Raw genomic sequence first — 144179 nt, forward strand, 5'->3', positions numbered from 1 at the left:
CATGCGCATGGGTCTGTGCAAGATAGGTCTTATTCTTGAGTAACACTGAAGAGGAACAAAAGGCCATTTTCCTCACAGCTTGTTCTGTCCTCAGAGGAGCACAAGAGAACACCCGTGAACACCGGGCCATCCCGTGTCATCTTTGCAACTGAAACCCTGGTGGAAAGCACACATAGCAGCAAATGCAACCAAAGATTTAGAGCAAATTTGATTGCCAACCTGGCAAAAGTTGAGAATTCCATAGCCAGCCATTTTGTCATCCAGTGCTACCCATGTGAACCCAGAAAACTCGTCTGTCTTCTGCTAAATATTTGCATGGCACGTGACCTAGGTTGTTTGAATGACTAAATTGATGGCAACAGTATTGACAATCTTTAAAAAAATGTTTCAGGGAAAGAAAGGGGATGAATGAGTCTTCGTTTTGAATTCCCTTAAAGTTTGATTTCATCTAGAAGTACAGTTGTTCCGGAATAGTTATTTGCACCCTGTTTTAATTCAGCCGAGATGAAGTAAAGACAGAAGGCATGGGTGATATAATTGTCTCTTTGTACATTGGGCATTCACTTTTTAGCTAGTGTTTGGTCTCTTATTATCTTGGTTTGGTCTCTTATTATCTAAAATTGACTTTTTTCATAGCATTGTACTAAGGAAAGCTCACGGTAGGATTATGATGTTGAAGATGATATTATGCTGATAGCTTTAGAAGTTAAGGATCTCATAATTTCAGCATCTTATGGTATAAATGTTCTGGCATGCATGACTTCTCAGTGAAAAGTTTATTCATATTAAAGAGGATGTGAAAGGGATGGTAGCAATTTCTAAGTATCTTTTTGTATGAAAATTCTTGCTGCAGAGAAAATTACAGTTGTTCCTGAAAAAAAGTGTTCACATATGAGGTTATTTAAGAATAGGCCATTGCTGTGTAAATCCATGTGAAGGCTTGCTGTTTAGTCAATACCTGAACCATTGTTGCACACATCAAACCTATGCCAGTTGCTGCATTACCAGCATCGTAAGCAATTAGGTAATCACTTTTCACTGCTTGAGTTTAAAAAACTCTCCATAAAGACGATTATCATTATGTTGTAGATAAACAATGTTTTAATCCCTATTTATAAAAATGAAAACTACATAAGTATAAAATTGCACTGGAACAAATGCACGTTATTCCAGCACAGTGTATCTCTTTTGCTTGGGTTGCACCGATATAATAAAATCAACAGAATTAAATCAATTCATGGGAATTTGTCTGGTGAGTTTTTTAACATGCTTGGTATAATGAGGCCTGAATCTTGTCTGGGCTTCCATTTGCAACTGCACTGCAATTAAGAAAAAAATAAATTCAGAGCTTTCGAAAAGTGCAAGATATTTGCAGACCCTATAAATAAAGACAGGGAGACTGGTGACAGCAAGATCTGCCCCTCCAGCGTGTGTTTGCTCAGCCTCGGGGTCAGCCCAAGCTATAAAAAATGCCAGTGGCTCCTGGCAGTCCACACTTCTCTTACCAGTGTGTGGAGGCAGGAGAGTGAAATTCTGCTTTAGAAAGGGACCACATCTAGAGTACGTCGTAACATCAGAGAGCCTAAAACATGTTTTAAAAGAGTTTGCACTTACTTGTGCATACAAGCCTGACCTAAACACATTGTACAATTTTTAGGAAACTACCGCATTCATGAGACTTGGTTCGCCACCATACCCTTCACGTTTCACGCAGTTAGAATGGCCCTGACTTCAGCAGGGATGTGCTGTTGTGAACTTGGAGTAACATGGTGGTGAATAAGTCCAGGAGTCTTTCTAGGGCCATATTTCGACTATATTTTTGCGCAAATTTGGGTACAAACACATAGGACAGAGGATTGTACACAGAACACTCGGAGGTTATAGCATGGTGGCAGTAGTTGTTTGTGTAGGATCAAAAAAAATTTCACCACAGTGGTCACTTTTTATATTTGTCCTCTGTAGACTGGAATGAAATTATCAAACCACTTAATTTCAGATGCTTGGTAATTATCAAATAATTATTTCAGTTACTGCCTACTTCTCATTCACTCTTCTGATTTGGGCCCAGCCTTTATCCTTGCAGATTCTGTAGGGGATTTAAAAGATGACAAATGTTCAGCTCTATAGTCTCTGTAAGTCCTCTACTTTCACAGAAAACTCTTGAAGCAGAAGTTTCCCTACTTTTTCCATTGGCTCTCTCAGAGGTAATCCGAGGTGTGAAAGATGGCTGCTAGGAATAAAAGAACATTCTCAAAGCTCATCAAATATTTCTGGTCCTTTTGCTGAGAGTCCCAGGCATGGTGGCACACATGACAGTCTTTTAGACTGAAGACTATAATTTATTTCAGATAGGTCACTAAAGATTGTTAATAAATAATACTGAGACTTAATTCTTCTATCATACCTCCCCCAGGAGAGGTGTGCTAAGAACTGCCTGTGAATGCTAGACTGAAGCAGGTGATGGCTTCAGACACCAGAAAGTTGTTCACACACCCTATGTCTGGACTTGAGGAGCCAGTAGAAGTGTCTGTCCTAACAAATGGTGAAAGATTGGCTTCTCCAGGGCAAATGGTTCAAAGTGGTAAAGCTGGGGTCTTGCTTTGAACCATCTATAAAGGGAGCAGAGGGAGACGGGGCTCACTAGCCTCTGTGAATTTGGATCGCTGGGGTAAAGGAACTGGAGTGAAGCTGCTATTATCAACTGTTTAAATTGGGGGCTAAATCCTTCCCTGGCTGCTCCCATCAGGGTGAATGGAGATAATGTCCAGCACATCTTCTGGCAAGGGGGATTCATTCAGGCAGAGCCAGAGCCTCTGAGAGAAGGAATGGGTATGCATTGCAGAGGCTCCTTTAAACAGAAACAATGTCTGTCTTCAGCTGCCAGTTCTTGCTGACATCAGCATGAGATCTAGCTGGTTACAGGGGTGAACACATGCATACCTTGATTAGCAAGCCAAGCTCCCTTGGGGCTATCGGAGAGAAAAAAAAAAACCGCCCACTCTCAATGCTATCTGTTCAGGTCTGCTCCTTGATTTGATCATTTGCCTTTATCCTTCCTACTTTGCTACCTCTTTCCCTCTCCACTATTTGTGATCTTCCTTGTTGTTTTTTTTTTTTTTTCTCTTTCCTACTCCTCTTTATGTGTTTCTTCATCCTGCTTCCTGTTTTCCTCCCTCTGTTTGCATCCGAGATGTATATTTCTAGCTGGTTTTCTGTATTGCTCATTCTGCCTGCTTCATCCTCCAAGTTCCCTCTCTGTCACATCTCACTCTTCTCTTGCTTGCTTTTCACCTTCACTATGCTCTCTCTTTTAGGAGTTGTTTTAAAGCGTTAAAATCTGGCCAGAGGTTGAATTTCCTATTTTTGTGTCATGCAGGTGGCAGGCTTCCAGTGGAAATAGTGCCAAGGGAAGAACAGCAGCCCAAAGGAGATTTCACACCGTACAGCAATATTTAAAGCATTCTGAATCTGATTAGGGGATATGGCTGAAAGTCACATAGCTTCCTAGTCCTACATGACATTTTTTAAAAGCTGTCAGAGCAAAAAATGAAATACTGGAACTAAAGCCCCTAAGCAAGTTCCAGCTTCAGTTCAGTACTCCGACGTCGTGTCAGTCAGCACGCAAACACCTACTGCAACGGCTGGATTCACAAGTGCCATAAGCCACCTTTGGATCAAAAGTGCCATTCAATTTTTCTCACTGTAAATCTTTTATAAATTCCTCCAGATTTGCTTTGAGATCAGAATTTGACTTATAGGCATTGTCTCTGACAAACGAAGGGGAAAGGGTGAATGTGTAGCACTGTGGCATCAGGAGGAAAAAAGGATGTTGCAGATGTACTGCTTTTTTCAGATGTAATAGAAGTAGTAAATGAACAAACCAACCTTCTGCCAGAAAAAAAAAAACAAACAAAACATACAAATATGATGAGTACTTAAGAAGAATGCCCTCTCTGTGTATAATAAGAAGCATATTTCACTGCTCATAGCTACATATCCGCACATGCACACAGAGAGAGATGGGTACATAAATATTTTGAACAGTTGCAAATTTTTCTTAAAAGGTATTCCATATCAGCTCACTACATTTTCATTATTAAGTACTCTGAGGTAAGAGATCTCCAAGAGAAACCTCTTGAGTCCCAGTTTCCCAATTTCCACATTATTCTAGGTAAGGAAGCGAATGATGGATTTAATAAAGGTGCAGCAAGCAGAAGTGCTCGTAAGAGATCTCACTTTCCTTTTTTGGCTTGGAATCACTGGCTTGCTTTCAGTTTGGCACAAGATTATATCCTTCACTACATAATCCATGTCAGTATCCTCTGCCTCCAGCTCCAATGTTACACTTTCCTTTTTTCCTTTTTTTTTTTATTCCTTTTAATTAAATGAATATAAAATGTAGCATTTAAACAACAAAAAGGAACAAAAAAAGCACACAGATCAGATTCAGCTAATAGAACAAATTGTCACGTGGGTTCAGAATCAAGGCCAGGCGAGAAAGCCTCTCCCCTGAGGAGAAGACAATTTTTTGCCACTGTGCTAAGGTTATTGCAATGCCAGCATCCCTCTATAACCATGCACTGCGTCTTACCACCCCTGCGTCTCTCTCCTCATCCTTTTGGTTGGACTTGTATTGCTGCCAAGTGCAGGGCTGGACTGTGTAGAGACTCAGTCTTTGGTAGAGGCGCTTTACAGAGCTTCTTTTTCAAAATAAATAAATATATAAATGAGAGAGAGAAACGGTAATGAAGTCCTTTAATTAACGTGGAGTGTACCCTCAGGCTTTGCCTGTAGGTTCAGAGCACTGTCTGTAGCAAGCCCATTGCACTGACAGGTGGTCTGGCGCTGGGAGAAGTGGAAATCTCCCAGAGGAACCTGTCAGTCAACATGGACTGGTGTTGATTCCTCCTGTTGGGTAATTGCTCAAGTAGAATATTCTCCAAATTATTCAGGATTCAAGAACTGTACAAATAGAAGACTACTTAATCTTGCAGCACTGCTATTTTTAAGATTATTTAAACCTTAAAAAGCAGTGCCCTGGAAAAAAAAAAATATTGCAATTATCAAGATGATCGTCGCAGATTACCATCACTGGAAGTTGGGCATTGAGGTCAGATGACTTCTTTACGAAGCAGCTGCACTGCATGGTCCCACTGGTGTCTAACCTGCAAATGACCGGGGAGGCTGTAGGGCCAACACTGCAAAGGCACACCACTGATGCAAAAGCCCTGCTCTCCAGCTAAACTGCTGCTCTCTGGCTGCTAAAAGGGAAAAGGAAACATAGTTACACAAAAGGGAGTTTGAAAAATGACAGATTTTGCTACTTAATTCTGCATTGGAGTTACCATCATCTGTAGCCATTACTTACATTAGACTAACCCTCGGAATGCTCTCGTACAGCCTTACAAAGAAATCTTCAAAGAAACCCTGGGATCAAGGCAGTGTAAGCACAAGCTTTAAGTCAGCCGTGTGTGACAGCTTCTGATCTATGCTTTCAAATGGACCCACAGATCTCTGCCTCAGTTTGTTAGTTATCACTTGCAAAATACATAAGGCATGCAGTGCCTTAATATATCTCTTTCAGAAGAATAAAGTTCGTATACATACTCTATTAAATTAGATGGTTTGGAGGAGAATTACATTTTCCTGAAGACTGGATTTATGAAAAGATTATCTAGAAGATTCTGGTTTTAATTAATTGCAAATTCTGTAGCATTCCTGACAACCTTAATGTCCAAATTTGTCCTAAGTCTATTTAACTACTACTGTTTTCATATAAACATTGATAAATATTGCTAAGAATGAAGTGTTGAATGTCTTTTTTATGATACCAGTAGAACATACAGTAAAGGCTTTAACATTTCCTTTATCCTTGGGGAAGTACTTAAGTAGATAAAGTAATTAATAATGCGAGTTCCTAACTTAGATAGTAACAACAGAATATTTGTTAGCTGCATACGTAAGAATATTTCAAATAAATTCAGTAGTTCTATCTGTAGCTCAATTCTTTGAAAGAAAAAAAAATCCTGTAATTGGATTTATTTGTTGAAAAAAAGCTATTTCACAGTTAAGAAGGGAGACAACTAGCAGAAACTCTTTAGCCATGTCTTTCATTAATGTGTAGCAAAATGAACTAGATACTCTGCTTGGGTTAACCATCATACCTTTATGCAAGCTGTTTGACCTGTACACTTAACTCCAGATAAGGATCTGTCCCTGTGTAACTAGAAGATAACAAACTGTATAGTAGACACAGGGAAAAAAGCACCTCAACAAGACAGTGGCAGGAAATGATTGATTGACTTTTGTTCATTTGGTTACCTCAGGAGGTCAAACACAAGAGAGGTCGTGGAGCTTTGAAGTCTGAAAAGTGCACATATTTCTAAGAGCTGGGTTCTGTCTTAGGGGTTTGCCTGGGACGCTAGCCAGAATAGCACTGCAATAGCACCTGACAGATAAATTAAGCATGAATCATAATCTCTCTGGTCTGCCAAAATGAGGTTTATTCAAGTTGTAGCTTGTAAGATAGATTACAGTTTATAATTTGACGGCATGTCTGAAACCTAACTATCCCTTATTTTCAAGCAATTTTGTGGGAAGGTCATGTATTTGTGCTGGGGTACAAACGTGGGTTTGTGTGACCAGAATTGAGTGAAGGGAGTTCAAAATCATAATGGTTTCCATTGTTTAAATTTAAATGAAGTACCAGCTGGACATTTGCCAGGATAAGATATCATTCTGACAGAGCAGAACACTCAAGTATATCGAGCGAGCTCTTGGATTAGTCTAAAAGAATAAAGGGCATCGTAACACTCTTACAAGGCAGGGAAAATGCGGAATGCTTGAAAACAAGCATTCAAAATAGCATTGCTAGTAAATGATTTAAATGGAATTTGGAATACGGAATTCTTGATGTTTGAAAACTTTTTCTTAGATATGAGGAAGAAGGCAGGCAGACTAGGCCTGGAGGAAGCCTATTACAGGGTAGAAGGGTATTATTTTCATTAATGCTAGCATTATTGATAGGCTAATCTTCCAAAAACAAATCTACTTAATCTATAATCTTTGAAGCTATAGAATTGGTTGGGTACCACAGTTAAGTATCGTCCTTCCAATTTTCATTTTAGACGCTGTAGCAATCAAAGGACAATATGCTTCAGAGAGCAATATGACATAGTTCGAGGTGCAATTTTTCATGCTGGTAAAGGATGAACCACTGGGATTTTGTAGTTGCTTGACTGGGACAAGGGATGGACAAGGGAAGTCTTCAGTCATCAGATTACCTTGATATGCATGACTAATTGATAAGTCTGAATATAGGATTCGGTAAACTCAGCACTTTGTAATCGACAGCAAACTGCCTGCTTTATCAACGCCAGTAAAAAATATGAAAGCATCTAAGAGTTTTTCTCTCTGTGCCTGGATACATAGTAGATTTGTGTCTCTTAACAAGTGTTGTAATCCATAGATCAAATGATAAAATAGTATAGAAATAAAACGACTATTCAGTTTATAATTCAAAGCATTCTTACATTTGAGATATCATCTTGCAAAAGTAGTACAGCTAGCAGACGTCTGTGCAAGAATGTATATTACTTTTAGTCTCTTTGGTAGTGTCCACTCAGGACCTGATGTTCAGTTCATCAGTTGCACATATGACCCAATCTGTGAAAAAGGGATCTGGATTTGATGTGAGTAGCCATCAGTAGATGCAGTTCATGTCTTTTCTGGGATACTTTTAGTTAAATTAGTGATACACATTCTCAGTATCGACTTCAATTTAACATTGATCTTTGGCTGAGAATTTCCTTAAAAGGTTTTTACATACAAACATTTAACAAGAAAACCCAGGAAGAAAGGCAATAAGAAGACATAAGGACGGTAGCATAATATCTGCCATAAACTGAAGACGAGATATGAAGAATCCTTGCTCAGCTGAAAACGTCTGAACTTTTGAGAGAGGATTCATCCATAGGCACTAGTTGCTTTGTCCCTGGCTACACGGCAATGCAAAGCAAACAAAAATATAATGATAAGCTGGGCCAGGTCTACAGCTGCTTTGTGTTACTGGGGGAACTAAACACCAGTCAAAGAGACCTTATAAGCCAGATCATTAATTGACTAGCAGTCAGGCACAGAGATCCTTTAGAAGAGTGACATTGTGGACTGGGTGGTAATTGTGGCGTGCTGTCAGGGAAAGATATTAAGAGATGAGACCGGTGTCCCCTACTGATTTTGCCCAATTAAACTGAATCATGCAAATCAGTGAGTGAGGAAGGATGACGCTTGGCTTTGTTATCTCCAGTGTTATATGTCGAGATATAGATCTGCATCTGCTTATCACCTACAGCAGCTTCTATACGAGTTGTTAAGAACGTACTGTCAATGTATGTCCTCCAGCTGAAGCCTACATGTGAGATTTCAGGAGCTTTAACTCTACAGGAAGTTTGAATACTCCTATGTTTTTGCGTTACTGCACAGATGTGGGATAAAAAACTGGCAAATGGCAAATTTCTAAAGTGACTGGGTTTTTTTGTTTGTTTATTTTAATTTTTAAGATAAAAATGAATTGAAACATTTTATCTATAAATTGTCACAAAAGTGCTGTACCCAAAGCATGGGTGACGCATCCTATGAAATCCATATCCTAGATGACACCTCCTACGATCCATTTGAAAGGATTTTGAACCTTTGATGTGTACAAAGCAAGCAAGTTTTGAGTATTGAACCGTTCACCTCAAATGTCTATAAGAAAACACATATCACAAACATGCCAGTACTCTGCGTTCCTTACAGTATATTCAAGGTCTGGAAATGTGACCAAAAAAAAATATCACCTATGGTGATGATATTACAGATTATATAGCTTTCTCTGATGTTCAGAGGGTGTAGAAAGGCTGGCATAGTAGGCATAGTCAGGATGATCTCTCACAGCATGCTGCCTCTTCAGTTTGAAGTCCTCAGTAAAGAGCTTGGGAACGTTATTTCTGGCCAGTCCAATCATAGCCTCTTAGATGTGCTGATGAATGGTGTTGCTATACAAAACCTTGAAGTTCAGAAGCAACCTTGAAATGTCTGTGTCCAGCGCTATCAAAGATAGGAAGTATTGTAAAGCTAATGTTACCCATGTAAAGACGAACAGTAGGAACGTCAGCCATAATATGAGTGTGCTGCAGCTGTACCTGAACAGTGGGAAAGGCAGGGAGTTACAAAGAAAAAGACAGTCAGTTCCAGAAGATGGTCAGGTGAAATTTTTCTTTTATTGTCTGCTGGTTTATTTCATTTTTAATTGGTGAGGAAGAGGGGTCATATTCTGATACCAGGAGCCTTCTAAAAGTCAAGAAATGTCATATACAAAGTAAGTCAGCATAGTTTTTTTTTTTATTTTCTTGGAAAACTATCAACTACTAAGTTGCTTTATTAGATATTTATTTAAGAAGCAACTGAACATACAGTGAGTAACAAACTACGTAATAGCTGGGTTGTTTTTTTTTTTTTTTCTCTTGCACGTGAGATATTTTGCACAGGCAGATGTGACTGCACAGTCACTTTCTTTGTCTTTGAAATCAAATAGAGATGGGAAGAGTCAGAGCATCTGTAAAAACTAGTGATACACCATGTTTTTCAGCTGCATTAGGACAACTGCATTGCTGTATTGGGGAAAAAAAAATTCTTCAGCTGGAAGCCCAAATACATTACTCTAGAACATCAGTAACCTCTGCAAATGTTTGCATTGAGGTCTCCATAGAAAGATTAAATTATGTTTTAAAAAAAAGTTATTGCTCCTAGTTTTTATGTGTCCAGTGAGTTGCAGTTTTTGTAGCCTCTTGATGTTTTCAGAAATGAGCTGCTAGATAAGTTCTTAGAGCTTTTTTTTTTTTTTTTTTTTTTTTGAGGCTGCCCTCACAACACCTAAAATCATGGCAATATTCTCCTTTATTCTAGCCTGGCTTCCCACTCGATTAGCTGCTGAGCACTAGAGCTTAGTATTCAATACTACTCCAGTGTCCCAGCTGAGGAACATTTTCTTGGTAGTTAACAGGGTCAAATTTACTGCCTGAATTGATTCACAGACTTTATTTCAAGATAGCATTATGTATTTGCACTGAAATAAACAGTAGGCACAAGTTCTTTCTTGTTTAAACCTGATTCCAGTTTGTTTACATGTGTTCCTAACTCAGCCTTGGACTAAGATTTTGAGTTCTTGTCTGTCTGTCAGTATAAATCTTCAGTGACTCTGATAAATCCAAGCATTCACTCTCGACTTTGAAGACGTTTAAATGGATGCAGAATCTTCAGTTATATCTTGCTTGGGTTTTTTCCCTTTCTTTTCCACCTGGGAAATAAAATAAGCAGATGGAATCTCAAGTCTTTCGAGAACAACCGCAGGGAGGAAGTTTTCCGTGGGTGTGCAAAAACAAGCTAGAGGACAATTTGTAATTTATTGCTGCACTGCTGAGTCTGAAGTAATTGTGCCGCTTCTGAGCAGTCTGAGGAGGCTGGGTGAAACCACAGATTAACATGGGAATGTTACTAAAAAAAAGCACATTGTCAAACGGGCTCCTTCCCACAAAAAATTGCTGATGCGGAAATAACAGAAAAATTGTTATTTTTCTGGATGATGTTAAACTATGTATGGATTAAGTTGTATCAAAAATAAATAAATTTACAGCTTTTCTGGTTAGAAACCTGTGTTAATGGATATGAATACAGCATTAAGAATGATTTGTTCATTGCCAGCCAAGTATTCTGACATAATTATAGCACTCCATGGTCTTTCTTAATGGATAGTGTTAATTTTGGAGCCTATCTGGGTTTGCAGAAATTACTCACTGTATTAATAGGTGCCAGCTGTGAGATAAGCCACTGACAGCTTCTTAAAAATATTGTTGTTCTTTCACACTGACTTCATGTAAATCTAATCATTGCACAGCTTTGCATTTGTTGCCAAAAGCTAAAAAGAAAATCATCACTTCGCTTTACTATTGTAAATATTTAACTGATAAAAGTATAAAATATTCTCCAGCTTGTTCTTGTCCTATGGCAGAAGAAATAATAATTTTTAAATAATCATTCCTTTCTGCTACATTTATTTGAGATTAAAAAAAAAAAATACGGTAAAATGTCTTTTACTAATTCTGCAACCTCACAGGGAATTTCTCCCTGGAACTTCCAGTGTAAAATCACCTGAAGAAAAATTTTAATGCAAGTGCTTCTGAAGAGCAGAAGGTGACTGATCTTGCAGTTTCAGGCTCACTTACACAAGCTAATTGTAGGCTGCAACTGCCGGGAGGGCTCCCCTTCTCTGCCCAGGGTCCATCCCTGCCTGCCCCCTGCCTTGGCTGCCGTACGGACAGAGCAGGGCACGGTGAGCTGGATCTGCTTGCCAGGCTGACTGTGACCGCTCTGCTGGATTTTCCGCAGAGTTCATTTTCTCTGCTTCGATCCGTGAGCTAGTCTGGCTCAACCTACAGCTCTTTGACTGGAAGCAGTGGGAGCTTGTAAGCGGAGGCGAGGAGGAGAGAGCTGGGCCATTCTTCCCAGGCTGTGGCGAGTCGGGCTTCGTCGCACACATCACAAGTCAGCCATATGGAAACAGGTAACCTGAGCGATGAGGTTGCACTGAAAATCACTCAGAAAATAAATTGTCCTAACATCAGAAAGGATGTGAATCTGACCTATGATCAAAAGACGGAAAAGCCTCCAAACAGGGAACTTACTGGGAAGCTAAAAGCTCTTTGTAGGTTATCACTTATTTAACAGCAGACATGTAAGTTGTGCTTCACAGAGGTAGGACTTGATTCCTGGCACCCACAGTCTAAACATACGTTGTAAGACGGAGGCACAGAGACCTGCCTACATCATGGAGCTGCAGCCCTAAAGGATCCGGCCCTATATTAAATAATTAAACATGACAGCAGGAGAACTGACCCAGACAGTGACTAGACACATTTACATTAACTTACAAGAATAAAGCTGTACTATCTCACAGCTTGCTGATGTGAGAAGCTAAGGCCCTGCTTTCCCAGGGTTAATCCTGGCCATGTGGCCCCACTTTTTCCCATTTTCTTGCCTCTGGCACTGTCTGACCCACGGGTGAGCCAGGTCAGCTCACTAAACTAGCTTTCTGCTGGCTCAGCCAGCAGATCCAACAAATGGTGGGGCCATGGGAGCAGTAGCGAGAAAGCAGAAAGATTGGCAGAGAGGAAATCATCCTTCTGGGGACAGCCAGGCATCCCAGTGCCTCAGCTGTAACGGGAACCCTCCCAACAGTGCCCCAAAGTGCTAATTGTTTGCGTTCGGTTTATAGCACTAGTGACACCAAACCCCTAGCTGGTTATTTTTCATTTTAAAAAATCATAAGATCACAGGATAATTCAGGTCAGAAGGGATCTCAGGAGGACTCTAGTCCAATCTTCAGCTCAAAGCAGGGTCAGCTTTCAAGTCAGGCTGGGTTGCTCAGGGCTTTAGCCTTGCCTTGAAAAATCATTCTCTTGTTTCAGAAGTTGCACAGTTTATAGAAAGCCTGTGGCATTTTCCAGGGAAATTGCCTCTGCTCTGTCACAAAACTTCCATGTAGCTGTAGTAGAAAACAAAACTACAAAAAATTATCATTGTCCTTCTCCTGTTGGGCTGCTCAGGTACAGGCAGAAGTCCACTCTGCAAATGCCTCTGTCCAAACAGCGCACTGGCACACTCATAGCCTTCTCTGTCAGGAAGCACCATTTCTTAGTTACCGTTTTTTAGGGTGATAGAATCATAGAATGGCTTGGGTTGGAAGGGACCTTAAAGATCATCTAGTTCCAACACCCCTGCCACGGACAGGGACACCTTCAACTAGATCAGGTTGCTCAAAGCCTCATCCAACCTGGCCTTGAACACTTCCAGGGATGGGGCATTCACAGCTTCTCTGGGCAACCTGTTCCAGTGCCTCACCATCTTCGATGTAAAAAATGTCTTCCTTATATCTAATCGATATTTACCGTCTTTCAGTTTAAAGTCATTGCCCCTTGTCCTATCACTACACGCCCTTGTAAAAAGCTGCCCTCCAGCTTTCCTGTAGGCCCCCTTAAGGTACTGGAAGGCTGCTAGAAGGTCTCCCCGGAGCCTTCTCTTCTCCAGGCTGAACAGCCCCAACTCTCTCAGCCTGTCTTCATAGGAGCAGTGCTCCAGCTCTCAGATCATCTTTGTGGCTCTCCTCTGGACTCACTCCAGCAGATTCATGTCCTTCTTCTGTTGGGGACTCCAGAGCTGAACGCAGTATTCCAGGTGGGGTCTCATGAGAGCAGAGCAGAGGGGCAGAATCACCTCCCTTGACCTGCTGGCCATGCTTCTTTGGATGCAGCCCAGGATATGGTTGGCTTTCTGGGCTGCAAGCACACATTGCTGGCTCATGTTGAGCTTCTCATCAACCAGCACTCCCAAGTCCTTTTCCTCAGGGCTGCTCTCCATCCATTGTCCGCCCAGCCTGTATTTATGCTTGGGATTGCCCCGACCCATATGCAGGACCTTGCACTTGGCCTTGTTGAACTTTGTGACGTTCACATGGGTCCACAGGTCCACTGAGAGAGTTATGAACTCCCACCTGGACTCGTGACTTTCCCCTAACCATTTCCACCTGAATGAGGCAGATTCTGCCTCCTGCTCACCATGTTTATCCTGGAGTGATTTTAGTCCAGCCTCAGAGGTGGACAGCAGGCTCATCCAGCTGGTACCAGGGCACAGGAGTTTTTCTCAGGGAAGGGGTAGGTCACTGTGAACCTGCAGGGGACATGACTCCTCACCCCAGCACAGCTGGATCTGGAAAAAGGCATCTGTCCGTAGCCTGGGACACACATGACACGGTTGTGTTTTCTTCTTTAAAATAAACTTAAGATTTTTTGTAAGAAAGAAGCAAGGAAGCTACTTAAGGAGAACGTTCTGTGGGTAGCAAAGTCAGCTACCCAAAAGTTAGAAGACGCCAGCTGACTATGTGACCTTCACTTGGTCCCCTGCGCAAAGTGCATTATGCAGTATCAGCACGTATTGCTCCTCCTTGGGATCTCTGTCTGGTTCAGTGCAGAATACAAATGAAAAAGGAGTAATAAAGGGATCTTAAATTTGCCACTTTCTAATGTTCAAAAGCTTCACCTTGGACCTTATATCCTAATTAATATTCCTGTAATGTAGGGGGTTACATGTAGTATGCATGATGTGTGTAGTCACACCTGTGTCATGGTTTAACCTCAGCCAGCAACTAAGCACCATGCAGCTGCTCACTCATCCACCCTGTCCCCGAGCTGTGACTGCCACCACTGGCCAACTCCCCCTAACTTATATACTGAGCATCATGTCTTATGGTATGGAATATCCCTTTGATCAGTTTGGGTCAGCTGTCCTGGCTGTGTTCCCTCCCAGCTTCTTGCAGAGAAGAAGCTGGGAGGGCAGGGGCAGTGTTAGAAGCTGAAAAAGTCCTTGGTTTAATGTGAGCATTGCTTGGCAACAACTAAAACGTGTGTTATCGACATTATTCTCACTCTAAATCCAAAATGCAGCACTATACCAGCTACTAGGAAGAAAACTCTATCCCAGCCAAAACCAGGACACCTGTACATACTTTGGACCAGGTTCTCACCTGAAAGAAAAGTAAAAATGCCTTTAGAAAACCTGAAAGAAAAAATTATTAATGATGAGATTTGATTGTATCTCCTTTTAAAATTCATGTTAACTTTGGAATTACAAGGTCGTGTTAAACAATTTATACAGGAAATAGTAAATTGGGTTATCATGGCAAATGTAAAACAAGTATGACCGAGTTTGGATGTGACCGTGTGAACAGACACTTGGGGAAAAAATCCAGGCAGCTGCCTCCAAATCACCGTCAATCCTTCAAAAGGCAAACAGACAAGATAATGGCCTAAGGCCTCTGAGAGCCAGACACCCTGCATTTCGGGAGAAGCAACACTGAGGAAGCTGGGATGAGGCAGAAAGCTGAGAGGAAAGCTCAGGTACAGCGGTAATGTTTGGTACTAATGCCACCTTTTTTCTAACTCTCCTAATTCCTTCAGCTTTTTTTTTCAAATTTTCTTTATTTTCCTTCCAGAGTCTGAAGTAAATTCCAGAAGATAATACGTGTGTAACATCAGCCACATTTAAAATTTTAGATGTTTAAGAACCAGAGCTATTTTCAGGTGAAATTTCTTATCCTCCTGTGATTCTTGTGAAGAACCAAGACATCTGTAGAACGGACTTAAAGGTGGCAAATCTGTGCCATTTACCGAGTTCAGCAACCCTGAACCCTGTTGTCTAGCCCTGTCTCTTTACTGCTTTGTGTTGCCTTTGTAGATGAGATGCAGGGACCTGATATATTGGCTTGTATTTGTTCCCCTAATTCCTATTAAGAAAATGAGAGAATTGCAACATGTAGCAACACACATTGGATGAAAAGTACAGTGGGAAGGTGAGCAGGAGGTTTCCTATTGGCTTGGTGTGATCAAGATTTACACTACTATTTTTTAAAAATACATCCATTTCTAAATGTCCATACAATAAAAGGTCCGAAAGGTGCTTGTATTTAATCAGAAAAACACGCACATACAAAAATATTGTAAAATATGAAAACCCTTCTGACATAAAGAAGATGTCTTTAAAGATGCTATTTTAATTCAGACCAAGTGTTTGTCAATTAAGAGCATTAACTGGGGACACAGTCATCCTAACTGGCATATGCATTCATCCATGGTCGTAGCCTGGAGGGGTGGTGATCAATTATTCAGCAAGGCATTTTATGCTGCCTCCACCTTTCATAGCACATCATCTGCTAGATTGTGATCAGCAGCAAATATCTGAACAGCAGCAAATTAGAAAACAATATTTCTTGGTTGAAGCTAAGTGAGATTTTAATTTCCTCAGTAAAAACTCTCCTCAGTTACTAGGTTATAGAAGATGCATGAGTCCGGCTCCTTCTGTCCTCCAACAAGAGCTGAGATGGTGATTTCCCATTCTCCAAATATCCCATATGCTTTAGTGTTCAAATCCCTCAGAATTCTGTCTCTTTCATCACATTTATTGTCACCTCCTCCTCCTCTGGATCTTTGCTGTTGGTCCAGCAACATATTGATAGAGAACAGCTCTGCCTGTGTGCTTTTCCAGTTTTGAAGCTGCCTGAGACTGCAGTTGGAAATGTTGCTCTGGCTAAAGCAGATGGAGGTAAAGAGGTCACTGTTCCACATACCCATCAGTTTCTTCCCCGTCCTCCCCATCTACCTCCACCTCCGTTCTCTTGGGTGAGCCCAAAGCAAACTATTTCACCCAAAACCTGTTCATTTTCTGTTGGATCAGAGGAGCTGATTCACCCTGAAGTTGCATAATCCCTCGATGTGATGCAAGGAAGTGAGCAGGGACACACGTGGGAGTGGGGACATGAAGACAGGAAGATTGCCATCTTTGATGGCAGCCCGCAGTTGTACCAGATTAAGTGCAGCGTGAACCACTCTGGGAGAAGAACATGTTGACCACAACCTCTCTACTGGGGAAAATATAATATTATAAGGTAATAAGCTACTTCCCACTTCTTTCAGCTTTTTTAGTTTGGCTTTCAGTGGCTTGCCCCTCTCCAGAGCTGGAGTCACAGTTTATGCACTTTAGAAATGAGATACATGTAAAAATTCCTTCAAATTATGTTTTTTATTATTTAAGTATCACTAACACATGCCTGGATGAATCCACGCAGGACTCCTTCCATACTCATTCTCTCACTTTCTCAGTTATTTATACTTCACACCCTTGCCTTTTAGCATGAGGTAGGCTCTACATATTTTTTTGTGTGTAGCAAATAGCTTTTTTTCCTCATAACAGGAAAAACATACCAGAGGCCATTATAAAACAATCAAGATCGTTAATCCTATTCTTTTCCTGTGGGAGCTGCTTTGTGTTTCTGTTGCTCCAGGGCATCTCTCTTAGAAGTGCATATTCAGCATTTTCCCTCTTGTATTTTTTGTTGTCATGGGTAATATCAGGTATGGAGTAGGATAGGAGGGTGAAATTGCAGTATCTCTTCATCTCTCTTGCTCTCTCCTAGGAGATTATGGATAAGAGCGACATGACTCGGGAGGCAGCATTTCAGTTGATCTTCCTGTAGGCAATTATTGTATCTGCATTGTCCAGGTGCATTTGCTCAGCATCTTGAAAAGGCCTGGTTGATTCTAAACTGAGGTCAGTATTTGGAAAAGAAAATGTTTTCTACTAAGAAATTAAAAGGAACTGGTAAGTCTGTAAGGAGCTCGGTAGCTCTATAAGAAGTAAACCATGCAGTTCTTATTTTTGAGTTAATAATCAGACGTAAACCTAAACCTAAATAATCAAGCCTATTAGGTAACTAAACTATGTTCTAGGTGGAATTAAACACATAACTAAAAGAAGCCATTCACAGGAAAACATCTTGGTCACAAAGGTGACCTCAATGTGCCTAGTTTTCACCAAAAACCAGTCACCTAATTTCCAATATCAAGTCAAATATATGTGATCATTGAAAACTGGTAAAGGATGGACAGCTGGGCTGGTTCTATGTCCATCCATTGCCAAAACACGTTCTGATCGTAATAAACAGCTTTGGGTTTGTGCGAAATGTGTGAATGTGTCTGCCATCATTTCAAAAATTGTGTCCATGCCTGTTCAGTGGGAAAGGTTTCAGGAGAAGAAGCAAGCAAAAATTAAATGCTTAGAAGTCCCAGCCACTGAGGGGTGATGTGACACAGTCTTGATCAAAGCTTCTGAGGTGGAATGGCCCAGAGAAGGGAGTATTTCTGCTGTGGAAAGGTCAGAGTGTGGGATAACTGGGAAGACTGGACAGCCCTGCTGGAAAACCCTGCTGCTTGGCAGCATGCCCAGAAATAAGACTTGCCATGAAAGGAAGCAAAGCACCTGCAAAGGGGGTTGTCCCTCATTTTGTTCCCCTGGGACCTTTTCAAGGGTACCTGGGAACTGAGGAAGTCTTGGTTACCTACTGTCCCCCTGCTTGATGCTCTCACAATACTCTGATCAATGTAGGTGGATGCCATCTTCAGAGCCGAAGTGGCTCCTACAGAGTGAGGCTCGGGGCTGTACCACCCAACCCCTGCTGTACTTGGGAACTGCATCCGCGCTCCCACATCAACTGCAGCCAAGTTCATTCTGCTATGAACAAGACATCCCCTGGCACTGGACCATGTATTAGTATTCTTAGACTTTTTATAGGTCCTATTCAAAGCCTTTATTAGATGCTCCACTACTCCAAGTCCTTTTGATGCCTTTTCTTAAGCACACACAAGGCACTGCACTGCATTCCTTACCGCTGGCCATTTTGCCAATAAGGGACTGCTGCCCAGCAGCTCCTCTCCAGAGCCTCAGCAGCTCTCTTCCCGGATCCACTTTGGATCACAGATGATTACATTGAAAATAAATGACATTTCTGTGGCATTTGAGAGGCTCTACATGGGTGACAGTGCCACTGCTGGCTACTATGGCAATGGAGACCTGTGATGTAAGGCAAGGTCCAAGGTAAAGGCTGTAGAGATCCAGCTGCAGTACCTGCAGGAAAAGGATGGGCAGGGCTGAGAATGGGTGCTTTGAGGAATCACCTTTGCTCTTGGGCAAAACAGTCATAAGCGGGCAAAGAACTGATCAAGAAAAGACTTGAGGATAGATATGGGAGGTCCAGTAAAAGCCTGGTGAGAAAAGAAAATATGTGATCTGTCACCAGACCCACCAGCAAACACTAAACCCCTTTCGGGAACACTTCACCTTTCGGAGTGACTTTATACCTGATCAGTATTTTGTTTTGCGTAGCCGCAATATTTTGATGGGGTGCAAGGTGTTCAAAAGCCAGGCTGAGTGCTTCGGCCCACAGCGCTACCACATCTGCTAGTACACAGCAGGACCCAGGGACGGTGGACGGACCCACCGCTCTATCTCGCCGCTCCGTAAACCGCTGTTCCATTTTCTTTCCTGTATCTGCTACAATAAGCTGTAAAGCGCCGTTGAAGGGGGTTATTAAATAAATAAAAGCTTGCGATGAACAGCCTCCTCTTAAGCAGGAAACTGTGTGTCATCGAGCTTCTCGCTTATGTCAGGGAAGAGAGGAGTGAAGGAGAGGTGATAATGACAGGGGCTGCCTCCAGGGAGGGAGGTGGAGACAGCATTGGAGGGGGTGGAAAGCTCAGATTGTGGCGAAGGGAGAAAAGGAATATAGAACAGTCAGATGAATACGGTGGCGATAGATAAAGGTCAAGCAAAAGAAGAATTTATTAGAAACGAAACAAAGCAGAATCACCAAAACCTTCCGAGCTATAAAAATGAGGAAAGGAGAAAAAGTATGAAAACATTCTCATCAAAATTCCTGAAATAGGCCCGTGTTAGCACACTCAGAGAGGGGAAAAAAAAAACAGGGAGGCTTCGATCTTGTCTGTCTCCTTCTCTAATCTAGCCAGCAGTGCGTCCACGTTCCCATGCAACGTGACTATAATTATAAGCTGTGACCTGTCAAAGCAGGACCTGGAAATTTTCGTCTTATTGCCCTGCAAACATACAGGGAAGGCTGCAAAACTGTTAAAACGTTGACTCTCCTCATCTAACCACATTGTTATTTAGCACCATGATTCTATACATAATGATAGTGGCTGGGTTTCCAGTGAGTAGGGCTTGATAGCATCACACAATTAGATAAGAAATGTAATGAACATTGCCAACGCCTCACCCAGATTCACCGTCTCTTGGTGCCTAATGGAAATTGCTTGCAATTGCCTCCTCTTTAAACGATGATCCCACGCAAGGCGCTCTTTCCAATTACTAAAAAGTCTGGAAGTGTAAGAACACATTTAAAGAGCCTTTTTTTTTCCAGTTTTGTCACTTGTTTGTGCTCAAGAGTCTGTTTCTTATTCTTTCCCCTACATGCTGATAAACGCCATGCTAACAGACTGAAGCGGTTGAACTCAAACAAGCCCTGAAAATTTGTATTTCAGCTTTGGCATTTACTACATTGGCAACGGATGTCTCCCCCTACCACTTCACCAGAGCATCAGCCTCCTGCTGTAAAGGAGTACAAACCCAGGCAAAGATAGGATTGCCCTCAACCTAAGAACACTGAAGTATTTATAAATGTGGTATTTGACCTTGTTAGGGATGGGAGGTTATTGATACTTAGAGGAGCATCACAGCTAGAGGCATAATGGAGCTTGTTGGGGGCTGTGGGAAATACAGTCTATGGCCCCAGGCTTCAACATAGCCTTGAAAGACAGAGGACAGTTGTTAGCTTTGAAGATCTTACAACTCGCCTCCAAGGAAAAGAGAGTCTTGTTTTTCTAGACAGAGACTTTGAAGATAAAAATAAAACAAACTCCAAACAAAATGCAAACACCAAAACAAACAGCCCCCCTCCTCAATACAAAAAAAACCCCACCCCATCCAGCTTTAAAGGATCTTTTCCTGAAATATTAAAGTGCCTGTGAACCAAACGTTACCAGACCTACCATTCTCTGAGAAAGAGAAACAAAATCTACTGAAAATTTAGATTGGTCAGGAAAAAATGGTCAGGTATGTGAAACCAGATTTAGAGGTTTCAGTCCCATTTTTATCCGGAAAGTTTTTATTAAAATATTCTGCCTTGGAGATGTGCTTAGTAACTGATCATCTTGTTGTTGTCCCCGTAGGACAAAGACACATAATCCTTGAGCACAGGTCAGTTCAGCTGGTGTAATTGCAGTGATGGGTAGAAGCCTGTGCCAGCGTGGAAGAACCATGGGGAGAAGCAAGGGCTGAGCAGAAGGTACTTGCAGAGGTCATCAGAGGTAACCGATGAGCTCAGGAGCAGCCAGGAAAGGAAGAGCTATTCTTACGCCCATTCAGTATTCAGCAGTATCAGATGAAAAGCTAAGACAGCTGGTGTCCTACGTGATGCTCGTTATTCACCAGTTTTACAAGCATATTTTCCATTCCACCATCCAAGGTTTTAAAGAGAGTATTGAACAGTATCACATTCGTGACAGATCTCTGCAGAACTCCACTCAGTACGTCTCATCATCTCATCTCTCTTACTGAGAGCAGTGTTCCACAAAAATGTTCACTCAGGTTACAGTAGTAGCATTTAGAACACGTTGTTACTATGTTACAATATCACAAATCTTAATGAAGTCAAGATAAACGATATCTACCACCTCTCTTTTACATGTAAAATCTATACTCTTGTACAGAAAGACATCAGACTAATTACAGTCCATATTGATTTTTACTTCTCACCCCTTTGCTCAATAATTTTGTTCTAGGATTTTTTTTAACCATGGGTCTAAAATTCCCCAGCTTCCATTTTTTAAAACCAGAATCTGAGTGTATACTGGTAAATGCAAATTCTCAAAGATAACTCCTAAGACTGCCTAGGGTCTCTAGGTACTCAGAGGCTCAGCCAGTTTAACAACATCTAACTAATCTAAGCATTCCCTACCCCTTTCTTTTCCAGTTGCAGCCTGCACTCTGATAGATGGTTGCTAGCATCATGGTTGACTCTATTAGTGAGGACAGATTGCACCAGGGCTGAAACACCTCTGCCTTTTCAGCTGCTGCCCTGAGGACTCCTCCCTGTTGGAAGGGTGGATCAACTCGATCCCTGGTTTTACCCTTCCGATGAACACATTCCTCTCTTCTTGTTATTCGTTTGACATTCATTACTGTTTCTCGTCTGATTGGCTGATCTTTTGATTTTGCCTCTGCATCCTTGAGCTAATTGCATTTCGCAAACTGATCTAGGTCGCCCTGTTTCTTTTTCTGTTTTAACACGGAGATTTCATGGTTTAGTTAAGTTGGGCTCTTATCTCATCTTATTTTATTCTGCTGCGGGGTAGTTTGCAATAATGCCTTTATCACAGCTTCTTTAAGGAATTGCCTTTTTTGCTTTTGACTGCTTCCCATGAGCTCTGAGTTCTCATCTCTTACAGCTTCAGTTCTGTTGTGACACTATTGGAAAATTAATGGGATCAATAGTACTTTTACTAAGTGAAACTTGAGCCACTGTCTCTGGGTGACAAAAATAGGCTGGCAAACCAGTCAGAGTGAACAATCAGTCATGTGGGATTTCTCCTCAGCAAGGTGGCTTCTTTACTTCATATGACTTTCCTGTTTCTTAACAAACTATTCGTGCCATGTAAATGATAGCAGCCTACTAAGGCTCCCCCCAGTCTCTCAGTTCTCTCCTGTGATTGAAATTTGAGTTGAAATGCAGTTTGCCTAAACCAATATTCAGCTGTAGTGGTACTAGTGAGAAATACAAGTATTTGGGAACAGCCTGAGTTTAGATCTATAGAGATAAGAATCAGATATGGAATAACCCTCTGCTGGTTGGCTTATTCTTATTAAAAGGGATAATCAGCTAATTTTTGTTTCTAAGTGAATTAAAGTATAACAAATGAACTGAAAAAGCTTACGACAGTATCTTTGGAATCATATAAATATTACAGAGATTCCTCACTACACTGTTTTAGAAATAAATACATGATTCTAAAGTGAGTATTTCCTGCCAAACATCTGCAGATTTCCATAGTGAACTCTTAAACCATTGAAAAGGAGAGGGAAAAGAAGAAAGAAAAAAAAAAAAACAGAACAGCTAATAAACCTTTTAAGTGAGTATCAGCAAAAAATACTGCTTACCATAATACTGTGGCACAAAATACATCTTCTAAAACCAGTTATCAATGAATAATGCACTTATCACTCAGACTGGAGGCGTATATGAAACTCATACTTGTGTATTCTCCAAAGGAATATGTCTAGACATTTGAAATATAGTTTGTTGGCCTCTCTCATCATCTGAAGCCTAAGTATGATACATCTGTCATCAAACATGGCAGCGAACATTAGCCTGTGTGATTCATTGCTGGTTTTGCTATAATTCACTTAGTGATGACCATATATATTTTAATCATCTCAGTGAATTCAATTTAACTCATTCATATTATGTCAAGGAACTGTAACAACTATATTGCAAGAAGAGAGAGAAAGAGAGATGGCAGAGGAAAGTTTCCAGGCAGCAAATTTTGGAATTAATTTCTTGTTCCTTATTCATTATTAATACAAGTAATTTTAGAACAAAACATAAGATGAACTTTTATTATTAGTTGCTCATTTCAGCTTGCTAGAGTTGTGTCCATTTTTAAACATTTTATATTTTTCTGGTTGATTAAAAATTAAAAAATAGATGGGCTAAATGTAACTGAAGATAACGGAACCCCTCACATTATTAGCAGTTTACTGGAGGAAAAAGAACCTGAATGAGCAAAGCCTCCTCCAGTTGTAAACCTAAGCCTTTATTTAGATATTAATTTTAGTCAATGATAATAAAAATGGAAAATCAATTGGACAGAATAACTAAATGAATGGCATAGCTGGAAAGCAATGTTTCTTTAACAAAAAAAAAAAAAAAGCATCTTGCAGGTAAAACATAGTTACAATGAGACACCCTGAAGCTGGTCTGCAGGCTGGATATCAACATACAGAAAACTACAAAACAGAGATCTCTCTGAGAAAGTGAGAAATCTAGGGAGAAAACCTTCATTATAGGCAGAAGAACAAACAGCAAGTTATGAATGAGGAAAAAACCCTCAGCATAAATCATATCAACGGTGAAGTGAATAGAGACAGGAGGACTTTGTCATCCAGACAGTTGGAAAAACTGGAGAAAGCTCTGAACAATAACAGTCCCATGGGGGAAGGAAGGACAGAAGAGCAAGGAAGTGAGTTTGAGACATTGATATTCAGAAGCATCATTAAGTCTTAGAAGTTGTTTACTGGCTAAAGAGCTCTTGAACAATAACCGGTGACATAAAGGAGGGACTGGGAAGTCATTCGTGGCTTTATTTTTCAAAAAAAGCAGAGCCACGTCCATCTTTGCCATATTGCTGTGAAGTTTAGCACCTGAGAAAATCAGATAACCGAGTTCAGAGTTGAATGTGAAAGACAAACCTTCACTGCAATATGCAAAATCACTCATTTCCTATAAAAGCCTTCTTTAAATAGAGGAGAATTAATGTTACAGACAATTGTGTATGTTGGGATTTAGTTGACCTTTTTTGCTTCCTTTTGCCCCTTATTCTGATGCTGGTCTCTGCTCTCCCAATAGTCTCAGTCTCACCTGCCATTTTATTTTTTTTTTTCACTTCTGAAGCTCTCCCTCTTCTCCTCCCAAGCATAATACACGCTCTCAATTTCCACAAAGCCACTGTGCTGCCTGCATTCAAGTCTCTCATGTCAGAATCTATTTAAATATAACACCTATGTAAAAAATAGTTTGCAATAAATAGTTCCACTAACATACAGGTGTCATTGTTCTCCAGGAGAAGCCAGTTAAAGCATGAACATAACTTAACCTGAAGATGTAGCAAGTCCCGTTTGCACTAACATAATCCATGCAGTGCTTTTGTTATACTCATGAAACAGTTCCATGAGTGAAATAAAATCTTTTAAGTTACAATGTAGACATATGTACTTCAGACTTCCATTAAAATTTAATCTTCATAAATTCTGACCTAAAGTACTGCTAAGAGTCGAATCTGTAGAAAGAAACCTGACAATATGTAGCATAATTGAGACACACTAATTCTGGATGGACATTTGGACTACCCGTTTCTCAGCCCCGCCTGCCTCCTTTCCTCCTCCTCTGGCTCCCAACCTCTAGGAGCAGTGAAGTTGCATCCAGAGAATGCTGTTATAATAATTACTGATGGCCCCGTCCTCAAAGGAGCAGAGCACCCTGTGCGCAGTGCTCCTACCACATTCAGACGAAGGGAGCTCAGTGCCTTCCCATCAACCAGTTTGCCATTTCCAAGATTTAAGTAATGATTGCACTCGTCTGAAATCCTAAGGAAGAACACCACATCAAATTTGCAGTAAGTTGGCAGGAGTAATAACAACATGCTGTAGTTTGTACTCTTTTAATATTTAGCGGACATGCAACATGTATGTGATACAGTACAAAATCCACCATTCTAGCACAAATCACAGAAGAGTGAAAAAAATGTACAAGTTTTGCAAGGGCTACTTTGTCCTGAACTCAAGCACTCCATCGTAGGCTTGACCTAAATTGTGCAGCGAACAGAGAGGATTCTGGACATTCTCCAGCAGCTTCAGCTAAATTAAATATGAACATGAATAATGCCCTGGGGCCCTGCATTCTCTGGGATGCCACAGGCATGGGACTTGCAGAGAATCCACCCTTGCTGCAGAACTGTGTTCCAGATTTTAATTAACTGAGTTTCCTCTGTTAAGGTTTTCCTGTGAAAGCCTCCCACAGTAAAAACACTTCTTAAAAACGTTATGCTGCAGCAGATGAAAATAAATCTAGCTGTTGAATTCTCAAAAACTTTCTTAGAAAGAACATAATTTCAAGGACTACGATCACTCATTTCAGATACATGGTTCATGAACCCAAAACCATCACGTCCAAGTACTGCATGTTCTCATCTTTCCTAACTGCCATATGCTACTAAGTCATTTCATTTTATATGCACTCTCATGGCTCCAGGCTTCATGGGCAGATGGCTCTTTGCCACCTAATCAAATTCGCACATCAAGGGCATCCTAAGTGAGGTGCTTTGTAGAACTGCATCCTTCTTTAGTTCCTCTCCCTTCCTTGAACATTTGCACATCAGTACAAATTTGTACTACCAAAGGGTTCACAATTTTCAGACATAAGACACTCATTCTTCAATTAAGCACAACATAGTACAAGCAGTTCTCTCTCATTCACTCTAAAAATACAATTCAGTGCCTTGGAACTTCACAGCATACCCACACAGTCCTTAATATCTCTTTTGGTTCTATTTTGGGTCTCTCCTTCTTCCATAGCCACATCTGTTCATTGGGCAGAACGTGTCTGCACCCTCTGCCACCACACAGACAATTATAATAACGCATCTTTACTCCTGCAACCAAGTGACAGTTTTTGCTGTACTGCACCAAGCTTGATGCAGTATCTAAATTTGGATGCCTTCTAATTTTCTTTAACTGCACGTTGATAAAACTGAATTTTCATGGATCAATTAATCTTAACGCAGGCTTGTGGCTGTTGCCTTTGATGGACTCATAATCGCAGAGTTGCATTTGATTCTCTGGAGCATCCTATTAATCAGACAGGAAAGTTCTTGTATTAGCAACCGTGGTATTTCTTCAAGCCACTGTGACCTACATTGCCTCACTGGGTTGGTTAGATTTTTCACACACGCTTTTATCACATTTTACTGCCACAATATCTATAACTCTTTACTTGCTGCATTACTTACGCATCCATTAAATACTTGTCTCAGCACACATCTCGTCTGCCTGAATGTGCAGCAAGGTCAGGGTCAGCCTAGGACTGACAGAACGTTATTTCACAAACCTGTACAATTCTTCAACTTAAAAAATACTGCTTTCTTTTACATACAGAATCTCCTCAGCTTATCCCTGCTAGGACATGTTTTACAGACACCAGGATAGATACAAGAAACAAGGTCATCTTCATTAAGCGTGACTAAATCCTCCACTTTACACCTTTTTCTCTAAAGAAGGAACAGCGTAGTAATTTTTAATATTGCCGTCAACAGCTACAGAAAAAACTCACCCTGTTAAGATCTGTAAGATAAACAAAGCTGTTTAGTATGAACATTTTAAGGACACCTAAAACTGGTTTTGCAATCTATACTAAAAAGAAACAATCAGCTATCCAATACCAGTTATTCTAAGATAACACATCTGTAAAAGTGTTATTTTAAATACTTTTATAGAAGAGCGATGGTAGAATTACGATGGTACAGAATTCTATATATATGATGGAATTATATTATCATATTGACACTGCAGATGTCAAATAGCATAGAAAGTGGAAACAAAGAGGTCTCTATACTAGTTACTTCTAAACATTCATAGTAGCACTTAATAAATCCCATTTTTAAATATCACATTTTACATCTAGCCTTTCTAAGCAATTTAATATTTTGTGCCTCAAAAGACGACAGCCAAACAGCATGCACAGCTCACCTTCCCATGCTACAGTAAGTCATCTCTGCAGATTAAAAAAGGGCTATCCCAGAGAACACAGTGACCCAGAAGCCAAAGATAAAGTGTTTACAATTTGTTCCAGACATCACCTATTTAGCTACACATAGTTCTTTATGTTTACAGCCCCTTCTATTGCTCTGCTGAGAGTAGTAACCTGAATATGCCAAGAACATAGTGGCAGTCTGCTAAACGTGGACTAAAATTACTTCACTGCCTCATAGCTGCAATGGTTTAACAAGTGCAGCACAGGCATAGTATGAGTAATACCATTTATAATCAGTTAAGCTAATCATCCTTGTCTGCCTTCCATAGACCCTTCTTCCCCAAGGACAGGCAGAAGTCATCTTCCAGTGGCTTTTGAGACACTACTCGGTTAGCCATTTCAATAGACAAGAGGTCCCATGACCCAGAAAGAACTATTTTGACAGTTTTCAAGCAGTTTTGAAAATACCAAAGACAAGATCTAATAAGTGGATGTTCGCAGAAAGATCCAAGTTTTTGACATTATTTAAAAAAAAAATAAAAAACTCTCTGACAGTGTCATTTTCTCTATAATCAGAGCCACATTACATATACTGTAAAACCAGCATTCAGCTTGCTAGCCTAAGCTAGCTCAGAGCATTAAATAAAAATACCCCAAACCAACACAAAAAACCCCACCTACAAACCCCTGTGTTTTTTCTGACAATAACAGGAAGATGTTCTACAAAGCAGCTTTTATTCTTCTTGCTTTTGATAACATGGCTACATAGGCTCGTCTGTCTGGCCCAGAGCCATGTAGCCACCAAAGCTGTTTTCTGCTTCCTAAGCTGGTGCTTTAAGATACCAAACTCTGACAAAAGCCCCACTCTGTCTCATGTTTTGAAAACTAATTGCACCCTATTGGCCTGATCTAAATTAGGAGCTCAGTTAATATTCCACCTAACTTCTCAACACTGATCAGACTCGGAAGCCTGAAGCCACGCTGCTTAGAGTAGGTGAGGTTGGGCATGAACAGGAGCAAATCCCTTGGCGTTCAAAGATCAAAAAGGGACTTAGCTGACAAGTTTTGGCCTTTTTCCAGAATTAAACAGCTGCATCAGGGGTTGCTGCAGACAACAATTTTGGACTTAAGCAAGCAGAACAGGTACTTAGCTATCTAACTTGATGGTTACCTAATGCTAGTGTTCTGAATTTCTCACTTAGAGATGCTTCATTATCTTGCCAACAAAGAGTAGAATCTTAAAATTATTCAGGAGACTAAAGTGCAAAGATCCTACTCCTCTAAAGTCCCTCTAGGTCCCGTTTTAGGCACTAAGAGCTTTCTTCTTTACCCTGACTCTATGCCAAAAACTATAAGCACTGCTAATCAATAGAAGTTCAAACAGAGTTAAGAAAACAGCTAAAGGAAGATGATTTACAGGGAGGAATTCTACACGGCAATTCTCCGCAGGCCCAGGCTCATTTTTATCTGTTTCTTTTCCAATGTCATCTGCCTCAAATGACTTTATGCTTGGAACAAAAGAGCATGGAGGAACACCACCGGGTCAGTTGTAATAGTCTGGATTGAGCTACTGCTTCATGCTGACAAAAGCGAATCCTACAGGGAAAGCACTGAGGCAGAAGCAGCAGAGTAGAAAGATATATCAACATGCTTCAGCTACTGGAACTCTTGAAAAAGTACTGTATTAGGTCAGAACAAAGGTCAGTTTTGTTTTTATTCTTTCTGACAAGACATCAGTAGCAAAACTGAAACAGTAAAGCGTATTAAAAATAAAACATTCCTAGACTGTTAATATCTCTGTATATTTTGCATCTAAAGGGAGTCAGTAATTTAGGCTATTTCTGAGTGAAGACTGTATTTAAGCTAACGTTTTTTATATATAACATAACTATCACATTCCACATATAAGTCTAATACTTTTGACCCTATGACCCTAAAAAAAGTCTTATAGCACCGAGTTCCACTACTAGATTACACAGTATAATGAAATAAAAGTTTGAAACTCACTACCTGATTACTTAATTGAAATTTTAATTCTTACAACCTATCAAACACTCCCAAACCAAAGTTATGGTCAGGGCCAAACTGGTCCTCTGTTGCATTTTAGTTTTCTATCTTTTTTTAAAAAACGGTATTGGACATGGTATTGGAGAAGATGACAAACACTGATTTTAAGTAGTGGCATCATATTTTTTTTTTGTTCATTCACTATTTCTTGTTTGTTTGTTTGTTTTACTGCCATTGAGCCTTACCTAGCATTTGCAGAGAAACATGGTGGCAGCAAGATTTTCTTCCTTAGAAGAGTTCAGAACTCCTCAGTCTTCATTACTACATACATGATATACAATGATTTGCATTTATTAACACTAAGTTACACCTGGCACTTCAGTACTTGGCTATTCAGTAAAGGAAGCTTCAGATTTAACCGGCCTGAACATACAGTGCTTTCAGCAGAAAGTCACAAAGTAAGTCTAAAAAACATTCTTCGGATTACTGAATCCAAGACCTTCCTATGTATAAAGCCCAATATTTCTTCCTAGTCTGCGTTTTAAATAGTTTGTACAGGAAAATTTTTCACGTTATTACCTTATTCTTGTTTCTGAATTATTGTGAAAGCAGCAACACAAAACCTCAGAATGACCTTCTGAATGTGACTGCTTTATACTAGCTCAGAGAGATAGTGTGTTGTCCTTGCACCCAGTTATATATTTGACTGTAAATTGGTATTAATTAAGAATATGCATATATATGCAGTATATTTGGATTTACATTTTCTATATTTAGAAGAAAACCAAGTTCTGATGAGCAACAGGAAGAACTGAAAATAGAAACAGGGGCCAGCTGATCTCCTCTTCCAAGTGTGAATGTATTTTATATTGCGTCTCCTAAAAATGAAAAGTTTGACTACACAAAGTGGTCTATATAAAAGGGTTACCACTATCACCATATGTCTGTGGTTTTGGGAGTAATCACTGCTGCAGGGCTCTGTACTGTTCTCCTAGTGTGTCTATAAGGCTTTTAAGGAGAACATGACTAGAACCCTACAGAGATTTAAGGATGAAGACTCTATTTAAAAGATCTGAACAGCTTTAGGTGCAAAATATGTGCCAACACACTTTGCTTAGAGACCATGACCGTTCCAAGTATACAGAAAAGCTGATTTTCAAGCACATAGGAAAGAAACTCTGTGTCCTCTGGATTTTGCCAGCTGGTTCAGATGTCTGAGAAGATAGGACTGTGATCCATACTAGACACAAGTATATTTAAAAAATCTGTTCATCACCATAATTACCATGTTAGGCACTCAAACTGCAGTTAGGAGAAACAGCGCAGTACATGCCCCTATCACAGCGAGAGACTTTCAATATCAGATTAGAGCATATTAAAACATATGCACATTCCCATTTTTAAAACATATGGCCGTTCTCAATTTTAATGCAAGGGCAACAGAATTATCACTCTTTAAAAAAACAAAAAAAGTATGAATATTCCAAGACTGAAGTAATCACCACATAACTTTTAACTTGCAACTCCTCGGAAGCCTATATTGTATATAGGCTATATAATGCTATAAAACGTACAGCAAGTTACTAAAACTGCATAAGACAGAAGACATGTATCTCAATATACTTTTGGAAAACAGACCAATGTATTGTTTCATCTAAAATGATTTCACAGACCAAGTTTATGTGACTTACAAATTTATTATATTACTGCACAAAGAGTTAAAAGACTAGTACAACGCTTAAGGCTGAAATTCAACCCCCTGCAGAGGAACTAGTGCAAGATTCATATGTTACCAAAGTACTGTTAAAGCACTGCTTTCAAACAGCAAATAAACAGACCAATACAGAAAGTGTCATTGGTGCTAACAGTGATCTTAAGAGGAACTCCTCTTAGGAAAAAAATCTTGGGAAATTCTCTTATGAAAGATTTCACTCCCAGGGTTTAGGCCCAGACACTAACTGCAAGCAGCATTCTGCCAGATGTTTTTCTGGATTTAAGTGTAGAAACACACGGTTTTCTTAAGGAGCTGCCTTGAAGGGTGAAGTTTTGAGCAAGAGATATCAAAAGATAGGAGGTTCGACGGGCAGGGTAGAACTACAACATAATTTTCAGTAAGTGTCTTCAACACCAAGATAAACCTGTATTACAGACAACTTTGTAGCACTTTACAAAATGTACACTATATATACGATATATGCATATAAAACAGTTTTATTTCAGTCGCTAAGTTCTTCCTCATCACTGAAATAAGCACTTTTCTTAATCCGTGGACGTTTTGAATCATCTGAAATTGAAGATTCCCCTGCAGTCTGCGTCCATCTTTGTTGTTCTTCCTCAATTTTGGCTTGCTACAATGAAAGAAGAAAAAGTATCAGCTAGGATTAAGAAATATTACGATGCATTACAAATAATAATGCTAATTACTAATACACATTGAATTATTTAATACTTCAAAGAATTCAAAGGGTTTATCTCCATTTCCAGACAAACTGTGCGATGAATGCACTAGAAAACATTTCTGAAAGCAGTTCTCACATGCAAACAGTGAGTCTTCCCGCACCAATGCGGACTGCGTGGCGTGGTCCTCTATTTTCAAAGAGAGGAACTTTGCACACGGCAAACTTATAGAATGAGAAAGCATCTGAGATCTGAAGTAAAGAATGCATCATGTTTTAAATTGACATTATTGAATCAGCTTTGCTCCACTAACAAATCCTCTATCTGTTGTCTTCTGCAGTAATTCATTCAGAGAAGGAATGTCTCCAGGGATGTAAGGGTTATTCAACTAAAGGTTTAAATAGATGCTTCCCATTTTTACTGGGAAATATGCTATCCCAGTTGAAATTTTTGGATGGTGAAAGAAATGTGAATGTTTCCTGGCTTGTATACGTTTATAGGTTTTGCTTCCAATCGTCGAGTTTTCTGGGGCTGGGGATAATTGTGCATATTTGCATCATTTTTTTTCGACTATATCATGTAAAAGTTTTGCACTCATTACAGTCATATTCCAGACACAATTATCTTAAAAACTCTTGAGTCTTTTTTTGAGGGGGATGGGGGCACACAAAGGATAGCTGAGGATTAGAGAGTCAAGTGAAGTGTAGTGAAGCACAAACATTAAAGATGATAGGTAGCCTGACAGCTGTATTACTATCTACATAAAAATAAATGCATTGAACATGTTTTGAGAGAACAGGTCTATTAGAGACCATGATGGACTGTATTAGGCAAAGGAAGTGCTCCAGAAATAGATGATGTTCAAGGATATTCTAGTGAGTGAGGGCAGAGGATGTACCTGGTCCTTTATACATGACTTTTTCTGGCTGCTCAGTTAATAGAGAAAAGAGGGATTTATGGACCAGAAACCTAACAGAGCATCACAGCAGAGATGACAGGAAACTAAGCAGCAAAGGAGTTTGAAGGAAATAAAAAATTGCAATACACAAACATAGCAACAGTGACATGATTTAATAAAAAAAAAAAAAAGACAGATGACTGAACATGCCTGCAATATGAAGAAACCAACTACAGTCAGCAACTACCGTCAGGCAAGAGTGCCCCGAGTGCTACAGAGCGGACAGACTTACAGATGTATCTCAGAGCTTTTGAGAAGGAGCTAAAAAAAGGAAGTAGAGTTGCATTTAAATAATTAAAAAATAATAAATACACAATGCTTCAATTTTGTACCTGAAAAGCTATGGCTTGGCTGAGGCTATCTAGAGCAGGGTCTTCTCCTTCCTCTTCGCTTTCTTCTTCCTCCTCACTTCATTGTGCAGAGAGAGAAAAATACATAGATCTTTATTTTAAGCATTCAGTAGAAAAAAGCTGCCTAAAAGATTAACATGTGAATAATATACATACATTTCTTCTGGCTCAACTATTTTCTTTCTCTTCTTCTTTTCTTTTTTTTTGGGTGGCTCCCGCTCTCCTAGCATATTTTTAGGACAAGCATAACTTAAATGTCCTGCTTCCTTGGAGAAAAAGAAATATTGCTTAACAGAAACCATTACAAACAACTATATGTTGAAACATATCATGAGGAAAGTTAATGTAAGACAGTTCACAGGGGAAAAAATGGAAGCAATTAGTACGATAAATGGAATGCTGAATTAGCTCACAGAAGACAAACTCTTCTCTATAAGCTTGCCATGGAAACGAAGAGCTTGGTGGTGATATGTATGTTTAACTGTAAATTGAGAACAAGCTATGAGCAAAGCAGATTTTCTTTGGCTGTTGCAATCGCTGAGTACACTACAGCACAGTTTATGTTCAAGACAAGACATAAACCTCAGTATTAACAGTTTAATAAATAGGAGTGAGTCAACATTTGTTCTCTCAAGTGTGTTTTGAATATAAATCAGGTTTGTATTTGATGTTAAATACTACTTGAATCTCAATCTCCTATGTTATTACATTAAGGAAAAGTGAAGAATTGCCTAAAATTTAAAACACACTTATTCTGTGTAAAACCAGTTGTTTCCAATATTTATTTTGCCACCAACTATATCATGAACTTCCAAACATACAGCAAAAGCAGGTATTTTGAAGCAAAGATTTGGAGTTTTTCCTTCGCATACAGCTTTATACTGATACTCATCTCTGCTCATCAGCATGTTAAGCAGCTATTATAAGCGCATGTTTTCCCCCACTCCCAAAATCCCAAATAAAAGACAAAAGAGCTATTATAATTCTTGAAAATGGTACAACTGCTGTGCAAGTTGATAGCATCAACAGAACAAATTATTTTAACACCATGGGCAGCATTAGCAATGGCCAAACTGGAGAAAAAAGCTGGAATATAGTAGTTCGTTTTTTGTTTTACTCACCCCACATTCGTAACACTTAGACTTATCAAAGTAGTTACGCCTGCGAATAAATTCTGCTGCTCTTCCATTATCAATGGCAATACTTGCTTTTATTACTCTTCCAAACAACTACGGTAAATCAGAAAAAAAGGTAAGTATTTTGGCGCTGTAAACCCAACCTTCCTACTATAACAACTTTCCACAATTTACCTGCTTGTTATTAAGGGCCCGAGAACAGTTTTGTGCCGATTCTTTATCCAAAAACAAAATGAAGGCAACGCCTTTGCTCTTCCTGGTGTCTTTGTCTTTCATAATAGTAACTCTGAAAACATATAACCACATTATTGATATACTAAAATAATTTCAGAGAGATTTTTTCCTTAAAGATCTCAATGGGATCTTAGCTTTGTTATACAGCAAAAAGGAAATAAAATATGTTTAACAATAGAAAAGCTCACTAAACAGAAATTCAAAGGAACAGCTAACCAGGCCACATGCTTACAGGTAAAGTAGAGATGATTTTAGGAAGTATGGGAGGTCTTTCTGGGTCTGGTATCTTTAATCCCTTGGATGACTTGAAGAACAGAGAACATACTCTCTAGATTCGCAGAAAACCTAACTGGAGGGACCAATACATATTGGAGATGAAATTAAAATTCTGGAGTAATCTTGACCATTGCTACCATTGCTGAAAACACAGTGTACTGAAATGCATTCGAACTGAGAATTCTATGTTTCGGTAGGCCTAACCAGCTAAACAGGTTCATGATAGGAAATGATAAGTATAAGCAGTACTGTTCAACAAATATCTCCAACTGGAATCCAAGCAGGTCACGTATGCGTGTGTTATTTTACATGACATACAAATTAAATCTTCAGTCTAACGTTGGAATCAACAGCTCCAGTAGCACATTGAGAAATTCAAGACAGATTTAGACCTAGTAAACACAACAGACAAAGAAAAAGAACGACAAGAGGTGAAGAGGAGGGAGGGATGACACCCACACGCAACCTCAATTCTGTCAATCTTAACATCAATTGTATTTAGCCCTAAAAAAAACCCACAAAATCAAACGGTAGGAAATAGGATGCCAGTCTGCTTGCACATAAAAATAAAAGTACATGTTAAAAAGTAGAGAACAAACTCCTCCCTGTGTCCACCACGGACAGAACAAGGTTCAGCCATAAGGCAAGCCAAAATTGTAAGTAATAGGACCTTTTTCAAAAAAAACCCTAAACCCAAACAAACCCTGCTTCAATGCAGAGGACCTACCAGAGAACCTGTATGAGTAACAGATGACCTACAGACTAAAAAGTGTATAAAACAAAAGTCCAGTAAAGAAAGCTCAATTTTTTCCCCAAATACATGCCTAGAAAGATAGAGCTTAGAACAGTTTTTCTACTGAAGCCTCTTGGATAAGCATGTTTCCAATGAAATGCATTGAGTTGAAGTGTCAATTCAACTGGCTTTAGAACAATTTAATGAATTCTTTTGCCAAGCTACTCTTGGAAGAGTTCTGACAGAACCCTAATACGACTGTCAGGCTTCCAATTGGGATACCGAATACATCAGTTAATAACAGAAGCATAGAAAGAAACAAGTGTGACAAATCCTCAAAAAGTCAGCAACTTCTCAAAGCCCTAAAAAGTCTGATTTCTTCCAGAACAAACTGAGCTGAAATCATAACAGTCAAGATATATTGGGGTGAGAAATGCAGTATGGAAGAAAAGCAAGCATGACTTTGCTGAGTCAGGACACATTTCAAAAAAAAGGTCTATTAAAGCTTATTTAGTTAACTTAAAGCTGACCTAGACGACACTGCAAAACTTTCTGCAAAATGTTTTCAAGTCCCCAAACAAAGACTCTACAGAAACTAAACTAATATGTAAAAATATTTTTATTTGGAACTAATAACTAGTTACAAAAAAGAAAACTGGTCCTTGTTAGCCTCAGTTTCACAGCGAAATGGGAATACCAGTAGAATCCCACAGTATCTGCACTGTTTATAGTCAGGTCAGCTTGCAAAGGGGTGAACAAGAAACAAATTTTGCTAGATACAAAGAGTTACAGAATGCTATGAGTAAAATACTACCATGATTTTTGTTTTGCATTTGGTTTAACTTCTGGCAGTGACTAGACAAAATGTTAGGAAAAATTAGGTATCAGTAAGTGAATTTTTTGCAAAACAATATAAGAGTGGGGGAAAACAGTAACTGTGAAGATAAAACTGCAAGTTCTGAATTAGCTGCTTTCACACAGGATGCAGCACAGGTTTTCTTTTGCATAGGCAGCTGAAAACACTATTTCTGTTGTCTATGACGGCCAAAAAACCAAGCAAATAAAATGGTAGGAACTATTAATAGAGGAAAAAAAAAGAGAGAGAATGTTGCTATGTTCCTTTAAAATAAGCAATGCATCATTCACCCAATACTTCATACTATTCTCATCCTCCTACTGAATAAGTTCAAAAGACAAGACGGTATGAGACCTGTAGCCCCAAACACACAGAGTATAGGTACATTACCAACTGATAGCAGGGAGGTCAGAAGTGTCAAATCTATGGAGAACAGGCCTCTCAATGGATATTAAACACCAGTGTTATCACAACCTTTGCTCAGGATTTTTCTAAATTGATAGTTTTGCAATCAACTAAACCAGGTCATACACCTCATCCTGGAAACAATAAAGACTATAGCTGCCTAGTTGTATTGGTCACTGTATGTCTGCCAGAGCCCTACATAACAGTTTTCCTCTCAGTCAATTTAAAAACCATGTTTTTCTAAAGTTGTAGTTTGGCTTTTTTTGCTATTTGTCACCTGAAAAACACTCCTGAGATTTCAAAAACTTTGAATTTAGCTCTGTATCTCACAGATTATTACAGCAGGTACTAGAAGTTAGTTATATTTACTGATGTAGGGTTAAAAACTGAAGTCTTGAATCTCGTTATTCTGATCAGTTGAAAAATAAAGAAACAAAACAAGCCAGCAAATTCCTTACTGTGGCCTTTATTTCTATCTTTTGAACACAGAGGCAGGTACTCACAAGTACAGTTCGTGAATACCCCAAATACTAAAAGCCATTACTATGCAGTCTTACATCTAATCTTAAATGTAATACCAAGCAGTCAAAATAACAAGGCCCTCTAGAACCACAAATACAGGAACTGTACATTGCAGTTGTCAGAACTGTTTGTGGGAAGTGTGACATCTAGTTCACTTAAGTAGAAGTTCCCACTTTTACACTTACCCACTTGTGTCCCAGATGGGGTACACAGTGTGTTCAGGGAATAACACTTACTAGAAGGATATTGTTTCAACTGTTTCAGAGGAAAGATCATTGGTATATAACGACATTCTACTCACTCTTAAAAAGCGGTTAGCAAAACCCATCTCCAACACAAATATTCTTACATTATGCTTGCAACTGCAAGAACTTCCAGATGTTAATTAAATTCATATTTTATTAACAATGAACAGGATTTCAATACAGTGCCACATTCATACTTCAATTATAAAAAGCACAAGACTTTCAAGTGAAGCAAAGACATTAAATATTTAAAGTGAAAGCTACAAAAATAACAGGCCATATCAGGTCACTTACTTGACAACTTTCCCATACTTTGAAAATATCTGAAACATGAAACAAAATAAAAAGGTTTAACAATAGACAATTGCATCTTGTTAGCAAAAAAATTTATCAAGTTTTTCTAAATAAGAGACATATACATATCAGTATTGTATTTACACTCAAAATCATTGTCAATGAGTTTAATCTGCATGATGCAGCTCTTAAAAACCTACCCTGTATAGATCGTTGTTTGTCAAAGCAAAGGGTAAATTGGACACATACACAGTGCTTTTGCTTGGTGCCAACCCACCACTCATTTTCCTGCTGAAAGGAGAGAGAGAGGGAGAGAGAGAGAGAGAGGAGTTAAATTGTATTCAACAGAGCAAGCAATTATAAAACAGCTGCAAGACTTTTTAAAAGTTGTTCTTCAAGCCTAGCCTGGACGGTCATGATAAAGCTGCAGGAAAGCACAGCTTTCATTTCCCTTCATCACTTTACATTAAATTAGTGTACGCCTTCACGTGCTACAGAAGACACATTCCTTCCCCTCCTCTGGATCTAAAGCACGTTTTCGCTGCATGCGAGTCAGTTTGTAATGTTATGAAAAACCTGCTGATTCGTGCAGTAAAGGAAGGTTCAGGTCCAGAAAGAAGAGAGGTCCATTTATTAAACATCCTGGCCAATGCATGAAATTAGTGACCTTTGCTTAAGTAGCTGCATGTTCTGATTCTTTATACAAGTTTCAGTTCAGCTCCATTCAACACAGAATAAACCACTTTCTGTTGGGAGCAAGAGAAAAGCTTCCCTAAAGCAGAGTCCTAATTATTGGGGGAAGGGGGTGGGTGGGTGTGGAAGGTACATTTTAAAGCCAATGCAGTGCTCAGCTGCTAAAGCAGCAAGTATTTTCTCTTTGATCTATTGCTTAGGTTTCTACACTGCTCTGGAACTGCAAGTGTCCAGAGCTGACCATAGACAGCATCTCCCCGAGAGGCACACTCCCTCCTCCTCCTCCTGATTAAGCACCTCTGTACTGGCAGGAACCAGGGAAACCTCAAAGCCATTTTCATTTCCAACCTCTTTTAAGGTCATTGCCTAGAAACAATGAACCAATGCAAAAACCTTGTTACAACTGCATACATATCATCTAATACTAGGTGAAGAGTAACTAAAATAACTTGAGAAAGAGCAGCCTATGGTTTCCCTCATGTTTGGATGTTTCCCAAAATTTTAAGCAGTGCTAAAGTCTGCACAAAACACTTCTTCCCTCTGATCCATTCTTTAGCCATTGTTTGGTCCAAGAGCTCAGAGAGTAAGATTTAAGACGAGACAAAAGTACAACCCTTACGAGAGGGCACAACAAATGTACACCAAAAACATTTCCTACACAGTTCAATCGCTACCTACTTATCCAGTTTCCTGCAGCCTTATTCGTTCCTCCTTCTTGGCACCTCTAGTTGATTCCTAACTGAGGATCAAGCCATTTCTTCAGCAAGACCAACTGACTAAAAAAACGCAGACAAAAGCTGATGAAGGAATAAAAGAGACTGAAGTATTAAAAATCATGGTCCGTCCTAGTACACAGTTTCTTAGGGGACTTGTCAAGTAGTGAGTCTGAGCAGACTGCCTGGCCAAGTACCAACAAAGAAACTAATATCACACTCTAATCTGGCTGTGGTCATTTTCTGGCATTTCATGATTCAGTCATCTGAAGACCTGATACTCCCAGTAGACACTGATTATCCAAGTGTTTTGCTTCTCTCTCCTGACATGCTTTCTGTATCACAATTCATTTGAGTGGCAGTTTCCAAACGATTGAATTTTGAGTTTTTCCATGTTCCGAGGCTGGTTTTTGGCATAAGTAGAAATGACAACATAAAGGTTAAGCAAATGAAAACAGAATAAATTTGCAATAAAGGCCACACATTGCATCTGGTGTTATGCAGAATGGATTCATTATCCCAAATTCCTTGCTGCTTGGCATCAATATCCTTGACAAGCCTAACCAGACTGACTTGGCAACACGCCACGTGAATAGATGGCCTGAAGTGCAGTTCTCCAGATGTACAGCGGATACAAAGGATCTGGTAAGAGCTACCTTAGTGCTGCATTGTGGTATGTTGCCAATGCTAATATATTGCAACAGTGGAGGAGAAAACAGCAGAGGTGAACCTCACGTGGCTGTAGATAGCAAATTAACTCTGCTAAAAGACAAGAGAAGCTAAAGCACCCTGTAACAGGAGACTGAGCGCGTCCCATATTAACGAACTACCGCCAGTGAGAATGGCATGACTGGAGAGCAGTCGGCTCGCGTATTCCTCAACACTGCAGTGCAAATCTCCAAAGAGAAGGTGATTCTCCCCCTCTACTCTGCCCTCGTGAGACCTCACTTGGAGTATTGCGTCCAGTTCTGGAGTCCCCAACATAAGAAGGACATGGACCAGTTGGAGAGGGTCCAGAGGAGGGCCACGAAGATGATAAGAGGGCTGGAGCACCTTTCCTATGAGGACAGGCTGAAAGAGTTGGGGCTCTTCAGCCTGGAGAAGAGGAGGCTCCGGGGTGACCTTATAGCGGTCTTCCAGTACCTCAAGGGGGCCTACAAGAAAGATGGGGAGAGGCTGTTCAGGAGGGCCAGTTGTGATAGGACAAGGGGTAATGGTTTTAAAATAGAGGGAGGTAGATTCAGGTTGGATATTAGGAAAAAATTTTTTACCATGAGAGTTGTAGAACACTGGAACAGGTTGCCCAGAGAGGTGGTGGATGCTCCATCCCTGGAGACGTTCAAGGCCCGGTTGGATGAGGCCCTGAGCAACCTGATCTAGTTGGAGATATCCCTGTTCCTTGCAGGGGGGCTGGACTAGATGACCTTTGAAGGTCCCTTCCAGCCCTAACGATTCTATGATTCTATGATTCTATGATATGTCATGTGAAGATTACTACAGGCCTAATAGCTTGGTTGATAGGAAATTATTAATGACTGCAAGCTATAGAACTGCCATTTTCAGCTGCACACTACTTTTTCCAGAAGCAAGCTGAAAGAGCTGCATGCTGGAGCGCTGGCTGCCAGACAGCTGAGGTTGAGCTTTGTTTCTAGTCCCCTGCATAAATTCAAGTGAAACAGTCTTGCTGCTCCAACTGCCCAAATATTCTTAGCAACTTGTATTGTTTAGGACTATCATGCCAGGATTTCCTGCTTGTAATGTTTCACCCACCAGACAGGCACAATTTTAATAAAGAGGAAGTACAGTAACTGTAAGGCTGTCGCTATGCTCACGTTCAAGATGGCAAAGGTTCAAATCTACCACTCCAGGAAAGAATATTTACCCAGACCTGCAGGAGGACTTCCTCTTGTAAATACTAAGGGATTATTGGGATGGTTTATAAATACCTTATTTAAGCCAGCGGTGCACTGACAGGTTTGCACAATGGCAACATGTGGGCCATTCATTTATCTACTTAAAAGCCTGGTCATCCTTACTAAGTCTTCTGCAAAACATTCAAAAATAATATTCTACCAAAAGCAACCTCTCAAAAAGCTTGAGCATGTTAAACCGCAGATTTCTGGTTATCTGTTGTGAATACAGTAGTATAAATGCCGTTATAGATCCAACTACCGGCACAATTCTTCCCGCTCCCTTAAACCTTAACACCACATCACATGTGTCAGCTTCAGCTCTGCTATAATCAGTATGTCAGTCCTTGCCACACTAGCTTCACATTTATTGGCCTGACTTTTCCAGCTGGGAGGTGAGGGTAAAAAAAGGCAATGCCAGCTTTAAGCTAACTCTCTAGATAAGACACATCTCATCTGGATGCTCATCATTACAAGGCTCAGAGTCCTTTTACTTCAGGAACTTTCTAACATCATAGAATTATCCAAGAGAAGTTTAATATTTTCATCACATTATTTCTCCTTATCACCAGTCTCCCTGCTCTATAGGTTTTCATTTCACAAGCTGACAAAAAAATGCCCAAATACCCCCTTCCCCCAAAAAAAACAACATCTGAGCTTTCTACTTGCTGCAGGGGACTCACCTAAGAGTCAGGTACAACCTGGCTTCTATATCCTGCTGGATCTTCCCAACAAATCAAAACATTTCTGGTTTATGCTGAATGCTTTTATGAGGCTTCCCTGATCTTCAAGGTGTTACGTGGTTACTTAACTTCAAAGCATCAGCTGGAAGCCCGTGCATTATCTCTGTGGGGTTGAGCACAAGTCCTATTAATGTAATAGCCTCTCTGTAATATTAGTGCTTTCTTCATTTATCATTTTCATATATTAACTTTCAGGATGGGGTTGTTTCTCACTACTATGACTTCTTGAATTCAATCTTTTTTGTTTTTTCCAAGAACTCAAACTAAAAGAAGCCATTCTTCAACAAGAGCCATCTGTTGGTAATGAGTAAATCTCCTGCAAAATATACTGGGTAGATGAGTATGTTTTGCTTGAATTCAATATAGAACCACAGAATGGTTTGGGTTGAAAGGGACCTTAAAGATCGTCTAGTTCCAACCCCGCTGCGCTGAGCAGGGACACCTGCCACTAGATCAGGTTGCTCAAAGCCTCATCCAGCCTGGCCTTGAACACTTCCAGGGATGGGGCATCCACAACTTCTCTGGGCAACCTGTTCCAGTGCCTCACCATCCTCAATGTGAAAAATTCAACTTAAGCACAAACTTTTTTGTTTGTTTTTAAGTGCACAGCAGCAAGGTCAGCTTTGTGACTTAATCAGTTCGGTATGTAAAAAAGATTTGTGGGTAAGTTACTTGAGATAAGCTTGTCCAAGCCAACTAATTTGAGTTCTTCTATCTTGATCCTCAAAACACCATATTTTATTTCTGATTTAACAGCATCAACAGAGTTTAGACTCAAATCAACACACCATTGGGCCTGTGAGAACCTAATGAAGGCAAGTGCAACCTAAACAAGGCCAAGTGCAAGGTGCTGCACATGGGTCGGGGCAATATCAAGCATAAATACAGGCTGGGTGGAGAATGGATGGAGAGCAGCCCTGAGGAAAAGGACTTGGGAGTGCTGGTGGATGAGAAGCTCAACATGAGCCAGCAATGTGCGCTTGCAGCCCAGAAAGCCAACCATATCCTGGGCTGCATCAAAGGAAGTGTGGCCAGCAGGTCGAGGGAGGTGATTCTGCCCCTCTGCTCTGCTCTCATGAGACCCCGCCTGGAATACTGCGTTCAGCTCTGAGTCCCCAACAGAAGAAGGACATGGAGCTGCTGAAGCGAGTCCAGAGGAGGGCCACAAAGATGATCTGAAGGCTGGAGCACCTCTCCTACGAAGACAGACTGAGACAGTTGGGGCTGTTCAGCCTGGAGAAGAGAAGGCTCCAGGGAGATCTTATAGAAGCTTTCCAGTACTTAAAGGGGGCCTACAGGAAAGTTGAAGAGGGACTTTTTACAAGGGCATGTAGTGATAGGACAAGGGGCAATGGCTTTAAACTGAAAGAGGGGAGATTTAGATTGGATATAAGAAAAAAAAAAATTTCACTCTGAGGGTAGTGAGGCACTGGAACAGGTTGCCCAGAGAAGTTGTGGATGCCCCATCCCTGGAGGTGTTCAAGGCCAGGTTGGATGAGGCTTTGGGCAACCTGGTGTAGTGGAAGGTTTCCCTGCCCATGGCAGGGGGGTTGGAACTAGATGATCTTTGAGGTCCCTTCCAATCCAAACCACTCTATGATTCTATGATTAGTTGTGGCAGGCGCTTGGCTCAAACTTATAACCAAAAGCCTGTGGTAAAGGAGGAAACTGATCCCACATTCTCCTTGGTCCCATACAAGGGTATTAACCACTTGCTACACTTCTCTCTTTCACAAGAAGCATATAATAAACTATCAGAAAAGAATCTGTTTTATCTCTATGTAATCACTTAAATATTACAAGGCAAATATTAAATAGGATCAGAATTAGGTAAATAAAGTTGGCACTATCAGAAGAAAGAGTTTCAATTCACCCAAGACAAAGATGTACATAAAAAGTATCCACGGTCTGAATCAAACTACTCTCATGCACTAATCTAACTATAAAAAACTTTGGGAAAATAACACTGGGCAACCAGGCTGCCAGCAGGAACTAATTAAGAGCTTTAACAACAGCTTATTTTTAAACGCATTCCCAGCATAGTCAAGATGCGAGAAGAGTTGTTTGGTTCAATAAAATCTAGCCTCACCCAGAACTTCACCCAGGAGGGGCAGATCCAGACAACTCACTTAGGGTCGCCCCTTCCACCTAAAATCCCCAGCCGAGACAAGCCATCCCATTTCAGAGCTCAGTACGCGCAAACCAACGTTAAGGCCAGAGAACTACCGACTCCTCGCAAACTCACACGCTGCCTTAGAGCCTTTCGCGGTGGGTAACATCACCCCGCGGTTTTTCCGCCACAGCGCGGCCCCGACCAGGTGCCCACTTCGCTTTGCCGGGCTGCCCCACTGCCGCAGGCGCCGCTCCCTGCACCCACGGAAGCCAGAAGCGAGGCGAACACCCTCCCCGGCCGTGAACGAGCGCTCCTGCCGCTCTCGCTCCGGCCGCCACCGAACTGCGGAGAGGGCGGAGGGCCGGGGCTCGCCCGCGTAGCCGCTCACCGTGCCCCTCAGAGGGACGCGGCCCTCGCCCCCCGGTCCCGCCCCGGCCTACCCGTTGCGGCGGGGCTCAGCCCGCTAGGGCGCCCATGTCGCGACGCGATACCAAAGGAGGCGCAGGCCCCGGCGGGACAGGACACACCCCTGCCGCGCCGCCGCCGCTCCCGGCTCCCTCCCGGCACGGCGGCGCTCTTCCGCTGACGCGCGGCGACCAGCGCAGCCCCCGGCCAGTCAGACGGCGGCGATGGCGGAAGGAAGGCGGGTGTTCCCGTCGACGTCGGGGGAGCGCCGGAAGCGGCGGGAGGAGGTGCTGCGCTCGCCCGGGGAGCTGTCTGCCGCGCCGCGGGAGCGAGCGGGGGAGGCGGGTGAGCGGCGGGCCCGGGCCCCGGTCCCGGTCCCCGGCTGAGCGCGCAGGCGCTGGTCCGTGCCCGCGGGGGCTGCAGCAGAGCCGGTTGTCTGGCCTCTCTCTTCCGCCAAGCGAACGCGACGCTCGATCGTGCCGGAGCCCGTCGCGTGGTGCTCAGCTTCGGCCCGCGGGCTCCGGCGGCGGCGGTTCGCCGCTCGCCCCCCTGGAGGGGCGGCCGGCGCCGCGGGGCGCGGGACGGGGCCCGCCTTGCCTTGCCTTGCCTTGCCTTGCCTTGCCTTCCCTTCCCGCCCGGCCCGGCCCGGCCCGCCCCGCGCCGCCGGTGCGCGGCGAGCACGTGCTCGGGGCGGTCGCCGAAGCGCCCGTGAGGGCCGTGCCGGGAGACGGCGCCTGCGGGGGCTGCAGGGGCGGGCGCGCCTCTTCCTGCGCCCCCGGGAGGGAGCCCGCGCCGCGGGACGGGACCCTCGGCGCCCCTAGGAGCCCGCGCCGCGGGACGGGACCCTCGGCGCCCCCGGGTTTCTCGGGGGCCGGGGCGAATGGAGGGGCGGGGCGGGACGAGAGGGCGGGAAGGTTGGCCGCTGGGCGGCTGCCGCTCTGCCAGCCCCGAGGGCGGGTTCGGTAAACCTTTTATTTTAATCCTTTTTAAAAGCCGTGCGTGACAGGTTTTGGGGTTTCGGTTTAATTGGTGGGTTTGTTTTGAAGAGAAGGACGTTGCTGCTTCTGCACGCAATTGAGAGTTGTTTTAAACTTTAATAATGAACGTTTGGAGGTGATGTAAATCCCGTTGTAAGCGTTTTCAGTGAAGCGTCTTGTGGGTATGATGGTGCAGCATCAGTGTCTTCGTATTTCTGGAGGGATAAATAAGACATGAGTGTATCATTTAGCTGATTTCCTTGGAAGCACTAGAATGAATAAATCTTCATGCTTAGCTTAACAACAGGATGTCCTGTAATATAGTTGAAGTCTTTATAAGTGTTTAAATGCGTTAAGTTTGCTCTCCGTGTTTCTTTGCTCTCACCCTTACTCCTTGAGTAGGCTTTTTATCATGCATTAGAGTTTTCATGGATAGTCTTGGTGTCTGGGACTTTGAGGGAACAAAAAAGACTCTGTCAGAAATACACAAAAAGATGTGGAAACGCACAGCATCTGTGCAAGCAATGAGCAGGGTTTGATAACATTGATTTTCCCTGGGTGAATTATTCAGAGTTGGTTGGTCCTTTCAAGTGTAAATGTTGAAAGCATTGGAGTTTTGACCTGTTTTGACAACAGTATGGTGAGCTGATGTACTTTGTTGTCGAAATGTTGGTGCTGCAAGACGGAAAGTCACGGTGGAGGCGATGATCCGTACAGTTGTTGGCATTGACGCTGCTAGCATAGCAGCTCCATCGCAGCCTGGTAGAATATTCCTTTTGTAGCATCGACGCTGATGAAGGATGGGACGTTGTTAACTGCAGATGTTCAGGCAAAGATAAGTGCTAATACATCAGTCATTGTATTGATATAGCCCCCAACGCATTGCCCCATTTCTGTTGCTCCCTGTGATGTATTAGAATGATGCGGTAAGAAAACTGAACCAGTGGAATTGTAAATCTTCATCAGAATGCTGCTACCGTTAATAGTTTTATTCAGCTTACACATTTCTGGCTTTTTTCTCTTTTGAGGTGGGAGTTAATTTGGCTTTTGTGGTCAGTGCTTTCTTAAATACGTTTTTTTCCTTTTTTTTGTCTTTTTCTTCTCTCAAGTCAAAATTATTGTGAACAAATCAGGAAAGATTGAAAGAAAGCCTCTTCTTTCAGGTTATTTGATATCTACGTTGAATATGCCTAGACTTATTGCAGTAATTCTTCTAATTGCTTTTCAAAATCTTATAGCCTTGTATTTGTTATTAGGAAGAGATGGATTCTCTTTGCACCCCTGTTTTTTCTCAATGCCTCCCTCGCAGCATTTTAGGTGGTGTTGTGGTGGATTTTGCCCTCTGCTCTTACGCTTCTACTTTTTCATCTTATCAATAGAAGACTGGCTATTCACTGTTTTGTGCCTGTCCCAAGTATGGCAGGAGGAGGAGAAAGTTACTTTTTTTTTACCAAACTCAGTTTTATCTGTCTTGTTTCCTGTTCAGGTGAGAGATACTGGACTACCTTTGAAGCACTATCAAATACAGATTCTAATTGTTGGAAGAAAAGTGATATTTTCTATCTCTCTTTATGTCCTCAAAGCAGCAATTGTTGCAAAGTTGGCTATGATATTTCTAATAGGTTACAATTCTCTAAGCATCTTTCCTAGGTCCTACTCACATCTAAGCTTTTTTTGAGAGCTTTCGAAATGGAGGAGAGACAGAACGGGCCCACATTTGTCAGTCTGTGCTGCTTGTCAAAGTAGCAGTATAAAGCCAGATATATCCTGGTAGCATCAGAGATACTGCAGCTGCCTGCCTCTGCATTTACAGCACAGCATTGGTTTTATGCTTTGTTCACATATGGCAAGATGTAGCCATCTGGGTTGGAAAACTGTATGTTTTTGAAACAAAAATGTAGATTCTGCAGAAGGTTGGTAACACACACTGGAGAATTACGGATCCTAGAGAAGTAGATATTTCTAGCTGTGATGAAAAATGGATGTTGCCAGTAAGTGTAAACAGACTAGAATTATGTACAAAATATTGCAGAATAGTGGAGTGCTTTTGCAAATGTGTCTGCTAATTTTTAGCATATATTTAGAAAGCAAAAAAAGAATAAAAACTTAATGATTGATAAAGAAAACCCAGTTGTACAAAAAAATCTAAAGTTTAACTGACCCATGTAGTCTCCTTGATGAAGAAGCCCTTTTTGTGTTATATCAATTTTACTAGCATAGAGCAAGACATAGTGCTGTGATAATTGGAGCAAAGCCGTTCTTGGCACCTGGCCACAGTGGAGCAGCTTGTGCTGTGCTAATAGAATGGCTTCTGCATACACAGGAGTGTCTTTATTTGAGAAAATGGAGACCTGGCTTTAGGGAAAACAGTCACCTCTGGTCAAAATTAGGAAGAGGTTGTTTAAATTAATATAGGAAGTGATTATATATCATGATATTAAAGAAATATACAACTACCTTTGCTGTATATGCTAACATATAATAGTCACAGAATCACAGAATGTTAGGGATTGGAAGGGACCTCAAAGGATCATCTAGTCCAATTCCCCTGCCGGAGCAGGACCACCTAGATCAGATCACACAAGAACGCGTCCAGGCGGGTTTTGAACATCTCCAGAGAAGGAGACTCCACAGCCTCTCTGGGCAGCCTGTTGCAGTGTTCTGTTACCCCTACAAATAAAATGTGTGTCAATGCGAGTGACAATGGTCTTAGGTGTGAAACAACAATAGATACTTTTTTTATCTTTATTTTAGAACAACTTTGTACTGAGAGAACAGATGAATCTGAATACAGCATAGTAAACTTGAGGTTTGATCTCTTGAATCCTAGTTAATGGAATCTTCTCGTATTGATCCTAAGAGTTTAGTCTGATCATGGTTGTTATTAAAGCTGTGTACAGTCACATCATTTAAGAAATAGGTTTTCTTTTTTTCTATAGAAACAGATGAAACATGCTTAAGATGCTGGGAAATGCGTTTTCCTCCCTTTAAACGTTTTTTTTCCTTATGGTATTTTCAAATGCATCCTTACTTTATCCCAGCTAAAATTTGTCTGCTTAGTCTTCTATATAAAATTGATCTCCTCCTACTTTTTTTCCTTACCAGCATTTTGAGCAATGTACTTGATGATTGATTCTGATTAATTTTCTTCGTTTTGTTCCTCTAAATGCAAAATATTCTCACTTCAGAGATTTTTCTTCCACCTCCATACTTCTTTTCTTATGTATTTGTGTATTTTTATTTGTTTCCAATCTGTTGGCTTTTGTGATAGTGTATCTTTACCTTTTTTCCAGCTTGTGATTTTGTTTTGTCAAAATACTGGTGATAACTCTTGCTAGTTTCAGTGAGGTCCATCAACAGCAATAAAAAAGAGTGTATTTATCAACCTTACTGCCTGATAATATAACACAGCATGTACGTGAACGTCGGTGCCTGCTGCCTGTGGTGTGTGTTGGGATGTTGGACGTGGCTTGACTGGGAGAGCATCATGATGTGAAAGCTTGCACCTAGTGGCACGTACCTGAAATGTCTTGCTTTTTGAACATTGTGTTCAGTTAACAATTTCAGTAACTGCCGCAGGCAGCAGGGTGTGGACATGACTGTATTTGTCAAAATCCAGAAAAACCCCACATGAAAACCTTATCTGAATCCAGCGTCTGATATTTGCTGTTGGTCTAAAGGCTGCGTGAGGCTGGCTGTCATGTACCAAAGTCTGTGTGCATGCGAGAGTTGGGCAGGCTGTGGGCCAGCAGAGGTGGGAGCAGGCACCCCCACAGGAGGCTCACGCGCTCACCAGCTGGTATGGACAGAAGGAATGGTCCACCCTGGAATTAGTTCCTGCTGGCAGCCTGGTTGCCCAGCAAGGGCTGGGCATGGGAGACCAGCGGCAAAGTGTTCTGAGAAAGAAAGAGCACACGATGCTGTTCCAGTGCAATGATTTTGTCCTGCCTCAGCTAATTCTGTCCCTGTTGGTACGTGTAAAGCACGGGAGTATTCAGGTACTTCAACATGCAAGGAAAATGAGGCTTGTGGGGACAGTGTTAACAGTTGGCACGTGTAGCCCCTGGTATGAATTTTTAAGGCGTTAGCAAAAGTCCCTGAAGTAGAGAAGGAAGAAAAATTGAGGCAGTTACTATGAAAGTGTCGGGAAGGTGCTTCTGATTGACATGCCTGACCAACAAATACAGCAATACCAGCAGTGGTTTCAGAATTAGTAACTGTTACTTGGAGCATGCTGGAGAGGGCAGGGACAGCAGACCCTCTAGCCCTTACCCTTGCCAAAACCAGGACCAACCACACTCTGTTGGTTTCATCAGCTTTTGATTTATAGTATGTGGCTGCATCAGACTAGTCCTGTGTCTTGGTTATGGAACGTACTTAAGGTCAAGTTCACAGGAAGTTTTTGATATTGTGAATTCAGCTGAGTAGTTCACATTCCTTCTTAATTTAGTGTAGTAAATTACTCTGTACTAGTTCAGACAGAATCAGAAAGATTTGGGCTTTAAATGTCTGGTTTACTTGAAAGAAAAACAATGTCCTTATGAATGTCTATGCATTTTTTGCTAACTTCAGTTTCTGTTTTTTTGTAGGTAATTGAATGGATCCTCAGAAGCAGAGCTGCTCAAACTGACAGAAAAGTAAGTATGCGAGTGTTCATTGTTTTTCACAAAAATATAGATCTGACTTAGTGTTACCTCTGTTTACAGTTAATAAACCCTTTTGTCATGTTGATTCTTAACATGTGTAATAATAAATATTTTTTATATAGCCTTGTAAGCCTATTTCCAGTTAAGTGTTTTTATTTTGAGAAAGTAGATGTTATATATTTCTCCTTCTGAATATATCCTGATGTTTCTTTTTCTTATTATTTTTAATAGCTAGAACTACCATTGCAAAGGGAAACTTTGAAAAATGTAATTATGACAATTTCTTATCTCTTTTCAATGATGTATAGTACATAGTTTCTCACTTTTATAATCATTAGAAAAGTTTCAGCTTCTCAAGTTTGTGTTGTCTAACATAGCGTGACTAGAATCTCTTATGGTGATGGGTTATTTCCACCTGTGTTTAGTTAGTAATTTTGACTTTGAAAGTCACCTTTCTCTGGAAGGAGAAGCTTTTGTGTTCTGCTGGCTCCCAATTTAAAAAAGGAAAAATCTGCGTGTGAAGAATGCGTTTCATTTGTGTATTCAAATACAAAGTGGAGCTTTGTACTAGCTGAATGATGTGTTGTGTTTTAACCTCTTTTCAGATGGTTGAGATTATGAAATAATTCAATCGAAGTTATTATATTATATAAAAAAGTAGAAATTCTTCAATCTAATAAATAGGAGTTGAACTCTTTTTTTAAAAAAGTCCCCTATTTTTAGCAGAGCAATATCAAAATTGCTATAGGGTATATGTGTATGAATTTGTATTTACAGCTGATATCTGCAATACGTATATATTTCAACAGAGCTGTTCACAGTATCTGTGAGCTCTGTAATTACACTGATTATACAGCACTAACTTCCATTTGTTCGGTTGTTCTTGCACATACGGTGAGATATTTTTGCTTAAAATTCATTAATTACTTTCTGTAACTAGATAGACTTACTTCTAAAAAGGCTAATTAAGAAAAAAAGTGTATGTACAGGGCTTGGGCATAATACATTATATCAGGAAGAGTTGGGAACCTGATTTCTATGCTCACTGTCCTTTTGTCTATTCATAACGAATCTGGTATTGGCTAATTGGATTTTTATTGTCTTTAGTGGCATATCGAAGAGATGAAATGTGGCCTGAAGGGCGATATGACTATGAAAGAGTTCCAAGAGAACGTCTCCCTCCAAGGATTCATCCTGATGTAAGTGTTTAGTATGTTTCTTTAGCATTATACCATTATACTATACCTTTATACCATGACTTATACCATAAAGGCTGGATTTATGTACATATTTAAGTTTCTAGTATGCACCAAGTTCTGTTCTCATTCTTTTAAGCGAACAATCTAGCAAATACATCTGCACAGAGGTAATAGGATACCTACAAGATTAAATCTTGTATTTATTCTTTTTCGAATGTATTGAAAGTGGTTTAGAATATTTGTGTTTTGATAAATTGATTTTTTTGATGTAATTCTGTGTTATTAAAACCAGGATTTTTAATAACTTCTGGAGAACCAAAGGTTATGTTATATTTTTCCCCAGACTTTTTTTTATGTTAATACACCTTTGAAGTGATTTGAGGTGATAAAATGACTACTTTCAGTATTGTTCTTGTCACTGATGCAGTTTTTTATTATGATGCTTAAAGTGTAGAAGGAAATGTTTATAGCAGATGTTGAAAATACATCTTTGCTGAAGAAGCTGTCTTTTGGAGCTGTGTAAGGGAAATGCTTATGAAGAAGTGTGTCGGTGGAAATCTGCTTTGTAGGCATGGAGACTTCAACTGAATGTTGTGCTTTTAACCGCAAATGCAGAAACTGTGCTTACTCTGCTGTAGAATAACTTTAGAATGCTTTTAGAAAATCTCTGTGCCAAAGAGTTGGGTAAAATTATTCTTTTTTTCTCCTGTATCTGAAGTCTCTAAAGAAGAAAGAAAACAGGTTGTAACTTTATCTTTTGAGCTATTACAGCTTAAATGAACTATAAGAATACTTTTTCACATTTCTATTTACATGCTATGCAATGTACATTCAACAAAATAAAATTTCAGGTACCTGTGCCTGTTACCTGGCTTTTCTTTTAATTCTTCTAAATGTTAGAATAATAGCATAGCTGGTTTAGCATACTTTCTGGGTTCCCCCTACTATATTTTCAGCTCGTCATTTTGGAAGTGTACCAGTGTTGGTAACTTGGTAACTAGTTACATAGTCTTCTCTATTGAGTAGTGTATTAGTGTTTTGCTGCTCTGTGACATTTTAACTCTCTTTACAGGTAACAGCAAAATTTCTCCATTTTCAGCAAACTGGAAATCAGATAAGTTTGCATAGGGTATTTAGTCAACTGCTTCTCCAAAGCAATAGGACATGAGGAAAGGCAGAACATATTTTCACAGCTATCTTTTTTTTTTTTTTTAAATCAACGTTTGACTTGACTAACACATTGCTTATTTAATTTAAGCGTTGCAGCAGTGACATTCCTAAATTCTTTTAGTCTTTTAAGCTGTCCAGGGAACAATGCATGGCATATGCATTATGAAAATTTACTTTAAAAGATGTGATGCACTCATTTTGATGCAAGAGTTAACTAGATAGTTCAATGCTAGCTTTATATTACATGTGTTTGGAACTGGAGATGAAGGGACTAGCAGAATACACTAAATTATCACGATCATCGCTATCCATCTGCACCAAAACACCAGTGGTTGAGCAAACCAAAGTTTGGTGTCTTTCTGCCTTACTGAAAAATGGGTATGAAGCTCCTTCTCATACAGCTCTGCTGATTCAAGATATTGGGCAGGCAATTTCGCTTCTTGCAAGCCTGTGCCATTGTGTTTATGTCTACGTATAGAGGTCTGACTTAATTTTGACTGGGCAAGTAAAATGGAATTAATTTATTCAATCTGTGTGCTTAGCGTTTGCTGATATGGTAGTATGTTGGAACTGAGACAGGCCAGTGATACAGCATCTCTTCTTTGAGAGAGTGAGACACCTGTCCTAATCTAAACTGGGTGCTAATTATGTATCAAGTATACATAGATCAGGTATAGTAGAAACACATGTTTTCATGTCTTGGTAAACAACATAAAGTTGCAAGCACTTGGCACAATTAACTGTGAATGGGTACACCTTGAGCTTTCATGCAACGGTCCTTCGGAATGTCAGTATAGTTATGTGATGGGGACTTCTAGGTGAGATTAAGTCACAGAGCAGTTTTATTTTAGCTTCAGAGCACATCTTCTTTGTAAGACACCAAACTAAAAAAAACCCACCCACCTGTGGAGCATTTTGGGTGAGGTGAGGGTAGATCAAACACTGTAGCTGTGTATGAATGTGTATGTAGTCTCTACTTTGCATCAGTATGGCTGTTGGCTGGCTTTGGATTGCCCTCTAGTGAATTTGTTGGGTGGTTTCTGAAATCAGAACTAACTTTTTTTTGCATGATAATATTGAGCCTTTTGTGAATTTAATGCATTTTTCTACAAAAACTGTTATTGCATTAGACTGTGACTTCTACTACTATTACAAAAAATAGTTTGAGAAACTTTTACCCCACCTCTGAATTGCACATGCTAACTCGAGTCTCTGCACTTACAGCTTTTGGTTTTAAGGCTCATAGAAAAAATATCTTGCTAAGGGAAGAAGACTTAAAATGCAAGGTCTTGCATTCGTGTTTTTGTTTGCTTTTTATTTGCAGTTGTCTTATGTAATAGAAAATCAAATTTGTATCTTTTGCAACTTGCAATTTGTGCTTAATAAACAAAGGATTTCTTTAATTGGTAAATGATGTATGACATTGTATTTGAAGGAAATAGAGTAAATTAATCATAGAATCATTTAAGGTTGGAAAGGACCTCTAAGATCATCAAGTCCAACAGTCAACCCAATACCACCATGTCATGAAGTGCTACATATACATGTTTTTTGAACACTTCCAGGCATGGTGACTCCACCACTTCCCTGGGCAACCTGTTCCAATGTTTGACCACTCTTTCAGTAAAGAAATTTTTCCTAATATCTAATCTAAACCTCCCCTGGCGCAACTTGAGGCCATTTCCTCTCATCCTATCACTAGATACCTGGGAGAAGAGACCAACACTGACCTCGCTACAGCCTCTTTTCAGGTAGTTGTAGAAGGTGATAAGGTCTCCCCTGAGCCTCCTTTTCTCCAGACCAAACAACCCCAGTTCCCTCAGCCGCTCCTCATAAGACTTGTGCTCCAGACCCTTCACCAGCTTTCTTGCCCTTCTCTGGACATGCTCGAGCATCTCAATGTCCTTCTTGTAGTGAGGGGTCCAAAACTGAACACAGTGTTTGAGGTGCAGCCTCACCAGTGCCAAGTACAGGGACACGATCACTTCCCTAGTCCTACTGGTCACACTATTTCTGATACAGGCCAGGGTGCTGTTGGCCTTCTTGGCCACCTGGGCACACTGTTGACTCATGTTCGGCCAGCTGTCAACCAGCACCCCCAGGTCTTTTTCTGCTGGGCAGCTTTCCAGCCACTCTTCCCTAAGGCTGTAGCCTTGCATGAGATTGTTGTGACCATAGTGCAGGACCTGGCACTTGGCCTTGTTGAACCCCATACAATTGGCTTTGGCCCATCGATTCAGCCTGTCCAGATCCCTCTGCAGAACCTTCCTACCCTCGAGCAGATCAATACTCCCACCCAGCTTGGTGTCGTCTGCAAACTTACTTAGGGAGTGCTCAATCCCCTCATCCAGATAATTGATAAAGATATTAAACAAGATTAGCCCCACAACTGAGCCCTGGGAAACACCCCTTGCAACTGGCTGGCGAACTGGATTTAACTCCATTCACCACAACTCTCTGGGCTTGGCCATCCAGCCAGTTTTTTACTCGGTGAAGAGTACTCCCGTCTAAGCCATGAGCTGCCAGCTTCTCGAGGAGAATGCTGTGGGAGACGGTATCAAAGGCATTAACTGAAGTCCAGGCAGACCACATCCATAGCCTTTCCCTCATCCACTAAGCAGGTCACCTGGTCATAGAAGATCAGGTTGGTCAAGCAGGACCTGCCTTTCATCAATTCGTGGTGGCTGGGCTTGGCACCTGATTGTCCTGCACATGCCCTGTGAGCACACTCAAGATTTTGCATTCTAGCAATAAACTGTCTGAAACTTGCATTAAAAGAAAAACCAAGAGTGTTAAAACTCTCTCTGTCACTTGAATCCTCAGATCACCTACTTCATTGTATTGAAAAGATACTTGTCTAATCACATTATGAAGCAAGGACTGTCTCCACTATAGTCTCCATAGAGTGGAGAATGTTATTGACGTTAAGAAAATTGATAGTATTTTCAAATGAGCTCTTTGTTTTACAGGCATTACAGATGTAACTTTCTTCTTTGCATTCCTAAGTTAAAGTCTCTGAGAAATACATGTAGCTAATGCTTAAGGTCAGAAAATAGCTGTGATTAAAATAGCTAATGCTACTGCTTAAAACTTTCAAAACAAACTTAAACCATGTTGAAAATTTTCCCTCTATAATTCAGCTTGTAATGCCTGAGGATTGCATCTGAATGATATCCAGTTAGATTTAATAAGTTATTCCACCATCAGACTGGCATGATTTTTAATGTTTGTTCTTCCTCTGTGCTATTTCAGCTTTAAGATTATTGTAGTCCCATATTTAGATGTAACTTGTTTTGTTTTTTTTTTTTTTTTACTTTTGTGTATTCACTACAGATTTCCAGCTGTTAAAAGCAATATGATTTTGTTTGTTTTGTGGTTTAGGATGATTACCATAGAGTAGTAAGCGTTGCGCCCAAGAAACCACCACTGCTCGAAAGACCTGGGGATGGGAATTACAGTCGGTATGATGACTACGGTCATGCCGAGTACAGAGACTATGAAGAGGGTCGCAGTTTTGCCCATGACCGGAGAAGTGGCCCTCCGCACCGAGGTGTACGTAAGGTGATTCTTCACGCATGTTTTTAATGTCTATCTTGTTATTAATGCTTGAATACTGAACAATTGAAGTATTATTTCAGACAGAACATTGCTGTTACTGCTGTTCTTTTGTAAGCTGAAATAGAATGAATAGAAAAACCATCTAGGTTTTGGTACTTGCTCCTTTTTTGCAGTTACTGTGCTTCTAAGACTCTTGTGATTATATAGCAATACCTGTTTGCTGCTTCGTATGGTTCCTAGGTACTCTGTTGACTTAGAAAAGGGCACTTCTCCAGCTCTGTGGAAAGCTCAGAGTCTGAACTGGGAAAACCGAAGTGGCTAGAAGTCCTCTCTATGAATAGAAGAATGATTGCAAAATCTTCCTATTTAACAAGTCCTTGCGCATGCAGCTTGTTGAATGTTGTCTGCTTATCCTTCTGATTTGCACAGTTGCTCACTTATTTAAATTCTGTCATGATATTGAGTGCATTTTTTTCGCCCTGTAGCTGCACTTAAGTACTAAATTTGTGGTCCTTTTGAAAAGTCATTACTGCCACCTCCTCCAGCACAGCTGTTTGAAGTTCTATAATTTCAAGCTAGTGGTGGCAATTTACATTTCAAAGAGGAAATTTTTAAGTCATGGCCTATGTATATAGTTTGGAAATTTTTGTAGTCTTTGTGTCTTGTACAGCATTTAAAAGTTGGGCTCTTTAATATTAATAGAGGAAGAAAATGAGAGGAATGGGGTAGAGTGAATAAACCAAAAGGAACTTTGCTGTGAATGATTAATACTTTATTTTAACTCATTAAATGCTTTGGCTTTGCAGTAAATGAGTACGAATTGACATCTAACTGTACCTCATATCTGATGTTGAGGTACATGTCGCACAATTGTTTTGCACGTATGTTTTGCAGGATGAATCAGGATACAGATGGCCAAGGGATGATCATTCTATAAGTCGGCACCCTGAATACAGGTATTTTATAAGAATTTACAGTAGTGCTATGCACGGGCTGGGACTATTTAGGGTATTTTTCTGTGTTATCAAAACATTTTGTAGAGCAGAGCAATGAATTGACAGGGATGTGGTAAAGGACATCTATTGAAGTAGACAATAGTGGAAAAGTGGTTTTTAGTTGTATTGTTTGAAATACAAATTAAAGAAACGGTACAATGTGAAAGTCTCTGTTTTGGTATTTGTTTAATAAGGACAGGAGGCATAGTGATAGCATCTCTAGGATGTTAGCCTGAGACTGTAAGAAATGTAATACATCTCTCTGGTCAGACTTCAGAGAATTCTTTGGTCTAATATTTGCTTCTGGGACTGCAGTATGTTGGGGCTACAATACAATGGAAAGATACCTGCACCATTTTAAAGGTTGCAGGAGTGGATAAAGGGATTATGAAGTTCCTCGTAGCCTTGTTCTGCCCTCCCTGTTTTCTCAGCAGAACTGATGAGTTGGTATTTCCATCATATATTGTATTAATTTCTGTGAGCACTTCTTAGTCTGTACCTCAGGTTCCATTCTCTGAAATGTAAGGAATAGTATTAAACAGTAGGGCTGTAACATATGTATGGCTGCAGTGATGTTTGATATGGGATTATTTGATATAATAAATAAAGTGTACAGGATAGTGTGACACTCGGAATTTATGGACAAGGGTGAAACTCATCTTAAATATTCAGACAAGAATTAATTGTTAGTATAACTGAAATATTAACAGTTGAATCTAAGAGTGTTATCTCTTGGCTGTACTTTTACATGTCGCATCCTGTGTTTCCGCTTCTCGAAGTGTCTGCTATTATACCAGGCCTATGTTTTTATATACTGCATCATGGTGTTAGTCATAAATATCTCATTCGACATAGAATAACTCCTTGTTACTGATGTCTGTATAAAACTGTGGTTGTACCATACAAAGATCAACAAAAGTGAAAACCTTGTCAGTTAGAAAAATTGCTGTTAAACCTGCACCAAGTTAAAAGAGAGTTTTCAGGCAGGCCAAGAAAAGCTCAGAGCAAGCCTGAGAAGCTTGCTCAAAGCCTCAGGCTTGAGGTCTTGCAAGCTCAATGTGAAGCTGTTAGTAGCAATGGCAATACAGTGCTACAGGGCTCCACAGTTGCGGTAGATATCTGTTCCTTTGAATGTGACAATTTAGGCATAGCGTAACTAGGTTGTTACATAACTTCACCATTAAAAAAAATGTTTTGTATACCATAAGGGTCTGTGTGTACTAGGCTTCTCTCAAAATGGCATTCTTGGGGCTACAAGCAACAATAAAGGGTTTTGGAAAGTATTAAGAATTTTATGGAAACTTGTGTAAAAATTCTTTCATATTTTCCTCCCACTTTAGAAGAATCAGGGTTGTTTAAAGCTGAAAGAAAGAAGACTGACTTAGTGCCAGGCAGTTTATTTTACACAGAACAAGAGTGGCACCCAGTGGTCAAAAAGATTTGTCTTAAATGCATCCTGATTTCTTCCATTTAAAATGTGAGGATAAAATGTCAACTCATTTTGTTGAAGGCTTTAAAAATGTGTTGCGTGGTAGTCGATAGTCCCATCTTAGTCTTGATCGTATATTTCAGAATATGTAACTGTTATGCAACTACAATAACACCATGAAGAACTTCATAAAGATACTTGGTTCAGTTGAGGATATGGGAATGTATTTGCAAGTGAATGAAACTCTGCTGATTTATTACATAAATATGTGTTATCATGTCAGAAGTCTGATTGTAGAGAAGAGCACGGGAGTAGTAAATAACCTGGGAGGTAAAATCCTGTGATCAGGCTGCTAAACACTTCTAGCATTACATGCTTGGTGATAAACTTAGTTATGATTTTTTGGCTATTGCTCACTATTGAGCTACGTAGTGGATCTCAACAGAGGAAATCAACTAGAGGAAATCAAAGTACAGTACTTGGTATACGTTGTCTCCTGTGGTGAAAACGCTAATTACTTTACATTTCAAATACATTTGTGCTATAAAACATGAGATTAAAAAGCGAATATATGCAAAAATGCTTTCTCTTTGGATATGATGATTTTGAGTAAGTTCTTCTGGAGTACATATAAATTATTTTTTTTTCTCTGACATAGTAGAAGGAGATTTAAGATTACTGTAATCAAAAGTTTTTTTAAAAAATTGCATGCAACATGGCTGAAACATAGTCCAAAGTTAGATTTGAGAAGCTAAACACACTCAGGAGACTTGTAAAGTTAATGGGTTTTCATAGTCAGTACAGTGACTGTAAATTCTAAAAAGAATAGCTCTTTTATTGACATAAATAATCAATTTTCTTATGCATTTTTAAAAACTCGTTCAGCAGCTAAAAATGCGCTATAAGAAGCTGTTGTCAATATTATGTTTAGCATTTCCTCTTAGGCATTGATCATTCTCATTTTCCTGCTTTGATTTTTGGCAACTTAAGTGTCAAAAAGCAATTCCCAATCTCTTACTCTTTCCATTTTTGTTCCTCCTGTCTTTCTTTAGAGTGCGGAAAAACATTACTGGAGATTCTCCCAAAGTAAAAGAAGCTGCTTATCTAGAATATCAAAAATCCTTGAAGGATGCAGGATTTTGAGGGTTGAAAGTTTCCTATGTTGAAGAAACCATCTGTTAGGCTTTTCTGGAGTGTGTTTTTTTTTTGTTGCTGCTGCTGTTTCTTTTATGGTTTTATTTATTTTTAAAGCTTCTTGCCTTTTCTTTAAAAATGTGAAGTACATGCTTACTTCACAGTTACATAGCTGTGATATGCCCACTGACCAGCAGCAATTCTCTGTGCGTGACAAGAGGATTGTTGAGGTTCTACTACTTGTCTTAGCTACCTTTTCTCTTGCCTTCTTTCTTCTTATGGACTTATGCTCCAGGTTTCAAGCAGCCGTCATTTGCCAATAGTCTACCATTGAGCGAAGCACTACTGATCCTTCTGCTCTTTCCTGGACCACTCAATTCTTGAGAGTCGTTAGCCCTCTTTTGTACTATGCTCAGTGAACAGCTCTCATCCTGACCATGACTTTTTTATGGTAATATCATTCTTTTATATGTAAAAAAATAAAATAATTCAGAGGATGTGCTGGGCATAGATTTCAAAATGAGTTCCCAGCCCATTTTCTCTTGTTCTGACCTAAGGGATTCTTGCTGGATTTCTGAACTCCAAGAACTGATGTGAATCGTGTAACCTTAGACCCATAGCTTGGTTTGAAGTGCTCATTGGTTCAAGCCTAGTTGGCATGTACAAAGAATTGTACATCAAAGCAGAATCTCTTGGTTTGGAGAACAGAGAATTTTCTGCACACTTGAGGACAGTTTTAATGTCTTGGTCGCTGGTGTTACGAGAATTGTGAACTTGGAAATTATGAGAGGAGTAGAGATCAAATAACACTTGACTTCTTTGTGCCTTTAAATTTCACGCATGTTGATCACATCTGAGGCTGTGTCATTATTTGTTTTTAGTGATGTATCAAACTCATTTATTCAGAGCACTCAAATTATTTTATGTGTGCTAGATATTTTGAAAAATTGTGTGGAACTATGCTGTTGTATGTTGAAGAGCTCCAATTTTACAGCACTTCTGTATGGGCCTCATAGCAATGGCTTTTGCATACAAGTTCATTTTTATGAAGTCAGATGAACTTTTCAGTGTGAAATGCTTTAGAAGGTTGTTAGCTGCTGTTCACTGTAGTCATACCAAATTTTAATCCTTTTGAGTGCACAGAGCATTACTTCATTCTTTTTTTTTCAGCCAAACTGAGTTCATAAGATGTGAAATATGCGAAACTTGGCAACTTAAGATGAGTAAGACTCATCTTCAAAGAGAAATTACAAAGTGACGCACTTGTAAATCCCAGTTATACATGCATTAAGTTTGATCCTTAAAATTATATGAGGTCCAGATTTTTGTAAAATAAGGATTGCCATATTTGTAGACAAAGTATTCTGCATCAGTAGTAATGTTGGCTCGTGTAATATAGACTCCTGAGAAGTGGCTCTTGTAGGTCATTTTTAATATCTCCTCTCAAGTTGTTGATAGGAGTTAGTTTTCCTTTGTTAATGAACGAAACTTGCTGCTACTGTGTGTATTCTTGTGTTTATTTGTTATTGTGTTTTTTTTCCAAGTCTTGTGTGAAATTAGGAAGTAGTCTTGGTCCAGTCTTTAGTACTAATACATTGGCTTGTATAAAATAGATCTGCTTGTCTGTGAGTGCACAGGAAATATTTTGTAGTAACTAGAAATAATAAAGTAGTTTTGAAGCTAGAAATGAAAGAAAACTTAATTTTAAATAATTAGTGATCTGTGAACAACAAAGATTCATCAGTCAGTTCTATGTTTTGTTTTGGAAATCTCTTAAACCAATGGTATGTTGCCTTTCCTCTGAAAATTTTATGTGGCTTTCTGAACATTAAACTTACGATTACCTCCTTAGGCTGATAAAGCATAACATACACCAGTTTTTGTAGATACATAAACCTTCACAATGAGATTGCATTTACTGAAGGCCATGGAGAAAGTTGGTAGTGGAGGATAGAAGCCCAGCAATTGTGGCTTTCTGATCTCTGCTTGAACTGCCCTTCCATTTGGTGATTCACCCCTTGCAGCTGCAGTATGTGATGACAGGATGTTCTAGAGAAGTAGTCTGAAGATTGTACATTAAGAAGAAAATTGTTCTTTGGCAAGAATGGTTATTTTAAACCAAAACCATTGATGAGAGATTCTCCAGATAGAAGTTAAGGGTCACTGACTCTTCTCTCAATAAAGCAGGATTTAATATTGAGGGTTCAGTGGTGTCATAGGACAAGGCAGTTAACTTTACATTATCACTGTGCAATCACCTTTGAATTACAGGAGGTAGCTTGTTTCCAGTTTTCCCCCAGTATGTATTCTTTAGTGAATGAAACAGTGAACCTGTTTAATATTTTATACTCGTTTAAAAGAGTGTATTATATTGTGTGAGGTCTCTAGGCTTTGGATTTAAACTTTCTTGTAATGTAAACTGATCTTTGTCTCGCTTACAGAAGAGAAACCTGGCCAAAGGGATTTATGAGATGGTGCTAAAAATGTACATAAGTCTGCTGTTCTGTTGCAATATTTGACAGGTCTTAAGGGACACCATACAAGAACCTCATTCTTTATTTAAAAAAATGTGTGGAGGGAAAGAAATATGGCAATCACCCAAAGAAAATGGTCTTGCATTTGACAGAGATTGATAAGCAGAATTCTAATCATATTCATTAGCACATGCCTTTTTCTTTTAATAAATAATTAAATCAAATCTCTGCCAGAACATTGAACCTCTCAGGTATTCACACGGACTACTAGAGTAACTTGTTTATTCATACACAAAATTACAGTTTCCTTATAATAGATCATTGTGGTAGGTTCGTTATACCTGTCTACAACTCCAGGCAAGGACTTGTCTGTTGAAATCTGTGGTTCAGAAGACCCATTGTATTAGGCTGCTAGTAGCTGAATTAGTTTACCTTGGCTTATGATATTTTGGAGGGGGGAGTTAGAACCTTTTGCAACAAGATAATAGATAACTTAAAAGTAGATTCTGGTTTACACTAAATATTTAATGACTTTGTATTATGCTTCATGTCTTCTGCAGCAGTCTTATTGATTCAGAAGTTGCTACATTTTCTTTGAGGGCTGTTTTCTGCTCCACTACTTCTTTAGCTCTTCTGTGCTTGGGACAACCGATTTGTTTGCAAACTAAGATTTATGTTTTATAATTGGATTTTTGTTACTTGGCCAAAATTATGTATGTCTAATTGTATTACTAATGCTTTGCGTTTCAAATTTTCAAAAATTCAATATTTTGAATGGATTTTAGGGCCTCGAATCTTCTCATGCAGGTATCACTCAGTATTTTAAAAGTGTCCTGTACTGAAGGCTGTGTATAATTAAGAACAGTTCAGGACTGTCCACTCTTACAGGTCAATGCAATTGAAAGTAAAAAAGCTTCAATTCAGAGAAGTGTGGTTTTGTTGCTGTGTTGAAGCTCTTACCTCTATTTGACTTAGAAGCTGGAGACTTAAAACTACATATGGGAATGCTGGATATTTTCTTACTAAGAATGTTATGTCAAACTGCGTTTCTGCTGTTATTTATGTTGGTGGGACTTGCATTGTTTATATGTAGAATTATACTAGAAATGGCATTCAAAGTGAGACTACTGTCACTTCACTTCTGAAATGTTTGTCACCTGAGAGAGTGGGGTGAAAAGGAGAGACTGGTGGACAGGATTTCAACTGTAGAATTTTTTTACCCCCACCCATGTGAAAACATGGGGAGAAGGTAAAAATTCTTATTTTCAAGTGGATTTTTTTGCATGTTTTAGCTAATTGTGGGGTTGTTCTGTAAGGTGAATGTTGCTTTCACTGGCAGCTAGTTGTTGAGTGATTGCTTTTAATTTTTAAGTATTTTTGTTTGCATAATGATTGACCGTGATCTTTATTGAGGGCCCATGTTCTTTTATTTCTTTGTGGAATTTCTCATTCCAATTCTAAAAAACATATTTGCTTTCAAAAATTACTTACTGATAATTTTGTTCCTTTTAGAGTCTCGCAGAGACTCGCAGAACTCTGATTTAATTGCTTATGCATTTTCCATCTCAGGTTGAAGGGAAGGAGTTTAAACTTTAAGGTCACAGTATATGCTGTATTGACCATTTAATTTCTTTTTCTCTTAATCAATTCTCCTGCTGAGCTTCTGAGATCAGTGCCAGTATTCCTGGACCCTGGGACCTCCTGCATGAATCTGAGCTGTGATTGTTGGGATTTTTTTAATATTTTATTTTTTCCTCCTAGCTGGTGGGAGAATCCTTCAACTATTGTTGTTTACAGATGGTTCTGACTGTTCTATTTCATTTCAGCATGATGTCATGGAAGCTTTTATTTTTCTAATCAAAACATTTCAAAATTTCTCATATATGGGAATTGTCAAATTAACAGGACTTCCTACTACCTGATCTATTTTTTTTATGCCCCGCTGAACTTGTATACATGCAGCCTCATGCAGTAGAGCTTCTCCTTTATATGTAACATAGAATAATTCTAAATCTTGGTTTTAACTCCTGCTGAGAGCTGTAAGAGAAAACTGGGTAAGCTTGTTTTTGAAAAGCGTAATTACAAATAGGTAATTTCAGTCTGATTCTGTGTGTATGCTATTTCTTATACTTTGGTACTTTGAAATATTTCAGTTACATTTAAATATGATCTCTAGGACTGTGTCAGTCTAAAGGACTGACAAAGAATTCTTTGAATTAAAGACAGGTAGTTATAATCTTCTCAAAGAACGTTTTGATATTCTTAAAAACCCAGCCTGAATTATTTTTGAATAAGGAACAGCTAGGTAGTAAATTGAATTGTAAGTATTTTTTTGACAACAATTACAGTAAACACACCAAATTGGGTAACAAAACCCTAGAAGTTCTCATCATAGCAGTTCTTAACTGCCATTGTGTTTATTCAACTTGCTTTTGATCTAAAGCTATGTTATGTTTTAAGGATCTATGACTTTTTGTGTGTACAACTGTTTTCCACTGAAGTTTTTGTAAGATTGTAAATTATCATATAAAATTATTGTCTTCATTATATTTTTTACCAGTGGTTATTGCATGAGAACTCTTTACTACAGCTGTTAGGACGTTATGGTGTACACGTAAGGAAAAATTCAGTAGTATATGCAAACTCAGTTAAATTTTGTAATAACATTGATCTGTTGCTTAAAACTAAGTCACATTTTGGGAAAATTATTATTTTCTTCTTATCAGTGATGTTTACATAATCCTGATAAACTGCATGTTAGGGCAACATGCCTAAAGATTATGTACCTGTACACTGAGATCTTGACTAAGACCTCACTTTAAAGAAGTCTTTAAAAAACAAGCTTGTCTGGTCCAGTTTTATAACTGGAAATACAGTTGGGTGGTAGGTGGTATAAAAGTAGCAAGTTCATGCTGTTTTGGGAAATAATGAAGCAAACTCCTATGGATAGCACTTGATTATTCTAGGAAGGTTTCCTAACAAATATGTTGAAAAACAGCTGGATACTGAGAGACAGTGGGGAGGGAAAGAGAAGGGAGCCTCCCTTCTAGTCCAGACAACTGCTGTTAAGACGGGCATCTAACTAAATCATCTCGACAACCAGCCAATGAATTGGCTTAATGAATGTAGTCATGGCTTTCTCCGGATCGGGAGTATTGTCACAGAGGACTTGTATGTAATTTCCCTTAGGAAGATAAATTCTTCATCTGTTAGGTTCCAAGGACTTGTTTGTTATGTTTTGAATATACTAAGCTTTTCAGGGAATTTAATTCCCATTGAGAGAAGGTGGGAGTACTAGGATGAGCTTTGCTTACAAGTTGTTTCTTTATGTGAATGCAAGTTGCTTGCTTCCCCCCTCCTCCCCTTAATTGATGAAATGAGATGTGCTGTAAATTTTGGTAGAGGAGAGGAAAAAGTTTGATGTTACTGACAGTATAGACATCCTTTTGTTAGGCATTTTCCTGCAAAGAGAAGATTTTTGATATGGTATTTCCACTTACTGCTGCGTTTGAGCGTGTTATGCTCTACATCTGAGGAAAAGTTCATCAGTAAAGCAATTCCACAATCTCATGCCATTGGTATTATTTTTAAATGAGGATGCTGTTTTTGCATGCTAACAAATTATTCTTAATGTTAGTCTTGACATTTAGTCATGATATATGTTTGCATAACCATACAAGGTTCTCTTCCTTGTATACAAACCTTTGTAGGATCAGTTTGTGAATTGATAACAAATGCTTTTGTCTAAGTGGAACTGAGTATCGATACCATGACACGCAACAGTGTTGTGTCAGCCAGGTGTGGGAATGTCTTTCTCTTCTGAAATCTGAGTTTTAACAGCTGCATTGTCCTACCTTACCTAGTCTAGTATGCTTAATTATGTTTGGAAATGATGTTTGAGAGCGCGTTTATGCAATTTGGAAGTAGAATGGAAAAGGTATATTAATGTGTTGACTTACAGAATCATAGAATGGTTTGGGCTGGAAGGAACCTTTAAAGGTCATCTAGTTCTAACTTCCCCTGCAATAAACAGGGACATCTTCAACTAGATCAGGCACTCAAAGCCCCATCCAACCTGACCATAAATTTTTCCAGGGATGGGGCATCTACAGCCTCTCTGGGCAACCTGTTCTAATGTTTCACCACCCTCATCATAAAAAATTTCTTCTGTATATCTAGTCTGAATCTACCCTCTTTTAGTTTAAAACCATTACCCCTTGTCCTATTGGTACAGGCTGTGCTAAAAAGTCTGTCCCATCTTTCTTATAAGCCCCTCCTCTTTAAGTACTAGAAGGCTGCTATGAGGTCTCCCCAGAGCCTTCTCTTCTCCAGGCTGAACAACTCCAACTCTCTCAGCCTGTCTTCACAGGAGAGGTGTGCCATCCCTCTGATCATTTTCATGGCCCTCCTCTGGACTTGCTCCAACAGGTCCATGTCTTTCCTGTGCTGAGGACTCCAGAGCTGGATGCAGTGCTCCAGGTGGAGTCTCACCAGAGTGAAGTGGCAAACTAGTTCAGGTTTGATGAGGTAGTAAACTCAGTGTGTTCTACAGTTTTTATCTTACTAGATGCATTTTTGGGAAGAATTTTATGTGAGATTTATCCAAGTGAGCAAAAGATTATGTTAACAGAGGAGATTGAAGTGACAAGCAATGAAATATCTTCTTCAAAAACTCTCTTCAGCTACTCTGAATTTTATCCCATACTAAAACTTGTCTCTGTTAAACAGTATTCTGTTTAAAACTTTATCTTTGAATCTACATTTTTTACAGCGAGAATGTTGTGTTTTCAGCGCTGCTTAGATATATGTGTATGTCTATTATTTTTAGGGAAAAAAAAAAAGTATTACTTCTTTGGGTCTTACTGGTCCTAACTTTAACTACTCTAAAATTCTGCCAAGGGACCTATTTTATGTATCATAAATAAATAAAAGTCATGAATGCAGTAAGGAGACTGATTTTTCTACCATAAACATCTATTTCCACAGCAGTTTAAGTCCATCTAAGCTGGTGCCATTCCAGTTCTTCCCTCTCCCTGGTACTGTTTCAGGTATTTGTGCTCTTCAGTGATCTGATCCTGCATGCTAAACCACTACAATCAATTCAGTAATTATCTACCAGTTTGGTTACCTGAGAGAAAGTATCAATGCCAGGTTAGGCATAAAGTCGGTATATGTATTCAAGGAAGATTAGGATTGTAGCAACACCAGTTTGAATCAGTATGACTTGTGGAGCTATGCTCAGAAGTTAACTGTTAATAAATTGTTGAAATAACTAAAGGAATACAGTAGTTAAAAAAGGATTTTTAATAAGGAATTTACCCAAGTAGCATGGCTTGTCTCTGTGTTAAATATGTTCAAGTATGTGCTGTTTGTAATATATAGTAGATGGCCTAAAAGAAAAAAAGACAAGAGATATTAATGTATATTGTAGTGATTGTAAACTGTAATCAAAATTAAAGGAAAAAGCAAACTGAGGGAAAAAAGTAAAGCTACATGGCTGAATAATTTATAAGAGGAAATGTGTGCCTTAACTTGGGGCTTTCTGATTTTGAACAAACTACAGAAGGAAAGAGATTCAAATAAAGAAAAAAAAAATTATATACAATGATTTTTTTCTTTGTATACATATAATGTCTTGAGAACTCCAAAAGCAGAGGTAGGTTGCTGACTTTTACTTAAATTTGCTACACAGAAGTCTGTACCACTATTACAAAACTTGGGCGCATAAGCAAATGAAACCTATTTGATCTAATTGCTTTAAATTTCATTTTAATTTAAGAAAAAAAACATAGCGATTTGTGAAGTGTTTTTCTGATATAGACAAAAATGAAGCGTTTTTCTGATTCATAGATTTCATTAAGGGATTTTGAAAGAGAAGAAAACTAAATATATGAGTATTGTGTGTCAGTATTACTGATATTAGGTATTACTTCTTACAAACCTGTTCCACAACTTGCTCTTTCCTTTCGCAGCTTTTTATTGATAGTGTTAGAAAGTCAACCACAAGGTTTGATCAAATCAGTATATCCTGCTCCAGCACACTACGTCTTGCTTTCTCTTAAGTATCAATGAACTAAGGGCATTCTGTGGCATACCAATGAAAAGCCTTAAGAGCTCCTTTAGCAGGTATTTCGTGGTTTCTGGGTTCTTCTTTTTAAAAATTTTAAAGATAGCCTTTGTGAAAGAGTCATAGCTTGTTGAACATAAAATTCACTTATGCCCCTAAAACTATAGTGTGAAAATATTTCCTTCTTTCTTTCAGGTACTTAGTCTATATATTAGACAAATGCTTGCCTGCATTGAATAGTTTGCAAGCACTGACTGTGAAGTAAAAAGCACCCCCCCAAAAAAAAGCCAAAACCAAACAAAACCTAAACAACCAACCAACCAACCCACAAACAAAATCCCCAACAAAACCTCCCTAAACCTAAAAAAGCAAAGAACCCCACAAAAAATGATTCCAACTGCCAAAACCCCTGCTTTTGTTTAGAAATTTGGCAATATAAAGTTGTGTAACTCCAAACAGTGCTTATTTTTCTCTGCAGTCTCGTGTCATTTTCCACACTGATTTAGAAGATCTTTAAAAAAAAAAATTATTTAAAAATTTTCATAAAACTGTTTACTTGTGTTTCATAGTACATTACTGCCCACAAATGTTTGTTCTCAATACCTTTATGTTTACTTTGGGTAGTATTTGGGAATTTTTTCCGTCTGCCACCCCATCCACCCCCTGCTCTTTGGTACCACAGGGAAAGTTTAAAATGTTCTTTCCCATGTGCTGGTCTCAGTACCTGAGGCAGGATAACAGTAAACGTGCAAGCACCTACTTGGGAAGGCCTGTCCTGTTAGAACTTTCTCTAGAAGCAATAATGATAACGAGTTTCTCTGACTGTTTGGTATCAGGAAAAAAAACAGGAGTCTTTGAAGGTACTGTATCTTGCTTCCTGTCTTTCTTCCAATTTTAAGTTTGTATTTTGAGATACAAGATTTGAATGGTTTCTGTTTTGAATTAAGGCTGTTTAGGAATTGATTCAGTGAAATTCTGCGCTGTTGTAGCTGTAGCTGTTAATAGAAATTGTAAGCTGGTCCATCACTTCAGGCAAATATGCATTCTAACACTTTAGACCTAATGATTTATTTTCTGTTGTAGAAAAATTGCAGGAATTTACTAAGCCCTGATTTTGAAAAGAAGAGAAGCCAAGATCACATACATCTGAATGCAATTATCTTGTCTCATTTGCTCTTTATTTGTCTAATTAATGTATTTTGTCTTTATTCTGCATATAGTTGTATAAAGTTGTTTGCTCTTACTTCTTTGGAACTTAAATCTGTGTTTTTCTGGACTCTAATTCTTTATTTCTTTCTTGGTTCTCTGTCTTAATCTGTATGCTTGACCATAGTTTCCCTCTGACAGATAATAGAGAGTTTGAATTTAAATATACTTTTACTGTGGGGGCTTATCTTCCAGCAAGTTTAATAAAGTACATTAACGATGACAGTAGAAAAGAGGATACTCTTCACTAAGGATAAAGAAGAGTGTAACCTGATTTCCAGTTTCAGGGCATAGCTTTTCTATTCAATTAAAGGACATTGCAGGCATTTCTCTCTAATGTTGCTGTAATATTCAAGCTGTCTTAGTTTCTATTCCATGATCTGTCCTGACATCCTGAGGTGGGAGAGATAAGTTCAGTAGCTTTCATAGTGAGTGAGATGAACAAGTGGCATCAGTGTAGAGTTTTGATGTTTGCATATGATGACTTCTGTAGTACTATATGCAACATAAAAATCATTAAGCATTTATGTATTTTTTATTTTTTGTTGTACGTCTGGTATGTCTAATTATCCTTCTCTTCATGAGATTTACTACTGTTCTGCAATACCTGTTTCCTTTTGTCTTCATGTGAAAAGCTGTTAACAAGATTACATTGACTAGACCTAATTACGTTAATTTCATTTAAAGCAAAGGCAGAGACCACCTCTAAGTACCGCAGTTACTTGCTTAGTCATAAAATGTTGAAAACCAGTTGCCATAAGAAGTCTGTCATCATTTAAAATGTTCGAGTGAAAGCAAATGGAATCAGATTCAATTACTTATATCTACAGTGGTGTAATTCACTGTTTTGTTTTAGCTTTTGATAAATCGGCATAATGGTCTTTGGACAATAACAAGGAGTTATAGTAAGTCTCTAAAGCGGAACTGAAGTAAATTGTTGCTTTGTTGCACAAACACATACTGCATACTTTGGAAAGAAAGGAAATGAGTTCTGAGAGAGAGGCTGGTGGCTGCAATCTTCCACCACCTACATTTACTTTCAAGATGTTAAAAGTAGAGATGTTCTTGACTCTTTGTGTTTGCTTTTTGGATGTTTAACGCAGCAAATATTTTGAGAAACTTAGAGATCAGGGGTGTAGTTTATTTTATTAAATGTTTTCCACATCATCTGAATCATGTTGATAGCTCTCTTAGCCCCTGCAATGTCCTGACAAGGAGGTCAAGAGGATTTTTTATTTTTGTTTCACTCTTCCTCCCGCTTCCCCTTGCCTGTTTATTATGAGACAGGGAAGGTGTATTGAATTAAGAAGCACGGTTCAAATATTTTCTATTTTATCTTTTTGCACTGAAGTCTGATATCTTAGGAGGTAGGTATAGTTTCCTCAATTTATTTATAAAATTGTGTGAGTTACATTTAGGCAAGGTTACTAATCAAGCCTAAGCCTATAAATGGAATGTCTAACCCCTTTGACAATAGCAATCATCTTTCTCAGATGGCAGGGGTCACGTAAACTTCTCTGTTGACTTTTTACCCAGGTGATAGATTGCACTCACCTGTGAGTTACTGAAAGAACCTGCAATTTCTGCTCCACAGCAATGTGCTGTTGAGTTGCCAGTCTCTTCTGTGTAGTATCAAAAGTGTGAGTTATGTCATCTATGGCTGGACCACATTGTTGATTAAGGTTTCAGTTGAAAACATGGATGTCTGTATTGGGATGTAGAAGTCCAAGAGAATAGTAAGCATGAAGAATTGTACACCATTGCCCAGTAGCATTAATTCAATGAAAGTGAACTAAGATTCCTTTTAAACCAAAAACTGTTTCCGATGTGCTTTCATGTACCCGAGTACACCTCCATTCCAGGCATTTTACATCAAGCAAGTGATTGAATTTTGCCTTTATGTATTCTTAAATTATAAAACTGACACACCAGTTCACGTTAAGTCTTTGTTTCACATAGCTTAAGCTGTACCACTCCCTTTTGTAAACTAGAAGGCTTCCTGTAGCCCTCAGTTTCCCACAACGTTGCTGCTGATTGATTTTGCAGGGCAGGGAGGGATGAGACCAGAAGTACTCAATGTGGTAGTGATAGCTTAGGAAAGGTGATGTCTCTGATCCTTTGGCAACTGAAAAGCTCTCCTGTGTTGTATTCTCTTGGTCTCCCATGCAGAAAGCTATACCTTTGCCTACTCTGTATTTGTGGTTTTCCTCCAGGAAACTGGAACTGATGTTTGACTGAAATCAGGCTTGTGCTCTTCCCTCAGCTGTGCTTGGTGGATGGTATATCAGTATATGGCTGTTTATGTATGGAATTTCAGGAGCTCATCCAAGATTATCAGTTTTAGTGAGAATTTAATAGTTAAGTGTTGTGGAGGTTAAAAATGCAAATACTTCCTGTTGCAATCCTGCTGAGAGAACTAACTTGTTAGTTCAGGACCAAGTGTGAGATGTGAATGCAAAGTATAAAGATAAGAGGGGATTCTACGTAAGAGGGATTAATCCTGTATTTGTTATTAAGGGCAATAGTTCTATTTTAGAGTTGCAGCTGAGCACAAAATTTTGCATCTCTATTAAATATTGTCCCTGCTCAATAAACCTTTTGAGTATGTGTTGGAATCTGAAGTATGTGCTTAACTGCCTTGCTGAATTGGGGCCTTCATTACCAAATTGCAGGTGTATGTTAGCTTCAGTATTTAAGGAAAAAAAAAGTAAAACAATGCTTATTTTGTTCTGTTCAGTGTGGTTTGTTACATTAATGGAAAACATCAGAAACGCTGTGCTGTTGCTATGCTGTCCGAAACGGATTTAATACAGTTAACAGCTTGAGTGTTCAGTATAAGAAAGAGTCCAGTTAAGAATTAACATGGAGTGATGAAATTAAAATTTAAAAAATGAAAGTGAGATTCTACTTTTTTTGTGTGTTTGTAATATTATTGTAGAATGAGACTTTTAAATGTTTTCCTGTCTAAAAGTGTGCTTCAATGATATTTTGTAAATTCTTATGTGGATATTAGAGCATTTTTTATATGTGTGCAATAGCTGAGTCTCTGTAAACATTTCCATAATAAACTTCTCTGTATACTAGGGCTTAATAACTTGCTCATAAAAATGGGCTTTGGGCATAAAAGTGGTGTACTGCTCTGCCAGAAAGCTTGTGCTTTAAAAATAAATAAGATTACTTAGAAAGAGAGAGTTTTAGAAGGAAACTGAAGAAAAAGTGTGCTGTACTGAACTCATTCCTGATAAATATTTGACCAATATGGTCTTTAATAAATAAAAACCCATTTAACTAGACAAACTAGTTCAGTGCTGAGCTAATCTTTCTAATCTTGAAGTCTGAACTAAATATTTTTTTTTTGTCCTACTTTAAGTCTATTGCTACATGAAATGCTCATATGTGGAATGTAGATAAAGCGTTAGTTTCCTATTTTCAGCTATGTCTCATAGGTTTAAGAACTCATTTGGCTTCTTAAAATTTTTTTTTATTCTAAATTTAAGTGGACAAAGGGGTTTTGAGTGTTTCTTCTTTAAACATGTTTTCTCACTCTCTGATATCTTCAGTTGTTTCCTTCTGGAAAGTCTCCCATTAATCTACACAATTCCTAAAAAGTAGTGTCCAAATGTGGGCATATTGCTCTTAAAAGATTGCTTTGAAGAAAGCAGGAGGATTGTCCTCTGTGTATCCTGGGGTGATTCATTCTTTGATGTAAATATCTATACAATGGCTACTGCATAGAGGCTATCAAATAGAGTGCTATTTAACAATTCCTTTTTTTTTTTTTTCCTGGCTGGCTTGTGAAGAAGAAAGTGTCACAATAAACAGAAGAGACAATGTTTAGAAAGGAAATGAATATTGATATTTAGCACACCTGTTAGATATAAATGCGTGTAACATTGTCTTGTATCAGTTTTGGTATGCAGACCTGTAAAATACGCTTTTTTGTAAGATAAGATACCTATAAAAGGCCTGTGATCTGTTAACAGGGAAATAATTATTTAACTGTAAAACCTGGCTTTGCTTCACTGGCTTTTTACTGAAAACCAGGGTGGCTGAGAGCTATTGATTCGTACTTTAGTTTTGTATGAAAATTTTCAAAATAAAGATTTGTTTTAGTTTCCTCATACTTTATTCTATCTGGAATTACAGAAATAAGATGAAGGATTGTCTGCATTTTTACTGGCTATGCCCCCGCCCCAGTGATTTTTCTGTTGCAGAATAACCTCAGTGTTGCTTGTGGGATGTTTGTGCTCTGAAGCAGAACCACTCACGCAGATGTGCTTTCCGTGCGAAAAGTAAATCAGCACTGTATAAAACATGTCGATGTAACAGGGTTTGTACTGCTGTGGTGCTACCCGTGTAGTTTCAGTAGCCCAAAACATCTTTGGCACACTGAACTCCGTTGTTACTCGTCACAAATGTGGGCCTGTAACATGCTATAGGAATGGTACACTAGAGGTTTTTTTTTTTCCTTCTCTCCACCAACATAAATGTAGCTATAGCTACATTATGCTAAATGAGACCACCAGATCTTTGCTTGTCTCAGACATTCCTTTATTTAAGATATTGGACTATGATGAGAAATAGGAGAGAAAAGCAGTTGAATAAGGTATGTTCCGCCTTACTATAAACTCTATGAAGTCTTCATTTTTACTTAGCAATGCTATGGAGGAGCTGAGAAGCTCTTGCTTCTCTTAGCAATGTGTCTTCCAACCAAGGCAACTGTCACAAGTCTAGATTCAGTAGGCATTCACTTGCATGCTTGTTAGCTTTGAGACTCTTTAGGAAAAGTTGAATTTGTTACTGTATTTTTGACCTTTACAAATGTATGTATATTAATGTAATTTGCAGGTAACCAGGACATTCGGGGTATGGTCTGGCATAACAATATATAAATTTAGTAGAAAGTTTTGATCTTTAGTAGGTTATGGCTTCAAATCAGTTGGATTTCTTGTAATACTGAGTGTATCTGTGGCATTTTACAGTGAAGTTCAAAATGAATATTGTGTATTGTGAAAGATATAGACTTTTTAGTAGGTATAAATCTTCATATTTTTATTCAGGGTTTGAACTTGGGTGGATACATAGGCATGAGGATAGATATTCTGCAGATTTCTGTATGTCCTTCCTGGATATAAACTGAGATCCCTCAGTGATATTTTCCCATAGCAAGTTGTGAAATCAAACAAGGGACATAGTCCCTTGAAAATAAGTGTAAGAGAAAAATAGAGTTGATAAACAGCCAAATAATGTGAGCAATATTTGCATATACATTTTTAGCTATTGTAAATTAAGGCTTAATTTCTAGGCGAAATGGAGCATTGTGTGAATCTGAGGAGATAAAATGTGAGAGTACCAATTTCTTGAATGTCTCTTTCTCTTATATTTTAGCTGTATTATTGAGAAATAGAAAGGAATCAGCTTCTAGCGATGAAGTAGTTGAGTGAAATATAACAAAAATTACGTACATGTACATATTTTTTCTGCTTTCCTACTTGTTTTTCATTCATTGCCTCGTACTCTACCAATGCTGAAGATTTCAGGCATGTTCTGCAGACGACAGCTAACCTATTTGCATTCACCAGACATAAAATATTGCCATTGTATTATCTAGTGCTGTTCCACAAACATTGGAAGGATAACCAAGTAACTTTTGTTTTTCTGTTGTCTTCAAAGGGACGTCAGAGATGGCTTCAGAAGAAAAAGCTGCTATCCTTCTCATTATATGAGAGAGCGATCCCCTCATAAGAGGGACTCTCCTTTCTTCAGGGAATCGCCAGGGAGCCGAAGGGATTCTCCACACAGCAGATCTGGCTCTAGCGTCAGCAGCAGGAGCTACTCTCCTGAAAGAAGCAAAGCCTATCCTTTCCACCAGTCCCAGCATAGCAGAAGTATGTCATCTTTACATAAAAGAAATATTTCTTCTCAGCAAGGTATGCTGGATTAATGATGAGAACTGGTTAGTGAGATGAAACTGCAACTCACTGTATAAGCCTTTTCTTTTTTCATGCTGTCCTTTACACTGAGAAAACTAGACATTTTGTACCAATTATGTGTCGTCTGCTCTTTGATTTTTCCATTGTACTCTCTGTTCCCTTATGTATTTCGTGTGGGAGACTGTAGGTGTTATTTCAGTAGCAGCTCTAGACTGACTGTAGGAGTTTCAGCTGCACAGCTTTTTCGAGTGTCGTATGTTATTTTCCTTTTAGCATCAACTGCTTCTGTTACTTCTTTCTGCTTCACTGGATTCCCTTACAAGAAACTTTGCTGACATCTATAGCAGATGAAGACTTTTCTTCCTGTAACCAGGGGAAAAGAAGGATTTTAAAAATTGGAGAAATTAAAGTACATGCTGCTACTTGTTACATTTTCTAAAAATGTTCTTAGAACTGTATTATTAGGATTTCGAAACTGGTTGTTTTTTAGCAATCTCATCTCATCATCATATTCTCTCAAATCTTGCTTTCCTCAAAGAAATGTGAAATATATCTCGGTTGAGACTATACTGTGTATGTTCTGCCTTTTAAAAGATTGGCTGTTAATCTTTCCCAGAAATCTAATGAGTCATCTGTTTTGAAAATATTTAAGGTTTTCCTATTTAAATAATTTGCAAAAAAAAAAAACAGGCAAAATTGCTTTTTTTAGTATGCTACAATCTTAGCCACTGCCGTTAGTACAGTTTATGTAAATTAATCTGATTTGATTTCCCTTTCTGCAAATGCTTTCTAGTGAACTATACAAACCTACTGTTCATTTTGGCAGCTTTTAAAAAATTAATTAATTAGATATTTTTTTATTCACTGATAGGCATATTGTGTGTTTCCAAAGTCATACACTGGATGATTACATAGCACTTCTTGCCAAAAAGGGTCTTACGAAGTTTAGTTAACAATGTTTAAATATTGAGGAATCATGTCACTCCTTGTAGAATGCAAGTTATCTTTCCAGCTCATCATTGCAATTCTTTTACCATTTTGTAGCAATACTTAGTGAACCTGAATTCTTGTAAGTGTAGGAGAGGAAGAGAAAAATATGATATATAACTAAATTTGTAGAAGTGTTGTGGATGTGTGCGGATCATAATTACCAGGAACAGGAAAAAATTGTTGTGAAAAAACATATAAAATTTTGGAATGTTTCAGAGTTTTCCTAAAATTTTGAGCTGACTTCTGTCACGTTTGTAGTATATTGACAGCATTATTCAAACAGTAGTGAAGGTAGTGAAGTAGAATCAGACATCTTCACAAACCAGCAGAGATGCTGGTCAAGAGAGGAGGTTACATTTAGGTCTGTGGCTTTTGGGAATTTTTTCCAGTTGCATGGTTAAACACCTCTCCCCATCATCTTTACATCAGTTTTAAGAGACCAGATGGCTTGTACAGTGGACTATTTCTTTACAACTACCTGTTCCCTGGAAAATAGTACTACTAAACTGTTCCTCTAGATGGCTGAATTAAAATGGCCTATTGGCAAGATATCAATAACTTAAATAATATTTTTAGAATCGTGTTTTAATGGGATTTGTCTTAGGTAAGCTCATGTATTACATACATAAAAGAAACATTAAGTGGGACATATATATGTCAGCGATACATTTTAGTCTGTACTGAAATGGGTTCACAACAAACGAAGTGTATACTGTTTCATGCAAAACTAATAATATGGTGTCTTTTTAAATGTTATAATACTGTTTAAAATCATGCAGTTTGAATCAGTTTGGCCTGATGACTTCCGCTGAAGGAGGAATATCCCATTCTCTCCAGCCCTTCGTAAATTAGGATAAATACAGGATTTGAACAAAGAAAACTGGGGGTACATAAAGAAGCATAAAGAAACTCGGTCAAGGAAGGGAAAGTGCTGATGGGAAAGGACAGGTGTTCAGCTGTGGTAGGAGAGCATGGAGAGAAGCAGGGTGGTTTTCCTTCACCGGTCCAGTCAGTAAGGGGTCTGTAGAGCAGTGTGATTGAAGGTGCAAGAAGGCAAATCATGGTGCTTGAAAAGCGTCGTGTTTGATTGTACAGGTAGGGCTCGTGGGTTCAGAATAGCCACACATATTCAGAAAAAATGGCCTAATAATGTCTCCAGATTAAATGGTGGTTTCTCTGTCTGCTTAACTTTGAATAGTTTACTGCTACTGTGTCAGCTTATTTCATCTGCTCAAGCGCAAACATGTAATCCACTCAACTGAGATAATCTTTAAAGAATCCAGTGTAATGAAGGAGGCATGAAGCTGGCAGAGCTAGAGTAGTCTGTAAATTTAAAAGGAGATAGCTCATCCGTGGGGCTGAAAATCAGGTATCACAGCAGCAAAACTTTTGTGTTACTTGGTGGTGTCAAGAGAGACGTTCTGTGCTCTGGGAAGTGTCATGGGTTAAAGACATGATTGTTTCTATCTTCACATTTTTGGTTTTATTTATACGAACTTTTAGTTTTTCACAGTTTTTTCTTTTTGCTCTTTCTTCTCATTGTTAAAGAGCTTTTTTAATTAAAGGTAATTCATAATTCATCTTTTGTTTTATGGCTACTACAAATTCTTAAATAAGGCTGCTTGCTGTGTTTTTAAGTATGTTCTCCATTTAGCATCATCTTCAAACTTCAAGGATGCTAGTTGAGGGTTCAAGTTCAATTTGGAATGTTTGCTTTTGTCAAAGTAACTTCCCCAGCTACTTTCAGTAGCATTTTTGAAAGGCCCATCAGTAGCTATGAAGATTTTTGCATGGATTAGTAGGCCTTCAGCATCATAGCAGTAGCTCACTTGCCTCTAACAATGGGCAGAGATGAGCAGGTGTTTGATCTTTGCTTTGTATTAAGTCTACACTGTACATACAGTATGAAAATACAGGGAAAGAGTAGAAGACCGACGTTTCAAATACCTCTTAAACATTTCCTATTGTTAAAAGTATGCATTTTGCATAGACTTTTCCTTAAGTTTTTTGTGTAGGTAGTGGTATTTTAAAACACACAACACAATGCAGTCTTATTTTATGGCATTGAGTAAAAAAAAAGAAATGACTCGGATATTAGGATTGAGATGCCATGTTTGCTCTTTATCGCTTTGACTCATTAAATTAGAACTGTATCTGTTTATAGTTCTACTAAAATAATTTATAGCCCAATTTTCCGAAGTATTTGATAGACTTTTTAATTCATCCCTTTCTTAATTGTATTGATACAAATTTAATGGAAGCCAAGGTAAGTCTGTGTTGTTTTCCATTTGCGAACAGTCAACCGTTTCCCAATGAGTGTGAACAGTCTAGTTAATTTAGGACTACTGACAACACATTTGCTTTTCATTTTTACCTTTTGCAGATCCCTTAGATGTAATCCATGGACCACAGGTTGAAAACTAGTAGTTTACACTGCAACCAGTTCTGCTGCTGTGAGCTGCCTGTAACCGGTCTGTGGCAAGGCTATGCACAGGCTGTGATTAGCACAGTGAATTTGAGTCGTCATTTTGCCGATTTTAACTCTTACAGGAAAAACACTGATCATACAAAGAGCATCTAGCTGGTGGTTGGTGCAGTACAGGACTGTTTCCTGTGACAGGGCTTTTCAACATACTGTGACCTGCTAAACTAGTTCCTACACTGCGTGGTTTCCTGGAGTGATTGACTGGTGTCTAATATTTCGCCTGTTTATATTATTACAGGAATATTAAAAAGTAAACCCACATCATCTTGCCAAATCATATCGATACGCCCTTTCAGTTACTGTTGAAAAAAAGGACAATGTGTTTTCCAAAATATGTGAAATAATGTAGCTATATCACTTCTCTCTTTGTAAAGAGAAGAAAGTGTTATCAATGTTTATCAGATGTTGGAGCATGTACATTTCATGTCTGACTTGAGCAAATTTCCCTGCAATTTTTCTAAGCCAGTAAGTATATTTGCAACATAGATCTTTAATATAATTTTGGAGTTGTTAATTTTTTTGTAATTGTAGGTAAAGAGAGGATGTCAGTTCAATCACTGAAAACATCAAGAGACGCATCACCTTCGGGCTCCACAGCGGTACCCTCATCAAAGGTGAATTTTCTTTTTGAATACTTCTCACTATGGTTTCAGATTGCTCATTGTTGGATTTTTTCCTCAGTTGGAAGGAGATAACTGTATGCAGCTGTTAAGGAAAGGAACATCTTAAATTGCTCTGCAATACAGCAGAGGATGGTTTTCCTTATCTGGCAGGAAGGTGCTGATAATGCTGTGTATCTAAGGAGGACACTGACAAACTTTTTGATTCTATATTCACTGTCTCGTTTTAGGAGAAAGGGAGTGTTGTGGTTTAGTCCGGCAAGCAACTAAATGCCACAAAGCCGCTCCCTCACCCTCCCCCACCACCAGGGGATGGGGAAGAGAATTAAAGGGGAAAAGGGAAAGAGACCCGTGGGTTGAGATAAAAACGATTTACTACTACTAATAATAATATATAAATATATACATATATATAATGGTAATAATATATACAAACAAGTGATGTACAGTGTAATTGCTCACCACCCCTTGACCAAGGCCTGTCCCGTCCCGCACTAACGATCCCGAAACAGATAAGTCCCGACACCAGAATTCCAGACAAGCGAGAGGCCAAACAAGAGAGGAAGAGAGAGAGAGCACTCTGAGAGTCCAAGAGTGAGAGCCCCAGAGGAGCAAAGGTCCTTCTTTCCAGCTAACCCTCATCTTTATACTGGACGTGATGCTGCATGATATGGAATATTCCATGGGCCAATTCAGCCCTCAATCCTAAATCTAAATTCAAATCATAAGGGGAATTGTGGACCCTCTGTCCCAGCCATGCTTCCCCGCAGCCTGTTGTGCTCCTGCACGCTGGCAAAAACAAAGGAAGCTGAAAAATCCTTGAGGTCTCAGCACCAACTATAAACATCAGTACGCTCCCAACATTCTTCTCATAATGAGTCCCAGACTAAAACCAAAACACAGAGTTCTAGCTGCTAAAAAGAAGAACTAACTGTCCCAGCTGAAACCAGGACAGGGAGTTTGGTATATATTTAAAATTGTCATTTTCCAAAGTCCAGAGTGTGCTAGAAAAGGAATGGCACGGAGAAAAATAGGGAAGCAGTTTTTAGGAGCAACAAATCTATTGGACAAGCCTGTACTTGCACTGAACTCCATCCTTCAGTGATTCTTAAGCTGTGACTGGATTTGGAAACAGTGTGGTGAAGTGTCTGACTGACTGGGAAGATAACGTGAATAGCAATGTTGACTTGGAAGCAGGGCTGCTCAAGGATGTGGTGAGAACGATAGCGTTTACTTGGGAAAGGAGCCACATTGCAAGATAGTTTGGTAAATGCCGTTCTATGTTCTAAATGATGCTGTTCAATTTTGCTTAAAAAAAATCTTGTTAGCTGAGCATCAATTACATAATCTTGCTAATTGGTTAAATGGACAGGCTAATAAACACTAATGAACAATCAGCATTCAATATTGTTCTAGCTGTCCTGTGGCAGCAAAAGCATTTTTACATCACAGACTGCTTGCCTGTAAATTATATCTAAGGTTGAAATGAGCATTTCTACGGGACTATTTTCTCTAAATTTTTTAGAAATACTTTAATGAGAAATAGAGAAACAATGCATTATATTGTTCTAAGTGAATAAGGTCCCTTTTAAAAGTAGTATTTGCCCTAAGTGGCATGTTGTACTAGCCTGGTTCTTGAGGTCTTTTTAATAAAAGCTGTGGAATGCTTAAACAAAACAAAAAAAATGAAAGAATGAAAGGTACTTTTTGTTGTGAGAAGGTGAGACTGAGTGAAATAATTAGGTGGGGAAAAAAATCAGGCTTTAGTTGTGCTATGTCATTCTAAGTACTTATCCCTTATGCAGCTGTTTCAGAACTGCTGTGCTAGGCATTAGCTAATTGTCAGTGTCCTTAAGGGGGGAGGCAAGTGGTGTATTTTCAGCGATGTAAATAAGGAAAGTAAGATAAAAGCTGTTATGCTTGAGTTACACTGCTTTGGATTTTAAGGTAAACTTTATAATTTGTTCACCTGTTTTGCTTACAGACTCAGCATACTACAGCTAAATACCAAATCTTTGCTTAATACAAACCTTTAAGAAAAAGGAAGCATTGCAAAATCTCTTGCTCTTATATATTAATATGCAGTGTGAGCTTGAACCATAAAGTATTCTTCAATCGGGTCTTATCTATACTGTATTGGTTTTTTTTTGCCAGCAGTTTGCATATATCTGCTGGCAGCAGATATCTACTGAATGTACACAAAAGGAAGCTTTCTGTTTGATGGAAATCATTTTCCCAGACAACGCAAATATTTATTGGGTATGCATCAGCTGCAGAAATGGAAGTACTTCAGTGACCTTTTATTGCTTTTCTCTTGAAGTCCCCAAATCTGCTTGTAATGTACTATTCTGTGTCAGTGGAGCCTCTTGGGGTGATGGCTGTATTACACTGACCTGTTAAGTTATATTAGTGCTTCACTGACATAGGAATACTGAAAGAAAAAGTCTTGCCAAAACATGATGAGCATCTCTAGGGTCAGGGCCTTACAGTCTACTTAGACTTGAGAAATGCATTATATACTTCATTTTATAGATTAAAGAAGATAATTTTCTGTGCTCTAAGTTATAATTTAGCTTTGAAATACTTACAAAAGTATATGCTTCCACAGCAATATCTCTTTTCACTGTAGTAACTATATGCAAATCTGAAAAGGTATTCTTATCTGTCTTATTAATTAATTTTTACATATTCATGCATGTGAATTAATTCACGTTGGTGTTATCTGATCTTAACCACCTGTTTAATTGACTGTGGCATGAAATCTTTTGTCTTTTTCTTTAATAGCTGTCTGGACTGTAAGCCTTGGAGGCTGTATCCAACATAATTAGAGCAAAATGCAGATGTGTGAGACAGGGAAGGCAGCTTCCCAGCAAAGACAGCAGAAAACTGACAGGTTTTTACTCTTCTTGTGATATGCAAAGGGAAAAAAAAAGACAAAAAAAGACATCTCTTTTTCTGAGACAGGAGAGGAAGTTTGGTTGTACATTGTTAATTTCTTGCAAGTTTGCAATCTAAGTAGCTGCAGACATTTTCCTTTGAGAAATACGTTCATATTCTTTCTCTTCAGTTGTAGTGTGCCTGTGGAAATACCATTACTTTATTACATAAAATGCACTCAGGAGATTTTTAATATATATTTATTGACATGTGACCTATACAATTAAATTTAGTGAGATTAAATTAAACAGATTTTTTTACTGTATTTCTGTAGATACTGTAGTGATTTGTTTCTCTTTAGAGCTTGTGAAAATATTGTAGATGCTGACTGTCGATAACAAAGTTACTGGTCTTTCCTTTTTGTTGGTATTGGCCAGAGCTGTATTTGAGGAAAGGGAGAGATTTGCAATAGAACCACAGTACAAGATTTCTTGGCAGCTAGAGAAAAGTCAGGTTAAAGGTAAAAGTCATGCATACTGTGGGGAATAAGAACGTCATGGGAAAAAGAACTTGAGTTTGTAGTGAGACTAGTGTAAGAATAATTGTGTCGTTTGGACAGATGAGCTGGGCTAATTATTGTATGAATTATATTACTCCTTTCTTTTAAGAACCCTCTTTGTACCCTTGCGTATTTAACTTTGTCACCTTCTGATTTTGCTGGTTTTGATTCTGTAATTTACAATTGTAAGAAAGACAGATTCCTATTTGAACATTGTGTTGTGGTTCTCCTCTGGATTCATTTAAGTGTGATATCTTTATGACTCAATATCCTGGAAGGGTTCTGTGAATTAAATATTTATGCCATACTACAGCACAAAGAGATGTTTGGATAATATTTTACTTGAAGTAAGCAAAAAAGATCTGAAGATGAAGCAGTCTTATTACAGGTCACAATATTTGCCTCCTCTGGCTGTTTATGTAATTAGGAATGAACTAATGATAAGGGAGAGAGTGCTCGTTTTGTTTGCTTTTTTTCAATCCCTCTGTTTGCTAAGACGGAACAGGCATTGGGTAGAAGTTGTGACCACCGTTTTCAGGCAGTAGGATTTTTGTATCTATTTTTTAGGTATCCGTCATAGTATTGCAGTTTTTAATACTAGAATTGTATAGATTCTTGGATGGATGCTTCTGTACATACAGTTGATACAAATTAAATACCTGCATAGTGGTAAAAAGATTTGTAAAGCTAACTATTTGTAAACTGGTTTTGGTAAGTGGATATTTGTCATTGTTTGTTTGTTGCTCTGTAAGTAAAAGCCAAGTTATATTCTTAGAGTGAAATCAGTTTTTAAATATTATTTATATGAGTGTTCATCTGAAAAGGTAGATAAAAAGACCATAAAGCCATGACTGACTCTATTATAAATGATCAATGTTCCCCTCCAAATAAAAAAAAAATAATTTCAATGGAAGCAGCTCTGATCATTGTATAAAATACTTTTTGTCCCTGATTAGCTTAAGTTTTATACCCTACACAGTATTTAATAGTTTAGTTTAAATTTGTTACAACCTTTTATCTTTGAAAATTGTATTGAATTATTGTATCACGCCACGCTTGTCTGTGACTTCTTTGTGCCTGTTTGATCCATGTCTCTTTAAACTCATCTGGTCTCAAATAGTTTTCCTGCTGTCTCTGTCCTGTGAATTTAATAAAACTGATTCTGAAAGTATGGTGCTTTTTTAACATTTTACTGAACTTCATTGATATATCTTTTTTTTTTCCTCTCCTTTTTTTTTTTTGTCTGCTCTCTCCCCACTCACTTTTCTTTTTAAAGGAATCAGTCAGCAAATGAAATAGCTTCTGCTTCCTTATTTCCTATTTCAAAATGTTTTGCAGATCTGAATAACTGTTTATTTTAGTTTTGAAGATGTTTTGCTATGTGTAAATATATTTTGTGTTAAACCTTGACTATAATGTTTTTGTACAGGCCTTGGATAAGAGCAACAGACTATCGGAAAAGGAACTTGCGGAAGCTGCAAGCAAGTGGGCAGCTGAAAAGTCAGAGAAGGCTGATGAAAGCAATTTACCTGAAATAACAGAGTATGATGTAAGACAGGACTATTAATTGATTTATTTTAAAGCGTTACAACAGTAGATTCTTGGTTTTCTGCAGGACACATTTTGTAATTTACCCCTGAATTTGTCTGTCTGTGCTATCAGAGAGCGAACACAAGTTAGCAATTGCTAATATGAATGCTTCTAGGTGTTCTCAGACCACCTGAACATTCAGCCCAGCACCAGTCCAGAAAGGGCTGGGCTTCTGGGACTCCCCTTGTCATCTTATGCACCTGAACTGTGTTTGCCGCTTCCCTGCCTTTCTGTTGTGAACAGATTGACAGATACATGATGTGTCTTTTTAATCATATAAAGGCTACTGGCATGTGATTTGTAGGATTTTCTAAGTCAATCAGCCAAGACTGATAAGATTGGTAGGGAATGGTTTCTGGCAAAGAGAAGGCAGCAGTACCCTAAAGATGATGTCTTTTACCTAGCACCTATCGATGCAGAAGATGACATCTTTTGTCATTTAAAACAAACCAAATGTGACGTAATATCTTTTTGTCAAATAGACTGGTTTAATCGTGTGATCATTTCAGCAGTCTTTCTCTTCAGCTTTAGAGACACCTTTACATAAAGAGTCATGCATCTTAAACTTTATAATTAATGGGGTTGTATTTTATATTTGTTTGTAAATAATTTGAGGGAAAATAAACTGTTGAATTTCCTCCTTGTAATTAATACTTGTGGAACCTAAGGGCTATATTAGAGAAATAAACTCAATGGATCTGTATTTGTCTGAACTCTTAAGTCAAATCCATTGAGTGCATCAACAGCTTTTTGATACTGAACAGGAAGATCCAATTAGATAAATAAACTGTTCATTTCCTCCAGGAAAAAGACATTAAAAAAAAAAAAAGGGGAGGGGGCATGGAGAGAGGAAAAAGAAGGAGCAAACTGATCCAGGCAAGAATGCCATATGGAGGAGAACATATGCATGGACATTTCTGAGAGGTTCAGGACAGTAACAGGGAAGAGAAATGTCACTCCTGTGCTTGATGAGAGGAAGGTAATGTGAGGGAGAAAAGAACAGAGTGGGTCATATGGAGAATAGTCGTTTAAAGCTTCCTCTGTGCCTCAGAGAAAGTTGCAGTTGGAAAAATATTAAAAATAAAAATAGATTCAAAATGCGATTGCATTGATTATGACAGAGTCTGAGATGATTTATTGACTAAGTAAGTGTGCTACAGGAATGCTAATGAAGTGAGGCATCTTATTCTGCATCCTAGAAGAATGGATACTTCTTACCTTGATTAATAGGCTGTCATGTATGAATTGCAACAGTTTTTAACTTTCTGCAGTTTATCTTACATAGTGCTTAATAGTTGAACTTTGTGTTGCACAGAACTTTTTAGCAGCCTTTGGTCTCTCTCGGGCATTTCATGATTTACTGCAGTACCAAGATTTGGGATGCAATCAATGTTTTATATTGCTGCTAAGTTTTGAGCAGAAGCTTATAGGACCATGTAAACTTTTTTTGTTGTTGTTCTAATGATTTTTAATCTTTCACGTTAGTTAAGTCTTAAGATTCTCCACTTCTTTATTTGTGAATAGTATAAAATATTTTTATGCATCTTCTTCAATTCTCAAATCTCATATCTCATTTAAAAAAAGAAAGTGTTTTACTACTCTATAAATCTATTCCATAATATTGAATTTAAATATGCCATAGTAATTTCTGCTCTTTTTACATCTTCTGCAAAAGATGTAAAAAGACTCCTTGGAGTGGGAGTCTTTTCTTTGGGGTAGGGGTACTGTCTTAGTTTTCATTTTAGAGGGAAGCTTATGCAATTTTGGTACTTGAGTAAGATTTCTCATGTTATCAGCAATCCTCTAAGCACATATTTGCTTTTGCTATAAATAGGTATCTCAGTTCCTTTAATATTAAACCTGTGGCCCTGAATGCTGCAAGAGTTCTTTCTGGCAGCATTTTGATTTTGTCAACGCCTATTTACATTTGATCTGTTACTTTCGTCCTTTCCCAGAAAACCAATCCCAGTTTCTTTGCAGATTTCTTGCTAGCTGGTGTTATTAGTGTCACATATATAAGTCCCTTCTCAACCGAAGGGAAGGTAGAGGTTATCTGACACTATTGTCTTTACACAGTTAAGACTGAGTCACGGGTTCTTTATGATGTCATGTTTTCTACATGTTTAAAATAACAGATATTTCTGTATCCGTTAGATTGTAACAGTTATACTTCACTGATAGTCTTGATTATCAAAGTCATATCTAACTGACTGACTGTGTTTGGGTTTTTATTTTTGCTCTCACACTTCAGGGTTTTTATTTTGCTCTCAAAACTCTGTACATTTTTATTTTTTTTTAAAGCCTGGATCTTCAGCTCCATTATACATCGAGCAAACAGAGGAAACAGAACCACATGTGACAGATAGTACTGAATTATATGAGGATGGCCCCCTTCTTGGGCGCTCAAAAGCAATTGCAACTAAGACGAAGGAGATTGAACAGGTGAGTCCTCTTGGCATTTTGTCACTGATACAGTACCTGTGTAATAGTTTGATCTGCTAGTAATATGTTGATTTATTTTTTCCTCCTTCTTGGAGCATAATACAAATGTAATCTGATTTTATGAGATGATGTGATAATAACATCTCCTTCTATTTAATTCCATACATTACTGAAGAAGCATGGCATTTATCTGCACGTGGGAATTAGTGGTAGTTTTCTGTAACTTACATGCAATTTTGCAAGCCAAGAAAATGGTTGCTTCTTTGAATAATTGTTTTAAAATCAAATATAATACAGATAATATAAAATGTAATTAAAAAATAAGGCTTTATGTGAGATCAAATTATCAAAAATTACTTTTACACTGTAATTTCCTTAAATATATACAGTTTGCAATTGAACGCTATGAGATGTTTTTTTTTTTTCTGGTGAGTTTTTGGGGGGAGATTTTGTTTTGTTGAGTTTTTGTGTTTGTTTTTTTTAAATCAGCTTTGAATCTCGATGCTTTTGTTGTTCTCTGAAGATTAAGAACCTTTAAGTTTTGCTTTGAGTGCAGTGTTTTATATTTGGATGAGGGAGGGATATTGTGTTCAAAATCTTTATTCTTTTCTCTTTTGTGTTGAGTACTTGGGGATTGATTTAATACAAAACAAGATTTCTGTTACTCTTTCAATAGTTTTTGAGGAGGTTCAATGGAAGTTTATTCATATGTTAGTTTTAATATCATGTCACTTCACAGTAAGGAAATTATCTGCAATAATCTTCAATTTCGTTTGTCATAAACAATTGAAGTGTTTTGTTTACATATTTTTGTTACTTGAAATGGAGAGTTTGGAGATTTTTCTGATGTAAATGCAACTATGCCCAACTGTGGAAACTTTAAACTTTATAATTTGGTTGGCAGAAAGAGATTACTTTCTTCAAACTTGCTCTGATTTACAGTGTTTTTAATGTATGCCTGGGATGAGGGGAAAGGAAATATAGATCTGTTTTCCCTCTCATGATTATCTCATAATAACATCTTCAAGAAAATAGGTCTCTGGTCTTGTTCAAGATAAGCTTATTTTAGGTCTTTGTTTCCCATCTTCATTCTAAGGGCCTTTGTTCTGTTGTCTGTGAGCCCATTTCCTGTACTGTAACACTGTTGCTCCTTTTTTCTTGACACTGGAAAAACAACTTTTTACTCAGTTGTTTTTGTTTCTTTTTTTTTAGTGTTGACGTTGCATAATCATGTTCCTGGTGAGCATGGCTTTGCATGTGTGGTGTGTCTGGCTGGGATGGAGTTAACCACAGCATGCTCTAACAATGAGGGTTGTGATGCAGTTTGTTTACCCCTGTGTGTCTGATCATTATGTTTGGTAGGGTTCGAATTTATCTCTAAGGAAATCTAGATTATGTTCTGTAAAACAAAGGACTTTTAGGAACTTAGCTCAGAAAAGCCTGAGGAATAGCTTAAAAAGATTTGGATTTCATAGAACCAGTTTCTCCTGTTGTTGATTTGAATATTGAAGCTGTGAGATTTTAGAGTGATACTGGAAGCATCTTCAGTGCATATTATTAAACTGAACAATATTTTTTTTTTTTTATAAAATCAAGTACTGTGAATTTGTTGAGAGCTAGACAAGATACGTATTTAATTTAAACATAAGACTAAAATGACGTGTATTTTTCAGATAAATGTTTAAAACTGACTTCTGCTTCAGTAATTAAAAAAAAAATCCAGAAAATTTATTGTTGTGATAGTCCTGATGATTTTCATAGTTGTGAAGTATTGTGAATCTTCCTGCTGTACATGGAAGCAGTCTCTCTGTAGAAATTTGTACACGGTTCTGTTGACTTTGAGTTGTCAGCATCTAAAAGTAAATTTGGTTTAATTCTGCATGGCTTGAGTTCTCTGCCTTTGAGAAGGAATGAGAGAGGGAGCAAAGAGTGGAATGGAAACTAAATTTACAGTCCTGTGGCGAACTGCTCGCTAAAGGTTCTTTGGGTGAACTTCTCAGTATCATTTATATTGGTTTTACTACTGTTTAACTGAAAGCATATTTCTGGTTTTTGCACAGTAAAATTAGTCCTTAACGTGCAATTTTAATACTATTGCTAGTCATGTGGTGTTGTTTATATAGATGTAATATTTAAATCTTAAAAGTGAACTGTAGGCTATAATACACTTTAAGAATAGGAAGTCTGACTTGATAATGAAATATACATTTCTAAGAAAGCTTTTATATAATTTGTTTCGGATTATTTGTCTTGAAGACTCCAATAACAGCAGAAACATTTTTTGTTCTGTAGACTTTTTTCCAGTTTAATTTCATTCAGGAGTTTAAAATAGGTTGTGAGTACCTAGTTTTAATGTGTTATTGCTGGAATGTAGTTTTCTGGAAAAATTACTAAAATAAAATACTTATTGCAAAGAGATGCTGCAAAAATGGTGAATGAATCCTCCTGCAAAGCAAGATTCCCGAAAGATTGATTTTCAGTCTTCACTGGACAGCTATTAAAATATTTAAAATAAATAAACAAATCAGGGTAGAAATTACTTCTTGTGCCACTGGATATGTGTCTAAGGATTGGTGAGAGTCTAGCTAGTGTTTGAGAAACGGAGGCTTGATTAGAAGACTTGACCCATCACACCACTTCTGCTTCCATCTCCCAAGTTTTTTCTGCTTTCTCTTGGAGCACCAGATCTAGTAGTATTTGCTTTTCAGCTTGTATTTATTCTCATCTTGATTCCCAGGTATTCTTGCTATTCCAAACTCTTGATAAAGCCCTCTTTGCTTTGTTCTCTCTGCCTCCAAAGCTCCAACCAGGAAAAAGAGCAGAATTTTCCAAATATGTACTTCATAATATGATGCTATTTCAGGTAAACCCAGAGGCAAAAAAACTGTGCTGACAGAACATGTACAGTGTGTCGCAATGAGCAAATTCATTGCTGTACAGCAGGGAAACAGGCAGCCTGATGCCCTGGATGGGAAGGGAGGAGGTGGCAGCTTGTGATACAGTCTGTTATTTCTCTTTGGAGAAAACAACAACAAAGTTCCTTAAGCAATTGAATGAAATATTCCTACAGATGTTCTGTTTAAGTAAGTCCATCTCTGTCTTATGTGCCGCTGGTATCACTCTTTTGTAAAGGTCTCTCTACTTTTCCTCTATGTTACAAGAACACTATTGCCAAATTCAGATTTTTTCAGTGGAACATGATTGTAAATGTTCACTCTGGCTCATCAACAAAGTAGTTGTATGTTATTTGTTTGATGAGGGACTTAACTGCAAGCATTCATGTAAAATTATGTAATTTGAAGAAAAATAAAATTCTTTGTGTGCTGACTATGACAGGACAAAAAATGTCAAACAAGTGCTAGTTGCTGTTTGCAATTTAGGGACTATATTTTAAGAGTCTGCAGTTACTTTGCAAGTATTAACTGAAGCTGACATAAGAGAGGAGAATAGAAGTGTGCTCATGGATGAAGGCTCGGAAGAATCTGAACACTCTTTGAACAGAACCAAGAATTATCTGTTTGACTCCCAAACTACAAAAACTCCAAAGCATATATTTAATTTGGTTCCGTTTAAACATGAGGAAGAACCTCTTCCCAGTAAGGGTAACAGAACACTGGAACAGGCCGCCCAGAGAGGTTGTGGAGTCTCCTTCTCTGGAGATGTTCAAAACCCACCTGGACACGTTCTTGTGTGATCTGATCTAGGTGGTCCTGCTCCAGCAGGGGGATTGGACTAGATGATCCTTTGAGGTCCCTTTCAATCCCTAACATTCCGTGATTCGATTTGAAGTCTGCCGGAATTACTTGGGAAGGAAGAACATAGTTCAAGATGCACAGGCACTTGAGAGCATTGCTGAACTGGGACTGCAGACCCTGGAAGTCTCTGGTCTCTTCTTTGAAATGACAGGCATAGTGACAGTATTATAGAAACGTCCAGGTTGGGTGAGACCTCACCTGGGCCAGTCTTCTCTTGAAACAGGGCCTTAGATCAGGTCATTCAGGGCTCTGTCAAGTGGAGTCCTGAATATTTCCAGTGAGGGAGACTCCACTGTTTCTCTGGACAGCTTATTTCAGTGTTTCGTTGCTCTTGCTCTGAGCTCAGCTGCCATCAGTCCTGCATATTGTTCTCCAGAACATGCTTTCTTTCCACCAAGGACACAGTTTTTGCTCCCTGCTCCCTTTGGGAGTTTCCCGTCCCCGTCCTTGGACTGTGGAGTCTCAGCTCCTTTGCTGTGGTCCTCTGTTTTTGATTGACCTTACCTGATGAAGTGAGGGACCTGCTTCATCTAGGCTGGGCTCACCTGCTTTCAGGGAAGGGTTGAGTTCTTTGTGGTTGGTAGAACAGCATCTTTCCTGGCATTTCCACACTGCTGGTACTGGGAAAACTGATCCCTTCCATCCTAGTGCATCTTCTTTTCTTTGTACCTCTTTGCACTAAATGAAAATTCTGCAGCATTAATGTGTCTCATGTTTTAATATGTTATGTGAAGTAGGGTCTAGATCCATGATGTAGCTTTTGATATTCTATTAGTAAGCAATCAGAAACTTGGGAGAGTGTTTTTTAAAGCAAAAAGAGTGAGGTAGGTAGTCTTCTGGGATTTTTTTGTTTGTTTTGTTTTGTTTTTTTTTGAGCCAAGTGTTTCCTTGTGCCGTTGCACATGCCTTTCCCTCTTTCCTTGACAATTATAGTTTTGAAATTTGGTGTTAGATGTTGTCTGAGCACGGTGGGGTAGAAGCGCATTAAATAGGTGTTTAAAAAATTGGTCCGAGTACTTGAGAATAGTGTAACAGAGAATTTTACATTGGCATGTCAAAGTCAGTGAATATTCATAGGTTGCTGATGTAACAATTTCATGTACTTTTTTATATTTTTACATTTAATAACGTGCAATATACTTTAAAGTATTGGTTTGGATTTGTTTCGTTTCTGTTTTTATATAGTTAAGGATCAGCTTATGCTTTTAGCACATAATGTGCTGAAGTGTGTGTTTTTTTCGGAAGTGATGACAAATATGTCCCTGGTGTTAAATTCACAGTTGGAGCAATTCAGCGTCGGTGTTACACAAAAGGCTATCTCTTTGTTGTTCCTTTATGAGCATGAGTAGCAGGGATTCTTGAAATGTCTTATCTTGTCTAGACATCAAGTCTGCAACACTGTATTAATTAGTCCATTATTATTATGTGTCCAGTTTCTTAAATGTTGCATATGCAAGTTGAAGTGACATGAGTTACCTCTGAAAATCTATTATTTTCTGAAGACAAATTTTGCCAAATGAGCCAAGTACCTTCCTTGATTTTGGCAAAAAATCAAACCTCTGACTTTCTGAATGAGATTTGACACTCAGACCTCAATTTGTCTATTAGCACAGAGCTCTGGCATCTAAGAAGGAAGCATAGGAATTAATGCATTCATGAATGGTTTTTTTTCCTTAATGGAGTTACTGGCTGACTGGATGCTTTCAGTTCAACAATATTTTGAAATGTTGAGCAGAATAATATTTTTTTAAGTGTTCAAACATTTGGCTTTAATTGCTTGTTTACTTGACTTTCTAAGTTAATATTACTTGTTAACAGCCCTCAGTCGTATTAACAAACTGTTACCCTTATTGGACAGCTTTCTTGCTGGAAGATGCTGAAAATCACAGATTTTTCTAAAGCTTGCATTTGAAACTTCATAGATATGGTGCATAGAAGGAAGGAAAAATGAGTGTGTGGCTTGGGTCATCAGATTCTGCTTCCAGATCTGCTGTCTAACTGCTTTTCATTTTTAGGTAAATTACTTAAATCTCTGGCCTAGAAGTTGCAGTTAAGTAAGAAAAACAGTTAGGTTTTAGCAGTTGTAGTGTGTGTAGTTTCAGAAGAATTGTTAATTGTTCTCCTACTTTGTCAGATTTCTTGTTCTGGTAAAATTTATGCAGCAATAACTGAATTGTCTTTGTGTGCATTTAACACTTTTTAATGGGGCTCTGTTCTTTGGAGGTGCTGCTCTGAGAAAAAGACTGACAGCTCACAAAGTAAAGCTTTACATTATGACGATTTAGTTAAGAAAGCTTTGATTTTAATATCAAACCATAAAGAAAATATACAGGTGTTTCTGTCATGATAAAATACTTAAAATTTCAGTAATGTATGGAAGTACACTGCATGCCTTCCTCCCCACTCTGTCCTGTCTCCATTGCTAGTTTTATTTTGTTTCAAACAAAATGGTTTTACTGTACTTCAAGAGTGTAAAGGTGAAAGAGGTTGGAAACATGAGGTAGCTTCCATGTCTTGGCTGGGAATAAGCTAATGAACAACATAAGTTTATTGGAATATAAGTAAGGAAATCAGAAAAGTTTTCTAAGTTCTGAGTATGTTAGATTAAACATTTAACTTCTAGCAGTTGTAAATAAATGAATAATAAATGAATACATTGGACTAATGAGAATCCAGGGAGCAATGAAGGACGCTGTCAAAGTTGGCCTTGGATGTACCTTTTCTTTCGACTTCAGCTGAGCCAGCGAAACAAGTTACCTTCTCCTTAGATTAGCTTGTTGGTCTGCTTGTGCTGTTGCTCATTTCAAGCAAAATTATCTAGGTTAGAAAAAATCCCCTAATTAAAATGTGAGTTAAGAGGTAGGTAAGTTAAGTGAAGCTAAGGGAACTGGAACAGTAGCTAGAGAACACATTAAAGGATTATTTCTGATTATGGATGAGGTCAGACATGCTTTGTTTCTGATGGGAGTAGACCAGACAAGAGTAACAGGCCAGATGAGTCTAACAGATGGGGAAGCTGTAGATTTTGGTTCCCTCCTAGCTTTTCTGTTGTCCCTCAAACCTTGTATGCTTAATACACAGTAGCAAGACCTTAATGATGGACTCATCATCAGTCTAATTTGGTTGGTAGCCTAGTATGTATGATGCCCCCTCTGAGTTTAGTTTATTTTATTTAAAAGTGAGATGTAATTAAGTGTGTTAATTTTATTTTTTCCTGATCAAGAAAACATTTGTCTCAGGTTTTGGTACTTTGCCTTAGGCTTCTCAGAAAAATCGATGACGATTCCTTTACTTAATGATATCATCTGCCTATGATCTTATTTCATCCTTTTGCAGTATATTAGTTTCCTTGTATCAGTACCTCTGTCCTTATATACAAGCAAGTAATTTATTACTTTTTACACTTTCTTAGGCACTTTTTCTTCAATATTATTTCTGACTTGCTGATTTTTCTATTATCTTTTAGTATTTATTCTAGACCTCCTTAATTTTTACTGTTGCAAAGTCAAATCAAGTTGTAATGATTATTTGCATCTTTGTAGTTCACGTTTGCCTCAAGTCTTTTCTGTGCTACGATCTTTTGATTTTCTAAATCAGAGCTGTTTGTTAGAAATCTGTGTTTTTGTGTTTATTGGGACTGCAAGATGGAGAACATAAAAGCTTTTTGGTCACTATTCTCATAATATCATTGCTTCTCCTTACAAATACATTAATTTAAACCAGGATACTTTTAAAAGGATGTGAAAAATTTAACTACTTTCCTTTTCTTGTATTCGGGTCACCATGCTTTATGAGTTGCAGTCCTTCGCTTTCCATTTTTTTAGCTGTGTTCTCTTCCCTTTCCATGGACGTTAATGGGTTATTTGGTACGTACTGCAGTGTTCATAATTACAAACTGCTGCATACGCAAAATCAGTGCAACTCACTCATTGTACTTCAGCACCTGAAGGTATACTTTAATAAGGAAACGTATTACCGTATTTCAGCTTTTTGCCAGCAGCTTTTTTCATTGGAAAGCTGATAAAAAGTGAGTGTGATTTAATATGCAACACTCGCAGAGCAATACGTTTAAGAGAACTTAATAGGATAAACATACGCGCGTATACAGTAACAGTAGGGTATTTTCCTTCTTACAGAGACTCAAATGCATTAAATAGAATTTACCTTTAGCTTTCCATCGTTATCTATCTATGGAAGATTTTGTGTGTGACAGTCTATTTTGCATTACCTTTGTTTTAATGTAACAGTTTTTGGCCTGTGCTAAGCACATTGTTTTGAAGTTGGTGAATGCTGGGGATTCAGCCTGTTGACAAGCCTGGTCACTGATACAGTTTTTGATGTAGTGGCCCTTCATTTATGTGACCAACCAAGACTGCAGATTCCAAGATCTCAAAGAGACTGTTTGCTTACAGACAGTTTTAGGGGGATTGTTTACAGATGCTTTTAATTTCATGGCAGACAGAGTGTTAGTAGTTAGGTACTTGATAAAATTGCTGGACTTAGTTAAAAGGAAACAAAATGTAAAAGAGGGTTGTACCTGTTTCACTCAGTGCCCAGCTGTTTGTATCCGAAAGACAAGATCATGTCCTGATCAGAAAAAGTGAAAATCTAAGGAGCTGTCCGTTAAACAGTATTTCTTCAATCAACAGCTGGCAGTGATTGCTTGATTTAAAATTTCTTATTCTGTCATGAGAAAACTGAAGAACTTAATAACAGGATGAAAGAAGACCTGGAGACTATAATACTGAGTAGATTAGGAAGAAGAAAGATTAGTTTCGAGAGATGAGTATAAACAGGATTAGAAAAGGCGTTAGGAAGAGAAGAAACTCTCTAAAAATGTGTGGGCCTTGATATATAATTAGGAACTAATTATGAGAAATTGCCTGCTGAAAAAACTGTCAGAAGCTAAGATGCCTGGGAGGATAAGCAGAACTGACACTGGCGAGCCTCCTGAGAAAGCTGAAGGACAAAACCAGAAATGAGGAATAGTCTGAGCCTTGATAAAGGCAGCAGTTTCTGTGGGGTTGAAGGTTATTGGGTTTTTGTGTGTGTGTTTTTTTGTTGTTGTTGGGGTTCTGTTGTTGCTGTTTTTAGTAACTTTAGTTTAGAGGGCAGAGAAAGATTGCTCTCCAACTTTGTCTCCAGCTTATTGTTACTTTAACAGAAGGGCATTACTGGACTTGAGAGGTGGTTTTAGCAGTGTTGTTTGATTTTATTTTTGAACTGGTTTAAGAGTGGAAGATAAAATTCTCTCTTAGTTGGCTCAGTGCAGAGACTTCAAGTTTTACCTTTTTAATATTTTTCTTTCTTATAACCTAGTGTCCTTCGAACAAGGCATCTTTTGAATTTTGGAGGAGTATTTCAGTGTTGCTGCTGGGGAAACCTGCTGCTTCGTGGCTTGAAATAGAATGGGAATAGGATGAGTCCCATATACCTAATAATTTGATCCAGAAATTTAAATTGCCTGAGAAATGGCGCCAGCTCAAAGAAGAACTACTGTCTAGCATCTATTCCCACCGCTCAACACTGATTTCATGTCAGCTCTATCAGTATTCCTGATACAGTCTGAATGTTGATCTTCTGGAAGACTTAGAGATGAAGCAGGAATTCAAGTGGTGCTTCAAACAGGATGTATGTAGGGCAAACGGAGAACAGTGTCATAAAGGAAAGGTTTCATAAAACCGTACGTGACGGTGGGAGGGTGGTAACTGAGTGAACACGCAAAAACCTCTGGTAAGTGGCAAATGAAATGTAGTGGCAGGAAGGTAGGTGACAGGAGGGACTTGATGTTTGGCATGGAAGCCGGTTTCCATTTCTCCTGCACAGACAAGAGCTTTCAGGCCTCAGGAGGCTGGAGTAGGCAGCGACAGAAGAGTATCACACAGACAGCCCGTAGGCAGGGAAAATCTGCTGCTGTGTGAATCTACAGTTTTATAGGGTTTTTTGTGTGTCTTTTGCAGACTGCAGGGCTGATCTTAATATAACAGAAACTTGTTTTGTAGATGATAGTTTTGCTGGTGTATTTAGTTTAATCCTCTAATCCATTCCTAATCTGATTTGTATACAACACTGATTCATGTGTAAATATAGGATCATCTGTGACCAAAGATACTTTGGTGACAGGTTGCATTTGTCACCTGGTTGTTAAGTTTCTATTTCTTTTCATACTCTGTATCTCAGTGCCTAGCCTGCTGTCTTCCTTCTTGTGACAGTTGTTTCACTGAGCAGGTTAAACTCAATGTGTTGTAAAGATGGGTAGGCCACACTTTTCAAAATAGCTTGTTCTTTTCTGTGAACATCAGTGATTTGACAGCAGTTAATTGGATGGCATTTGGAAAGCAAGCAAATTATTTAAAATGAAAAAGCTACAATTTACAGAGGACCGTTCTATGGGTTTTCTTCAAATTATTTTGAGTGCATATAGTATTTATATAGGTTTGTATCTTAAAGTCTTGATGTAGAAAGTATTCATTTGCTCTGACCTTTAAATTATAAGGTAATCTTACAGGTTTTTTCTTTCTTTTTCCTATTTTTTATTTTTAGAAGGATAATTCTAAAAGGCATCAGAATTGGGAACTTAGTTTCCTAAATGATATGGGAAAAAAAATATTCTGTTGCATAAGTTGCTTATGCATGTGCTTCTTCTGTAAGTTATGATTGTAAAAACATTAGATTTTTATCTTGGGGTGTAAATGACTAATACACATCATCATTTATCACCGACCCACAAGAATCACTTTCCTGTTTTGTTTCACTGATGTTGTGGCTTTCAGTCCTCAGTAATCATCTGGACATGCACTAATAAGGATATCACAACTTTTAATGGCACACTTCACAAAATATGGCAGAAAAACAAAGGCCAAGATTCCCCACAGGGTGAAAGTTATGGTGTACCTGGTTTACCATGGTACTTTGAAAGGCTAATAGAGTCAACTTGACTTATAAAATCACAGAGGTTGATGACTAACAAAATCAAGTGGATCGTGTTGCTCACCATTCTTTAGCTTCTCATGATTTTTAAGAAAGACTGTTTATATGTTAATTTTCAGATCTATTGAACTTTGAGTATTGCTTTGAATGACCCTAATAACCTTTAATAGACGGGTTTGATACTTTTTCTCCATAGTTTAATTGGCTTGCCAGCAATCTTTCCCCCACTCCTGCCCCCCTAAGATAGCTTAAATGCTTGGTATCATTCTAGCATGAAGTGTTGTACTTAGGTGGGTACTTGACCATAATTACTCCCCACAAGCAGTTCACCACCTTAGTATAGTAGATAATTTATATATTAACTTTTTTGGTCACGTGCTACCTAAATAAAAAAATCTCCACATAAGCATTTTTAAGCACAGAATAGATTAGGGTATGCTGACACAAGTTTTTCAGTGATCATCTTCAACTGGAAATTTGCCAGTTTTATTACCTTTTTTTTTAACTTGGCTTCCTGGAGAAACTAGCTTATGCAATCACGGAGTATCTGTACTGTGTATCTCTTGACTCTTGTCAGGTTTCAGCTCAGTTCAATTTAGGCATAAACTAAGATGATTAGTTGTTACAAGCTTTATGAAAATAGGCAGTAGCAGAAACTACAAGTTCGGCGGAGGAAGGCCGTAATAGACACGCATCTCATTAGACCTCAGAAAGTCCTCTTAAGCAAGTGCTGCAGTTGTTCACAAAAACAAAACAAAACAAAAAAATAACTTGTCCCATTGCAGACTTCAGCTGCATGTTACAAAGAGTTTGGTGGCAGCCAGAGTTTAAGAAATTATGTCTCTGTGCTATACTGTCCTCTGTGCTGACACAGTAGTCTTTGTGGGGCCTGCGTCAGATGTGATGCATCAGATCAGGAAAAAGAATGCAGATATTTTTTTAACCAATTCTCTTATTCACGGTGTGGTTCCTTAAATGTGCCTGCTGCCATAAGTGAGTACCCACACTGTGTTGTGTGTTGAGCCACTACCATCTCTGAACATTTAATATCTTGAAAGCACTGTCTTGGGCACTCAAAGGTGTTTAATCATCAGGCAAAAATGTATAGAAAGCCATAGTCTTTGGTAGTTGCGGCATTTGCGTAGTAACTGTTTCTTTTTTGTCATAAGGAAGATAAAACTTTTCAAAATATTTCTGCTTAATTTCTATATAAAGCTGCCATGACCAGAACTTTCTTCTTCCTTCAGGACACCTCACTGTCTTCTAACTTCAATAGCCTTGGTTTTACATATTTTGGAGAATTTACTCACTTGGGAGCACTAGTGCATTGGTAGACACCCTCGTAACAGCTTCTTCTAGCTGGCTTGTCAGAGCCGAACTTTGATCTAGTTGTGAACCAAGCTGGTGCCCAGCTGCTCCAGCCCCTGAAATTCTTGAGTAGATCTTGAGGAAAGAGCAGTCACAACAACTTTCAGTCACAGTATTTTTGATAGTGAGATCAAAATCTTAGTTTTGTGAACTAGATGGTCCCTTGAATTAAAGCTCTAACCTCTTACAGTTCATCAAAGTGTTCGCACTTTTAGGAAAGTGAATATGAAAAAAAAATCGGAGTGGTTTGTCTTTTTGTTGCTTGTCAGCTAATGTGATGAAGAACTGGAAGTGTACAATTACAGAGAAACATTCCCACACCAAGGCACGACTCACTGTGAAGTAAAGCTAAATGCCCTTTTGAATGCGTCTGCTACCTGCTACTGAACAGGAAAGTTACGGCAAAGGCTCTGTTACAGTTTAAGATAAAGATGTCGTCTTGTCCATTTGAGAGAACCTGTGAGCTGGATGCAGCCTCCTTGAAACCTATAATTAGATTGCTTCTACTGGCGGGGCAGTCTCGCCCATGGCTCTCCCATCAAGGGGATAGCATGACCTGTACCTTCACCAGCTCTTGGCAATGACTGGTGCACCACTCCACCCACAAAAAAAGTTCAGTTTTTTTCACACAGTTGAAAGGAGAGAAACTAGTGTAGGAAGTCATGTAAGTGTCAATTTGGGAATCTTCCTTTCAAAGTTTCTTCTCTATGGAGAGAGGTGGACCATGCCAGAGGGAAGATGCAAGAAGGACTGGATGCAGGAGAGGATCCAGAAGGCTGGGGAAAAGGATGTAAGAGTTTCTGAGGAAGAGGCTGAGTGGAACTATGTCTAGCTGAGGGATGAGATGACCTCTGAATTGGAGGGTGGAGGAAATCTGGAAGAGATGAAAGGAATTGTGGTGACAGGAGAGGTAGGGTTGGGAATTGGGAGTGTGGGAAGCAATGAACAAGGGTGGGACTGGACTTGCAGTTGAAAAAAGATGATTTGTGCCAAGATCAGGCACTGCAGCCAAGAGGGTGGGGAAAAGAAAGAGATGGGGAACAAGAGGAACATGGGTGGAGATGAGAATTAATTCCACAGAAGCTCTGAAGCCTATGGGCAAATGCAGCAGAGTTTCTCCTTGGCTGGAAGGTGGAGACACTACATCATGCAAGAAAACTCGTTGCTATTTCTGGTGCCAGAAACAAGTGGGGAGCAGTCAGGTGCTTCCAAGCTTGGTGTCTTCCCCTCTGGATGCCCTCGAGGTGTCTGCAGGAAGCTACAATGGTAAAGCAGGAAATGCAGCGTTCCTGCATCGAGTACCTGAAATTGCTTACTGAGGAATTTGATAAACGTGTCAGTCACTGCTGATGGTTCTGTTGTCCATTTGTTTCACTTTACTGTATTTCTCATAAACTTAAAATAAAAACAATATTAATATTGTTTTTAATGAAACTATTAATCCACTCACTCAAGTGTAGGTCTAGCAGTAACTCAAAAATGCCCTGATTAATTTTTAAATATTTCTTCAAAAAAAAAAAATCTCAAATTTACTATTGGGCATAACTACAGCTCACTGTACAATTTTCCTTTTTCTTACATTGCTATTGAAGGATGTTTTCTTGCAAATATGTTTTTACTAAAATTGGAAGCAAAGATAAACTCTGAGATTCCGTTTCCTGTTTCACTGAGGTCAGTTAATGCTTTTTTTTGCTTTGATTTTCTAGTAACAGGATACCTAAATGTTTAACTCTGAGCTCTGGAAAGCTCTCTGACTCACTCTTGATTTGGTTTAGGCTGTTGGTGTCTTGGGCTCGTATATAAGTGATTTGTGCTTTTAATAACACAGTGAAATGTTTTATAATACGTGCAACGGAATTATTGTTATTCTTGCAGTCTCCTTTTGGATTGAGAATTACATCTGCATTCCAAATGTGACAATTTTCATCTGTACACTAGTAAATGTACAGTAAAATGGTTGTAGTGTTGAGTCATTAACATGCCTAATTCAGATGTGATTACTCTAAAATGGTGAATTTATATGTGATTTGATAAGACAGACTTTTAAAAAAATGGTTGAATACAGTATACATTCTTGGTGTATGAATTTTCTGCATCATTTGTCAGCCAGTGTTTGGGGAATGGGGGGTGGTCAAAAAAAATCTTGAGTTTAAAGTAATTATATGGTCTCTCATGACCCAGATAAGTTACCAACAAAACTCTGTTTTAGGAGTGTTCCTTTCTATTTTAAGCAGAGTGGGCTTTTTGCTACTGAGGAAAACCATGTATCATTATAATGAGCTGGCTCTGGAGCCTTTTAATCTGTGTAGGTGTTACTCATGTCACAGTAAGCAGCCAGAGCAGTGATTCCAAATAGAATTATCTCATTTACTGTAAAGATTATTCCCTCCTTGTTAATTTATATTGATCCAAATACGTTTTTATTGATGGGAGAAACATAATATTTGCATGTATTTATTTCTGACAGTGCAGTGAAAACGTAAGGTAACTCCTTGCCTGTCTGAGACCTCTGCTATACACTGGAGACTTCCAAGAATGTAACCTCTGCTTTGCAGCACCATCTTCTTTTTTTTTCCTCTGTGTATCAGCCAGTATGTTCACTTTTTTAAATTGTGACATTTATCATAAAAATGCTCCTTTCTGCTTTAGAGAAAGCAGGACTCAATCACTTGCAATCCTTTTGTTAAAAATTATACTGGGTAGTTTTGAAAGTTGGGTACCTTTATAGTAACATGGCTCATGTCTCATTTCTTTACCTCAGGCTTCAGTTTCTCTTCAGTCTATTGTTTGACTAAGCGTTTCTGTATAGTAAGACTAAGTATTCTTGAAAAATACATATGTGTGTTGCTGAAGAATTATATTAAGATATGCAGAGGTCTGTTAGGGATAAAGTGATGAGCTTTGGTTTTGTCCGTTGTGGATCAGCTAAGATTTTCAAAGAGGCAGGGCCTTTTAACATGTTAACGGAGTATGAATACTCAATATCAGGTACAGATTTACAGTAGAAGATACAAGCTTCCATTGGTATGCTCACCGTTCATTTCAATATGAATTGCTCAGCATGTATGTGCAACTGGGAAACAAGTAACTTTTTACTATATTCCTTAAAGCTACTATATTATGTGTTATAGTAAAGCTCTGAAAGAACATGTGTGCACATGTACGTAATGTATACAGTGGGCAGTGTTTGTTTCTGTCCTTAAATAATGCTTCCATTTAGTTATGAAACATACCTTTTGTTTATGCTTTCATATTTAAAAGAAATACATCAAATGTGCATTTATGTCACAAGGTAGTACAAAAATGCTCAGATAATTCAATCAATGTAGCATATTTTTCAATTAATTTCTGATTTTTCAGGGAGCTAGGTTACATGAGAGCTAGAATGAAAACTTGCCAAGGGAATGGGGAAGACTTGGATTACATTGTGGTGGCAGAAGTGATGGTAGTCAGAGGTGGTAGTAGTAGTTCCATTATTAGGTATGTATTGGCCAACTGCAGGGTCTTTGAAGCAGGAAGAGTGATTTGGCTTTGTTCACAGTGTAGTTTGCTGAGCAATGGAGAGCTAAGGAGAACAAAGAGAAAAGGTGAACAAGTGAAAGAGAAGTTAATACTAAGTTGAGGTAAGATGAAGTGAGTCAACAGATCATATTAAAACTAAGCAATAATTCTAAGATCTGGTTTCAGTGCATTGCAGCCAACAAATGGAAAGTGTTAGTCATATTTTCTTCATTAAAAATGTAAGCTACTGACTTACCCTGTAGAGGCAACTTTTTTTTTTTAACGAAACAGTGACCGTTCTCATTCTACACAGTCCATGGTACTCTTAAATAAATAAATGTAATAATCCTTTGTTTGGCATGTAAATCAATTCTTTGTGGATACTAATCCTTGAAATAACAAAATGTCTTACCTGCTGATTTGAAAATAGAAAGTTTGCAATGTTTATACCCTTATGTGATTTTAAAAAGCAAAAAGCCCACTGGAATTTCTAAATGAAATGAGAAAATGTCATTAATTTTCATTATGTTTTTTTTTTATTTAATTTGGCTTGCTTTATTCTAAATAATTAAAATTTTTCTCTTCGCTTAATTCTGTTTGCAGACAGTGTAGTTCAGCCAGATCTTTATTAACGTGAACTGTTTTGTTAAAATAAAAAAAAGAATTCTGGAAGGCTGCATGAAGTGAGGAATGCCTTATTTTGCAGGATATGTTTGTGCGAATAACTCCTGTCTATTCTGTATCTTTGAAAGCACATGGTAATCTTGTATGGAGTAAGGTTAAAAGGTAAATGGCGTGGTACTGTTTCTTTTGGCTATTGCATTAAAGTGTTTGACCTTTAGCAACCTATTTTTATCTTAGGCAGTAAACTGTTTAGTTCTGCTTATCAAAAGAGACTTTACTGCTCTCTTTCCATGCTGTTCTTATCCGAAACAGACTGTATCAATCCAGCATCAGTAGACTTCATCAGCAACAGCTATTATTCTGCTTAGAGATACAGCGTAAAACGTTTATTTATATTGTAACAGTACATTTTATTCCATATATACTTTCATGTATAGTTCTGGGATTTCCAGTTTCTTTATCTAGTTTAGATCTTCTTTTGTATTACATCCTTATTAGCTTAATCTTTCCTCAGATTGTAGCTATTCAATTTGAAATATTTGTTTTGGTGTCTGCTCTAAAGTGAGTTATTTTAGACTATTCAAACAATAGCCTATGTGTCTCTAAAGAGAAGATTAATAAGGCAAAGTATGTATGTTTGGAGATATTAACAGATTTCCTGATTATGTGAGGATATCTTCAAATCATCAAGGTGTTGAGGGTAATTTGAAATTTTATTAAGTGTTTAGCTGAAGTGTCAGCCCCCCCGTAGCTTTAGTTGTCCGAGTGATTTGCCAGAGTGAAGTTCTACGTGTTGGAGTGTTGGCTAGAGGCAGAACTTGCTGCATTTCCGAAGTGAACACAATTCGTAATGCTGCTGGTGATACTCCGTAAATCTTTAAGCTGCAGGAAGTTGACTGAGTTCCTGGGCAGTTGCTCATCTGTTCTAGCTTTAATTTTTTTTATTGTCTTATTAATTTACGTGATGCTTCACTATCATTGCTAGTAAACAAATACTGGTGCCATAATCGGCCTCCCTATTTTATGATTAGAATAAATAAGATGCTTCATGAAGTAAATCCAAGAGTACTGAGTCTAGACCTGTAGTATCTTTGTGCAAGTTTTGTCTCTTGAGTACTAGAAATATCTGTTACTTTTTTTAATTAGTGAATTTGTTGCATTGTGCTATTTTCACAATTTATAGATGTCAGGGATCACAAAAAGCTGTTCTAAGCTATCTGAAGAATACAGAGCTAAAGCTCTCAGGGAAAAAAAAAAAAACAAACAAAACAAAACCAACCCACAAAACAGTATTTGATGATCTCAATTTTCTTCTATTGGTCGTAATACTTTTTATAAGGACTGACTAAAACCAGACTGTAAAAGAATCAAAGCTTTTCAGTGAATGCCAGAATCTGAAGACAAGTGAGCACTTCAAAAAGTCATGAGTGTGTTCACATATCTTGCCAAGTTCGTTCCAAATCTGTCCTCTGTCAGATCACCCCATCAGACAATTTCTGGAAAATGTTCAGTGACGCTGGGTTGAACAGGGCAGGCATTCCTTTAATGAGTTTGATAGGTAACAGTTCTTGTGCTGAAACGCTGCAGCGTTGCTTAACTCTCTCATTAGTAGAGGCTTGTGATGAGGAAATAGCCAATGTTCTTAGTCTATGAAGATATTTTTAAATGCAAAATAGGCTTGTTTTCACATGGAAAAACAGTTCATGATGAGAAAAACAGTGATTCCCAAGCATTTTTGATCCAGCTAATTGCAGTGATTCTTCAATATTACTTGCGTGCTGTAACCCAAACTTATCAAATAACTAATTCCAAGTACTGTGGGATGCTGTCAGTGATGTATCGACTGAGTAAATGCAGAACTCCTGCTACGTTCCCTTGAAACCACACTTGGTAATCACTGCCCTAAGACATATGATTTACTAACCATAAAAGACAATCTCTGCTCCTTGTGGCTTTCTCTTTGGGGAGAGACATGCTTTGTTTTTTTACCAATTTTTGGATCAGATTTCTGCTTCCAAATTGAAGTGGAAATAGCTAGAATTGTGGGAACAGCCTCAGAAGGAGGGGTAGTTTGGGTGTTGAATGCTAAAAAATATGGAAGGATTGAATGTATTTGCAATGGGAAATGAGGCTTCATCATACAGCTTTTCTGACCTGCTCTATCCTCAGCCATTATGCTAGCTTTAGGTTCTGTTTCTTTAGGTAGTTTGTATTTGACTGAAGATGCATGCTAAGATATGCAGTCATTTAAACACAGATCCTGTGTGCTTTGTGTGTCTGGGTTAGGTCGCAGTTGTGTGAATGGTCCCAGATGAGCTCAAAGAGACTGGACACACAGTAAGGCTGTAGATAAACATCCTCTTTAGATGTCATATAAAGCTTCTCGTCACCTTCTGACCCAGAATAGGTGATTCCTCCCCGCAGCCCAACTGATGTGCTAGCCTGTGACCTAATCAGGCTGATTTTGTCTAAAAATTAATTTTTAGGGGTAGTCCTGTGTGTTTCTGGCTCATACAGACAAGTAGGGTGATTGTTTCTGGCATGGGGATGGTGACAGCTGGGAAGGGGAATAGTCTTTTCAGCCATCACAGCTGCCTGTGAAAAAGATATCCGTTCACAAGCTAGGGAAGGCTTACAGAAATCTTCAAAAACATGGCCTTAATTTACTTTTTCCTTTATTTGATTTTATATTTGAAATAAGTACTTAAATGATGAGAGTGACTATTTAGAGGGTAGAGACAGGACCATAACTTGGACATGAAAAAAATTTGATCCATTTTTGAGGCACTAATAAAACTGATTTGTGAGGCTAATATAATGTGTGAAGTAATTCTAAACTTTCAGAAACCTTAAGGTTTAACATAAACTAAGTAATAAAATGTTGGTAATCTAAGTAATTGTTTTTCTTCTTGCAGCTGTTGCTTTTCCTTTCTGAAACATTGTCCCTTACATACAGTACTTGACTTATTTTGAGTAGTATTTTCTTTATGCTGCACATATGATTAAAAAACCTAACTTTTGGCATGCATATCCAAACCTGCTTTAGGATTTGTTTTTTTTCTAACCATTAAAGAAGTTGCTCTTTAAACAGCGATGGTAAAAGCTTTCTCATTTAAGAGCTATTTCGTAAGCTCATCGATCCACTTAGCTTTGAGTTTACAATAACAGTGCTGCTGCCAGTTAATCGTGCAGCTGATCTACTGGGAGTTGCTCCTAATTAGAAAAGGAAAATTTTTTGTTTTGATTTGTTTTCTTCTCTTGCTGCTTGTTTACATTGTGCCATTGAAGAAAATATCAGTGATCCACACTTTAGAATAGGATTCTGTCTTGCCCATTAACAAAAATGAGCACTCTTAATGCAAAATGTTGAATCTGAGTTTATTTGTAGCTGAGGATATTTGTTGAAATTGGAAGTGTGAAGACTTTTGTTGAGGGAAAACTAAGTCACCACTTTTTGGTAAAAGCTCATGCACCTTTGCTGATCTTGACTGCAACACAGTCCATATATATGGATTTTAAACTATTGTACCTTCCGTACAAAAATACTCGTGTGTCTGAATGACAAGGGAGATTGGTTTGTTGTTGCCATTAATATACAGCCCATTCTGATGAAACTTACATGAATATCGCTTTCCTTTGTGGTGAGTGGACATAACTGAAAGCTATTAAAGCATTTTTAACAAGACAATTAACATAGAGTCTTTTGTAGATAAACTTCACCCTTCCTGTTTTGGATGGAGCAATAAGTTTACCGTGGAGCAGATTTAGGAAATAGCTTTCCATCAATTCAGTATTTTATAAATAAAAAGTTGCAGGGCGAGGTCCTTCCTTTGGCATAAAGCTGATTATTTCCTGTTTAATCCTGAACTGGTGCATTTCAAGTAATGGGATTTTTTTTTTAGCGTCTGTCAGAGAGGATAGATTTTAGGATTTTATTTTCATTTATCGTCCTATGAAAATGCAGTTTCTAGTCTTGAAGATCATAATAGAACAAAGGGAAATTGATAGACACAGAAATAGTTGTTCTTTCAGACAATTTTTTGACTTAGCTGCACAAGTTATTTGTAGCTGGACATTCTTAAACATGTAGCTGAGTTATCTTACACGTGAGCTGAAAAAGTGTCATTGATGTGTCTTTAAGAGATAATCAGTACTTCTAGTAAGGTTTAAAATCTGAGGAGTTGTAATTACCATAGTTTATTATTCTGGGCTTGCAGAAGTCACACACGTTCTATTAGAAGAATATGTAAGAGGTAGAACTTAAACTAATACTGCTGTTTTACCTAAGGAGCACACAAGTTAATATATGAAGTAACACTACCCTCATCCAACACATCTGTTGTAAAGAAGCCTATGAAATCTAGGCCACACACAAACTGGTCTCCAAGGGCCTGTAGTTGGTGTTAGAATGCTGTTATTATGTGGTCTGATTGGTTTAGCAAAGAATTATCTCCAGTAAAACCATGTAACATAATAGTCCTTGCTCTCCCACATGGGAGCTACTTCTGCTTGACTGAGCAAGACATTTCTTGAAGAAGTAGTAATGCACTTGCTTTTGCATTAAATGAAGTGTAGCGTCATGTACGTTTTTATATCAATTTGTGTTCATTTAAACATTCACTTAAAGTCTTCCACTGTAGTATTAAAAATTATTGAAGTAAATATATGGATTTCCTAGCAATTTATTTTAAGTAAACTTCTTGCTTCATATTGAAAACTTGTTTGTAGTAATTTTAAAGCAATGGGGAACTGTTTGGAAAATGTAGGTTTTTATAAATGAAACTGTTGCTGAACTTTCCCAGGTATTAATTTAATTACCAGGCAGTACAAGTTATAGCAGTTAAAGGTTTATCTTTTACTGTGCTTAAAAGGAGAGCTGAGACAGTTCAATAGTTTTGTTTACAGATTTCTAGATGGTGCCAGCTCACTTGGCTTTTGCTGCAATTGTTCGGGACTATATAGCCTTGGTCTGCTATAGTCTTGTTGTCTAATTGGAACTATAAACACTTGGTACCATTGTTGGGGATTTATATTTTTAATTGCTTTTTGTTTTAATTATTTTTGGCTCTGCTCAACAGACTCATACAAAAGGTTTATGTCCCATCTTTAGATATAAGCATTGAGGAAATGCACAAGACTCTAACTTTTTGTTTGGATGGTGAAGGGAAGAAGAAAGGAGTTGAGGAGTGCTGGCACTCCTCTACGAAGATGATGATTAGAGGTATTATTGCTGAGGGGCAGAGCCCTGCACAACAGAAGTCATAGGAAGATGAGGCTGCAGTCATTGCACACCTGAGCCAGTCATAGGCTTCTCCTGAGCTGCAGTGGACTCCACCCTGAGCAAAGCCCATGACTTCACTGTAATTGCAGAGGTGTCACCAGGGGCATGATATGAAGCAAAGGAGTATCCAGATGATGCCTTGAGCTTAAACTGGAGATAATGGTTTCATGCAAGTAAATAATTTGGCCTGCATGTTTTCTTCCCAGTGTACTACACAGCATGGAAAAGACCAGAGTTGTGTCTCAAGTCCCAAGCCAGCTCTTCAGTTCCTTTCAGCCTTAAAACGTATGTGTAAACTCAGCAGAGGGTTCACTACTATAGACATAGACACCCACCCCACAATTTTACAGGGCATTTTTCCTCTCTTTTCATACTCGAATTCTACTTCAACATTGAAGTGGGAAGCTGTGCAGTGGCACTGTTTTAGACTGCATCTTTCTCTTCCAAATGGGTTTAATCAAGTGAAGACATAAAAAGGCAGGCAGGAGATGCTGTCTCCTGGAAGGAAGATGATGTAGATCAGCTGAACAGAAGCACCGTGACCTCGTGCCAAGGAGCCCTGCGCAGGGAGCAGCAACCGGCTCTCGGGGACTACGGAGCCGGGTGGCCTCAGCTGCCTTAGCCAGGGTCCTCCTCCGAGGCACTGTGGCTCCCAGTGCCCATCATCCCTGCTGCGCTGTGCTCACATGCCGCCTCCCATGATGCCAGTCCCTGTCCTTGGGGGCAAAGCAGAGTTCAAATCAGAATTCACACATCTTTTAAAATGATGGCTGTCTCAGCACCTATTTCACATGAGGGACTTCCAGCAGACTTTTCAGTCAGGTATTTAGATGCCAAAAATGGTGGGCTGACATTCCGAAAGCTGATTAAATCTATTAAACCAAGCGCTTGAAACTTGCAATGGAAGGGGAGGCAGAATTGCATTTAAGTGCAAATAACTTTAATATTTTGCTTAGCTTCAGTAAGTAGCAAATTGTTCATTATTACATAGTAGATTAAATAACTTGTTTCTCCCAATTTGCATTTCAATGAGTATCTAATTGGTTTATAATCACATTGATTAATGGGTACAGAAATTATTACATGGATTCAAGGCAAAATTTTTAGCGCATTTTTTTATAAAGGAATAGAGTAGACTTGTTATTTTATAATTTAGAAATGTATACCACTATTGTAACCATTAAATTTGTTGTACATTAATTTATCTTTTTGTAACCATGAAAAATAGTTCACTTTGATTGAAAACCAATTTTCTTGATCGTGGGAATTATCTACAAGTGGTTTAATGACAGTTCTGAGCATTTTTTGCACTGTGGAGCTATACATTTATATATTGTACTCATAAACATAACAGTACAATTACATTGCCACTGCAGTAACAAAAATTTCTCTGTACTCTTTCAGTAGAGGATTAGCTTATTTTATTTGAGGAGAGTAAGTTTTTTTGTAGGATAATAAAGTCTAATTTGCATGGTTGAGAAAAATCCAAGATAGTATGTAAATAAATTAAAAAGGAGTGATTTGGGGAGAGGTAATAATTCCTTTAACCTAAAGGGGGTTTACAAGAAAGCTGGAGAGGACTTTTTGCAAGGGCTGTGAGTGATAGGGCAAGGTGTAATGGCTTTAAACTGAAAGAGGGTAGATTTAGGTTATATCTGAGGAGGAAATTCTTCCCTCTGAGGCTGGTGAGGCACTGGAACAGGTTGCCCAGACAAGTTTGTGGATGCCCCATCCCTGGAAGTTTCAAGGCCAGGTTGGATGCGGCTTTGAGCAACCTGATCTAGTGGAGGGTGTCCCTGCCCACAGCAGGGGATTTGGAACTAGATGATCTTTGAGGTCCCTTACATCTCAGACCATTCTATGATTCTCTGATTCTATGTCTTTGGTAAGGAAAATACTTTGATACCAGCAGTACTGAAGTCATTCAATGTCTAGTAGTTTCTCAATTTGCTAGATTTTACATGCACACAACTGTAATGCAAAATCTTACTGCATATGCAATCAGCTTAGAGCTTGGTCCACATTACAAAATCTTTTAGCTCTTAGGAGTACAAGAAAAATTATACCTCATAGTCTGTCTACCCATGCCAGAAAACCTGGCATAGATGTGGCTGTGTTAACAGAAGAGTGCTTGGTCAGACTTATTTTGGATCTGCTGAGGAGGGAAAATAAGAAGCTGGCGTATACCACCAGAGCTATACCAGCCTGGCTGTTGTGGTTTAGCTGGGGGAACAAAAGCTGTTACCTCTGCCTGGTGTAGAGGAGCCCTGGAGCATCACTGAAGCAAGAGATTTCAGGCAGTTTGCTCTTTCATTAATGGGGTGTCTGGAGGGTTTATGGTGTGGCTTTCAAACTCGTGCTATACTTGTGCTCTGCAAGTTCAAGCTCTGCCTTTGTCAGAAATCAAACAACTACCAGCGAGCATGTTGCTTCTTTCCTCCTTGCATGGGGGATTTGATACCTGTGGGAAATGTGCCCTTAGTAACTGAAGTTTCTGTCTTCGGCAAGATAATATATTAAATGAATACTTGCATGAATCACAGATACAGGATTGTGATTGCTGGGCATGTTGGATCTTCTCAAGGGAGAGTTAGTATCTAAGGGTTGCAGGCTGTTTAACATGGTTTCTGAGCCACAACCCTAACTCATTCCCCCATGTGAACTGAGCCTTGAGGGTCTTTGGCCTTCTGGTTGAGGCTGAAAACGGGCATCTCTGAAGATGAGCACTGACTCACAAGCACTGATGGTGGGCTGCATGCATGTGGTGCAGAGCTGCTCAGAGAGCTTAGTATTGTGTTGTGTTGCTGTGAAGAAGGAATCTTGGTGGTGAGAGAGTGTTAGATGTATCTGCAAATGTATGGAATGATAAGAACACTCAAAAATGCAGGAAAGATTGTGATGAAAAAGAGCAAGGGATTGGAAATTACAGATTAAATCATGGGCGTCAATTTCACTTGCTAAATCATCACATCCACTTAATGGACATGGCCCTCCTCATGCCTGGTGGTCCTGCTTGTGTTTGTGAGCAGAAGTATTACCTTCTGCATTTAAATGAATTTGCCCATCTCCTGCATAAAGCTGCTCGAGCCTTGCATGCCCAAGTCTCTTGATGTTTCCTATTCAAGAGTCTTTTGCATGTGCATAAAGCCAAGAGCATTCAAACAAAGTGCAAGTCATATTCATTCAAAACCATAGCTGGAGAAGATAGTTATTGTTGTCTACCTTTATATAAAACAAAGCACATTCATTAGAACAATTCTCCTAGAAATTAGAAGTGAAGATTTAGTTGAGTCCTTTCTGAGACAGAGAGGAGAAATTTGCTACTCAGTTGTACTTTCTGCCAGCTGTGGACATGGGAGATGCAGAGGCTAACTTGTAGCCTGGTGGGACCAGTCTTCCTTGAGGGTCTTTCCAATTATTGGGGAGCTGCTCTATTGTTTCCCTCTTCCTCAGAGGCAGCTTAGAGCAGGAGCTGTAGGTTTAGCTGTTCTGAATTGCCTTGAGAAGTTAAAAAGCCTTTCTTTGCACAGACTGTAGAGGTAAGCTGGGGAAACCACCATGGAGTGAAAGAAAGGTTGCAAATATCTCCATTTTAACTTCTCTGTTTTTCCTGGCCTCATCACCTTTGAATATTGTGTCTACTCCGGCTGTTGAAATAAAACTGCTTTTTGGCCAGGTATGCAAGACTTTGAAACCAAGATGACAAAACTTCCGACTCATTTGCAGACGGTAGTCACTTGCAAGAGAGGACATCTTAAGTTCTAGTTTTTGTTCTCATTACTATTTATGTTGTCCAACAGCTCTGTTGCGCAAAATACATGGGCAGCTCTGGAGCAGTTTTGGAGAAGAACATGGGGCTGTGCCAGACAGAGAAAGGAAATGATGCAGGCTTTGTCAGAGAGTAGTAGACACGTCATCAAGATATTCCCTAGCTAGGTGTAATTTCATCCACGCCCAGAGTTCAGATGTAAAACAAGGTTTTGGTGATGGTGTTTTCCACCTGTCAGCTGAGCCTTTCACATGTTTGCTTTGGTTTAAGCCAAGATCGTTTTCAGATGGTCATTGCAGGAGAGGTACAGCAGTCGAAGACATGAGTAGTCCCCATGTGCTTGCTTTTGCCCCTCTTTCTTCCTCATCAGAAGTTAATGTCCCAAAGCTGAGCTGGAAGAAGAGAACTTGTGGTATGCTTCATCGCTTTCACGTCAGTATCATACATTGTAATTTAAGTCACTGTTGATGTCGCTTTGAGGTTAACTGTGAAAACTTCACACAGACACAGATGGGGGAGTTCTCAAAATTTGTTTGATTCTGCCTGGTGAGTTCTAGGGCTTGATCGCCTCCCACCTGGGGGACTAACATCTCTATTGCTCTAGCTAGATCTGGAAGTAAATGTCTATTAGCTATTATTTAAGCAGTTCTAAGTGCAAATTTTGGTTTAGTTTTCTGAAATATATGAGTGTTCACTAACGTGTTGCAGGTGCATCACACCTTTAGATTCGCATCCAGACAAAGCGCGAGTGCTTTGTACAGAGACTGGCGCAGTGAGGAGTTGATCTCAGCCAGAGCTTTTATGCTGTTGTCATGTAAGAATACAAAGAGCTAAAATGCCATGAGAAAAATATAAAAGTAGGCATATTTGTGATCCTCTGACCTCACAGATGCCAGATGTGCTGATTTTGGAAACTCTTCAAAGAGAACCTGAATTCAGCTCATATACTTAGGAAAATCAAGCCTATAGATATATATTTTCTGTGTGTGTATATATATAAGATAAATATAAATATATATTTGGGAATAGAACAGCTGTTTCTGCTTCTCCTTCGTCTGCTTACTAAAGCGGTACACGTTCTTTCCATTATGCTGGTGCTGTAGCTTAAGTCAAAGAATACAAGTATGCTGTGGCCTTGGTAATGATCACCCTATGGCTTTAGCTGTTTTCAGGATTACCTGACGTATATATCAGACAGAATAATCATGTCGTTGGTATCATTCCCTTTCTTGTTTTTCAATATAAAAACGTTATTTCTTCTTTCCCCACACATGGAATCATTTTCAGGTTTTAGTTCCAGATGTTTACAGATGAGCGTACCATTGTCTGAGCTCAAAATGAATATCAGCTGGAATTTAGGGATATTTTCAGACCCTGTGGGGTCACAAGTTCTTCCAGTATTCTTCTCCAACTGAGAACTTTTTTGCTTGTTTGGAGTCTTCTCTGCAGTTTTCTTTCTTCCTTAAGCATTACATTCTCTGCTTATTTTCCAGAAATGGCCTCCTTCTCTTCTTTGGAGAAGATGGAATTTAATATGTCATGCCACCATCCATTTTTTCAAGAGCTTTGTGTGCTTTCACAATCTTTTTCAAATAGTTAATTAAGGTGTAATTAATATTCTTCTGTAATTGATATTTTTGTAATTGATAGTCTCTTCTCTCTTCAGCAAAGCATAGTAACTTCTCTCTGAAGGTTGGTGATCGTTCACTGGCTTCAGATATAAACTGGTTTATGAGGTTGGTTCCACTTCACGACTGTGGCTCACAGTTGTTTCAGTTGTGCTGATGCATCTGGTTTTAGAATTGAACGTCTGAATCACGTTAATTGGGGGGAAGTAATTTGAAAAGAGATCATCTCAGTGATGCAATTTACGTCTCAGCTATACAAGTAGGTTTATCAGCACAATTGAGGAGGCAGATTGCAGCAGGAGGATCAGAATTAGCAGCTGGGGCAGAAAGCTTGTTGAGGGAAAATTACTCAATTGTTGTTAGAGGAGCCGAGCTGTTTCCTTTGTTTTCTGTAGTTAGAGCTGCCTTCCTGCTCCACCTTCACCCTCTTCCCCTGTTTTAGGTCAATTCTATTTTTTTAAAAATCTTTTGTCAGAAAGTATTGAAAACGTTCATCTCACGTATGAAAGTGTTTAGTTTCCAGATTGTGGTGACAGCAAAGTAACTTCTGACTCCAGACACAGTGACAACGATAGTGCTCTTGATTGTCCTCCAAGTCTTTTTTTTGTGAAAGTTTTGAAGAAAAATATGCTTAGATTGAGCTGATATTTATACGCTAAGGGTCAGAGAGTTTCATCTGGGTTAGTTCTTTGTGATGTGTGAGAGAAATAGCAGATAGCACTATTTGCCATTAATTTGAAGACCAATTAAAAGTAGAGCATTTCCTTCACTTGTAGCTTTGGGTGCCGTCCCGTGCAGAAGACAAGGCGATGTGTCTGTGATCTCTATTAGTGTCAGGGTTTCATCCGTACTGGTGTTGCACAGCATCCTCTGAAGACTGACAGTTACCAGGTTCCTTCACCCGTGGAAGATCATTCACACATCCTTGTTCTGACCACTTCAAAGGTGATAAAATAGGACAAATAGACATGCGATAAGGAAAAAAAAAAGTTTTGAACTATTTCACCCAAAACATAATGGCTCTGGGGAGGAAAAAACCTTTCAGAAATCATTCTGTGAAGGTGCTAGCAAGCATGCTGCAAGTACTTGAAAGGCACGAATTATCCAAAGTGAAATACCATCTGTCTGTCATATGGCTAATCAGAGACAGCAATTCTTCCTGAGCTTTTTCCTTGCAAAGAGTCAGAAAAAAGAAACTCAAGTTTGCTCTGTTTGAAGTTCTCTTAGCAAGTACCATGTTTTACTTGCTGTGGAACATGAACTCTGAGAGTCTGTGTTTCGTGCTGATATTTTACTACCAAAGAACTAAACATATAAAGCAGGAAATAAACCTCCTCTCAGAAAAAATGCCATGTGCGCTCCGTTTCCACACTTAAGATGTTTAGCTGCGGTTTGTTTTGGGCTGCACTCTTCTTTTTGACTTCTTAATCTCTATTGAAAATGAATTTCTTCCAAAAGGTTTTCTTTTATTTGCCAACCAGTGCTTGAAAAATGGGTATAGAATATACTGTCAAACATTTGAGAACTGTCTTTATTAAAGCTATCGTGTTAAATCATCATGTTTCTGAGAATAGTTTCATTTGTGTGCAGAATTTTTAATATTTTTTTTTCCTACTCCTCTGACATGAATATGCTTGAGTTGCTCTTGGACTGGTCCTTATGAATTAACCGGTGTGGTGGTGTTTAGTTGTGGGGGGTTTTTTGTTTGTTTTTTTTTTTCTTTCCTTTTTATTAATGAGAAATTGTTTATATACAGTTGTATCATTTGTGCCCACAATATAAATAAATGTGAGAGGAAAGGGTCAAACACCTCTGTGAAAAACAAGTTCTAACATAAGCTCAATATGCTAAAAGATAACATAGTTTGAGGACTATCAACATTTTAGCTTTTTTTTTTCCTCCTAAAAAAATGTACAGAGATACCAAACTTATTTATCTTCATTCAAAATGCCAGTGTATTTTCTAGAAGGAAACTGGCCGAAGAAGTGTGAAAATGAACTATATTTGGCAGTTGGGAGACTTTGACAAGTTCCTTTTCTGATGGGTGTTTAGATTAATAACCTTACCTGGAATCTGAAAAAAAAAAATAAAATTAAAAGGCCACTGGCTTGCTTTGAAAACGGCCTAAGAGCATAGCAAGATGTTTGTTTGAAAAACAGTTGCAATGATAATGAGAAATTATTTCTCCTTAACTGCATGGTACATAACTGATTTGCAAACTCTTCATTCCCTGCAGTACAAGATCAGACAGGTTCATGTAAACCACTGCCAGGATTTCTTTTATCCTTAGTGATTGAATCACCAGTGCAGTCAAACTAATTAAAGCCATATTTGTCAAGGACTTCTACAAGCTACTTCTACAAGATATCCAACAAACAAACATAATTTGGTGAAATTATTTACACACAACTTGTATTTAAAGTATTAGGAAAGATTACAAACTAAGTTGTTGATGCTTTGTATAAAGATTGAGATTGCTAAGCATGCCTCAGTTAAATTAATTTTACATATATTTGCAATGAAAATCCAGTTTAGCATTTGCACTTTGCTCTGCCGTTATTTATTAAATGTTGCTGCAAGAGGAATTTAATCTCTCTTTATAAGGCATTTCTTCCAATAACAGTTATTTCTTGTATCCAGATAGTTCTGAACTTGATACATTTGTATTAGCGTGGATCAGAAAAGAGGAAAAGGCAAATACATCTTAGAATTGAAACTCCCATCAAATCCAATACTTCTTCTAACTCAATGAGGGCTGTGTTGGTGTGCTAATGTAAAGAGTCTTGCATTTAATGGTTTTCTAAAATGTGTTGTTTCTAGGTCTACAGACAAGACTGTGAAACCTTTGGCATGGTAGTGAAGATGCTAATTGATAAAGATCCATCATTAGAGAAGTCCATTCAGTTTGCCCTGAGACAGAATTTGCATGAAATAGGTGAGCGATGCATTGAGGAACTCAAACATTTCATTGCTCAGTATGATGCTGCCAATCAAGATCTATCAGAATCCTTCAAAGAAGGCTCATACTAAGGACAAAACTATGCTTTTAGATCCTCTGCATTGTGTATGCCATAATACATAAATCTGATTTTTATGGGGAAAGATGAGATCCTGTTGGAGATTTGAACCCAAGGCCTGTCCTCCTCCGTAGCTGCTCAGGTGACTGTATCTTGTTCACTGTGGTCTCCACAATTGTATTCTTCCTACCTGTACTTGTTGACATATATTCCTTTCAAAGGATGTTCTTTTCAAAAATGCTGTAAAGTGACAAACTATTTTTGAAACCTTTACACAGTTACCTAGGAAAAAACATTCAGTCCGATGTATGTACACTTATGTTTTGATGTTTATAAGTGTAAACACTGTATTTTTTATTAAAATAACAAAAAGCAGCTCTTTGTTCCTCAACTTACGCAGAAATATGTCTTGTTTTCATATATACTCTAGGAAGGGAAGACTTGCAAAATGATTCACAACTATGATTTAAATTATTTATTATAGTTTAATTTTAAACTTCAGATTCATTCTGTAAAATTACAGTAGGAGTTATCTGTAGTCTCTGACTGCCAGAGCAACTCTTAACTACTTAATACAAGAAGTGCTGTATTTTTGTTCTAATTGCAGGTTCTGTGAATGCCTTTTAAATGTTGGGTTTTTTCCATATCACGAGTCATTAAGCAGTATTACGTAGGATGATCTCCATTTTTTGTTACTATTTGCAACTAAACACTTCCTGTGTTATGTTTTTGACTACACGTTACAGAGCGTAACTGCAGGCAGCCACTGAGCATGGAAGGGTCCCTTGCCTACTCTCTCCCTCTCCCCCCTTATGTCTTCTCACCTCTTTTATCTACCAGTTTTAACAATCAGGAGGCTGTGTGTGATCTTTACTTCTGACATCAAGAAGGAGCAAGAATTTGGGGTGGCAAGATGAGGCACGGAAAGAGAGCAGGATCGTCTCCTTAGTAACTCCAAGTTGCTTTGGATTAGGTGTTACATGAACTTGAAGCCTTAAGGCCTCAAATTCATTGTAACTTCAAACCTAGGTGATTCTGGGTAATGTCTGGAGCCACTTTTGCCCTGATACAGTGACTTGTGGTTGAGGAACAGTAGTTGAGGAGAGTCAAGAGGCTGCCAGTGCTACATGATAACTTCTGAGAAATTAAAAATATTTAGGACTCATTGGCAGTATCCTGACTATTGGATTGTGTACAGCTTTACATTTAATAAGGTACTGTTTTTTATGAACATTTTAGGAAAGGAATAATGTGAGTCATAATCACAAAGAGGTAAGTATAAGCACGATTGTTTTGTGTACCTTTGCATTTAGAAACATGTGAAACTCTGTAAAAGGACTAGTGACTAAAGCTGCTCACAGTTTCCAAAGTCCACAGTGTTTTTAAATGAAGAAGTCAGTGAATTCAGTTCCCTTACCAAGATAGCTTCTCAGATTTCATCAGAATGGTTTGCGGAAAAGTAAATGAAATAGCAGTGGGTTTGCATGTGCAAGGTGCTGTATGTATCACAGCACCCTACACGTGCAAGTCTTGATACGGTATATTAAATAATGTGTTACATCAGATTCCTGAGATGCCCGATTAGTTTTAATGTCAGTAGGGTGTGGTTTTGCAGTTGGCTTTTGTTGGTTTCTAAGAGTTCACGTTACTCAAAGGAGATGACCTGCAGTTTACCTTGTTGGCACCTGAGATTGTGTGGGCTGCACAGTGAGTGGAAATCAGCTCATGGATCCTACGGGATGCTAATTTGGGGACGGAGAGAAAGGAAGAGAGGCAACCTGTTGCAGCAAAGTAGCTAGACCTGACCCGCCCCTTCTGGCAGCAACCTGGGTTACCAAGATCCGTCATAAAACCACAGGCAAAGTCTTTTCTGAAGCAGAAGCGTGACTACAGCACTTCACTACTTGCCTAAGGACCAAGAGCTTTCAGGGTGTTGCATCAGAGTTTCTGCTTTGGGTTAGAAGTGCTAATGAAAAAATACTGAAATTATGTTTAATATATTTTTAATTAAAAATGTCCATTATTACTGTACAGTTTGTTAGGAGTCTCCTTTGTTAGAAGCTCAATTAAATTTACTACAATAAAAGTATCTGATTTTTCAAGTGTTTTTCTGTAAAGTAAGACCTAAGCTTATAATCACAGAATATCTTGAGTTGGAAGGGGCCCCTAAGGATCATTGAGTCCAACTCCCTGTCCTCGCAGGACTACCTAAAACTAAACCATATGACTAAGAGCACCATCCAGACACTCCTTGAACTGACAGGCTTGGTGCTGTGACCACTTTGCTGGGGAGCCTGTTCCAGTGACCAACCACCCTCTCAGAAAAGAACTTTTTCCTAATGTCCAGTCTGAACTTCTCCCGATGCAGCTTCATTCCATTTCCTTGTGTCCTGTCCCTGGTCACCAGAGAGAGGAAATCAGCACTTCCCCCTCTGCTGCCCACCTTGAGGAAGCTATAGAATCTGATGAGGTCATCCCTCAGCCTTCTCTTCTCCTAGCTGAACAAGCCAAGTGACCTCAGCCCCTCCTCCTAAGTCTTGCCCTCCGGACCTTTCACCATCTTGGTCACCCTCCTCTGGACACACTCTAATAAGTTGATGTGCTTCTTGTATTGAGGCACCTAAAACTGCACGTAGTACTCAAGGTGGGGCCGCACCAGTGCAGTGTAAAGTGGGACAATCACCTCTCTCAGCCAGCCAGCTACACTGTGCTTGATGCAACCCAGGACACGGTTGGCTTTTTTGGCTGCCAGGGCAGAGTGTTGACTCATATTCAACTTGCCATCAACCCAAACTGCTGGATCTCTTTCCATGGGGCTGCTCTCCAGCCTCTTATTCCCCAGTTTGTACATATAACCAGGATCACCCTGTCCCAGGTGGAGATTCCAGCGCTCGCGCTTGTTAAATCTCATACGGTAGGTGATTGCTTAGCTCTCTGGTCTATCCAGATCTCTCTGCAAGGCGTCTCTACCCTCGAGGGGATCTACAGCTCCTCAGAGTTTAGTATTGTTGGCAAACTTACTTAATGTGCATTCGACTCCTGTGTCTGTATAATTTATAAAAATCGTTGAAGAGCACTGGCCTTAAAATTGAGCCCTGGGGAACCCAGCTGGTGACTGGCTGCCTGTAACTCCCTTTACTGTAACTCTTTGCTCCTGATCATCGGCCAATATTCTTGGCTTTTTTAGATTAGCTAACAGGTCAGTGAGGTTTTTCAACAGTGTCTTAGGTTGTCCTTAGCTTAATCTGACTTCTTTTTTTCATATGGATTAAATTTTACTCATGAACTAAGGAGCCTTTTGAATTTTTTATAAGTGCTATTTCTGTGAAATGTTTAACTCGTATTCATGAGTGATAGGTAACTGGTTTTTCCATTTAATACTTGTTATGTTCAATGTTCACATTTAACTTTTTGTGATGTATGCTTTCTGTTGATGTAAGTAAAATACTATGCCTATCCTTTAAGCAAGAAACACGCCTTTTAGTTTTGCTTCCTGTAGAAACAAGACATACACTTTGGATTTATTTCATATCAGTGTAAAAAGTTCTCCTTCCTCTCGTGGACAGCCTCTGTGGGGCTTCTGGAAAGGGGTAGGAAGAGCACTGGTGGAAGGAACCAGATGCTGTGCTGGAGGAATTTATTTTCTTTGTCACCATAAGAGCTCCTGAAAAAAAAAAAATCCTTACTCTTAGCAGTCCTTAATGTGCAGATACCCTTAAAAGAATAAAAAGGGAAAAGGAAGGAAAGGAATGTGGAAATTCAGTGCTATCTGCCAAGGCTGGAGCAGTGCTGAGCAGATCTGTAATCTCTTTAGGTGAGCTGGCAGCTTTTGAGTGGCAACGTAAGTAGTTAGAGTGGAAATCAGCAGTAAAACCACTATAGATGGGAAAGAAGCTAATACCATGTATCAGAGAAGGACCAGTTCCTTGCAACCCGGTCTTGTGTGTGAGGTTTCCTCTTTTGATGAGGCTGAGGGTAATGTATAGACCTCATATTTCTCACTGTTATGAAGGTTGTACTGAGTTTGGCTGGGAGGGTGTTAGTGTTCTTCACAGTAGCTAGTAGGAGGCTGTATTTTGCATTTGTGCTGGAAACAGCACTGATAATACAGGGAAGTTTTAGTTATTGCTGATCAGTGCTTACACACTGCTTTTCTGCTCCTCACCCCACCCCACCAGCGAGTAGGCTGGGGGTGTGCAAGAAGTTGGGAGGGGACACAGCTGGGACAGCTGACCCCAACTGACCAAAGGGATATTCCACACCATATGATGTTGTGCTCAGCAATAAAGTCAGGACGAGGCAGGGAAGTTTGCCAGGGCTGCTATGGCTCAGGGACTGGCTGGGTATCAGTTGGCTGGTGGTGAGCAACTGGTGTTTTGTTTTGTTTTGTTTTAACCTATTAACCTGTCTTTATCTCAGCCCATGAGTTTTCTTACTTTTACCCTTCCAGTTCTCTCTCCATCCCACTGAGGGGGTAGTGAGCGAGCGGCTATGTGACGCTTAGGTTCCTGCCAGGGTATAAGTGTCACTTGGAATATAGGTACTACTTATAATAAAACAGAATTTACAGCTCTAGGGACTGTTTCTGAGTCTTGTGCTGGAAGCAGACACTATATCCCGTACCACTCTCTTTCTTTATATTTAAGATGGAAGAATCGATTAGAAATAATTCTCCTAAGAAGTGGTCAAAAATAACGAAGTAGAAATATTTTATGTCAAGCTAAAAAAACTAAAGAAAGTTGTATAGCTATCTTTAAACTTAGCATTTAAAGTGGATGAAAATAGGAGTTAGCCTCTCTTTCATGAACTGTGGTTACAAGTACCTGTTATTCTTCCCCTGACATGAACGTCTCTTAGCAGTCCATTCCTCAGCAAAACAAAGCTTTCTAAATGTTTTCTGATGCTCCTGATTACTTGTGGTCCTGCAGCCCGGCAAAGGTAAGGGAGATGAATGTTCCTCAGAGCAGAGGTATCTAAACTAGCTCCGAACAAGCTGCTGAGCCACTGGAAGGCAAGAACACTGGAGCACTGCTCCCCCACGCATCATGCCGTGCAAACCATACCTTCCTTGGCTGAGCCTGGTCTTGGGGGGGAAACAGGTCAGAGCTCCTTCTTCAGGCTGGAAGAATTGCTGCTGTTTAGGGAGAGCAGTGCTATGTACAGGAGGTTTATTGCCTCCTTGCACAAACACGCCTCTAACTTCTTTCTGAGTAAACCTGAGGACAAGGAAAGGGCTCTATCCACTGCCAAAGCTTCCAGCTGAAAAATAACAGTATAAAAATTGCCTGTTGGGAGGAGGGAAGCGTCATTATTTACATCACCCATTTTAAAGTACCCGAAGCCATTGCTGGAGCAGAGAGTTCCCAGTGCCCTAGCAATGCCACCTTTAGCCCTAAGTTATGATTCAGTTTCATGTGAGAGCATGAGGAAAGAGATACATCTTTCAACCCATTTATTGAGGTTTAGAGGGAGGTAATGTGAAAGTTAATTCTGAATATAGTTTGTAAGCAACATGCTTTTGAGTCTGTCTTGAAGTGTTTTTTAAAAAGAAGTATTAAGAAGCAACTAACAATCTATGGAGAACTTTTCTCATCTAATGCTCCATAAGACATTGCACTTTGGGAGAGTACATACACTGTATCTCAGAAGATGGTGCAAGATCAGAAGAACTACTGGTGGAGACATTTCTCCATGAGATGTTTCTCTGTAAGACAGTGACTTGCTCCAAAAACGACGCAGCAGTAGCAAGCAGACAAAGCATTCCATTTCTGAGGATTCTGGTTCCCTGTATCAGAAATGCAGGTAAGAATGGAAGGTCCCCTTCCAAGCCTTGTTCGAGCATCCTGAGGAACACATTAGTAACAAGTCGGCATCTCTCCTCAAGTCCTCTAAGTCCTGGCAGTCTGGTGGTTGTAACGTACTGAAGCACAACAGGCATTTGGCTGCTCGGGAAGCAAATACTGCCTAAGCCACCGCGGCAGCCCGCCAGCTGGAAGCGTCCCACGAGCCGCCCTTGGGCCCATGCAGTGTAGCATGATACTACTTTGATCAGCTTTCATGTACACAAGACTTGTTTGTACTAGAAAAGTGACTTATATGGGGAATACCACCTCTGGGAGTAAAGGATCTTTTGCTTATTTTACCCCAAAAAACACAAGCAAGTAACTGCTAGTTTGATTTAACCTTAGCGATAGCTTCATTTTCTTTGGTGTAAGCCAATGCTCTTCTGTCCATTCCATCCCCTACTCAGAGCTCCTTTTATTCCAAAACTTGTATATCCTCAAGAATACCTTTTTTGATTTTTGATAAGAAGCATCTGTTATTTCATTAGCTACATTTCTTCAGGTGGTCAGAAAGCCACTGGCTTTAGCACTTACTGTCTTAATTGGTGGGTGTCAGTTAATTCAATTAACAAATTTCTGCCCTTTATCTAAAACCTTGGAAGAAGTTTATTATAACTTAAAATAGCTCCTGCTCCACATAGGAGTTCAAGGCAACTTCTGAGGTTACCTACTACATCGTAGTTTTTTATCATCTCACCTTCTAGAATCACCCAGCATCTCTCTCCCTTTATGTAGACGAACTTCAGAAAGGATTTTTGGGAAAGGAGGGGAACAATAATAAAAAAAATCTACAGGAGTTGCATATTTGTTGTACTGATATATTCCAGGCTCGTGTGGTTTTTACATTTATATAGTTTACATTTTGTTTGACCCATAAATAACACTTGCAAGATTAAGAGGGCCATAGTTTAGAGAGTATTTACATAGCCCCACCATGCATACAGAGCTTTCAATACCTAGTAGACAAAATTAAGCTGTTTTGCACTAAACATTTCTCAATATTTTTCAGCTTAAAACTCCTGACTAAAATACAAGCAATATCTCATCCATAATGCTGCTGTTAAACCCCTAACAAATCTAGTTTGATATTGTAACAAACTTCTTCAAATTCGGGGATATAAAAATATTCAGCTTTTAAAATTTTAACTGTACAATATGTACATTAGTATTTGCACTGTTAAATTATGAATACATTTAAGCCTATGAAATACTACATTATAAATATCAATGTTTTTTGATTCAGAATTGCAGCTAATACATCTAAAAACCTGGATAATGCATTTGAAAAAACACAATTCTGGAGCCTAATCCTTTAAGCCCTTATGAAAGTATTTGTTACATAAGTAGATTCATTGACTTAAATGGGGTTACATGCCTGAGCAGAGGACTCCAGCAGTTGCACCTCGCTCTTTCGCTGCTGGGGGCACAGCGTAAAAAACATCAGCACTCATGGGCAGCTAAGTCCAATTCCAGCAGCTGAATTAGAGTCTTCCTTAAAACAGGCACAAAAAAAAACCTTTACAGAGGGATGGAATTCTTAAAAAAAAAAAAAAAAGCAGAGGGGAAAAAGATGAAAGTTAAATGTATAAACCATTTACTGCTGCTTTAGGATAGATCAAGGCCTCAAGCATTTCAGTTCTGACTTTTGCCTCCTTAAGAGGGGACTCTTTGGAAAAGGAGCATTTTCCCAAATAATCATTAAAAAAAAAAAATCCAGTTTTTGTAGGGAAATTTGAAGGAGGAAGAGTGAGCTTTATCGATGAAGAAAGGGCACAGTATAGAGCCTTCTTTTTCTTGTCAGTAAGAGGAAAAAGTCAAAGATCACCCTGTGTGGGTGTAGCTCCAGCACAGGACTGACGATTTTATTTATTGATCTTTGTTTGATCCCCTCTCTTGGATAATTCAAGACAGGTGAACAGCGAGCATAAAATAAAATGTCTGCAATAACAGTATTTCGACAGCTGAAATATAACGTGTAAATCTAGCAATATCTGAGCAGACCATCGTGGGGCATGGTGACGTTTCTGAATGTTACTCGTACAATGTAAACTCTGGCAGGGTTATCATTTACACTGGCAAAGCATTAAGAATCTTAGCAACTTGCCTAAGTACAATTATTAATATAAAAAAGATGTGGTTCAAACTGTAGCTACAGAATTGACTGTTCTTCCCAACTGTTAAGACAAATTAAGAAATGATGCAGTTTTTTCCTTTGTGTCCCCTCTTCTTCTTTGATTTGGTTGTCCTTTGTCCAAACTGAGAACTAGATAACACAGTAGTTGGACCAGAAAGATCATCTGTATAGTATGGGTATCTCAGTGATCGTGGCTGTGGAATTGGCTGTCCTAGAAAATATCCTTCCTCTTCAGAATCGGATGAGGAGGATGAAGTTGAACACCAGGAGTCGTCTTCCTCACCATACAATCCGAAAAATTTATCAACCATCTGATTCCGCAGTGCATAATCAGACCTAGTATGGGCATATTGTCCGTACAGCTCTGCATTTTGAATATACGCCCGAATCTCACGTGAGCTTCTATTTTGAATAAATTTTTCATGATCCTGAGGGGAGTAATAACGAAATCTCTCTCTTGGAGAGCATCTTCTTTCCGTGGCCAAGTTAAGTGCATTATCTGAACGAGACTTCCTACTTCTTCGGCGATGATGAGAAGGCCGATTTCCACGCTCTTCAAAATGGTAAACACGCCTACGAGTCCTTTCACTCATTGGAGGCTGACGTATTTCAACATTCTCGTAGCTTCCATTATCAATAACATCATCTGAAAACTTGACTTGCTGTGGTCTAGACTGGGATTTAGATCTTCTCAGTACAGGCATATGCACTGGCTTTTCCTCTGGCAACACCTTTTCCTGACACAACTCTGAGCTCAGACTCTTCAAGGACTCTGTGCTCCGGTGGAGCATTGAAGAATTCAGAGTTCCCATGTTGCTCATTTTCTCACAGTCCTCTACCTCCAGTTCTTGGAAAGTTTGCAAAGAGTAGAGAGGTGGCCGTGGCTTGCCTTCTCCATCCATTGAAGCCCCTGTGGTGGGAATGGAGAAAGGAGGAAAAAAAAATGAGAGCACTAGCAAACAGGTAAGTATTATAACAAAATATTAAACCTTTATTTTAGTAAAGCAGACCTTACCAGTGGGTTTTGGAACTCTTACCAAAAGGACTGACTTCATGGAAGAATAAGCTTTGTTTTGACATTTAAGTATTAGCTCTGATTACCAAAGAATTAGCTAACATTAGGACATTGAGAGCGGAAGAAGTTTAATGAGTTAAAATTTTTAAACAGCTCTAACACGCATCCAGCTAAGCCTCTCAAGAAAAAAAGAATTGCTTAAAATCATTCTACAATCTGTGCCTGCCAGTTTTAAGGCTGAAATATTCCATGTTTCTCATATTGCTAAATTCAATACTCCAGCTGTTGCTACAGGAAAGACAGGCTTACTGCCTCCTCACAACGAAAGACCCTTACTCTTCAAAAATCATCAGCAGTAAGCTGGCCTGGTTTACTCCAGGTTTGTGTCCAATGATCCTTCATTACCACATTGGCAGCGTCATCTGCCCTGTGACATTCCCAGGTGCAATACCCTCTAGTTCCTCCTCTTCCCAAGCCCCCTGAACCACGCTCTCCTCATCAGTTCCTTCATTACTGCTTGGGCAATGCAGCATGTGGTCGGGCCTGACCTACATGAGTAGCTACAATATTTGGCGTTACAGAAGGACAGGAATGGGCAAGAGGATAGGACAACTTTTACAATGGGTGTCTCATACCTAACTCTCAGGTTTGGGTTTTTTGTAGGGAAATAGGACGGGAAGGTTAACACCACACATGCGCACACACACACTTGCATATGTGACTTTTATCCCTTTGGCTGATTTCAATCACGTTTGACAAGGAGGTTCACAAAAGGGAATTACCAGTTTCTCTTTAGTCAATGGAGAAAGACAATCTCATAAACCTCATTTCCTAAGGCTAAGTAGTTTACCATCTTTTCAGATTTTCTACATATTTTTACAAGCAAATCAGGAAATTACCTGAAGTGTTTTGCAGATTATCTTTAATATTATCCTAGTCTATAATGCAACTTCTTGTACTTAAGGTAGGGGTGGTGGGAGGTGGGAATCTTCATTTGCTCGAAGCAGTGTTTTTTATACAAGAAATGCATAGCTCAAGACCATTCTTACTTTGCTTAATATTATGGATTGTTTTGTTTTACGCAAAGGAAAGAGAATTCAAAAAGAAAGGAGAAGAATTTAAATAGAATTTAAGTAGCAGAAACGTATCTTGTGGAAGATAAAAGCTATTGTCTACTTTAGATGCGTCTCTTGCTACTGAAGCTTTTTAGAAATCACAGATTCGAAAAGTCTTAGTTCAAAATACTGCAACATGCATGCTTTGATGGACTTCTCCTTCAAAACCAGTCATTGTTCCCCCCCATTACCTGTTACGTTAGACAAAGCCAAAGAATCCATTGAGTCTCGAACACTTTGTTCCTGCTGTTTCAGGTCAGACAAACATTCAAGTGAACCTCCATACCACGGTGTTTGGTCATGTTTGTATCCTGATGCCCCGTGCTCCATGTCTAGCTCCTGGAGTTTCCTGCTGCTGGCAGGGCCTGGGTGGCTGCCGTATGCAGAGTCACCCAAGCCATCTTGTGACTGGGCCCAGTACATGTCTGACTGATACTTCTTACTTGCTAGGCTCGGATTATTTTTTTTCAAGTCCAACTTGCTCTTGACCATGCTATCAGAAATCCAGTGTTCGCTTGATCTAATGTCCACTTCAGCAGGCTGCTGGAAGAGGCTTTTATCACCAAACTTCAGAAGAAGTTGAGTCATGTAGTCTTCATGTTCAGCCCACTCTTCAGGATCTTCAGGTGTTTCTTGCTCTACTCTCCCTTTCCAGAAGTCTTCATTAACAAAGCTTGCCTCTTCCCTTGAAAGGCTTAAGTCATCCAGCTTACGAGAAAGAGTATCATCGGCGTTGCCTGAAAGGCCAGGAAATTTGTAATTGAGGGCTGGCGACAGGAGGAGAGACTGGCGGCACTGGTCGGCTGACCGGCTGCTTTTTCCCATGCGAACACTCCTCCTGGAATCTCTGGATCGAGCAGACTGAAATGCAGAATCAGAAGAGTCGGAGGCATGAACATCCTCTCCCAAGCTGCAGGTTTTTGAACAGTAAATCTGCCCTTGCTTTGGAAGGAAAGGGCAGCCAAGCAAAGAGGTTTTGCACTGAGCACAAGAAAAGCAAGTCTCCGTTGCGTGCCAGTGCTGTCCATCATAGGTCATCTGAGCATGGTCAACACCTGGAATGAGAGAAAAAGCAATGCTTTGGGTTTCTCTAAAAAATTACTTGCAGAATCCACACTTCTAGAACGTGAAATTATTTCATAACTTGGCTTTCCCTTAATTTGTAAGTTTAATGCTTAAAAGGGACATACTTACCAATGTGTTCCCCACATGTCTCACAGTATTCTGCGTAAAGAGATTCGAAACAGTTACAGCAGAATGGTCGCCCATCCTTCATGATGTATCTCTGTCCACCCAAGATTGTTTCACACTCGAGGCAACAGAAGTGCTTCATGTGCCAGTGGCGACCCTCAGCTTCTGTACACTCATCAGCGAAAATGATCTTTTCAGAAATAAAAAGTAAACTTTTAGTTAAAGCACCCAAAACCTCATCTTGGGACTCAGAGCAAGCAAAACATCCTATTTGTGCAGTTCACACACTAAAATTATTTTTTTATTTAGCTGCCTTTTGAATACAAAGATAGAAACAACAATCTCCCATAGCAACTGCGGCAATCCAATCTTTCCTTAAAACAGGAAAGAATTAAGAAAACCTGTACCTTTTAAAACAAAAATTTAGATGAGAACATAAGAACTCAATAATGAAAGAACCTGATAGCAGCATGATATTGTGGAATATTTGTACAGATACTTTTTCTAATTCAATCTACAAGATTCAATTCTGAATCCAAACAGGTATGTGCTTTCTAAATACCATCACGTTGCTGGTACTATTGTCGATATGACAAGAAATCAAACACCTCTCAGCTTTTAAACACATCTATGCACCGAGTCCTTACTTCTTAAATGAACACATCTGAAGTTAGTAATCACCCAAGTGATGGCAGTTTGTTAACTGAACAACAGGAGTGTAGATTGCCTGTAAAATGTGAATTATTTACCTCATCGCAGGCTGAACATCGAGGTTTGAGAAGTTCAGCATGGTGTCTGCCACAGTGAATTTTTCCATCTTGGTAGAAGTAGATAAGGTCAACAAGCAGCTCGTTACACGTGAAGCACACAAAACACGAGGGATGCCAGCACACACCAGGCCCAGCTCTCGAGGCAAAAACTGCAACTTCACCACCATTTACTTTTGTACCACACTAGGAACAAAACCAGAAAGTGAACACACTTCCCATCCCAAACTACTAGCTTCTAGCATTTAAACTAAGTTAAACATCAAACCCAATATGCAGGTTTTATTCTAAAATTCTGACAAGAGGGAAAAAAACATTCTCAATTTTGGTCTAGACAGACTCTGTGCATCAACAAAACTTTTGTGACTAGAAGTTTATTGTATATATAGTAACATTTTTAAGCATATGCCTGTTTTTGATTTGTCATTACTTTAGTATGAGTCAGTAACAGTTTTTTTCGGAGTAGAAAATACATCAAAGATTTGCTTCATTCCCAGTATCAAACGCTGTGTTTTGCTTAAACACGTATCACCTTCTTTCTATTTACATGCAGTTTCAAAAACATTCTTTTTTTTCTTTTTGGTGTTCAGACATAGTCAGAGATACGCTTACATGTAATATTGCAATACTGTAGTTTTACATTTTTCAGCCCACCAGTTGGCTCGTGGCACCAGTAGCATTACCTGTTCACAAACCGCGTGCATCACCGCTCTGGAGAGGAGTTTAATAGTGCCTCGGCCAAGTGCCTCCTTCTTGCGCTGAGAACTGAACATCTGCAGTTCCTTCTTTTCTTCTTCACTTAAAGACTGGCAGTATCTCACCTTCCAGTGAAAACACAGGAGAGCTTATTTGAGATACTGAGCTTTTAAAGTAACGGATTAATAAGTAAGTGCATACATGCAAGAAAGTCATCAGGCATGCTGGCCATCATCATTAAACTTTTCCAACTTGTCTTCTCCACCATCTTAATATTTAGCTAATATGGAAGAATACAGAAGTCATGGAGAGACATTTTGCATTACAGGGGGAAAAAGGACCATACTAAACTAAATTATCTAGGCAAGAAATAAGATTTTAAAAAGACAAACCAAAACCCGCTGCTATCCTAAAATAATGGAATGAACCTAAACCAGAGGAAACATTGTCCTTTAGATTTATGGTTAAGTGCCCACAACTAAGTACTGCAGTATACACCAGATCTTAAGTATCGACACCCCCGCCCCCTCCCCTTACAAAGAGCTTGTTTGTTATTTCCACTTCTACTCCAAATTACACCGCATATCTGAGATGCAAGCTTTTTACTATCACAAAGCATCCTTTTTGTGTGCTACAATGCAATTCCAGGAATTTGTAGGTTCCTGGTAATTGGTGGGTGGCTGCAAACACTATAAAACCAACTTGTGTTAAGTTTATTGCAATGACACCAGCCTCCCTAACAAGCAAAGGCAGTGTCCTTCCAGACAGCTCTTATCTGCACACAAGCCAACTGGACAGCTAAACAATGGACTCAGTGTACACACCGTGCTGCTTTAGAGGTCAGATGCCACTGCAGGCCACCGTTTAGGCTCGTAATAAATACACAGGTAGGTAATTCTCCACGTCAAAGCCACCAGGGAGACCTAAGCCCTGACGGTGCATCCTAAATTCTGTATGTACCTCGTTATCGTGGGGTGGCAGCTGATAGAGGAGTTGTTTGATTCGGTGTTTCTCTCCAGGGCTGTTAACGTAAGGGACCTTCTCCTCTGGCAAGCAGGCGAAATACAGCTGGACCTGACCAGGAGGAACGCAGAGTTCAGACCAAGGAACACACTTCATCCAAGCACAGCACTGCAAAAGTGTCCTTCAGCTACTGTTTTGTCTCAGGTCTCGTTTACGAAGGAAGAAGGTTCCGCTACATTAGACCTGTGACAGGGTCTGTGCTGAAAATACGAGACCCAGATGAACCAGCTCAGCAAAGCTGAACTGTCTCTGATAAAACTAGCACCCAGCTGCTGAATTGCTTTTCTGGAATGCAATTTGCAGTGACAATTAGGGGGGGTATCATAAATTATGCACATTTAACGTTCTCATTATTCCCACCCCCTTCAGGGCTGGTCAACAACCCCGTGGAAATTCCAAGTTTCCCTCTGCAATTTACCACACAAGGCATGAAGCTTTCCAGAAAACAGCCACTATATAAACAAATTTAATTTGCTCTCTGCATTTTACACATTGTTGAGACAAAAGCTGTTTTGTAGTCTCCTGCTGATCAGGTTCACCCACAGCATCAACTTTCATTGCTTCCATGTGGGCTTTGGTAAGAAGGTGGAAACATCCTTCCCTTGGGAGGAGGCTGTATCCAGCTACGTTTCAGTCAGATGCAAATTCACTTCGAAATTTTCACAGGCTGCATGTTTTTGATAAAGAAATCAATATTAGGTGTACACACCTATCAATCGTCACCTTTTTTTTTTTTTTCAGAAGAAAATTATGACAGGAAAGCTGTAATGAACACTATGACAAAGCCCAATGGCAAAAAATATTTTTGTGGAACAGCTACAGATTTATTGGTTTTCCTACGCAGTTTCCAGCTTGTCACGAGGCCTGGGGCTGTAAATAAGAGCTGACTATTGGCAAAAATATTAGTTGCCATCCAGATTTAAATAATGCTCAGGTCAACAGCTTATTACTGTGCAAGACAAATGAAGAAGAAGGAGTAATCAGTCACTTGACTCAGGAAGCAATCAAAATTGTACGGGAAAGGTTGTAGGAAACACAAATTGGTCTTCATTTAACCAAAATTTAAACACCAGGAGTCTTCTGTAAGCCCACTTACTACTGACTGTGTTTCAAGAAGCTGTAGGAAGCGATAACAACATGCAGTGCAAAGTGAAGCTTTAAAGACACTTCACGCCCTTTTCTCAAGTTTATTGCACCATTCTCAAAATAAGTAAGTCGTCTTAGAAAAATATCTTCAGTAAGTTTGAGCTAGCTGGATTATGAGGATATTTTGCGACGTTTTAATTGTTCTGGCAGAATGTTAGCTTGCTGTTCACCTTAAGGTCCAATTAATCAGGATTCTTATATATGCTTAAGTAAGTGATAAAAAGAGTTTCCCTAAAAATAGCTTATTACTTGCCATTCCTGCTGACTTTTTACTTTCTTCACAATTAAGAAAATCTCTGCATAGCACAAAGGAGACATCTTCTGCACCTTTATAACTATGGACTATACTAGCTTACCAGCTGAAAGAGAGTTGCTCTGCCCCCATTAACAAACGTTACAAAGCCGTTCTACCCATTTAACACCGGATATTAGTGAGCATACAGCTTCAGCACAGTTACAGTATCAACAAAATGAATACTATGAGAGGTTCCTTTAGATCTTAACTTGCTGATCAATAATTTAACTTTTATTTCCATTACCATGATATTATAAAAGGTAAAAAAGAAATGGGAGAGAGGAAGGAACAGCTTAACCAACCCGTAAGTGTCAGCTCCAGAGATCGTACAAGAGAAACTCTGGCATGAACAAATGGCAGCCATACAACTATTTAAACAAGCGTAAAATACATTACTGCTTGTCACAGTGACAGAACACTTTCGTTTACGTGCGCTGTAGTAACATACACGTTCTAGATGTCAAATTCCTAATTATTTAAAGAGTTGTACAAGTGCAGTGAAGTACTGGCCAAGTAGCACAATACCACGAGGTATGCCATGAGCTTTAATTTAACCTAGTAACTTATTTCAAAAAGAAAGCAAATTTCTATGCTGCTTTTGGACTTGACAATACATACCCCTGTGGCACATACTCATTGAAAAATTTTGACTGAGAACTTTTTTTTTGAACATAAAACTCCTCAGTGGTGAGGATTTTAAGCTCCTTAAACACAGCCTCGTTGGAATAGGAAACAAAACAAGTGAAGAATTCTAGATAAATTTAAGTTTTATATATTATAAGAATTTAACTAGACTTGCAGAGGCAGCATATCACTCCCTTAGACAGTCCTTAAAAGGCTTGTTTCAAAAATGCAGAGGCAGAGTTAGTACCTGCTCTGGTCTGAGGCCTGGGGGGACCCAGGCATATTCTTCCAAGGCACATCCGGAGTCATCGTCAGATGTTGAGCTTCGCTGACACCCAAAAACGAGATTGTTAGCTTTGGGCTCCATCTCCAGTGGCATAAGTGTGAAGCGTTAAATATTTCAGATGCAGCTCATCAAGCAATTGATCTGGAAGAAGAGATTAACACAGCTTTAATAAATTTGAACATGCAACAGCTAATTATCAGTGTAAATGATCTTAAAACAGTTGAGTATCCCTTGTGTTGCCCAGAACAGTAAATGACTGAAACATCATTACAACTTGCTACAAGCAATTCAAAAGTGCTTAAGACAGTTATAAAAATAAAACTACTCAAGAAAAACAAAACAAAACAAAACTACTAGACACACACTACCACCTTTGGCAGCCACAGTCTATTTCAATATTAACACCTGTCACCTTTTACACCTCTGCTTTTTTCACATCACAGGTTATACCTAGGTATATCTAGGAAAGACTCATTGGGCAGATACTAACAAAAGGTATTACAGGAGCTCTTCCTGAAGTCGTTACTGCCACCAATCTAGTAACACAAAAGACATGACAATCGCTTGTCAAAAAACTAAAGAAATTGTTGGGGACAGACAGTTGTGCAAGTAGCGTCCTGTTTTTCGCAAGGTAGCCACAGAGCAGTGAGCATCTCCTGGATTCCTCCGAGAACTCTGTTTTAGCTGTATTGGAGCGGAAGGGTGTTGGTCCAGTTAAAAATCTGAAATCCAATTATGCCAGATTAGGCTCTGTAAAATACATCGTGATTGCTCTGTTAATTTAAAAGCCTACAGGGAGATGCTTCTGTTGATTCACAAAGCCTGCAAAGCTTAGTATCAGTGGGATCATTTTGAGTCACAACTGGCAAAGAAGGTTCTTGCCAAAATGCATAGCATTCTGCAGTAAAAAGCTTATTAAGATAGACATCTTACATTAAGTCTAGCAGAAGTTCTTAGGAAATTCAGACTAGGAATTTCAATGAAATACAGGTTACCAAAAGCAGAGAGGATGTATCTGATCAAGCTTGCTTTTATAGTACAACATCACACATGAGCTGTGCCTTCCCCGTTTTAGGCGTTTCTTTCACCTATTCATCTAAATACAGATGCAATTTGAGCTGTCAGAAATTTTCATCTCCTTGACATATAACCTTGCTGGTTATACGCTAAAGGGGAGAGCAATGTAAAAACTTCTGGTGGGTCCCACATTACATTTCCAGTCTCATCACCACTATATTAGAGAAAATAAATTTCTGCTAGATCACAGGTGGAAGAAAGATTTAAGACCGCATACCCAAGTATTCTTCTCATTACCCAACAGGAGTTTGGTCTCCTTCAAGCATGAGCCACTGGTTAGTGCAGGCTCTGTTGATTCAGTATGTAAACCCAAACCTGCTCCATAAAAAGTAGCTACGTGCATCCAAAACTACAAACTTGGAGAAATGACGATATTCAGTATTACACAGTATATCTACTCCCATTTTCAATATCTCTATACATCCCCATACCCAATAAAAAGAGATGGGATTACTTAAGTCTTCCAGTGGGCTAGTGCTCAAAAAAATTAACCTTTTTGTTAACTTTACTCCAAAAACTTTTGGTTCAAAAACATATGTGCTATTTTTGGTGCACTGCTAAGATGCCAACGCACTTCTATTACATTGCATAGCTGCACTGTAATAAAAGATTCATTTAATATTTGATGGGGCAAGCAAACCTGCCAGCCTCCCCTTTGAGAACAGGCTATTTCTACAAAGCTTGTCAGCTGTCAGGCAATTTCTGAAATCTTACTCTAGCTGAACGACTTAAGGTTAGCAAAACAGCTTCTGAGCTTAGCATCACCATATCACATCTCTGTCAAGGCAAGTGAGTAAAGCCAAACTCAGTCCTAAAAGCTCAATCCGATATATTTAAAATAGAAAGATGGACATCCTGGTACATACTAGATGCTCTGATTTAGTTTCCTTCAGAAATAAATGATAAAACAAGTGATACAAAACTGTCTCTCATCTCTATATACTAGTGAAAATTAAGTCAAGTATCAGGTATGTTTTTGTTATTGCTTGTATAAAACTGGGGTGCGAGGAAGGAGAGACAGAGGAATACTGAGATGCAGTTAAGAAATCGTGCTAGCAAAAAAAGACAACAGGGCTCACTGTTGCAGACGGACGGGGATGCTCAGGTTGGCAGCTGGTGTCCCACATCATCTATACTCAAATAAGTCTTAAGTATAAAATCACTATGAGTATCACTGAGAAGCCCAAGCCCTCCCAAGATGATGTTAGCAGCAGATGAACTGTTTTACAATTTCCCTTCAGAAAGGAGTAGGTATCTGGTTTACAATGATGTGCCACTTGCTGACGCCTAAGCTGTGATTTCCAATTCTTATGGCATTGCATCACAAGAACTTGTGTTGGTCAGATTGTCACTTTCAAGAACCGACTCCTGCCCAGTAACCCAGGAATACAAGGAGTCACTAGATGAAACATCTTTGCCAACACTTCATTAGGCAGCCCGACCTCAACCGCACCACAGGAAGTGGATCCGAAATGTAATTTAGGCAAAGAGACAGGTTCAGCTCTGCAGTCCCTGGGCACTGGAGCGAGGTGTACTCCGGCCCGCTCGCATGACACCCAACAATCACAAGCACATCAGGTAATTGAGTAATTGCTTCACATTGCTCATCCAAAAACTCCTCTGTAAGATCGAAGATTAACTTCTCCGACTTATTTTCTTCTTTTGAAAGACAAGGAAACAAAACAAAATTGGAATGCGTGAGACTTGTTAGCTTTTCTGGGGATTTTTGAACTCTAAGGCTACGTGCTACTTCTACGTGGCAAAAAGCAGCACTGGGCAACTTTGAGATTTGAAGTATAGCAAAGGTACGTAAGCACAGGAGTGTTGCCTAATTCCAAAGGAAGACAAGGCATTGGTATGAGAGAGATCACACTGCTTTTTCCACCGAGACTGATCCTGCCTTGATCATCTTTGACCCGTCCATTTCAGACAGCACACACGCCAGCTCCAACAAGAGAAAACCACAGACCCACAGGCCCATTTTCCCGGTGATACAGGGCAGGTCGAAAGCACGGCTGGTAGAGAATATAGGAAAAATACACCTCACCTCCAACTGTTAAACGCAACTTTACAGTCAGGGTGCTCCTCCCCAGATAAGGCAATTGGAAATGTTTAAAGCGAGGTTCATAAATCTCAATGAACCGAGATTACTCAAAGGACAGCACTCACTTTAAAAGAAAAACGCTACCATGGAGCTACCATTAAGCCAGCTATAAAATGACTGACAGCGCACCATATATCAATATGGCCGTATCACAAATATTGTGGTGTTGCTGAGTGAGGTTTCTGAAACAGCCTAGCTTAACAGCAGGCTGTCTGCAGAACTATTTTAGCAACTGCTTGTTTAGGAGTTCTCCTTCCTCTCCCGCTCAAGCGTAATTTGGTTTGCATTTTAAAACTACACGGTTCTTCCTCCCTTCCCCCCAACCGCACTCATCCTTCAAAGTGATCTGTTTAAAATGATTACATCTAAGGAGGATTCAAATGAATATAAACAACAGCTGAAAAAATAAATGCTTTCCGAGGGGTGAGTAGAAAGGTGGTCTTTCTACTCCTGCCACGACATCCACAAAACACAGCAAGGATGTTTTGCTTTGCTTTCTTGATGTCTGTGGAACATTTTGAAGTTTCAGCTCTGTTTAAATACTACCTCTCAAAAAAAGCTTCATCGCCTACAAGGAGGTATTTCACTGGCAGCTTGACAACCATAAATAACATAATTGAATTACACAGCTAAATTTCATTTAAAAAGAAAAGCAATTAATACATTTTTTCCACTGATGCATTACAACGGCCATATTATGACAAAGTTCTTAAAAGTGAGGACGAACCACACTCCTAATTACAAACCTACTGGTACAGAAAATATTAGGATATCAAATCTAAGAGTAAAGCTATTGCTGAACCCCATATGAGGGTAATCCCTGTGCTAGGATTTCCAGCTCACTGATTATGTTCACCCCTGACCAGATAGAAGAGGTCATGATTTGTAAGCACAGTTAGACAAACATCTCCTTGCCCATCCCCTGCTGTTTTACTCTGTCCTGCAGGGCAAATTGTTTAACAACTTTTTTGTTAGAAGGCTTGTTAACAAGGCTATAGGGGATACGAGATGCATATCACATGCATCCATTCACAATGAAGGCTCAACGAGTTAAGATTAGCATGGCCAGCCCATTCACCTGCTTATTTAATCCCCGGTGCATGCTAACTACATTAGGAGAGGAAAGGTGTAATAAACCGTCATAAAATAACTACTAAAGACTATTTGCAATATGTATTACGATCAGGAAGTCCCGTTCCCTAGCTACAGTACAAGTAACAAATTTACAGACAGCTCTATAGCTCTGCACTCGGGAAACCTGGATCCAGAGTTGAAGAGCAGAGTTTATGGCAGCACCAGCACACAGCAGCTTCTTCAGCTGTTGGGTCCCGTGAGTAACTGAATTATCCAGAGCAGGAATGAAGCCTGTCTATTTCTTCACTAAACAGACCTTTAGATGGACCCTACATGTAAGAAAATAACTTTTTTTTTTTTTGCCTTTTCTTAGCCAGCGCTCAGGGACTGACAGAAGAGTTAACCGTGTTCCTCCTCTAGCATCCCTAGCGCAAAGGTCACTTTTCCAACTGGAAACCGGACTGTCCTTCTCAGGGCATTTTCTTTTTTGACAGGCTACCTGCAGTTAACAAAAGGGGGAAGCACCGTGACAGAGCATCGCCCCACGCCAACACGTCTGATGTGGATGTATTGTGCCTGGCGCTGCGCAGCGCTGATGGAAATACCAGCGCACGGTGCAGTTCGGCAGGAACCAAACCTCCCGCCAAGGAAGCGGTATTCTCACGGATGCTTCCCCCCTCTCAGCTTAAGAGGGTGTGCAGATTTAGAAAGAAAGAAAGAAATCTTGCCTTTTACAGTCTCCCATTGATTTTTTTAATTCTATTTTAAACAGCAGCCAGACTTTACTCCAATGTACACATATACTCAGGTTTCACCCCGTCACCTGTTGGCTCCCGAACAACACCCGTCTTTGTTAGGGCTCACAGCCCTCATTTGAGACAAGTTTCCAGAGAAAACACTTCAAGAAAGTGTTCAATAAGTCACAAGACTGGAGTTGTAAAAACAAAATTCCGCGCGGAGCCCGCTGTACTCCGACAGACACGCTGAGCCGTACGCGCTCATCCCAGAGCAGCCGGAGACGATGCTTTCTTCAGCGGGCAGAGCTCCCTGAAGGACAGGTGGGGTTTTTTCCCCGTCCTGCCCCAGTTTCAAGGCCCTTACGGTGGGTCAGCGGCGCCCCCAGCCCACCCCTGCCCCGGGGCCGGCTCTGGCCTCCCATGGGCTGCGCGCAGGCACCGGCACCCACCCAGCTCCTCCGGCGGAGGAGCCGGGAGGGAGAGCGGATACAAGCAACCGCGAATTACCTCTTCCCAGCACCGAAAACAGTGGCGAGGCTGCTGGCGGAGCCGGGAGAGGAGGCGCAGGGGAGGCGATGCCCGCTGCAGACCCGACCCCGCGCCCCCTTCCCGCACTCGCTGTTTCAAACCGAACCCCTTTCCCCGCTGCCCCCGGAGCTGTGAAGACCAACAGACCCGGCGAGGCGCCCGCAGCTCCCCGGCTCCGGGACGGGCACGGGGCGCAGCATCCCCCGGCGCGCTGCTCACCTCGGGCCGCAGCACGGTTCCCCTCCCCAGGCACCTCCGGAGGAACCGCCAGCGCCAAGCGCAGCCCCGCCGAGGAACGGGGCAGGGTGTGGGTGTGGGGGGTCCTCCTGCCTAGCCCCTGCCGGGCGGCGCCGTCGCTTCCCCTCCTCGTCCCGCCTGCTGGGAGCACGGCGGGAGACCTACCTGCGCCGCCCCCCACCCTCCCCTCCCCCGGGGCAGCCTCCCGAGCGCTCCTCCCCAGACGCACCCCGGACCGGCACCGGGAGCGCCTCCCACCTCCCGACCAGCTATCCCCGGGGCAGGAGTGCGGCCCCGGGCCGTGCGCCCCTCACCGCTCCTCCGTCAGGCAGCGGGAGGAATTTCTCCCACCAGCGATCTTTCCTTCCAAGTGCCGCCCAGGGCGGGGGGGGAGGGAGGGAGAGCAACGGGGAGCCGCTCCTGCCACCGACCCCGTCGCCAACGTACCCGGGGGACCAAGCGTTTGCAGAAGCAATAAATTTCTGCGCTCAGGACGCGACGGACAATGTGGTTTAGCGACAAGGCTTTTGTTCGTGTTTACTCCCGAAATAGATTTCCCACCCCACCCTCCGCCGTGCGCCGGGCCGCCCCCGGCTGACCCTGCCCGGCCCGGCCAGCGCGGTCCTGCCGCCCCACGCATCGAAGTGCACGGAGAAATTAAGGACTCGGATAAGGACCGGAAAATATTGGTTCTAGATCGCTGTAGATAAATAAAAATAAAAATAAATCCGAACCGAGGACCGCAGCGAGCAGATGCCCATCACTGCCTCCCTTGGCACATCTCAAGTGAGAAAGAGGCGTCCGAGCCCCACAGAAAAGTAACTCCCGAGCTACGGGGGCATTTTCTAAACGTCCCTGGATAAACAACTGCTAGCCCTCACTTTTACTCCCCTCCAGCGTGGGCAAAAAAAAAAAAAGCCCCGAGAGGCGGGTGGTTCGGCTTCAAAGGCTGGCGGGCAGCTTCCCCTCCGGCACCGTGAATGTAACCGTGAACACTGCGGTCAAATTTCCTCTTTCCTCTTCCCTCCCGCTCTTTGTCTCCCTTGGGAAGTCATTATCAAAGGGAATTTATTCGCGCTGCATCCCGGGGTCAAAGCGACAACCCCACCACCCCCCGCCCTCGCTGCGAGGGCAGCAGCGACCCAGCCCCCCCTCTCCCCCTCCCAACCCCGAGGTCCCGCGGCCGGGGGCGCCTTATCTGCCCGGGCCCGCCGTGCGGGACGGCGACGGGGCACTTCGCAGGCACTTATCGCTTCCCCCAGGAACCGAATTTGCATGAATTTAAATTCAGTCTTCCCAATTTGAATGGCTTTGCCCGCAGGGTGCTAAGGAGAGCCGGCCCTGACGGCCAAAGGCGCGGCGGCTGCCGCGGGCACAGGCGCCCACAGAAGCGTCCCCGTCCCCGTGGGCTGCGCCCCGTCGCCCGGACCCCGTTTCAAGGAGGGCCGGGAAGAGCCCTCAGCCCTCCTCCGTGTGCCGGTTAACCACCGCCAGAGGCAGCCAGACAGAAAGGCAGGCTGATGGATCCGCAGCAATGCTGGGCTATCTGATCTCAAGCCGCCAAGCTTATCCCGGGTTAACGACGTTAGAAACAGCCCGTCGACTACAACCCATCCCCATCACAAACCGGTTGTGCCAGGAGATGTGCCCAGAGACCTTACAGCTACACTTGTAACGTCTAAGGTGAATGAACGAGGTCCCGCATCGATCCAATCCCATGGAATCAGTCGTCAGTGGCTCCTGCAGCGGGAAAAAAACTGCTGAAACTCCCACAAATTAACCAGCTCCAACCCTTCCACAGCCCATTTCACTTCCATAAGCAGTTTCGCTGGTTGTACTACCTCCATTCGTAAAGTACTAAGTTGTTTTGAGGTCAAAGTTGGGGTATCGCTTGGATGAACTAGAGATTTTGGCAGAGCTTCTGCCAGCACTGGCTTTAAAAGACCCAGACTGTTTCCATCCGTTTGTTGGACTGAGCAGACCCCATCTGGTGCCCAGCTGAACATCTGCCAACTCCATTCATCATTAATCAAAAATGGAAATGTCAGGAATAATGTTTATTCTTCCCCACTACACGACTGAATTAAATACCAACAATTTGCATATATTGTCTACCCCTTTTCCAGGGGTGCCTGACCTTTTCATAGCAGCTCCCCGCAGCGAGGGCTCACCGCGGCTGCACAGCACGTTGCAAAAAGGAGAATCTCAACTGGGGACTTCGGCAACACAACCGACTCAACGGCTGCAGATAAGGTTACGAAGTTTCCTGACCAAAAGCCTACGGAAACCAAAGAAGTGACGTTCGCTCACTTTACTGGGCAGTCAAACTGTCCTCGATCTTGCTAACGCCTTCCCTGACACCAAAGCGTTTGAGGGCCTACAGAGATAGTTGGCTGCACTGCTCTTTTTTCCTGAACTTTTCTGGCCTGAGCACAGAAACCACTACATTGTTCTAGGCAATTCACTTAAAGATTATCACGCCAAAACCAACGTCATCTTCTAGTCTGAACTCATGTGATCATAAGATATTCCTAAAATTACTGTCTGCATGAACAAAACATTTGATTTTCATTTAAAAGTTACAGCAATGAAAAACTCAATACAACCCCTACTAAATCCACTACTGCCCTCGTTAAATTGTTTCAAATAGTCAATTATTTTAAACTTTTTTTTTTTTTTTTTGATCTCGCATTGCTGTGTTTTGGTACTCCAACACTGGATCGTACCATACCCTTGAATGTCAGGCTAAAGAACCAGCTATCATAACTCCCCCTGGGCATTTGCAAGTTGTGAAAGTCATTCCTTAACTATCTCTTTTGATTCAGGCTGCTTCTACAAGAACAAATGTGTTGCTATGATATTTTTCTTTTATTTTTACACAACAAATATGACAGCATACATACTTGTTATCTGAAGCATAAACTATGCTACAGAAGTTGCCTAAAAAAAAACACCTAAAAAAAGACAGGCACAAACCAACTTGCCCTTTAAGGTATGTTACAAATTCTTGACCACGGTTGCGTGGAGCTGATCCTTCAAACAACCGGATGCTTCAAGGGACTTGTAATGGATATGGAGCCTTTTGCCCTGAGGTATTAGCCCAAATTTAGTCTAGGTAACAACTTTCTTGTACTACTGACCAGGCCAGGGCTGCTCTCTAGCCTGTATGAAATTCGCTAAGCACATCATCAGTGTGGTTTCCCAGTTTGCAATTATCCACATCAGGGAATATCCCCCGAGATAACACCAGTAATTGCTACTTTTGTTGGCAGTCAAAGAAGAAAGACCAAGGAGCAGAGAACAAATTAACCTCTTGTGCTTCAGAGGCAGCTTCTCTGGGTAGGACAGTGGCACCCACCTCTCAAGCCTGATTAGTTCTGTGGATAAACAGAGGAGTTCACCTTCTACATCATCACCCTTTCATGATCACCACCTCCACTCCAAGAGTTTTAATTAAGCATCGTCTCACCTGTTAATTTAAAATAAAAAGTCACGAGTCAGCTAGGAAAGGTGAAAGTATGCAGTAAGGTGAATGGAAGCTACAACAACAAAAAAAATACCTGTGAGTAATAATTCTTTCAGAGAAGTCAATGAGAAAACAATTTAAAATAAACAAGGTTTCGTGTTTTGAAACCAAACAAAGCAAGAAAGGTTTTGCATGTTTCTGACAGCACAGGAGGAGTCCATGAAGCAGGAATTACAACTGCTCCCCAAGGGTTTATGCACAAATCAAAGTCCCCGCCTGATGCAGGAGGGTATGCCCTTCAGGTATTTTAGGGACGGGACTCAATCATGTATGGTCCTGCCTGCAGGCTACAAGGCAGGCAGCTCTAGGACTCTATGAAGCACCAAGGTCCTTTCCACCTTCAGTGGTCCCAGGTCTGGGACCTGCCCGGAGGGAGGGAAGAGTTCAGAGCAAGGGACGTGGTTTCACCATGGTCTTAGCTGATCTACTGGAAAACCCAACCCAGTGAAAAAATGCAGGTTTCATTCTCTGGACCTGCCAGTGTTACCACAAGGAAAAAACTAGGACCAACTCTTATGAGACTGGACTGTTGTGGAGCTGCAGGCTCAGTTGTCAGCTTTGCTCCCTCTCTCTTCTGGGCAAACTGGGAGTTGTAGACCTCGCAAACACAAGGGCAAGAGGGTCTCGCTCAGCTGATGCATAAACAGTCTGACCTCCAAGACCATTTTACATAACACTCAAATACAAATTAAATTTAACTATGTTCATCTTGGTGCATTCAGAAACCCCTGTGGACACCCACATGCATCTCTAGATACTTGAACATCTTGCCAAACCTGGCCCTAGGCCTCCCCTCATAGGTTAACACCACCAATGTGGAAGAACACCTTCATAGGTGGGAACAGTTTGCACAATTTTACCACTATGTATGTTCACTAGGAGACACTGCCACCCTGGCTGCCCTTGAAGCAAAGCTGAAGCCTTGAAGGACCCTAATGGGCCCCCAGAGCAAGGCCACTCCTCTTTGTGCCACTCTGCACCTACAGCCACAGGTGAAACGTCCATGTGCTCTTCAACACCGCTTCCTCCTGCCCACCCCAATGGGGACTTGGCACCAACAGTGGATCATCACGTGCTGCTGGGAGTACAAGCTACACGAGGCAGATCAGGGCTGTTACCGGTGTATGGAGGCCTCTTGACTTTGTTGTTGACTGGTGTCTTCCTATATTTTCTTTTGAGGCTGCAAAAAAAGGGCATGGAGGCAGCACCTCGTGAGTCCTGATGCCTCCAGAGTCTGCACCTTTGCTAATTTTTAAATAACATTTAAAAATATAGAGAAACCGAGCTCTGTAGGAGACAGGCAGGGAAAAGACAAGAGATGCTATGCAACAGAGAGGGGGAGATACGGGAATTAAAAGGAAGTGTACACATGAAATGAAACAAGTAAAAGAATAAGGAAAAGATGACAATACCCCAAACAACTTTAGAAAGTAAGTGAAAACATCCAATGGAAATATTAACATCAGATATCAAATCAGGAGACAATCAAGGGGCACTAGACAAATACATAAACAAACAAACAAATAAATAAATAAATAAAATGCTCGTTTGTATTTTCACCTGTCAAACAATGGCACAAGGAGCTGCTGAGGCATCCAGCAACGAGGGAAACAGAGCCTGAACAGCTTGCTACGGAGAGCTGCACCAGCGACCGCTGCCCCAAAAACTGGCTAGTATCAGCTACTGCATGTTGGGAATGCGTGTCTGAGAGAGGTTTATTTTATTTCCTTTTCTTAATGCTCTCAGAGTTGAAGACCCATACACCTTTTAAAACCACAATCCTACTTTGCTTCAGCAGCAAAGAATTAAAAGTTTCATTAAAATGCCCTTCCTTGTTGGATCGGGCTAGGACTTGCTCCTGAACCAACAGGTCTGTTGCCATATCTGGAAACTCTTAACCCCACAGGCTTTTCTGAAGACAGTAATCTTGATTTTATCGTAATTGGCTCCGTGCAGCCCACAATCACACAGGGCAGGGGTAACCGCCCGGGTGCCCACAATACCGCCGCAGCCACGGGCTGACGGGTGCGAGTGGGGCTCTCCTGCCCACATCGACACCCTCGGTGAATTAGCACCCCGTTTCCCAGGCTGCACAAGGCACAACAAAGCGCGTTGCAACAACACGCGCCTGCGAGGCTTTGCTGGTAGCAGAGGCTGACGCAGGGTGGAATCGCTGCCTGGGCTTTTAATAACACCCCAGCACAAACACCATTATGCAACGGGGAAAGTGTTGCAGAGCCAGTGCTAATGCGCTGTTTGCTTATTGAGGGACTTTTCAGCCAAGTATTGTGCCAAAGCCTGTGTGGATGATGAATGATGTCACTCTTATCTGTGTCAAGCCCCGTTCTCAGGCCTTGCCTCCACAGAACTCCTCACAATTTATCTAAATTAGTTTGGAAATTGATTTAGATTAAATTAGGAAATGGTGCAAACTCTTTGTGGCTCTTCTACTATGACCAACACACATATACACGCACATAAAGGGAGACATCCCAGCAGCAGGGCATCCATGTAAAGAAACTAATATTTAA

General features: G+C 39.6%; 3 protein-coding genes across 6 annotated transcripts; 1 reads left to right on the top strand and 2 right to left on the bottom strand.

Annotated features, from left to right (window-relative positions):
• Window positions 1-30512: 30512 nt before the first annotated feature.
• On the bottom strand, window positions 30513-44127 carry ZCRB1 (zinc finger CCHC-type and RNA binding motif containing 1). Of its 3 annotated transcripts, none has more exons than XM_086610794.1 (8): window positions 44042-44127; window positions 37630-37717; window positions 37430-37458; window positions 34039-34150; window positions 33850-33957; window positions 32885-32994; window positions 32711-32786; window positions 30513-31371 (listed from the first exon to the last, which is right to left on the bottom strand). In XM_086610794.1, the coding sequence occupies exons 2-8, from the start codon at window positions 37711-37713 to the stop codon at window positions 31240-31242; spliced, it is 651 nt and encodes a 216-aa protein (XP_086466920.1). In that variant the 5' UTR covers window positions 37714-37717; window positions 44042-44127; the 3' UTR covers window positions 30513-31239. The 3 variants fall into 3 exon arrangements, with proteins under 3 accessions (XP_086466920.1, XP_086466919.1, XP_086466921.1); XM_086610793.1 differs by having other exon boundaries at window positions 37630-37720; XM_086610795.1 differs by lacking the exons at window positions 37430-37458; window positions 44042-44127 and having other exon boundaries at window positions 37630-37660.
• Window positions 44128-44307: 180 nt separating this feature from the next.
• PPHLN1 (periphilin 1) lies at window positions 44308-116272 on the top strand. Of its 2 annotated transcripts, none has more exons than XM_086610719.1 (10): window positions 44308-44351; window positions 49573-49620; window positions 50737-50828; window positions 55380-55559; window positions 56451-56512; window positions 74535-74791; window positions 78801-78883; window positions 83755-83874; window positions 86217-86357; window positions 116034-116272. In XM_086610719.1, coding segments are annotated over exons 2-10 (1146 nt in total). In that variant the 5' UTR covers window positions 44308-44351; window positions 49573-49619; the 3' UTR covers window positions 116244-116272. The 2 variants fall into 2 exon arrangements, with proteins under 2 accessions (XP_086466845.1, XP_086466846.1); XM_086610720.1 differs by having other exon boundaries at window positions 55380-55550.
• Window positions 116273-124260: 7988 nt separating this feature from the next.
• Window positions 124261-132458, bottom strand: PRICKLE1 (prickle planar cell polarity protein 1). The gene is made up of 7 exons (XM_009981029.2): window positions 132327-132458; window positions 129952-130065; window positions 128979-129116; window positions 128278-128481; window positions 127532-127718; window positions 126529-127392; window positions 124261-125117 (listed from the first exon to the last, which is right to left on the bottom strand). Exons 1-7 carry the CDS (start codon window positions 132456-132458, stop codon window positions 124261-124263), a joined length of 2496 nt encoding a protein of 831 aa, XP_009979331.2.
• Window positions 132459-144179: the final 11721 nt, after the last annotated feature.

This window comes from Tauraco erythrolophus, chromosome 4 (genome assembly GCF_009769465.1).
Source record: "Tauraco erythrolophus isolate bTauEry1 chromosome 4, bTauEry1.pri, whole genome shotgun sequence".
In the NCBI taxonomy this organism is placed as follows: Eukaryota; Metazoa; Chordata; class Aves; order Musophagiformes; family Musophagidae; genus Tauraco; species Tauraco erythrolophus.

Excerpts from the sequence above, each read along its gene's own strand:
- ZCRB1 (XM_086610794.1), bottom strand. The coding sequence starts at position 37,713 with ATGAGTGGTGGGTTGGCACCAAGCAAAAGCACTGTGTATGTGTCCAAT. Across the intron at positions 32,995-33,849 it reads CTAAGTGTTACGAATGTGGG|GAAGCAGGACATTTAAGTTA; the intron begins GTGAGTAAAACA and ends TTTTTCTCCAAG. Across the intron at positions 31,372-32,710 it reads GCCAAGCCATAGCTTTTCAG|CAAGCCAAAATTGAGGAAGA; the intron begins GTACAAAATTGA and ends CTTTCATTGTAG.
- PPHLN1 (XM_086610719.1), top strand. Across the intron at positions 56,513-74,534 it reads AGTCGGCACCCTGAATACAG|GGACGTCAGAGATGGCTTCA; the intron begins GTATTTTATAAG and ends TTGTCTTCAAAG. Across the intron at positions 86,358-116,033 it reads AGACGAAGGAGATTGAACAG|GTCTACAGACAAGACTGTGA; the intron begins GTGAGTCCTCTT and ends TGTTGTTTCTAG.
- PRICKLE1 (XM_009981029.2), bottom strand. The coding sequence starts at position 132,458 with ATGCCACTGGAGATGGAGCCCAAAGCTAACAATCTCGTTTTTGGGTGT. Across the intron at positions 127,719-128,277 it reads GATGTTCAGCCTGCGATGAG|ATCATTTTCGCTGATGAGTG; the intron begins GTAAATAATTCA and ends ATTTCTGAAAAG. Across the intron at positions 127,393-127,531 it reads GACATGTGGGGAACACATTG|GTGTTGACCATGCTCAGATG; the intron begins GTAAGTATGTCC and ends CTCTCATTCCAG.